The 138,115-nt window shown below is 39.2% G+C and overlaps 1 protein-coding gene across 2 annotated transcripts; it reads right to left on the reverse strand.

Annotated features, from left to right (window-relative positions):
• Positions 1 to 27,807: 27,807 nt before the first annotated feature.
• LOC115269966 (troponin C, isoallergen Bla g 6.0101) lies at positions 27,808 to 81,914 on the reverse strand. 2 transcript variants are annotated; one of them, XM_029878812.2, is made up of 4 exons: positions 81,727 to 81,914; positions 63,733 to 63,760; positions 28,709 to 29,104; positions 27,808 to 28,540 (listed from the first exon to the last, which is right to left on the reverse strand). In XM_029878812.2, exons 1-4 carry the CDS (start codon positions 81,736 to 81,738, stop codon positions 28,506 to 28,508), a joined length of 471 nt encoding a protein of 156 aa, XP_029734672.1. In that variant the 5' UTR covers positions 81,739 to 81,914; the 3' UTR covers positions 27,808 to 28,505. The 2 variants fall into 2 exon arrangements, with proteins under 2 accessions (XP_029734672.1, XP_029734673.1); XM_029878813.2 differs by lacking the exon at positions 81,727 to 81,914 and adding an exon at positions 81,023 to 81,311.
• Positions 81,915 to 138,115: the final 56,201 nt, after the last annotated feature.

Below are 138,115 nucleotides of genomic sequence, written 5' to 3' on the forward strand. Positions count from 1 at the left end.
TGGTTTCCATTTTTAGAGTCCAGACATCTTCCGTATACCCAATAGATCAGTGGTCACCAAACTGCGGCCCGCGGGCCGCATACGGCCCTCGACCAGGTTTTGTGCGGCCCGCGAACTGATTTTGAATGTATGAGAAAGCTGCCCACTCAAAGATTCCATAATGAAAATTTAAAATTTCACTATATGTTAATACTTTATTGAGAATTAATTTTGTCAATATCATGGAGAATTTTTCAAAAGAAGTGAGATTTTGAATGTTTTCCAAACTGTAAAAGGCTACTTTTTCAAATTTTGTTTCGAAAATAATCGGAACTGTTGTTAAGAATGTTGTGTTTCGCTTAAATAATGAGTTTAGGCTTAGTTTCACAGGATCTCTGTCATGGATTTTGGACTCATTATTGGTAATTTGTTTAATTACACACAAATTAATTATTAATTATTTTTCCATTTTGTTTCTATCGGCGAAAAAAAATATTGTATATACTTTATATTCACCACTTCTGCCAGGAAACTATGTATTCCAAATATTTTTTACAAAATGTTTGCCCAAACTTTCGGAATTTCGCTAAAAACTTCAGGGATTGGGCAAGATACTCTTTATTCTCCTAGCAATACTTTTGGGAATCCCCTTTAAAATATCTATTCTAAATCGGCTACAAATACTTGTTTATATTGCTTAGAAAATCATGTCTGCAGGTTTTTCTTCATTGACTTCTTAAGAAATGATTCTGGAATTTCTCCAATCCACGAGAAGTCCCAAAAATCTCACAGTTCCAAGATTTTTTTTAATAGTTCTCAGGAAATCCTTAAGCTGCAGTAAGAAACTCTATTCGGAAATTTGTCAAAACTAATTCCAGTGGTATTACAAGAAATTTGTCTGTGTTCGTGTCTAGGTCTTCCACAATTCTGCACTTAAAATCTGCGCTATAAGTACGCTGTAAGTTTATCCACATTATTCTTAAAAAGGTCCATATTGTTCTTCAGCGTCACTTTCGCTTTGTAACTTTAACTTTTGTAACTTTAAGTAGCTTGTTTGAAATGATTAGCAATATTATTAATATCAAGAACTGCAAAACCTAATTATTACCGCTTTGAAAACCCTGTTTTAATACCCTACGATTTTCAGGATTTTTTCAAGTAAAATAAAATCTTCTGATAACTCCAGGTTGTTTAGTTCTTGGCTCCATTGAAAAAAAAATCTTTTTATTTATGAATTTCAACAAAATTAATTCTTTACACTTTAAAAAAAATCAAACAAATGTATTTTGTGTTGAATCTTCGAAAATGTTGAAAATAAACTCTTGAATGACTAGCGGCCCGCAGTCTTTTTTCAAAATTCGATTTTGGCCCGCAAAGACAGTTAGGCTGAGGATCACTGCAATAGATGCATATTGCCTGGTTTTAGGCCTAAAACATCATTAAACAGCCACCATCTTGAGTTTGAAGCCGTTATCTTGGATTTTAAACCGTTACATTATATATTCTGGTCGCAATATTTGGACTCCGGACTAAATATCTTCTACACACACTGGAACCCCTATTTATGCACATGGATGAGACTGCATAAATTAAAAATGTGCATAAATTAAAATAGGCATAAAAAAGGGAAATTTATGCATAAATCAAGTTTGGGCTTTAACGAGGGAATCTAGTACGCGAGAACAGGTCTTGCTCTTGGGTATTTGAGGTGGGGTTTCCAGAAAGTTCTCAGAGAACCTGAAAATGGGGGTTCAAAGGGGCTCCAGGGGCGTTTTAAGGGGCTGTTTCAAGGGACTTAGGGAGCCTATTAAGGGCTATCTGTCAAGATTTGTAGGCGTTGTAATGGGAATACGGGGAATTCAAGGTCATTTTAATAGTATTAAGGGGTTTTCAAGGACGTTTCAAGGGGCTTTAAGGGTTATTCAAGGGATATCAGGAGCCATTAAAGGGGTAGCAAGGGTTTGAGGGGTGTTTCAAGGTATTTCAGAGAAATTAAAGAGTTTCAGGGTGTTTCAGAAACATTTAAGGGCGTTCCTAGAAATTTTAGGGCGTTTGATCGCATTTCAAGTGGTTTTCTGGTGCGTTTCAGGGGGTTTATGGACCCTATTAAAGGCGTCCAAAGGGTTTCAGAGGCATTTCAAATTGCTTATGATGATTTCAAGGGCATTTCAATGGGATTACGTGGGTTTCATGGGCGTTTCAGCATCGTATCAGGGGGTCTCAACAACACCTTTGAATGAAAGGATATTTCAGGGGCGTTTCAAAAAATGTGTGATGGAGTTTCTTAAAACCTTTTGAATCTTCCTGAAATGCTTCTAAAATCCCCTTAACCCTCTAATACCCAATCCCGCCTTTAGACGGGGTATAGTTTGAGCATTTTTGTAATTTATGTTTCGTGGAAAATCATTTAAAGGAAAATATAAAAGTGTGGGGATGTTCAAAAATAAAAATTAGAAAAATCAATAACTTAAATTCACGAAATCGAGAATTAAAAAGAATCATCTTCCAAAACATATTTAAATCGATTTTAGATGACGAAAAATGATATTAAGATCAAAATCAAAAATTTGGGTATTAGAGGGTTAAACCCCCTCGGACCCCATGTAACGCAACTGAAACGGTACGAAGCCCCCGAAAACTCCTCCGTAACGCTTCCGTTACGTCTCTGAATCCCGCCGGAAATGCTCTGAAACTTCCTGGAACAACTGAGATTTTCCGAAAACCCCGAGAACTTTTCTGTAACGCTTCCGTAACACCTCTGAATCTTGCCGGAAATGCTCTGAACTTTCTGAAATGACTCAAAAATCCCCCTTAAACCCTCTCGAACCCCATGTCACGCACCAGAAACCCCCGAAAATTCGTTCGAAAATCCTCCTGAGATCTCCTGGTTCCCCGCTGAAACCCCTTGGGACCCCCTGAAACGCCCTTGTAACCCTCCTTTGCTCTCCCCTATAAATACCGTCTGGCCGCTGTTGCAATAGTTTCCGGCATTATTGAATATTGGTTCTGAGTGGCTTTCCCCTTTTTTTATGCAGGGCATAAAAAAAGGGCATAAATTAAAGGTGCATAAAAATAACATGCATGAAAGAGGATTTAGTGTATAAAATATATCCATATTTCAGGCTCTAAACTAAATCTCCATTAAATAACGACCACCTTCAATTTTGAGATGCCATCTTGGATATTCTAGTCACCATTCTTGAACTCCGGTCGTTTCTCCCATACAAAAACTTTTAGGAAATAAAACTCCATTAAACAGACACCATCTTGGATTTTAGACCACCATTTTGGATATTATGCTCGCCATTTTTGGACTCCAGACACCTTTTCCACACCAAATATGTCCCATATTGCATGGTTTTAGAGCCTTAAACTCAATTAAACATTAGACTGCTTTAATCCGAAAAATCGGTCAATGGGAAGTGTCTTAAAAGTGAGTGATCTTTTTGTACACAGACACATACACCATCTCAATTCGTCGAACTGAGATGATTGGTATATGTGACTTGACCTTCCGAGCCTTCGATGGAACATACTTTTTTTTATGTGAACATATAGCCTTTCAATTCACTTTGGTAAATGAGAAAGGCCAAAATCAGACATGGTGTAGACTGGAAAACTTAATCTGTAAGAGTTTTTTTTTTTTATCTTATTCTATGCTTGGGGTCCAGAAGGGTTATCTATATCCACCCGTATACACCCTTGAATTTTTTATAAATCTTCTTATATTATTTTTTGACCTCATTGTAAATATGGCATCCAATATACCGTCAGAGAGGGTGTCATTGGGCCAAAATTGCAAAGTTCATCCCTTTGCAGGTCGTTACAGAAATATTTTAGCTCTAAATCAATGTTGAACTCTGTAGGCACGTTCATTTTTATATTGTTTAGGATTGTTTAAAGCCGCGCTTCCCAAACTTTGTTTTCGCGGCGCACCAGCTTAAACGAGTAGAAAAAGTGAGCCTGCGACACGTTAAGGCGCCGCGAAAATCGAGTTTGGGAAGCGCTGGTTTCAAGTATTATAATTAGATATAAATAATAAGAGTAAGGTGGGACAAAAATTCGACCCTAGTTGACAATTCAATTTTTCTCGAAAAACAGAAAGAGATGAAAATAAAGATTAAAATAAGCCATGAGCTAAAATTTAGCTGAACAAAAATACGCCAAATATCTTTTTAAGTTTGAGTTACAACACTTTTTGTATGTGTGCGTCTTATTCGAACTCGAAATCTGGTATTCGAAGTTCGAATCTGGTTTTGAAAATGCTTTGACATCCATGTGCACAACAGAACATGTGCTCGATGAACAAATTGAGATTTGAATTATGAAAAGAAATCCACGTACTCCAGTGAGACTCGAACTCACGACTCCCAATCCGCTAGACGGGCGCTTCTATTCCTTCAAGCTACGGAGTCACTCGACTATCTCCGTCGCCAGTAGGCCTAGAACTGAACTCGATTCTACAGTCGCACGTGGTTATCTTCTTTTCACAATCCAAACCTCCTTCGGATGGGATTAGATGAACATCTTACACATACATACACTGTGTTCATCGAGCACATGTACTGTTGTGCCCATGGATGGCAAAGCATTTTCAACACATATTTTATATTTATATATATATATTTAATGGTTGTTGATATTTTTCGGTGATTGCTACACACTAACGCCTCGATTTATTACGTTTCGACTTACTCTTCTACAGCCATCATCAGATTTGTCTAAATCGATACACTCGTCACAAGTGTGGATCTATTACCGATTTAGACAAATCTGATGATGGCTGAAGAAGAGTAAGCCGAAACGTATTAAATCGAGGCGATAGTGTGTAGCAATCACCGAAAAATATTAACAACCAATAAATATATTATTGGACGGTGACTAAAACCCTACAGAATAGAATCTAATTTTTGTCAAAATTCGCTAATCGTAGCACGCTATAGTCATGTGACTTAAAACTCAAAAAAGAATTCTTGTCGCACTTCACTATATGCGTAATGAAACATTATAAGGTTGAAATTCATCAACATAAAAATAAAAAAAAAAATCTCAGATTTTTTTTCTTGCATCAATTTTTCCTACAGTTGAATAACAATTTTATCAACACCAATGCAAGCGCCACGAAAACAGCGTTGCCACCAGCGCGCGCGATCGTTCCACTACATTTATAAGAGAACATTTTTCTCTACACACTGCACAGTGGGAAAAATCGACCCAAAAAACGGATCTTTTAACGCCGCTGGTTTCGGTACGTGAAGTTGACCATTTCTGACGTAAAAAAGTACGAGAAATCGATTGGCGCTAAATTCATTCACCGCACGGCACGGGAAGTGGTCCATTTTGCCCCATTTGCCCTTTTTTTCATACAAAAAGAGAATCTAAATGTACTTTCAAACAACCAACACGACTGAAGATAGTTGAAAATAGCTGCAGGTGTAATCAGAGGTTAATAGTAATCATAAGAATGCATGAAAGATCCTTGTAAATGCTCATTTTGCCCCATATGCCCCAACAACTGCTGGAAATTCACACGTTTACCTAATTTTGAATGGCTTTTTAATGTTACTGATTTTAAGTTGATTTGTTAGACATTAACCCGTATCGGCCTGAGTCAGCGCATATGAACTAAAATTCTCACCGCTCAGCGAATACACAACGGATTTGAATAATTTTTTGACAGTACACTCGTACATATGTCTAGTTTGTAAAAGTGGACAGAGAACGTCGGAATGGTCCCTATGGCCGGAGTTATTCCGGTGGGTCACTGGGTCAGACTCGTATAAAAAGGGCTGTTTTTCGGTACACAGAGTGTTTTCCATTATGATTCGCTACTAAACTTACTCTATTTTCACTAAAACTTATACCTTTGCAACCAAACATTGTCTCCACACAGTTTTTGACCGTTTAGGAACTACCGGATGTGGCCACCGGACATAATCTACGGAGGAACCTGCCACATACTGTATACTGGGGTACACAACCATACCCCATTTTTTGCTGCTCTATGTATTGACTTCAGCGGTATAGTGTCTGAGAAGAATTTGTTCTGTATACTGAACTCTTTATTTTGGGATTTTCATTTTTGTGATTAATCCACCTAAAAGTGCGACAGAAATTCACTTTTTTCAAAAATGAAGATAGAGTGTTGGAGTCTTCTGCAAAGTTGTAGAAAGATGTATTGTAGGAAAGTTTGCCGAACAAACTATTACCATATTTGCATAATTATAAGAGCTATGTGTCGTTTTTTGTGAACTACCCCTCAAAATAGTTTTTTCGTTATATCTTTTTCTGGGGATTTTTGGTAATTTTCGTGTGTTCTACAAAGTTGTTCTTTGTCATGAAATACACCTCATTCTGCTTTTTTATCATTGGAATAACGCTCCATGTGGAACAGAGCCTGCATCTCAACTTGAACGTAAATAGATTTTCTTAATAAGTCCTTGGAGAAATCCCCGGTGGAATCATGGAACGAATATTATAGAAATACCTGGAATGATAATAGGTCTCCTCCAGAATGTATTGAAGGAATACCCCTTGCAATAACAATCACTAGCGTAGGCAGCCTTTCTTTTTTTTTTCACTAATTCTTTTTGATAAATACTAAGAAAAGCGGGATGAAGGAGAGGGCAAGTCCCTTGTCTTGTATATTTACAACTGAGATTCCTACAAAAGTGCTGCTGTGAATCCTCCAGAAATTTCTTTAAAATTTCTTGCTGTGATTCTTTCAGAGATTTCCAGTAGTATTTCAAGCGAAATTCCTAAAGAGAGAAATCTGAAAAAATCATTGGAAATATCTATAGAAATCCTTGGAGAAATCACAGAATGGATTTGTATATGATAACGTGGACATACTTCTTGAGCAATCTCAGCAAGAATTTCAGCATTTCAGCAGGAATTCCTTGAGACGTTATCCAAAGATTTCTTCATTTTCCCAAGTGTTCCTCTTGATATTTTCGGCAGATTTCTCCAAGAGTTCCTTCAGGAATTTCTCTAGGAAATCTTCTAGGATACCTATCGTGATTTCTGCATTGATCCATTGTGTGTTGTTCTCAAAGTTCTGTGCCAAATTTATCCTGAATCGGATTAAATAATTTCTTCACAAGCTCACCCAGGGTTTTTTTTGCCGAATTCCTCTAGTGATTTTTCTCTGAATCTCTCTTCGTATTCTGGAAATCCTCTTCAAATTTCTTTGAGAATTCCTGTTGAAAGTGGTCCTGAAATGGTACTGTGGTTTTTTTAGGCTTTCGTGGTGGCAATCCTACAAGAAGTGCTGCTGGAATTCTTCAACCAATTCCGGCTAGAAATACTTCCGGAGGATTCCCAAAAGCAAAAACTGCAGAAATATCATCTAGAAGTGCTTGAGAAATCTTAAGAAAAAATACTTGGAGAAATCCTGGTAGAAGTTCATGAATGAATCCGTGCAGGAATTTCTAAGGTTATTCCGAGAGGAATTATTGGAGGAATCCTTGGAAAAATCCCTAAAAGGCTGACCGGAGCAATTTGTGGAAGAATCCTAGAAGAAATCCATGGAGAAATTCCAGAAATTTCCATCAAACATTTCTAGGGGAATTCCAAGAGGATTTCTCAAATAATTTGGGAAGCTTGCTGTGGGGTGTCTGTGAAAACTCTTCCTGGGATTCCTCAAGGAAATCTCTGGCAATTCTTCCAGAAACTTCTGTTATGAATCCTTCAGAGAATTTGTGAAAGATAACTCTAGGAATTTCTTATTGTATTCCAGTCATTACTGCTGAGATTCCTTCAGGAACTCCTACTGATTTTTTTCGAATTCTTGATAAATTTCATGCATTTTCAGCATCTCCAATTGTTACTGTCGAGAATCTTCCAGGAATTCTTGGATAATTTCCTGTAGGTGGGAAACTCAGAAAAAATCCTGGGGGATTCCAGTCTGAAATTTATAGAAGAATCCCAGCAGCAGTCCAGTAGCAATCCCAGCAGTAGTTCCCAAAATAATCTAAAGAGGATTCCTAGTAGGAGTACTTAGTTTCTAAAGAAAATTATACTGCTATCGCTGGAGGAATCCCAGCAAGAAATTTTAGTGAAAATGCCAGAAGGGTTTATGAAAGTATCCTTGCAAAAATTGCAGGAGCAATCTGAAGAATAAATTATAAAGTAATCATTGGAACTACTGGCGGAATTTATGAAGGGATTTCGAGAGCAATTTCTGAAAGTATCTATAGGGAAATCACTGAAAGAACTATTGAAGGATTTTTTAGAAAAATCCGTGGAGGAATTCATGCAAAAATACTTGGAGAAATCACTTGACAAATCACAGGAAGAATTCCTGGAAGAACTTCAAGTGAACTCCCAGGAAGAGTCCTGGATGGAATGAGCAATCCCAGTAGCAATTCCTAGAGGAACCAAACAGGCATTCCGGAGACAATCCAAGAGAAATTTATGAAAACATTATCTTGGAATTCTTCAACAAATGCCTGATGGCATTATTTTAAATATTCTTGTTGGGATTGTTTCAAAGGTGTCTGCAATAGTTCCTTTACATATCCTTACAAGGATTCCTCCAGAGATTTATCTAAGGTGTCTTATAGAAAATCCTCTTGCTATGTCTCCAGAGATTTCTTCAAGAATTCCTTAAGGACTATGTCTTGGAATAGCAACAGATATTACTACTAGGAATTCTTAAAAAATTACTGCTGGGATTTCTCAAGTATTTCCAGCTGAAAGAACTCCAGGATGATCTGTAGCGAGAGATACCTGCGTAATCCCAGCAAAAGCTCCTGATGGTTTCTACCAGAAATTTATAAATAAATCCCAGCAATATTCCTGAAGTAATACCAGTAAGAATTTCTAAAAGAATGTCAAGGTGATTTCCAATTGGAATTATTGGGAACATTCTAAGAACATTTTTGTAGTAATCCTCGTAGAAATCCTTGAAGGAATCACAGCAGTAAATTTCGAAGGAATCTCAGCTTTAAATACCGTTTCCGTAGCGTAAATACTAGCGTTGGCATGCTTCTCACTTTCCTAAATAAGCACAAGACAGAGACAGATGGAAGAGGGGATTAGCCCTCTCCTTCATCCCGCTTTTCTTAGTATTTATCAAAAAGAATTAGTGAAAAAAAAGAAAAGGCTGCCTACGCTAGTGGTTGTTATTGCAAGGGAAATTCCTTCAATACGTTCTGGAGGAGACCTATTATCATTCCAGGTATTTCTATAATATTCGTTCCATGATTCCACCAGGGATTTCTCCAAGGACTTATTAAGAAAATCTATTTACGTTCAAGTTGAGATGCAGGCTCAGTTCCACATGGAGCGTTATTCCAATGATAAAAAAGCAGAGGAGGTGTATTTCATGACAAAGAACAACTTTGTAGAACACACGAAAATTACCAAAAATCCCCAGAAAAAGATATAACGAAAAAACTATTTTGAGGGGTCGTTCACAAAAAACGACACATAGCTCTTATAATTAAGCAAATATGGTAATAGTTTGTTCGGCAAACTTTCCTACAATACATCTTTCTACAACTTATCTTCATTTTTGAAAAAAGTGAATTTCTGTCGCACTTTTAGGTGGATTAATCACAAAAGTGATAATCCCAAAATAAAGAGTTCAGTATACAGAACAAATTCTTCTCAGACACTATACCGCTGAAGTCAATACATACAGCAGCAAAAAATGGGATATGGTTGTGTACCCCAGTATACAGTATGTGGCAGGTTCCTCCGTAGATTATGTCCGGTGGCCACATCCGGTAGTTCCTAAACGGTCAAAAACTGTGTGGAGACAATGTTTGGTTGCAAAGGTATAAGTTTTAGTGAAAATAGAGTGAGTTTAGTAGCGAATCATAATGGAAAACACTCTGTGTACCGAAAAACAGCCCTTTTTATACGAATCTGACCCAGTGACCCACCGGAATAACTCCGGCCATAGGGACCATTCCGACGTTCTCTGTCCACTTTTACAAACTAGACATATGTACGAGTGTACTGTCAAAAAATTATTCAAATCCGTTGTGCATTCGCTGAACGGTGAGAATTTTAGTTCATATGCGCTGACTCAGGCCGATACGGGTTAACAAAAAGTGATACATACACTCCCGTTCAAAAGTTTGGGGTCACCCCCTCAAAAACATGTCATTTTTTTAGGCCCATATCTCCGCTTATTTGCGTCCGATTTGAAAACCCTAGGTTTCATTCAAAAGATAATAAGTCAAAGAAACTTTGAACATGATTTAAAAGAAACTTTTTCAAAAAAAATTGTATATAAACTTAACCCAAAGTTGCCAAATTTTCTAAAAATGAATATAAATTTACGGCAGTGTCGCTGGAAGTTGGGTCGACCAAATTTTAAGATGAGAGCGGTAATATGACCCATTTTCTATTAGCTTTCAACTGCTTTTTACAGAACTTAGCTAAACAATCTAGAAAAAAAAGTTATTAAGTAAATTAATCCTTGATGTCATCGACCAAAAGTTTGGGGTCACCCCTCAATATGATGTATCGGCCAAAAGTTTGGGGTCAATTTCGTAAAACATGGAAAAGTGATTTGGTGATATCTTCGTCATCTATAGTTTAATTTTAATTATTTTTGGCTCATTTCAAAGATAATTAACTAAATTTACGTTTGATGTCTTCAACTTAACGTATTTAACGATTTTTGTATATAAAAATGTTATGTAAAGTTAGCACATTTTACCACGCTTCAAAAAATGAGGCTACTTTACGTTAAGTTTTAGTATGTAAATTTCAACAAATATGTGTGGTTCAATGTCTATGCAGTAAGTATCATTCATTTTGTTTCAAAAAAGCCAAGAAAAATTAAAATTGAATGAAAGATGACAAAGATATCAACATATCACTTTTCCATGTTTTACGAAAGTGACCCCAAACTTTTGGTCGATGACATCAAGGATTAATTTACTTAATAACTTTTTTTCTAGATAATTTCAATGTTCCATAGCAGTATCTGTTTCTTATAAATACATTTAAAATATCATTTTTATATGATAATAGGGCAACATGGGGCAAATTGGACAACTCCTGATGGTGAATCTGGTAATAATAGATCTATTGCTTTTTTGTTTATGCTAAAAAATCGACTTTTAATCAGTAACATTAAAAATCCATTTAAAGTTATGTAAAATTCACAATTTCCAGCAGTTGTTGGGGCATATGGGGCAAAATAAACATTTGAAAGGATGTTCAATTTATTTTTATGATTGCTATTAACCTCTAATTACACCTGCAGTTATTTTCAACAATCTTCAGTCGTGTTGGTTGTTTGAAAGTACATTTAGATTCTCTTTTTGTATGAAAAAAAGGCAAAATGGGGCAAAATGGACCACTTCCCGTGCCGTGCGGTGAATGAATTTAGCACCGATCGATTTCTCGTATTTTTTTTACGTCAGAAATGGTCAACTTCACGTACCGAAACCAGCGGCGTTAAAAGATCCGTTTTTTGGGTCAATTTTTCCCACTGTGCACTGTTTTACCAGGAATCGCTGTAAAATATTTTCTATTCCCGAGTGACAAACCCATTCCGTATTCCATCGTGTACGCCGTAGGACCGCTAAAACTGCCCGTGGACTGCTGCGGAGAGCGCCGGAAAAATGACAGTCGCATCTGCCCGGTTGGCAATCTGCCGACGACCGACCTGCCAGCATGCCATCTATGCCTGGTAGCCAATCATGATGCTTTGGTGCTCGATATCTTCCTTGGAAGTATAGAGGCGAAAACTGGGAGAACGACAGTCATAGATTGACGTACGGTCGCCAAAATGAAAAGACATATGAGTTGGGTTTTGATGGTAGCATAAAATGCAGACAGCTAGAAGAGGAATATGGTTGTCGTTTATTAAATAATGTCAATACAATCAAATTGTAAAAGAAACAAAAATTAAAAAAAACAACACTTTTTATATTTGAAAATAAATGAAAAATAAAATGCACGACTCCATATATAAACCAAGAATAAATGCCAATTTACCAGATTAATGGAAATCTAAAAAATTACAAAAATAAATGTTATAAGATAAAGTAGAACAAATGCCAAAAAAATTAAAAACAAACCAAAACTTAAAAATTTAACAATAGTAACAGTAAATAGTTAAACTGCTCATTTTTTCCAACCATACGATGAGTTTTTCTTAATGTTTTCTTTTAATTACTTTTCTTGTCATTTTTACCTATTCCAGTGCACAATTTTATTTCTTCCCCAACTAGTGAGATATGCAAGCTGGAATCACTGTTGGTAGTTTTGGGACCGAATGGGACACACTCTCGAAATTGGTGCGGAAAATTGGCGCTCATGGTATCACTCAGTCTGAATTTGACCGATGCGACAGGTTGCTTTCCGAAAGCCTCGTCGTCGTCGTCGTGCACATACGTTTGACCAATAGTCTCCACGTTGTCGTCGTCGTCGTCGTCGTCGTAGCAAAGCCGGCCGACAACCAACGGCGGACGCGGTAAGGAATGTAAATTTTTAACGATGTTATCATTCGTCATGGTCGGGCGGTGTCAATAAAATTCCATCGCCGACGACTCTTGGCACGACTTTTGGAAGTGGTGAATTTAGGCGGACTGTTTCGTCTTTTATTAATATCATCCGTGTTTCGAATATTTTTCCGGTGCTGGATCTCTTAGAGGTGGAGGTCGAGCTCAACTAGATGGCCCGATAGTGTGGTTGGGGGAAATAAACATTTGATTTTTGTCGCTCTCGCAAATCTTGACAAAACGTGCTTAAATTTAGCGTTGGAAGCAATTTGATTACCGATAAATTTTGCTCGATTTCAGGGCATGTCAAACTCAACCTAGCGACAGTTCAAATATTTAGATGCGACGAAAATTTATGCTTAGTATACAATAAAAACCCTAATTAATCCACCTAGCGGTGATGGTGCCTTTCTCGTGCTTTAAAATATCCTTTCAACAAAACTCGAGCGACATGTTGATGACATTGACATAAATACAAATACATTTTATATTAGCATAACATCCAATATTCAGAAAATATAAGACAACGATCCAAAACTCAAACCAAAAAAATGTGTCATGAAGCCGCAAAATTTTGAAACGTCATTTTAGATTTTCCGGTCATCATTTTATGACTCTGGATATCTACCCCAACTAAACTAATCGCCATCTTGAACATTGGGACACCATCTTGGATGTTCTGGTATTCATTTTTGGACTCTGCACCTAAAATTACATAAAATAGTCGCAGTATTGAATTTTGGCATGTCGTTTATGACTCCGAACATATTTCCCATACCAAATACACTTATTTTACATAGTTTTAGAGCTCAAAATTCCTTAAAACAGCCACCATCTTCTGTTGACGCGATCAAATCCTTATTTTTCCATTCATTTTGACCCATCCTGCTATAAATTTATACCTTAGGAATCTGAAATGGTACGATTTGATGAAATCGCTTTAGTTTTGTCTATATTTTGATCTCATATATGAGAACTTAGACCTATTCGTCACTGTTGTTCATACCTAATGTTTATCAGGCCATTAAACAAAGCCACGATTTAATTTTTCACATGAACGTTGGTTCTGCTACACAACAGCTAGTCTCTAATGTAATCTAAGGCTATTTTCTTGCTAAACGTTCATTAGATTATCTGCGATTTTATGTGTCGTATGTATGGGTTTGGTTCATTTTTATATTTGGTAATTTCAGGTGGGATAGCCGGATCTGATTCCATGAGTCATGGACCATGACACTACCGGTTGTCCCAATTATGGTCTGAGAATATTTTATTGCTATTTATTCACCTTTACCTAATCACCGCGATTTGATATATCGCATTAATGGGTTTGCTTCACTTTTACTTCTAACCACTTTCGAAGCCACAGCTGAACCCGCAACACTACCGCGAATCTAATGTGGTCTGACCCTATTTTTCCATCAGGTTGTCGATAAGTCGTGATCAGTCTTGTTAGAGATCAAAGTCATTTGAACTTTTTCGTCGATATTCGACCTCCTTTGTCTCCGACATTCGCAACACAAGCAATCAAACTACACTGAAAAATATTTAAACCCAAAGAATAAGTTCTAAAAACTCAAATTTGGCTAAACAGCTTATAGTTTTTACTCAGCATTGGGTTGTTTTCTCCCTCACCCCACACGAATGTTGTCAAAAACGAAGAGAGAAGCACCGACATATCCGTGCGGCTCCGTGGAAGAAGCCAAATTTGGGTTATCTTGACTAAACCCAAATTTGCGTCAAATATGGCCTCCGCTGGGTGAAAATTACTTACCACTGGGTGAAAATTTTTGCAGCGATCAAATGAGATTTACCTAGTGACCACTATCGCTGTTTGACGCAAATTTGAGTAATTCCACGGAGGTGCGGGATTGCGTCAAAAGAACTTAAATTTGGGTTGATTTGTAGTTCCGTGTACTGTTCGAATCAAAAATGTCAAACGAATGCACTTCACCACGATAGCGACTTCGGGAGACGGTTCGGCTTTTGTTATTCCTGTCTTCTTCTATAATAAGAGCTATGTTGCCCATCTGCACAGTTAGAAAAAATCACCGACATCGGTAATGTTTTACCAAAATCTCAACCGTTAAGTTTGTTTTACAGGAAAAATTCGGTGAAGGTAGCAACTTCTACCGAAGTTCGTTAGAGTTTGACAGATAAACGATAACATTTTACCGAAATTTGATATTTTTACAGAATTTTGTTAAAAATACATTACCGAACGCTCAGCGGATGAGATTTCCGAAAAAATTACCGAACGCGATTAGCTGTGTGTGTGTCGTATTCAATGCAACATGCAATGATAAACTAATACATATTAACATTCATAATCGGAATTGGCTGAAAATCTATGCGTATAGCTAGACACATGTCATCGTGTCAGATGACATTGATTTGACCCTTTCTTATGTTTATTGATCTTCGTTCTACTGCTCGTGTTGTGTACGCACGAATGTAACAAAGCCGACGGACACCCGACTGCGGCAACGAAATGAAAGTAGTAAAAAGTGTCGAATGTTTACAAGATTGGGCGTGATTTGATGAACGCATCCATGGGTTTGGTAAAATTTTACATTTTACTTCCCGGATCTGATTCCGGGTAACTACCGGCTGAACCAAATATGGTGTAACATTATTGTCTTGTTAACTGCTCATCGGTTAACCAAAAACGCTGCAAATTGAAGTTGTCACATGCAGGGTTTGACAATTTCGACGGGACTCTCGGAACCAATTCCGGAACACTACCAGTTGTCTTTAGTGTGACGTAAGGTTATTTTCTAGCTAACTGTTCATCAGGTTATCGCAAAAGCCACGATTTGATGTGTCACATGCCTGAATTTGGTTTACTTTTACATTTGGCCTCTTCCGGCCACTCAAAACCGATTCCGAAACACTTGCTGGCCGTTTATTAGATTATCTAAAAAGCCGCTATTTGATGTGACGCATGCACGGGTTTGTTTCTCTTTCAGATTTAACCACTTCGGCGGAAACTCCGGAACGGGTTCCGGAACACTACTGGTTCAGATATGATCTGAGACTATTTTCCTGCTTACCGCTCATCAGGTTATCGAAAATGCCGTGGTTTGATGTGTCGCTTGTATGGGTTTGGTTCACTTGTATATTTGGCCACTTCCAGCGGGACGCCTAGAACCGGTTCCGGAACACTACCGGTTCAGATATGGTCTGAGATGATTTTCCTGCTCATTATCCATCAGGTCATCGAAAATGCCGTGGTTTGATGTGCCGCATGCATGGGTTTGGTTCAATTGTATTTTTGACCACTTCCAGTGGAACGCCTAGAACCGGTTCCGGAACACTACCGGTTCAAATATGGTCTGAGATGATTTTCCTGCTCATTGTCCATCAGGTCATCTAAAATGACGTGGTTTGATGTGTCGCATGCATGGGTTTGGTTTACTTGTATATTTGGCCACTTCCGGCAGGACGCCCAGAACCGATTCGGGAACACTACCGGTTCAGATATGGTTTGAGACTATTTTCCTGCTTACCGCTCATCAGGTTATCGAAGATGCCGTGGTTTGATGTGTCTCATGCATGGATTTGGTTCACTTTGATGTTTGCCACTTCCGGCGGGACACCTGGAACCGGTTCCGGAACACTACCGGTTCAGATATGGTCTTAGACTATTTTTCTGCTTACCGCTCATCAGGTTATCTAAAATGCCGTGGTTTGATGTGTCGCATGCATGGGTTTGATGCATTTTCATATCTGGTCCCTTCCTGGGGTACCGTTCCGGAACACCTAAATGGCCATATCTCCGGAACGGCTGAACCGATCCGAACCATTTTCAATAGGAAACAATGGGACCAGATTCCGCGTCGAATGAACCATCGGTCATTGAAATCGGATGAGGTTTACTGCCAAAAAGTGATGTGAGTTTTTTTGTACACACACATACAGACACACACACACACGCACACACATACACACACACATACACACACACAGACATCACCTCAATTCGTCGAGCTGAAGCGATTGGTATATGCGATTTGACCCTCCGGGCCTTCTATCAAAAAGTCATTTTTGGAGTGAACATATAGCCTTTCCAGTACACTTAGTGTACGAGAAAGGCAAAAAGCTTACAAAACAACTTGATTAGGTAAATTACACATCATACACATATTCTCAAACATACATTAGCCACACTAATATATTGGGATAATACACCGGATCTTAATTGAGAGTGAACTAAGGAATGATTCTAAGAAAATCTCTCTATGAACATTTTTGCGATTTTTTTTTCAGTAATTAAAGCAGAAGTTTTTTTTCTCAATTTTATTTCGTGAATTACCGTTAAAATACTAGTTCTGAACACTATATTGCAAAGAAAAAGAATTATTGTGGGAATACCTCTTATGAATCTTGCTACAATTCCTTCTTGGATTGCTGCATAAAATCCTGCACAATGTACCCTTTTCAATACATAGAATTCTCACCAATCAATATATAGAATTTTCACCACAATAATATCCAGAGTCACCACTAGAAATTCCTAAAGCAGTTCTATAAAGATTTATCGATTTTTTTTCTGGAGTTTTTGAGCATTCGTCCAAAGATTTTTCCATCTTATCCCTTTAGAATGTGTTCCTGTTCTTTAAATATTTTTCAAGAATTCCACCAGGGGAAGTTCCTCTTGATTTTTTCTTGGGATTCCCTCAGGAGTTTTTGATGAAATTTTTCAGAAGATTCATCCGTAAACTAGTTCCCGGTTGTCGTCCAGGCGATGAGATAAGAAATTCAACGCTTTTCTTGGACTGAAAGCCGAAATCCCACGAGAAATAAGTCAACTTCCCAGTCGAACCTCTACAAGTAATTTTTCAGAAATTGACCAAATAATAACCCAGGCATACGGCATACCATCAGAATGTTTTCCAGGGCTTTTTCTTTGAAATTTCTCCAGGAACTTTCCAAGAAGTGGCCCAAACATTCTTTTAGGTGCAGGTAATTGCCCGAAGTCTCCTTAAAACGCAAAACCAGCAAGATTTTCTTTACAGATTCTTGCAAGAATTAATGCAAGATTCGAACAGGAATTCTTCTAGAGATTTTTACAGGATTTTCTTCGGAAAATCCTTCAGAGATTTTAGCACGAATTTCAACCGGGATTCATTCAATAATTCAGATTTCCATGAATTCTCTAGGACATTCTGGTAAGAACTCTTCCAAATTTTTTGACAGATATTCCTCATTAATTTTCTTCAGGAATACCATTGGGTATAACTCTTGGAATTACTCCAGAAAATTATCAAGACATTGTTTGAACATTTTCTTCAGGGGTTTATCTTTTCTCCAGGGATTGCTTCATCAATAACTTGCTTGCTTCATAAATAACTTGTAATATCGATGGAATATCTGCAGAGAGTTCTCTACTTCTTCAGAGATCCCTATGAACAAATCAACTCCTTCAGCAATTTCTTCATTGACTTATTCAAGAATTAATCTTGGATTTTTTTCAAAACTTTCTGCAGTTGATTGATTGATTTGTCTTTATTAGAGAGACTTTCACTTTCTGCAGTGTTTTTTATTCCGAAATTTCCTAAAGACATTATTTCAGAAATAGCATCTTAGGTGTTTATTTACTAATCCTATCAGAAACTGTACCAGAAGTTTTTCTAAGAATGCCTACAGGATTTCATCTCGGGATTCCTTCGGAAAATTTTCTATGGAATTCTTCAAGAATTCCTCTGTTACCTTCTTTTGCATTTTCTGCAAGGATTGCTGCAAAATAATAAAAAAAAACAGAGTTTCCATCAAAATTTTTGCATCATTTGCATCAATTCCTAAAGCAACGGCGTAGCCAGCCGTTCTTGTTCACTCTCCTAAACAAACACGCGAAATAGTGGGATGGAGAGAGGGACCGTTCACCCCTGGTTTCATCCCGCTTTTTCGCGTGTTTATTTAGGGGAGTGAGCAAGAAAAAAGAAAAAGCTGGCTACGCCGTTGTCCAGGGTTATATGTGTTCAACTACGTAAAAATAATTCCTTATTTTGATTTTGTAAAAGTATGTAGCCCTTTGTTTTCTCAATTCTCGTTCAGGAGTTTTCCTTGGTATAACTTTTAGAGTTCCTCCAGAAGTTTATCATGAAATTCTTCAAGGAATTTCTCCAGTGATATCTCAATATGTTTTTTCAGGTGTTCCTACAGTGATTGCTACCACAATTCATCCAGAGATTACTTCAGAAATGCTTTCTTTTTTTTTGTTCTCAGGAATCTCTCCAGAAAATATTCAAGATTTTTTTCTGGGTCTCCAGAGGTGTCTCTAGTATTTTTGAGTAAAAATCCTGTGAAAATATCTGGAACAATTCCTAACCAAATCTCCAAAGTAATTATAAAAAATAATTTTCAAGATCAATAACAAAGTAGTGGTTGTACAATATTGTTCCCAATCACTTATGAATTATTATAGCATCCTAAATAAGAAAAGAATTTATTGAGTAACTGAATTTCCTTTAAAAATCACCTCTTGTTTAGTATGCAAATAATTGATAAAAAAGCAGTTACATTTATGGAATGAATTTCCTTTACAAGAATAAAGAATCACATATTCTTGTTTTCGACGTTTTGGCAATTGACTTTTTGTATCATGGGACAAGTCCCGAGGGCATTCCTAAGCAATTCCGAGAGGAAAACCTCGAGGGATCACTAGAGAAACCCCTGTTGGAATCCCTACAAGGATCCCTTTGAAAATTCATGTTAAACTCTCAGGGGGAATTTTTAAAGGAAAAGTACCTGGAAATCTCCTGCAGGATTCATACAGGGGATAGACAAAATGATCGGGACAGGCAAAAATTACAAATTTCAAAAAATGGTAGAAGAGCTGTAACTTTTTGAAAAGTGCATCAAAAAATTTACTTCTACTGGAAGTTGATCAACTAGTTGTCTATCAATGGTCAAAATTTGGGAAAGATTCTAGAAAAAGTCATAATTATCCGATAGCCAACTTTGAACTGTTATATCTCCAGATTCAATGAACCGAACGCAATGAAATTTTGAGCGTTTATGACTCATATGATGAGCTTCGAAAAAAGTGTGACTGAACATGAAATTATTTATAAGAAAAAAAAAAAGCAACAGCGATTTCATATATTTTATGGTTTGTTAGTAAATTGGTCTAATTTTAATATGCTTCCCATTACTTTTCCAACGTATTGTCGGTTTTTTGTTACTTCCTCTCAAAACATATTCTTATGGAAGCCAATGAGAGGGAATACAAATAAACTATAATTACCATCTCGAATTTTGTAGCGATGTTTAAAATTTCAATAAAAATAATCTAAACGTTATAATTTTCTTCCGTGCTAACAATTTTAGGTTATGACAAAAGTTTTTGAAAGCTAATTATAGAAGTCATGAACACTCAAAATTGCATTGCATTTGATTCATTGAATCCGGAGATATAACAATTCAAAGTTGGCTATCGAAAAATAATGACTTTTTCTAGAATCTTTATAACTTCAATTATAATAGCCCAATCTTTCCCGATTTTTGACCATTGATACACAACTAGTTTATCACTTTCCAGAAAAAAAATTAGATTTTTTGATGCTCTTTTCAAAAGTTACAGCTCTTTTACCATTTTTTGAAAAGTGAAAATTCTGCCTGTCCCGATCATTTTGTCTATCCCCTGTAGATGCAAACACTGACTTCTTCGGTTAATCTCAGGACAAAAAAATCCCAGAACAAATGTCGAAAAGAAGTCATGGAGGAATCCCGGCAGGACGCCAAGAACAAACCGCAAGAGAAATCTCTTCAGTAATCACAGGAGGAAGCTCTGCAGAAATATCCGAGAGAATCACTGGAGAAACTCCCAAAAACCAATCCTTGAGGGATAATTTTTAGATGGAGACTTCGATGATAAAATAATCTGGGTACCCCAAAAGAATTCAATTCCTGAAGGAATCTCATGATAACTCCATGAAGAAAACTCAGGACAAATTCCTGAAGTAATCCAGAGAGAAATTCTTGTAGCTGAGATCTACTCTCAGAGAAACATAAAAAAAATCCTATTTCCTACACTAAATTACTTTTCACTGCTTAAACTAAGACTTCACTATGTCACGATAGATATTAAAAGAGAGCGATAGACTGCTCATGCTCCGCGGTGCAGTTTGTGTACAACTAAGCCTTGTTAACGTGCAACTCATTTAGTGAATTCTGCAAAAACAGAAAAAAAAACAGTTTTCTCGGCCAAATTTTGTTTTGATAAGAAGATTAGCGTATTTTTATATCCCTATATATAGAACAACATGATTGTTTTGGGTTAGTTTGAGCTTAATATGAGTGAGAAAACTGCATTTCTTAATTTTTGAATATGCATCAATTTGATTTGCTCCAGAAATGCGACACGACTCTTAAAAATCTGACTACACTTTGCAATTGGTTGCCTCAGGAACTCGCAGCTCACATTCCTTTCCTTATCAGGAATGTAACAAGAAAAGCCAAGTGTCGAGTTTTCTTATTTGTGGAAGTGAAACTTTTTCCATGGATTACTTCAAACAAAGAAATATTCCTGGACTACTTTCGGAAACTTCTCAAGGGATTTCTTCACGGATTCTTTTAATATATCTTTCAATGATTTATTCAGAAATTTTCACCAGAGATTGCTGTAGGCTTTTTACAGGTATTCCTCCAGATATTTTAAGAGACGAACCAGCCAAGGGCTGAAAGTCTCTCAAATAAAGATAAATCAATCAAATCAACCAGATATTTTACCACGAATATTCTTAAAAATCTTGCGTGAATCTTGCAACTCCTGCATAAATTGCTTTACACACTTTTTTAGGGATTCATTCAGAAATTTGTCCAGGAGTTTCTTCAGAAATTTCTCAAGATTTATCGAGAAATTTCTCAAGGTATTTAGACAATTCTTCAGAGATTCCTTAACCTTTCAGGACGCGTGTCATCAAGCAACTAAAACTGCACCGCGTTCGCGTTGTATACGACGAGCGAGGTTTTTCAGAAAATCTTCCAGAAATTGCAGCAGACTTTTTTCGAAAATTGCTACAAGGATTCCTTCAGAAATTACACAGCATTTCTTGCAGAAGAGTTCCTCCGGAAATTTCTCCAATAACTACTTCAGAAATTCCCGCAGAAATTTCTTCACGCATTCTTTAAAAAATCTTCCAAGGTATTGTTTTTAAAATTCTTGGGTCTACTTTAGGAACACCACTTGGAATTAAACCAGACCTTTCGCAAGGGACTATTGCTTTATAATTCTCCACGAACTTCCACAGAAACTTCTCCTGGAGTTCTTTCAGAAAATGTTTAAGTATTCCTTTAGAAATTCCTTAAAATATAACTACTGCAAACCTCCCAACAATTTTTCAGAAATTCTTCCATGAATTCCTTTAGAAAGTCTTACATAGTTTTTTTTATTAATAAATGTCTCTACAGTTGCTTTCAGGAAGAATTCTTTAATTTTCTCATCAATAAGTCCAAGTTTTCTAAATTTGTTTTTTTTTTATTAATTCAATAGCAAATTTTCCATTGATTTCTTACGAATCTCCTTCATGGATTCTTCCAGAAAATCTTTCTGTTATGTTTACAGAAACATAAGGACTCTCTCAAAAAATATTTAAAAATGCATTCGGAAACTTTCTCTATGGATTTTTACATAAATTTCTCGAGGGATACTTTTACAATTTTACAAATTATTCCACGAACTCCTTTAGAAATTTTCACATATTTTCCCAGAAATTCCTCTATGTCAGACCTCGTGGCACAGAGGCCACAGTTTCGGTTCAAAAGCAGATACCCATTTTGAGTTCGATTACCTGCCCAGCACGTGTAAATTTATCGTCAGTTCGCGCTTTATTTTTAAAATATATTCAAAATCTGCACTCCAGGTTGTTCGTCGATTTTGCCGTTGGGAACTATTGGGCAGATTCAAATATGACATCCATCATTTTTCAGAAATGAAAAGAAGAAAAAGAAAATGCTGAACTTTCAAACACAAATCGATGGATTTTAAACGAACTACAGTTTTTCGAGACTTTTTGTACGCATGGGACATTTTAAAAAGGTATTTCAAGGTCTAGTGTCATGCGCAGAAAAAAAGCATTATTTTTTCTGATTTTTTTTTCAGAATTTCTCCAGAAAATCCTCTAGGCATTTTCTGCCATTTTTTGATGATTTCTTCATGATTTTGCTAAGAAATTTTCCAAAGACTTCCTGAAAATTATTCCCTTTCCAAGAAGTTTTTTTTTTCAAATGCGGAAATTCTCAAAATTAGCTCTTCAGTACACCCGATTTTTTTTTTACGCGAGTCGTTTTTTTTTTGCTACAACTCAGTCAATTTTGATCCAATCAACTTGATTTTTCGTACACGGATACAGCCTTCATGTGTACATAGTTTCAAGAGAATCGATTCAAAATTGACTGAGTTACAGCAAAAACCAGACCTGTGCAAAAATGAATCGGGTGTACTGATTTTTTTTTATTATAATTACAGAGTTCTTCCTGACTTGTTCCAACAGTTTCTCTACGAATTCTTCCGAAGAATTTTATAGGAACTCATCCAAGGATGTCTCTAAGAATACTTTCAAGGAATTCTTCTGCGCCCTTTCTGATTATTCTGAAAAGGGTTCGTAAAACAATGTTTTTTTTTAAAAATTGCTTCAGAAATTCTTTCATAGTCCCTCCAGGAATTATTCCAAGGTTTCCTCCAGATTTTTTTTCCAAGGATTTTTTTTTTTGAATTTAATCCAACGGTTCCACTTGGAGTGCTTCCAATGATTTTGCAAAATATGATGTTTATCAATTTCTTCCAAAGAATATTCCAAGAACTTTAAAACGAATCTTCCATAATTTATTTTGCGACCTTTCCAAGAAATTCCTCCAATAGTTCTTTAGCTTTTTGGAGCCGGTGGAATCAATATGACCCGGCAATGAAACCGAGCCTCGAACACGTGCCAACGAGATTGCGGCAGCGATAGCAAAACCATCCGACTCGAAAGGGTTAGAAGGTTTGAGCTATTTATTTCATTATTTTCTCCTAAAATCTTCTAGATATTCTCAAATTTTGTTTTTTTTTAGTTATGATTATCTGGAGGAATCATAGACACGTTACATGATTTCTCCAAAAAATCATCCAAAGAATTCTGCAGAAATTGCCCAATAATTCTTTTTAAAATTATCAAAGGATCTATTAGGGAATAACTTACATTTCTACAGGAAGGATTCGAAGCATTTCTCAAAAAATTATTGCGAGAAATCACCCAACAATTCCCCAGGATTTCTCTTATGCATTTCTCCACGAGTTTTATCAACAATTACTCCAAAAAACTCTTTTATAGATTCTTCGGAAATTTTTCCAAAGATTCCTTCAAAAGTCTTTTTCAAAGATCCATGCAGAAATTCTTTCATAAATTTCTTATGGATTTTTATATGTATTCCTTTAGGAACTATTCCAAGGATTCCTGTATAGGCCTCTCAACAATTTATTCCAAAGATTCCTCCACAAATTCTTCTTAAAAATTCTAATGGAAACCTTCCAAAGATGTCTGTATAAATATTCTGGGAAATCCTCAACAGATTTTTCGAAGGATAGCTCCCGGATTTCTGATTCCTCAATAAGTAATTCCGAAGATTTCTTTTGTTTTAAGGATTCCTTAGGAATTCTCACAAGGATTTTCCAGAAACTTTTCTAAGGATTTTTAATAGTTTTCCATAAAAATCTCCAGAAATTCTGTGTGAAGAATTAGCATGAGTTAAAATTCACGAACAAAAATAAATAAAACAAATCCTCCTGGATTTCTTTTAAGGATTTCATAAGAAGTCTTCCAAAGAATTGTTCAGAAATTCTTCCAAGATTTCTTTATATTCCTTCCTAGAAATTCTCCAGGATGTTTTCCAAAGATTCATCCGGATTTTTTTACAAAGATTTCCCCAAAAAAATATTCCAAGTCCAAGGATTTCCGCAAGAATTTTTTCATGAATTCGTTCCGGAATTCGTCCAAGGATTCCTTTAAAAATTACTCCAAACATTCCTCCAGGAATTCATCTAACAATTTCTCCATTTCTTTCAAGTATTCCTGCAAGAGTTATTCCAAGGATTTTTTCCAAGGATTTATTCAGCAGAACTTTCAAGGATTCATCAAAGAATTTTTTCCAAGAATTCTTCCAAGTTCTAGGTACTTTTTAGATTTTTCAGAATTCCGTCAGAGGTTTTCCTACGAATTTCACCAGGTACTCCCACATAAATCCTCTAGGCAATGTTCCTTTGATTTTTTTCTTTTAGAATTTACCCGTGGATTCTTCCTCTCCTGAAATTCATTCAAAAAATCATTAAGAAATTCCTACAAAAATCTTATATATCTATATATAAAAATGTAGTTGCATACGTGGGACCGCGCATAACTTGCGAACCGAGGGTCCGATTTGGGTCATCTTAGTTTTGTTCTGTTAGTTTTCACCCAAGGAAGGTTTATGAGCCATAAAACATGGACAAATTGAGAGTTTTTGAAAATCCATTCTTCATACATTTTGAACGGGGACTTGGACTTGGCTAAACACTTGAAATGTCAAAAAACGCAGTTGGCAAGACAAAGTTTTGCCGTGGTCAGCTAGTATATATATATATCTCCATATATATATATATATATATATATATATATATATATATATATATATATATATATATATATATATATATATATATATATATATATATATATATATATATATATATATATATATATATATATATATATATATATATATATATATATATATATATATATATATCTATTTTTCCGAAGGTTGTCTGTAGGATATTTTTTTATCCATACCCATATTAAATCCACGAGTTCTTCCATCAATTTCTCAAAAAATCTGTATGTGCTTCAGAAATTCTTCCGAGTCTTACAAAAATCCTTCAGGGATTCCTCCAAGGATTTTTTTTTCAGTAATTCATCGAAGGAGTGCTTCGTTAGTCTTCCAAGAAATCCTCCAGGAAGTCTTCCTATCATTCATGTATACACTCTTAATAGGATTCCCTTATAAGTCTTTCAAAAAATCCTCCAGAAATGCTTCCAACAGTTCCTTCAGGAGTTCGTCCAGAGATTCCTTCAGGAATTCTACCAAGGATTCCTACAGAAATGCTTGCAAGTATTCCTCAAGGATTTCTTCAAGAAAACTTTCAAGGATTCCATCATAAGGAAGGAATTTTATCGACTGAGGAGCTGCCAGTGCATTTTTATGTGTCTTCCAAGAAATCCCGCAGAAACTCTTCCAAAGATTCCTTCAAGATTTTTTTAAGGTTCCTCCTGATTTTTTTTTAAAAGATTCCTTCGGAAATTCCAATTCTTTCTTTGCCTGCCATTGCATGAATTTGTATATTGTGAGGCAAGCACAATGATCTACTATGCCCAGGGAGTCGAGAAAATGTTCTCGACTGGAACGGGAATCGAACCCGCCGTCTCCGGATTGGTGATCCATAGCCTAGGTTAACAAAAAACCCGATTCTTTATAAGTCATCCAAGAAATCCTCTAGGAATTCTTCCCTTTAGCATTTTTATCCAATGATTCCTACAGAAATTCTTTCGAATATTCCTTTAGGACTTTTTCCAAGGATTTCTACGGGATCTTTTCCAATGAATTTTTATAATTGCTCTAAGAAATACACTAAGATTGCTTTCAAGGGTTCATCAAAAAATGCTTCTAAATATTTCTTAGAATTCTTTAGAAAATATTCCTTCAGAAACTTTTTCCAAAGATTCCATCAGCAATGCTTCCAAAGATTCCTCCAGAAACTCTTCAAAGGATTTCTCCAGGAGTTCTTCCATGTGTTTTGTTAGGGTTCACCTAAGATCTAGGACTCTCTGTGGGATTTTTTTTTCCAAAAACATCATTGAGGAATTTTAAGAATTCCATCAGAGGTTTTCCAACGAGTTTCAACAGGTATTTTTCCTAGAATTTCTTGGCCAGTTATGCTCCCAGGTGCCTCCTCCTACAATTTGTGTGATCTCTTTCTTTTTCTTTTATCCTATATTAAAAAAAACTAGGTACGTGTTTTTTTTCCTTTACTAAAAATATATCATATCATATCATATCATAAGATCATCATATTTCTTCTTGAGTACAATCCCAAATTAATTTCCATGGAGAAGTACCAATACTGACAGTATTTAACGGCAGACAATTAATCGTTCCATAATAAATACAAAATTTCCCATAAATAATTTCAAAAGTCCCAGTGAAGAAACAGGGGTGTAAGCAGTAATAAATAACAAAAGTTCCATAAACAAATAGAAAATGCATAAATAAATCATCAAGCAATTGCTCGGTAAATTGCAATCATAGTTACGCAAGCTTTTCAGTCGATTCAGTCATATAAGTGCGATTCAGCATTTCACTGTCTCATACTTTTCTGCATTTGCTTTTCATGGGTAATTTCGTCATTTTTTATTGCATTTTTTGAATTTTTTATTGCTTTTTCGATATTTTTTTATTGTGAATTTTCTAATTTATTATGGAAAAATCGGATTTATTTCTGGAAAATTCGAAGTTTTTTGGTGGGAAAATTGGCTTTTTTTATTGCAACAGTTGAATTATTCATTGCATTTTTGACGTTTTTAATTGCTCAAAAATCAATTATTTATGGAAACTTTTGATTTATTTATGCACTTTTCTATTTGTTTATGGAACTTTTGTTATTTATTACTGCTTACACCCCTGTTTCTTCACTGGGACTTTTGGAATTATTTATGACGAATGATCACTTTCTTATGAGTCGTTTATATTTTAGCCGTATTTAACTGGCACATAGTAACAGACGCAACAATTAGAACAAATTTTATTAAAAAACATCATCACGAAAACGTAATCGTGCTGTGTTCGGCCGGGCCACCACTAGGTGGCGGTAGTGAGCAAACGTCAAACAGAAAAACAATGCCAGCGTCGCAAATGTTCCAATGACCACCTACTGAATACTTGAATCATTCGTTAAAAAAGTGATCGATGGGAATCGATCAGAGTGTGACGTCTGTTTTTCTGTGATAAAGGAGTGACTCCGATTTTACAAAGCCAGCACTGCCGATAAATAGTACGCTGTGCTCTGGGCAATATTTGGATCGTTACTAATGTTGTTCGCAGATGTTTTATTAATTTGAACACTTTTAGTGGAAAAAAAAAATATAAAATTCAAACGAAAAACTCGATTGAAACAATTGAAAACATGATTGATGACCTGAAAAGCTTGCCTTCGTGTACCGTGCATAGCTCTGAACGAAGTTGAAATTTGTTGAACGAATATGACAAGACAAATTATTCTACCTTCCAAACATAATCAGCCGTTCGCTTGCAGGGAAGTTTTCACTGTCGACACAAAACAAACACCTTGTTAGATTTTATCCGATACAAATTGATTTTATTTTGTACAACAATACAAGTTCTGTTTTCGAAAAAAGTTGAAAACTATCTCATCCTGTTGGAGCCGGATGCAATCGAGGAACTGTACGGTTTATTCAAGAAAATAACTGCTCCTGGGATGGTTGGTGGCAGATGGTTCCACAAGTTGCAATCGCTTCGATAGGTAGTAAAGAGCGAAAGGCGTGAAGATAGTTTGCAATTAATAGCCCGAGTTTCAGTATTAAACTTTATGATTCAATAAACACCGCTGTTGGCCACGCGTTTAATTTCAAACTATCCTCTCCACCCCCGGAGGTCACCTAGGGACTCTCTTGTACAGTGTGCATCGAATGGATTTTCTTTTCTTTTGTTTTATGTTTTTCTCTGATCTTCTCCCTCGGTGGTAGCAAATAAAAGCTTTGCTCTCGCCCATTCCTACGGTTTCACTGTCTAAAAACACGTACATTCAATATCTCTGGTTCTAGCTACTGACTGACTGTGCTACTGCGCGATTTTATAACGTTACCAAGTTGGATTCTCAAATAGAGAGAGCAAGGTGGAAAATTTAAGCTAACATTATCGAGATAGAGTAGAAGGTAATTAAATATTAAAACGAACATTAAGCTAGCAAAAGTTGGATGGTACACTGAGTTGGACGGGGGGAAACCGACCGCCGACGAGCAGGATTTAGTCGTCTCCGCCAGTCATGACTTCCATGAATTCTGCAAAAGAGGTTGGATATTAGATCTTCTGTGAATTTGTTTGGGGTTATTTCTTGCCTTAGCAACGTTCCATGTTCTACCTGGTTTTAATAATTGAAATCATCAGAGTGATGATTGAAACCATGATAAAACCCAAACCATTACCAAGGACTATCAAAAGCAACTTACCATCGAAGTCAACGGTTCCGGAACCGTCGGAATCGATTTCCTCGATCATCATGTCCAAATCGTCGTTGGTCAGGTTGTCGTCCAGCTCCTTTAGGATTTCGCGCAACACCTGGGTGGTGATGTAGCCGTTGCCTTCCTTGTCGTACAGACGGAAGGCTTCCTTCAGCTCCTGCTGCATGGCTTCGGCATCCTCCTCAACCAGGAACCGGGCGGCCAGGGTAACGAATTCCTCGAACTCCAGCTCACCGGAACCGTCAGCGTCGACCTCGTCGATAATTTCCTTGAGCAGCTTGTCGTCCAGCTGGTGACCCAGCATGCTCAGGATGGTACCGACCATCTGGGTGCCGATGCATCCCTTCTTCTCCTGATCGAACGCGTTGAAGGCGTTTCTCAACACTGTGGAATGCAGAAGAAAACGAGAACGACCATTAGTCTGAATTGTGACAATGCTCAGTGTCTTAATGGAGCTTAATATCGATACAATTGGCTGTCGCGGGGCGTGAAGCGAGAAGTCGCTTTTGTATGCTTCAATGCCCAGACAGAGGGTACTTTGAGCGGGATTTTCCCGCATTAAGGCAATTCAATTTGTCTGTGGGCTGCTGACGACGAAGGGTGCAAGAGAAACAAGACAAGGTAGAGAGCTTTGGAAAATTCCAAATGGCGAGCACGTTCCGTACTTGATGAGATATTAATAGAGGTGCCAATTTAATTAGAGCTGCGCTGATGCTCGAGCAGTGCAGAAGCGAACTCACTGCTGCTCGGGGTGCATAATTTGAAGATGAATTGTATCATTGGGTGGTGGAGCCATGCCACTGAAGTAGTCGATAAGCGATGGTGCTTTACATATTTATACTGTTGCAGGTTTCGGTTGCGGTTTCATTCGTGGTAGCAAACTTTCAAGAATTAAATAAGCTCACCATAAGTCACAGATTGAGTTACCGTTTCTTATCAAACATCAATGACTCAAACACTCTGTTGCGCTAATGATAATTCAAACTTTTTGCGACAAATCGATCTGCACCCAAACGAAAGGGAAAATCCCTGAAAAAAAACATTGAAGAATTCTAGGAAAGATCTCTGAAAAGTCCCAGAAGATATTTCTCAAGGAAATGGGTTTTTAAATTTAAGAAAATGTATTGATTTTTTTGATTTTTAAAAGTACCTCTTTCAGAGCCACTGATATTTTTTCAGATTTTTAGAACATTATTTTGGTATTATAACTCAATTTCACATAGGTTTTTTGGAACCATCTTTTAACAGCTTGGCAACTGCTTGACAGCTTCGCCCAGTACATGCCTTCGTTTGACGTGCAGATTCAGAATATGGAATTATCTCAACACCCCTGAAGAAGCCAATTGCCGGAGCAAATTCTGGAACAGTCATTGCGGAACTTTCTTAAGACAATTTTTTAAGGGATTTCATAAGGATTTCTATTGAAATCACTACACCAAAACCTCCATCTAGGTAACGACTTGAGAGTGCCTAAATAGAATTGTCACCTAAATAGATTCAGTTCTTCTAATGGTTTCGGCTTGCAGTCACAGAAATAAGCGTTGATTATTTTAATAATCTCTTTTTCTTCGACGGTGAAACATCCGAAAAAGGTTCAAAGCGTAACAAAATTCCAGACGTCGCACAGTGGCGGGGCTCCATACAAATGTCGGACAAAACCTAAAACTTTCTCCAAATGCGCTGAAATTCACATGTCTAGATAATTTGGGTGTGCTGAATCTATTTCTGGCATCAAAACTTACATAACTTGCATTATTTTTGTATGAAAGTAGGTTTAAAGTATTAAAATAACCTTATTTTTAATAAAAATAACACAGCGCAACATTTTTTTTGTCTCAAGAGCAAACTTATGTGTCTCCGAAGGATTTTGGGCTGCTGAATCCGAATCCGGGCTCAGATTTGCTCCAACACATCACAATTTTGAGCTATACCTCAATTTATAGGGCAAAATATGCGATTTTGGGCTCTTTTGACTGCAAGTTATTAAGCATGGAAATATTTTTTTTAATCAATCAAAAGGTTAATTGTTCAATTAACATCTAAATTAACGACTCATGCAAAATATTTCGTTTTACCTAATCAAATTCGATAGATTTATGCATTTTATGTGAGTATGAAAACTAGCATGCAACTTTTGGAGGGTGACTTGTATGGGAAATATCGTACCTAACATAAATCGCTTAAAACTATCAAATTCGATTTGGTAAAACGAAATATTTTGCATGAGTCGTTAATTTAGATGTTAATTGACCTATTAACCTTTTGATTGATTAAAAAAAATGTGTCCATGCTTAATAACTTGCAGTCAAAAAAGCCCAAAATCGCATATTTTTCCCTATAACAAATCTGAGCCCGGATTCGGATTCAGCGGTCCAAAATCCTTCGGAGACACATAAGTTTGCTCTTGAGACAGACCAAAAGTTAATTTTTGTTACGCTGTGTAATAGAAGCTCATAATAAATAAGTTGGCATCATGTTTATTTGTTTTAGAGTATAGTTTTAGTGCTCTATGTTGCAAAAAAAAGATTGGATAATATGTTAATCTACATAGTTTTTTGATGAAGCATGTAGAATTGTATAAAAATGCGAGTTAACAAGGCGAAATTGCTTCACACTTTTTATTAAGTGAGGGTTACATTCTATTCATCATGTCCGCTTATCACACAGCGATAATAACAATGATGACGATACCTCATACCACATCTATGTAGAACAAAAGTCGACAATACAAGCTCACAGCACAGACAAACAGTCATCTCATGCTACTCACTTCCCATTGATCCTCTTTAACAGTTAGTTCAAATAATCTCTAGTGCGTAAATCGTACGCTCATGGATCTAGCATCATTTTTGCTCCTGTTTGACGTTTGGTCACTACCGTCACCTAGTTAAGAGATTGCAAAACATTGGCATTGATTGGCGGTTTGATTGGCATTGAGCGATTATGTTCTCGTGACCACTATTTAAATGGTTCCAATTTGTTCGAAGTGATACGTCTGTTTGTCTGTGCATTGGTCTCTGGTCACCATTTCAGTGGGTTTTTTGAGTTAATCATTATTGAAATTAATGTCGCCGAATTTCCGAGAACGTATTTTAGCAAATGAAACCTTGGATGATTAGTTCATAAAATAATAAATATGCATATGTAGGGTACATTCGTTTTTGAATTTACAAGAAATCCTTTATTTCATTATACTTATTAAAAGGCAAACTACATATAGCTACTTAGTCTAATATAATCGATGAAAATACAGTCTATCACAAAACCATTCAATAACCGCTCTGTTGTATTTTCTCAAAAAATGCACTTGTTGAATACAGTACCAACGTAATGCTGTCTCAAAAGATCGAATGCGCGACAATAAACAGGTTAAAACCCCTCCCCAGTACATTCTGCATAAGTGATAACGCAACATATCAATATGCTACGATGACTTTTATATTCTGGACGGAAATTTTAAAAGATATTTTATAAGTTTACGTTCGAAAACAAAATTCATACATTTTGGACTGTTCCGCAACCATGCGTCTCCATTACAACTTTTTTTCAAAAAAGTAAATTTTTCGTTCTTAGCGCAGTTTTGCGCAGACAGTGACATATATCCCCAAAAACTAGACAAGATTTGGGGTTAGATGCAACACACCTGATCGTTCCGAACTGTTTCATTAAAAAGTACTAGATCTATGTAGCCTGAATTTATAATCAAAAAAATCAGTAAAAGTTACATTTTTGGAATGGTCTATAAAAACAACAAATGTAAGCTAAGATTCAGATTGGATGTTGTAATGCCAAGGTTGAATGTATCCCAAAACAATAATAAAATTCATGGATTTCAATATCAGCTATATGTTACACATTGCGACATTGAAATTATGGTTTGAAATTATTATGATAAAAACATATTATTCAGTACATAATTTTTCAACTTTGAAAAATTCCCCTGGACTCAATTTTGATTCAATTGACTTGAAAATTTGGATTTTTCTTAGTTAAAGTATTTATAACAAAAGAAAAATATCAAAGCAATGAAATTTTGAGATGGAATTTTGAGGTTTTGTCCGGCCTTCGGCCACTGTGCGTCGAACAGTGTGTAAAAGCCCCATTAATTAACTTTCCTTTAACCTAGCAGGGGTACAAAAATTGTTAATGAGGTCATTTCACCTAAATCCCGACATACATCCGTGTAAATACGGCACTTCACAAGTTGTTTAACTTCGAGCCCTGAAGAAGATCCAAACCCGAGGATCGAAACGTCGACGATGAATTAAAATAAACAACGCTTATTTCTGTGACTGCAAGCCGAAACCATTAGAAGTTCCACCAAAATCAGTCATCCTATCAACTAGATTCAGTTCATTACCTAAATGGATTTGAAGATTGCAAAAAAGTTGAAGAAAAGCGAGTGACTTGGAGTTTCAGAGTGATTTCACGGGTGTTTCAGGCGCGCGTTGGGGGGGGGGGGGGGTGGTTGTGAGGTGGTCAGAGGCGTTGCACCGGGGTCAGGGGTGTTTTAGGGGAATTAGAGACCATTTCAGATAGCTTCGGCTGATTTTTGGAGAGTTTCAGAAACTCGTGAAACGCTTACGTTACGCCTGAGTAACGACGCAGGCGTTTTAGGGGTTTCTGAGAGTCTAAGGTGCGTTACATGGAGTCCGAAGGTGTTTTGGGAGTATTTACATGAAATAAACAATAAATAAATAAATAAATAAGGCATTTCAGAGAGCTTAAGAAGATTTTTGGCGAATTTCAAAGGCGTTCCTCAGGCGTTACGTAGGCGTTATCTGAGGTTTCTGAGGGTCTCAGGTGCGTTACACGGGGTCCGAGAGGGGTTTAGGGGGATTTCGAAGCCATTTCAGTAAGTTTAAGAGGATTTTTGGCGAGTTTCAGAGGTGTTACTCAGACGTTACGTAGGCGTTTTCGGGGGTTTGAGTCTCAGGTGCGTTACATGGGGTCCGAGGGGGTTTTAGGGGGATTTCGAGGGCATTTCAGAAAGCTTAAGAAATTTTTTGGCTAGTTGCAGAGGCCTTGCGCAGGCGTTTTCGAGGCTTTCGGAGGGTCTCAGGAGTGTTACCGGGAATTTTGAGGGGGGTTAAGAGGCCTACAGTTTCTGAAATACATTTTGGATCACAGCTCTTTAATAAGCTTCAAGGAGATTTCAGCAGCGCTTTAAAGCGTTTCAGGTGGTTTCAGAAAAGATTCAAGACGTTCCAACCTGTTTACGATTGTAGATCCGTTGACCTATACTCAAGCGAGCTCTTAGAGATTCTTTAGCAAACATTGAACTTACCACTTGTCAGCACAAAGTTGCATAAGGCTGCGCAAGCATGACTTTTATTCAATCATTTAAGCATACAAGTTAAGTATGTAGATGCGATGACTTATGCTCAAGGAGTTCTTAAGAAACCTCAAACAGTCCACTCCATTCCCGCTCATTGCTCCTTCTCCCTGAGCACGCCCTAAACTTCCATTAACTCCACTTGCAATTCCCTTAAACCAAGCTTATCCTTAATCTAAAACACTTCAAATGCTCTGAACACAATCAGATTCCATTTAGGTAACGTTACCTAAATGGAGGGACCTAAATAGTTTTTACCTAAATGGATTCAACCTAAATGGAGGTTTGAGTGTAAAAGAATGTCTTTAAAAAATTAGTGAAATAATTTATGCAGGAATCTCTGCTGAAATTTCTAAAAAAAATAAATAAATACAATAGGAATGTCTGGAAATTTTTCTTCATAAATTTTGAAATGTAATTCAGCTTTCAAAATGAGATTCTGAAGAAATATTTAGTCAAGTTCCTATGAATGTTTCTGAAATACTTATCAGAATACTCAGAAAAACTCTTCGGGAAACCCGATGGAATGCCAAGAATAATCCTTCGAGAATTTTTAAGAGGTGTTCGAGGATAAATCGTTAAATTAAATATATCTTTGATTAAATGTAAAAAAAAACAAAGAATCTTAGAAAAACCTTTGAGAATTTTTAAGAGGTGTTCGAGGATAAATCGTTAAATTAAATATATCTTTGGGTAAATGTCAAAAAAAACAAAGAATCTTAGAAATCCTTTCAAGAATTACTTGGAAGAATGCGTGGAGAAACTACTAGAGAGATTTCTGATAGAATCTTGTAATTTTTTTCTGAAGAAATCCGTGAAAGACTTTCAGAAGGAATAATAGGGTAAAATTTATGTTTTTTTCTCTTTAAGCAGGAATTTTAGGAAGAATTCTGGTAGATTTTATATAAAAAAAACCTGGAATAATTTCTGAAAGAATCGCAATTTTAATAAAAACTTCTCGAAGTCGGTGAAAGAATTTATTAAGAAAACAATGATGGATTTCATGAATAGATAACAATAGGATTTTCTTATGAAATCTTATGAAACATTTCTAAAGGAAACTGTGAAGGTGGTTCGAACTCTTCAAAGTTTCCAAATTCCTGGCTTTGTAAAAAAATTTGTAAATTTTGAAGAAATGTTTTGAAGAATATCTAGAAGAATTCCTGAAAGAATCCGTGGAAATAATCCTGAACCAACGGCTGGAGAAATTGCTGCAAAAATCATAAGAAAATTTCAAGAAACAATTCCTGGAGTAACTGGAGAAACTATGGTAGGAATCCATTGAAGATTTTCTAAAGGAATCTTTTGAGATTTTTTTGTAAGAATTTCGAGGGAACTTTCTGAAGAAATATTTGTACAGATTTCTAATAGAATCCTTGGTGGTAATTTTTGACGAATCCCTAAAGGATTTTCCAAAAGAATTCCGGGAAAAACTTTTGACGAAAGCTTAGCAGAAACTTCAAAAGGAATTTATTATGATTTTCTAAAGTAATTTCTGTTGAAATTTTTGTAGGAATCCTTGAAAGATTTTTAAAATAAATTGAAGAAGGAATACATGGTTGATTTTGTAAAGGAGTTCTTGAAGAATTTGTTTTAAGAATATATATTTTGAAAATTTTCGTAAACATTCCAGCATTTTCTAAATTTTCGTTTCGAAAAATTTCAGATAATTCTTTAAATTGCTCCAGAATAGATTATTCCCGAAATGCCGAGCAAAATTTCTCTTAGTTATGCTTCGTGAAACACTACAAATATATTTAATTATCCAAAAGTTATCCAAAAGATTGTCTATTTTTTTCTCATAAATTGCTACTATTGCTTTTCCCATTCCATGGAATATCCAGTATTTTTTATGGGAAATGCCACGATGAATTTCACTCATGTCCTTGAATATTTCCCAAAAATGCGTCACGAAATCTGCCTTATAAAACACACATTTTTGTGGTGATTTATGTTACAGTTCTACTAAAAAAAACTGCTAGAGAGCTGACCCTTAGTACATACAATTTAAGCCTCCAGCGGTCGAGCTGTTGTATTTTGTACAACAAGTTGAAATTATCGCGCTTTTTGTGCTCAGCATTAGCGTGGTGCTGGTAGTGGTGGCCAACCACGCGAGTTACAGAAGATTGACCATAAGTTCTAGTAAATTTTGAAAAAATTCTTCAAATTTTTCTTTGTACCGACTTTTTGAACCCTCTAAGCAGAATACCCTCTTCGAATGAGTGTAATCAGTTTCGTACCTTTTTATTCCGCCCTATTTTGCTTGGCCTTCGACTACCACTTGTAATCTTCCTCAGTGTCAGTTATCAACTCAGTGACACCAATTGGTTATGTCACATTTTCCCGAAAACCATTCGTGCGAATTCCAAATGCCCGAATGACAAATGCCCGATAGTCATTCGCACCAATGTAACATTATCTTGAATGTAGCAGATGTCCAAACACTATAATTCTCTTGGAAACACTTTTCTGAAATCACTTGAGGAGAAACATCAAGAAATGTTATTTCAATTTTGAATACAAATGTTATATCCATAAATCTGACGAACGAAGCATCGAACCACGCTGCATTTCTTTATCCTGGCTTTGGTCACTTGCAAAACGCACTTGAAAGAAATTGGTATGTAGCTTGTTATAACATTGCTGAATCGAAGATCGCATAATTGTTTAATGAAAAATATTGCCCATGATTCTAAGACTCTGTAATTGGTCCAGAACATTATTTTATGTATTACTGTTTACATAGTGCCTCAGTTGACAAAAAAAAACAAAAATAGGTTGTGTGGAAAGAGCATTGACTACACAGAAAAAAATATGTAATTAAAATTCAGAGAGAAATTATGCACATAAAGGGAATGCTAGAGTTAGTGCACTTTTACATGAGATATGATGTAAAATTACATTACCTTCGTGTAAATTTCCGCCAACTATCGCGTAAACCATCATGGGTACCAACTGATTACGCGACTATTAGCGGAAATTTAAACGAACGTAACGTAATTTTACATGATATCTCATGTAAATATGCACTAACTCTAGCATTCCCTTTATGTGCATGATTTTTCGCAGAATTTTACATGAATATTTTTTTCTGTGTAATTAATACACACAGAAAACAATATTCATGTAAAATTCAGCAAGAAATAATGCACATAAAGGGAATGCTAGAGTTAGTGCATATTTACATGAGATATCATGTAAAATTACGTTACAATCGTGTAAATTTCCGCCAACCATCGCCTTAACCATGCATTCCCTCTATGTGCATGATTTCTAGCTAAATTTTAATTACATATTTTTTTCTGTGCATTAAAAAACAAAACCACCAGACCAACCACATATTATTCTTGAAATAAAATGAGGTGTTATTCTCAGTAATCAATGCATTTTCACGGTTGACCTCCTCCGGTCTACAACGGCCTATAAAAACGCATCCTTCTCAATTAAAAGCACGTAACAATTCATGGGAAAAAACCCTAATGAAAGAAACAAATCATCAGCCCGGAAGCAAATGTCAACGTTTTCCGCTTACAGTTTTCCACTCGTGCACTACATAAGAGCCTCATTTTCCTCACTCAACAATACACTGACTGTTGAGTGCTGCCGGACGGCCTCTGTGATACTGATACAATCGATTTTCCACACTTCCATTTCCATTCATGAGAGATATTCCCGGTTGCCCTTGGAGGACAATTCTTCCAGCTCAACAACTGCTGAACTAAGCTGATGATGGTGAAGGAGGTGATGGAGTGAAGTGCTCTACCGTGAATGTGAGAGCATATAAACAATATCAATAAAGGTTCGATGCCAAGAGGCTTTCAATTTTGAAAGCGATTCAAGGTGAAAATTAGGGACCATGCCAAAAATGAAGAAGCGCCTTCCACCTTACTTTCCCCCCATAATGATCCACGTTTCGCTTCCCGCTGCAGGCTAAAAGTAGACAAAATTATGCCATCACGCTGTCCGAAATGTGAACTTTATCTTGTTCCGTTTCCGCCATTTGTACGGCCTCGACCCAGGAAAATTGCGCGTTCCCAATGTGCCCATTGCCAAAGCGAAGGATGGGGGGATTCATGTTTCCTCCTATTTCAATCTTGATTTCCGTGTCGTCGCCATTAAACCTCCACTAGTGGAGGTATCGTAGCGCGCAAGTGGCAGGTCATTGTTTTGCAACAAAGGAAAAAAAAAACTCGGTCCTGCTGGTCCGTCGTTCTTTCCGATGGCGGGAAATTTGATCAACATTTATGAATACAATATGTTATTTAAAAACACTGTTGCATGCAAACGAGGAGCGAGCCATTCCTCCCCCTAGCTCGGTTCGTCCTGTTGATGTAGTCCAGAAGCACCGACCACCACCGACCGAGGTTGGCTGAGTTTGAGTTTACCGGCGGTAGAATCCGGTCCGGTTCGTGTCGGAATCATTTTTCATGGGCCCCTAAACGGAACCCGGAGATGACTTGCAGGATGAGTATGAGGTATATAGCTAGAGCCACTGTGCTATTCAAGAGGAAAAACGTCTCCAAGGACATGGATGGCAGTTGCTTTTCCGTTGTTTTGTCGGCGCTTAGATTTCTTTGTTCTGTGATGTTATGGTCCCGGTCGTTATTTGGAGTGTTGTTGCTGCTCTGGGTTGTTACGAGAGTCGCTTTATCATCTGTTTAGAGAAGTTTGAGCGCTGCTTCTTGAGCGAAAGGAAAAGAACGCTAATGCGTTTTTCTGGTTCAGTGCAGATAAGGCAGGACACGGATGCTTTCAGCACTTTAAGTCCTCTTTGGCAGCGTGATAGTGGCCATCTGCTCTTGGCACTTTAGATTGACCAGGTACTTGAAAAGTGTACTTCTGCTGGCCTTAGCACAACTGAGAGCTTTCACTGCCAATGATCATTATTAATCATGATTAAGGAAATCAAGGAAATATCCTTCCTGGACCTACCGTAAATCGAACCCGTCAAGCTCAGCATGGTCTTGCTGAATAACCATGCACTTATCGCATCTGCTACATGGGCCCTTCTTGTACTGGTTTAGAGGAAACGGCGGAACACTTTTTTTCGTGTACCTTCGATTTCGCACAATGCGTGACCGCATGCTTACCACATGCGGAGAGGACACAACTCCGGACAATCTTGTCCAGAGGATGTGTAGGGATGAGTTTGGCTGGAACGCCGTTTGAACAGCTATTATCCACATCATCTGGGAGCTACAGAGGAGGTGGCGCGTGGACTCGGAGAATGGCTAGTTTTTATGCGGTACAAGAGGTTGTCCAGGAGTCCGGAGTCAGCTTCGTAGGTCATACCGGTGCCCTGCGGTTGAAATCGACCCTTACAGCGATGAAGTGGCCGCGTAGAGGAAGTCCTAGAAGCGTTGCTGTCGTGGCATCGATCTCCTGGGTTGGATAAAACCCCGTGGATGGAAAAGGGTGCCTTGTAATGGCCGGGGCAGGTTGAGACCTTACTGTCAGCAAGCTTCTGGTGCAGCTTATAGGGCTGGAAGGGAAGTGATACCCTTGCCTTCTGCAGGTCAGATCTTGGTGCACGTAGGTATCAGTTCTTGATGTCTGCAAAACAGTTGGGCGCGGGCGTGGAATTAACCCTGCCCACCTTCCGAGGGCAAAGGGAGTGGTGAGGATCAATCGGGAAACTGGCTAAGAGCCAGCGTGCTACCGTGATGAACTTTCCAAAGCTAGTAATCGATGTTCCTTGCTGCAAGCTACGCAGCTATCAGTAGGTCTGCTCCAGGGGCACGTTCTCCGCAGGCTACGCAGCTATCCTTGAGGGAGCGATGTGCACTAGCCCCTCTCTAAAGCAATGCCTCCTTGGTGGTTCCGGAGAGACGAAGGTTTGGCGACCATAGGAATGTTGTTTAGTGGGTCAAGGAGAGAGTAGTTCTGGCTTTTACTTTTATAGCAGAAGACGGTCTTAACCCCACATAACCCGGACCCTATTCCGGTAACTGTTGAGCAGATTATCTTCCTATGGTTTAGGAGGAAAAAGCGGACCCTTCTTCTTCTTCTCGATGAAAATAAATAAAAAAATCAGAAAATTTTAAATTTAAAATAATCTTGAAGAAGAGTCCCATCAAGGAAACATACTTGGAAAAATCACTGAATCCGGTTATACTTTACCAAAATCTCAATCGACATTTATTTATACCGTAGAAATTTGGTAAAGTTAGAGTTTTACAGACAAACGATAACGTTCTACAACATTTCGACAAAAAAATATTACGATGAAATTTTCCAAATGTGACTAGCGATTAGTACACATAATTTGGTTCGTAGACATTTGACAAACCCCCATCCCCCTTACCGTGGACAAGCGTAGATATTCATGGTGTCATGGTAAAATCAGAGTTGGTTATCCATGGCTTAGCAATTTAGATTTTTCGAGCAAATAGCTAATTTATTGTGACAACTCTGTCTCCATCTAAAAAAATTATCACCTCTCAAAAAGAGCATTAGCCCACCATACATAACTCAGGGAATTCCAATCAGATTTTAAATAGAATCTGTATAGGAATTTCAGGGAAAAATAATCTTTGGAATACTGAAGTAGTAGTCTCTGGTGATATTTCTAGAAATTTCAGAAGAAATCCTTGGAGGACGAGGTAAAATCCTGAAAAATTTAAAGGCAATTTTAAGAAGAAATTCTAAGGAGACGTATTTCTGAAGAGGGAGACGAACCAGCCAAGGGCTGAAAGTCTCTATAATATAGCTAAATCAATCAATCAATTTCTGAAGATATCAACGGAGCAATATCTGGAGAAACAAATAAATAAACATTTCTACACATTCCCAAAAATCACTTGAAAACTTTTAAAAGGATTCCAGATTTCCAGATTTCTTTATGAATTCTTGAAAAAAAAATGTGTAAATGAATTCCAGAAGCAATCCGTGGAGAATTCCTTGGAAAACTTCCTGAAAGCCTATTTCTGAAGAGTTTCTGAAGAAATTATTGAGACATTTTTGAAGTAATCTAATGAAATATTTCTGAAAAAAAATCATGGTTTTCTAAAAAAAATATCAAAACATTTTGTGAGCAGTTTCTAGAAAAAAAAATCAACAGAGGGATTTCCAACAATATATCTGAAGACTTTTTCCGAATGAATCCTAGGATGATTTTAAGACAGAATCCTGAAACGAATACCAGTGGAAATTTCTGGGGGAATGCTTGGAGGAATTGCCTAAGGAATCCGAAGAAGGGAGGTTTTCTACAAAAAAAACAGAGGAATTTTGAAAGGATTCTCTGGGAAAAATTCTAGAGGAACTTGAGGAAAGAATCCAAGGACGAAATTTTGTAATATTCCCTGGTGGTATTTTTGGAGAAATTAAAAAAAAAGAACTTCCGATCCAATTACTGATTTCCTTAAAAAATAATTGAAATTTTTTGAAGGAATCCCCAGTGGAATTTCAGAAGGACTACCTGGTAAAATTTCAAAAGCAGAACATGGAGAAAATTGTCGAATGAACCATTGGAAGAGTTTTTAAAGCTGCGAGAATTCCCGAAGTAATCCTTCAATAAATTTCCAAAGAAATTCCTGTTGGAATAAAATAATAACTTTTCGAAAATTTTTCAGAAAAAAAAAACACATTTCTGAAATTTTTGAAAAAAGTGTCAAGACTGTAAAGAATTTCCTGTAGCAATGAAAAGTTTTTTTTTTAAATAATTTGTAATAAATTTGGAAGAAATTCTAGTGAAATTTCTGAAGATATCCCATGAAGAATATCAAGAAGATTATTTGAAGGAATTGCTAGAGAAATTTCTGAAAGATAATTTGCAAGATATTCTTAAAAAACCCTAATTAATCCACCTAGCGGTGATGGTGCCTTTCTCGTGCTTTAAAATATCCTTTCAACAAAACTCGAGCGACATGTTGATGACATTGACATAAATACAAATACATTTTATATTAGCATAACATCCAATATTCAGAAAATATAAGACAACGATCCAAAACTCAAACCAAAAAAATGTGTCATGAAGCCGCAAAATTTTGAAACGTCATTTTAGATTTTCCGGTCATCATTTTATGACTCTGGATATCTACCCCAACTAAACTAATCGCCATCTTGAACATTGGGACACCATCTTGGATGTTCTGGTATTCATTTTTGGACTCTGCACCTAAAATTACATAAAATAGTCGCAGTATTGAATTTTGGCATGTCGTTTATGACTCCGAACATATTTCCCATACCAAATACACTTATTTTACATAGTTTTAGAGCTCAAAATTCCTTAAAACAGCCACCATCTTCTGTTGACGCGATCAAATCCTTATTTTTCCATTCATTTTGACCCATCCTGCTATAAATTTATACCTTAGGAATCTGAAATGGTACGATTTGATGAAATCGCTTTAGTTTTGTCTATATTTTGATCTCATATATGAGAACTTAGACCTATTCGTCACTGTTGTTCATACCTAATGTTTATCAGGCCATTAAACAAAGCCACGATTTAATTTTTCACATGAACGTTGGTTCTGCTACACAACAGCTAGTCTCTAATGTAATCTAAGGCTATTTTCTTGCTAAACGTTCATTAGATTATCTGCGATTTTATGTGTCGTATGTATGGGTTTGGTTCATTTTTATATTTGGTAATTTCAGGTGGGATAGCCGGATCTGATTCCATGAGTCATGGACCATGACACTACCGGTTGTCCCAATTATGGTCTGAGAATATTTTATTGCTATTTATTCACCTTTACCTAATCACCGCGATTTGATATATCGCATTAATGGGTTTGCTTCACTTTTACTTCTAACCACTTTCGAAGCCACAGCTGAACCCGCAACACTACCGCGAATCTAATGTGGTCTGACCCTATTTTTCCATCAGGTTGTCGATAAGTCGTGATCAGTCTTGTTAGAGATCAAAGTCATTTGAACTTTTTCGTCGATATTCGACCTCCTTTGTCTCCGACATTCGCAACACAAGCAATCAAACTACACTGAAAAATATTTAAACCCAAAGAATAAGTTCTAAAAACTCAAATTTGGCTAAACAGCTTATAGTTTTTACTCAGCATTGGGTTGTTTTCTCCCTCACCCCACACGAATGTTGTCAAAAACGAAGAGAGAAGCACCGACATATCCGTGCGGCTCCGTGGAAGAAGCCAAATTTGGGTTATCTTGACTAAACCCAAATTTGCGTCAAATATGGCCTCCGCTGGGTGAAAATTACTTACCACTGGGTGAAAATTTTTGCAGCGATCAAATGAGATTTACCTAGTGACCACTATCGCTGTTTGACGCAAATTTGAGTAATTCCACGGAGGTGCGGGATTGCGTCAAAAGAACTTAAATTTGGGTTGATTTGTAGTTCCGTGTACTGTTCGAATCAAAAATGTCAAACGAATGCACTTCACCACGATAGCGACTTCGGGAGACGGTTCGGCTTTTGTTATTCCTGTCTTCTTCTATAATAAGAGCTATGTTGCCCATCTGCACAGTTAGAAAAAATCACCGACATCGGTAATGTTTTACCAAAATCTCAACCGTTAAGTTTGTTTTACAGGAAAAATTCGGTGAAGGTAGCAACTTCTACCGAAGTTCGTTAGAGTTTGACAGATAAACGATAACATTTTACCGAAATTTGATATTTTTACAGAATTTTGTTAAAAATACATTACCGAACGCTCAGCGGATGAGATTTCCGAAAAAATTACCGAACGCGATTAGCTGTGTGTGTGTCGTATTCAATGCAACATGCAATGATAAACTAATACATATTAACATTCATAATCGGAATTGGCTGAAAATCTATGCGTATAGCTAGACACATGTCATCGTGTCAGATGACATTGATTTGACCCTTTCTTATGTTTATTGATCTTCGTTCTACTGCTCGTGTTGTGTACGCACGAATGTAACAAAGCCGACGGACACCCGACTGCGGCAACGAAATGAAAGTAGTAAAAAGTGTCGAATGTTTACAAGATTGGGCGTGATTTGATGAACGCATCCATGGGTTTGGTAAAATTTTACATTTTACTTCCCGGATCTGATTCCGGGTAACTACCGGCTGAACCAAATATGGTGTAACATTATTGTCTTGTTAACTGCTCATCGGTTAACCAAAAACGCTGCAAATTGAAGTTGTCACATGCAGGGTTTGACAATTTCGACGGGACTCTCGGAACCAATTCCGGAACACTACCAGTTGTCTTTAGTGTGACGTAAGGTTATTTTCTAGCTAACTGTTCATCAGGTTATCGCAAAAGCCACGATTTGATGTGTCACATGCCTGAATTTGGTTTACTTTTACATTTGGCCTCTTCCGGCCACTCAAAACCGATTCCGAAACACTTGCTGGCCGTTTATTAGATTATCTAAAAAGCCGCTATTTGATGTGACGCATGCACGGGTTTGTTTCTCTTTCAGATTTAACCACTTCGGCGGAAACTCCGGAACGGGTTCCGGAACACTACTGGTTCAGATATGATCTGAGACTATTTTCCTGCTTACCGCTCATCAGGTTATCGAAAATGCCGTGGTTTGATGTGTCGCTTGTATGGGTTTGGTTCACTTGTATATTTGGCCACTTCCAGCGGGACGCCTAGAACCGGTTCCGGAACACTACCGGTTCAGATATGGTCTGAGATGATTTTCCTGCTCATTATCCATCAGGTCATCGAAAATGCCGTGGTTTGATGTGCCGCATGCATGGGTTTGGTTCAATTGTATTTTTGACCACTTCCAGTGGAACGCCTAGAACCGGTTCCGGAACACTACCGGTTCAAATATGGTCTGAGATGATTTTCCTGCTCATTGTCCATCAGGTCATCTAAAATGACGTGGTTTGATGTGTCGCATGCATGGGTTTGGTTTACTTGTATATTTGGCCACTTCCGGCAGGACGCCCAGAACCGATTCGGGAACACTACCGGTTCAGATATGGTTTGAGACTATTTTCCTGCTTACCGCTCATCAGGTTATCGAAGATGCCGTGGTTTGATGTGTCTCATGCATGGATTTGGTTCACTTTGATGTTTGCCACTTCCGGCGGGACACCTGGAACCGGTTCCGGAACACTACCGGTTCAGATATGGTCTTAGACTATTTTTCTGCTTACCGCTCATCAGGTTATCTAAAATGCCGTGGTTTGATGTGTCGCATGCATGGGTTTGATGCATTTTCATATCTGGTCCCTTCCTGGGGTACCGTTCCGGAACACCTAAATGGCCATATCTCCGGAACGGCTGAACCGATCCGAACCATTTTCAATAGGAAACAATGGGACCAGATTCCGCGTCGAATGAACCATCGGTCATTGAAATCGGATGAGGTTTACTGCCAAAAAGTGATGTGAGTTTTTTTGTACACACACATACAGACACACACACACACGCACACACATACACACACACATACACACACACAGACATCACCTCAATTCGTCGAGCTGAAGCGATTGGTATATGCGATTTGACCCTCCGGGCCTTCTATCAAAAAGTCATTTTTGGAGTGAACATATAGCCTTTCCAGTACACTTAGTGTACGAGAAAGGCAAAAAACGCCATGTATTGTTTCTGAAGAAAATCCCTAAGTATTTAAAAACCCTTGGAGCAAATTTTTGAAAAAAAATTCTAGAGGAATTTCGGAAAAATTCTTGGATGTAGCCCTGTATGAATTTGGTGAAAGCCTCTGGAGGAATTCTAAAGTTATCAATGCAAAAGAAATATTTCTGTGAAAATCCCTAGTGGAGTTTCTGATCAAACTCCTGGAGAAATTGCTAAAACTATAAATAAAGAAAGTTCCCGAATTTTAAATCTTCAAATCTTGGAACGAAATATATGAAAACCGGTAAATTGCGGAAATAAAACTATAAAAAAGGTTTGTCTGCATACACTTAAACATCAATCTAGGGAATCCAACATTAAAATATATGTTTAGTCAAAAAAGATGTTGCAAGATTGTTGTCCCATGGTTATAGACTTATTTTGAAAAACTGCTCTTTCAAAAACATACGAAAATGAGTAATTTTATTTTTCCTTGTACTAAGTCAGTTTGTAGAACTTTAGTATGGAAATTCAAGGCTAAAATATCTACAGTGGAGAAGGTTGCAAAGGCTTTTAATAGAGTTTCCGGGCTTCGGGGGTGGGGAGATGGTTGTTGTTTCAAAGGCAATGCAATGCATTTCAGGGCGATTCAGGAGCCCTTAGAGGATTTTGGGGGCTTCACATGTTCTCAGACGAGCTTTACAGGTATTTCAGGAGGGGTTCGAAGGCGCTTCATTGCCCTTTTAGGGGGCTTTACATGGGGGTTTCAGAGCCTTTTCGGAACGATTCTAAAGTATTCAGAGTTAAGTTTTCGATTTTTGCCGCTAGGTGGTGCTGTAAGCGTTCAATAATCAAACCCTTTGGTTTTATTGTAGGTGACTATATGGCAAACACGCCTGGTAAAAAAGGTAAAAGGTAAAATGAGGCAAAACATTATGTAAAGAAATAATATCAATAATGAAATCTCAAGGATTTTTGTCTAGGATATAATCAAAGGGTTCAATAACTAAACGCTTACAGCGCCACCAAGTGGCAAAAATCGAAAACTTAAGATTTCTGCATACATTTGGCCAAGTTTTCCCATACAAACTTCAAGCTTGATGAGTGCCCCAAATTTGCTCAAATTTTAAACATATCTTCTATGGCTCCAAAACAACTGTACGACTTGACATTTTTGAAATATTTGTTTTTCATATAAGTGTGGGCCCACCTAACACGGGTAGTACTAATTGTGTCTACATGTGTATTTTACAGGTTTCAGAGCGGTTTGGGTGACTTCATAGACTCTTAGTTGATCACACAGGCTTCTGGGGAAATTTCAGAGGGTTTCATATGAGTTTGAGGGGCTTTCATGGACTCTCAATTAAATTTCACAGGAGTTTCAGAGGCGTTTCAAGGCATTGAAACATTTTTCAGGATATTTCAAAAGGTTTAGGGAACTACACAGCCTCTAAGCGTTCTAAGGAGGTTTGGGGGTTTCAAAGCGTTTCAGGAAGCTTCAGAAGGGTTCAGGGGGTTTCGCAGGCTCTCAGATGAACTTCACGAGGTTTTAGGGGGATTTCAAAGTCACCTGAAAGTATGTAAGTATATCGTTGGCATTTCGGGTGGTTTCAGAAAAGCTTCTCGACGTTTTAGGCTGTTTACGATTGTTGCTCTGATGACCTATGCTCAAGGAAGTTCTTTTAGATTCTCAAACATACATTGCATTCGCCACTGCAAAGTACATACATAGTTACATGAGTCTGTACATGCATGAATTTCAATCAAACATTCAAATTATGCATGTCTTTTTCTTCTTGGCGATATGTCCTCACTGGTACAAAGCCTGCTCCTTAGCTTCAGCACTTTTGAAGATTGTTTTTTTAGAAAAGCTTCAGAACTTCACAGAGTTTGTCAAAAAAATCCATGATAACCAAAATATGTACTGGAATCTCCATTTAGGTAGAATCCATTTAAGTAAAATCTACAAATATACATGCTCCATTCAGGATAGATTTCCTAAATAGGATTTGATTGTGTTCAGAATAGTTGGAGAACTTTAGATCAGGGATAAGGTTGGTTTGTGAGAAACCAACAAAGTCTGGAGCTAAGGGAATTTTTTGGCATGCTCAAGGAAGAGAGATGAGAGGGAGAGGGATTTGGACTATTTAAAGCTCTCTAAAAACTTTCTTAAGCTTTTAATTCATCGGATCTCCATGCACAGCTGTAAAGGCGTGGTATTGAGCATGACCATGCTGAGGTGATGGATCGACTCCTGGCCGGTTCGGGATCTTTTCATTAAGGAAATTTCCTTGACTTTCTTGGGCATAGAGTGCCATAAAAATAGTTTTGATTGAGCAAACTGCTTTTATATTTTGAAATGTTGATATCAATGACGGATTATTATCCAAGCAATTTCCAACCACGAATGTCCACACCAATTGCGTGCAACACAAAATTACAACTTATAATGCCGATGATTCTTCCACCATTTGAAACATTGTATCGAAACAACCCCCTCATTACGTTTCAATAGAGCCACAACAATCAGCCTAAACCCGTCCAAAAAATTGCAATCGACAATAATACAACTGATTGAGAAAACAGTCAGTCAGCCAACCGCCGCGCCAAAGCACGGTCTTACTGCCTCATTCCTAAATGTCTTCACGCCGATCAATCCTCAATTCCTCATAGAGCTCACAGAGAGCTGCCAACTCGACCATAGCCCGTCCGTCGCTAATATTGTTAGGTATTCAAGCCAACAACCGATCACCCCCAACCGGCGCGGCGCGGCAGCGGCGCACGACAACGACGACTCCGACGCCAAACGCATCGAAGTGCAATATTTTACCATCTTTCACCCGTCCAAACAATTTCGCTACTAATGCCAACGGGAGACGAAAACCAAACAGCTTTACCTAGCGCTAGCAGCATCTACAGAGATACAGAGGGAGAGAGTGGCAACTGGCAAGTGTCGCGTCGTCGTCGTTGGCCCCCATAGCTCAAAGACCGCTTCGATGCTGCTGAGCTGCTGGCTGTCTCGGTGTGGTGGGTTTAAATTTATATCGGCAACGTTTTCCACGTCCCGTGTCCAACTGCGAACACGTGCTACGCTTCAGCAAACTATAGCAACTTCGTAGCGCCGGGGCGCACCATGCTGCTGTCCCATTGATCAAACGCTACTTTGCTACGCCTGTCGACGATCCGCGACGGACAGTTTATGTACCTAGAGAGGTTGCGTCTTCACACGTTTTTCCCTTCCCGGGTTTCCTCTCTAACATTGCTCTTGAATAACCACCACAGGTTCCGTTGATGTAACTGAGTGGTGATGGTGCATCAATTCGTTCGATTACAGAGGCAAAGTAGATACGTACCTACGCTCTCTCCCTCATCTTGAGAAAATTGGATTATATTTTTAGCCCTCGGAGACGACGACAACGACCAAGATGAAGACGACGCGCGTCTTTGTCGTCATATTCGTTGAGGAGGTGTTTTCCCACCAACAACATCTGCGCGCGGGATGGGTAAGGTCGGTACCAGATTCCGTTGAAAATGCGATCCAATAACAACACCTACTCGTTTTTATGGGTTGGTAGGGAGCGCCCATTCTGTTACTGGCGATCGGACGGTTGGGAGTTTATAGTCGTTTTCTGGCTACGGTGTGTGATCCACCAGCCGTCGTATAGAATGAGAATCGGAGCTGGGTGTCGAGAGATGTTGCACGCTGCTGGCGGACGCCCAGCTGATTACGAGCACGAGGTTGGAACGTTGCGATCGATGCTGAATGAAAATGAGCTATACGATGTAGGACGATCACCGCAATACGTTGTAGGGGTTTGTTTCTCGGCTAAGTTGGTAGTTCGCAACACGCCTTGAGATGTGGTGCGACACGACACGACGCTATAGCTATAGATCGAACCGGTTCATTTGTTTTCTCGGAGAAACTGTGGTATTGATATTTGTAGGCGGTGTGGGTGTGAGAGAGAAGCTTTAACCGGTTGAAAGTCAATGATGAATGACAGGAGAAATTCCTGTATCAATCTCATGTAGTAATTCCGGTAGGAATCTCTGCAATTATGTCTAGAGGAATCTCTGTAGAAATTTCAGGAAAAAATTCTGGAGTAATTTGTGAAGACATCGATGCAGAAGAAGGAATCTCAAGCAATCCCTGCAGGAATTGCTTGAGGGAATTCTGGTGGTACCTCTGGAAGAATTTTCGATGAAATCAATATATATAAAATCATGAAGGAACCTGGGTAAAAATTTCTAGTGGAATCCTCTGAAGAAACTCTATCTCTGGAGGATCAAACTAACCACAATGCGACCACAATAGATCAAATTAATGGTCGCAGTGGTACTATGTCCCCAACAGGAAAAAAAAATCTCTGGAGGAATTTCTTCAAGGAGTTTTTGAAGAAATCAATAAAGCTAAGGAATAAGTAAAAAAAATCAATGTAGAACTCCTGGAGAAATCACTGAATTGATTGGATAAAGCTTCTAAGAAATGCCTGAGTTGAGGAGTTCATGGAGGAATTTTGGAACGATCTGTTAATATATTCCTGGAGGAATCTCAGTTACAATGTCTTGATCTATTTTTGGAAGAATTTAAGAAAAAATCTCTGGAATAATCCCTGGAAGTATCTCTGTTGAAATACCTATATGAAATCACTGTAGAAATTTCCGGAGAAATCTGTGGCGAGGAAGGAGTCTGACGCAATCCCTGGAAGAACTTCAATACATCTTTCGAAGAATTTCCTGGTGAGAGTTACTTCAGGGAATCTCTGGTGCAATTCCTGTAGAAGTCGTTTACTAAACTCCTAGGGGTGATCTCTGCAGGAAATTCCTGGAAAATATTCTGAAGGAATACCTGAACTTTCCGGAAGAATCTTTGGAAGACTGCCTTGGAGGAATACCTGGAGGTATTTCTGGAACAATCTTTGGAAGAATTCCTGAAAAAATTCCTAGGGAAATTCCAAAAGAATTCGTGCAGAACGTCCTGGGGGTATTTCTGAAATAATCTTTGGAGAAATTCCTGGAGGATTTTTAACAATTATGTCTAGAGGAATATTTGGGAGAATTTCTGTAGAAATTCCATCAGGAAACTCTAAAGCAATGGAGGAATCTCTTAAGCAATTTCTGGAGGAATCGCAGCAGAGAAGTTTCAGAAGAATCTCTGAAATATTTCCTGGAGAAATTATTGGAGGTTATTCCGGAGAAAACTAAAGAGATATTTCTGACAGAGTTTCAGGAAGAATTTCCGCAAGAATCATTGGAAAATTTCCTAGGGAACTTCCTGAAGGTGTTTCTAAAACTTTCTTTGCAGAAGACCTGAATGTATGTCTGGAACAATCTCTGAAAAAAATGCTGGAGGATTTTTTACATAAATTTGAATAAATCCTTCGGGGTTTCTGTAGAAACTCAAAAAAAAACCTTTAAAGCAATAATGGTGGAATCTCTTTAGCAATTTCTGAAGGAACGGCCGCAGAGTTTCTGAAGGAATACCTATTGATTTTCGGAAGAATCTCAGGAAGATTTTCTAGTGATATTCCTGGAGCTAACTCTGGAAAAATTTTTGGACGAATTCCTGAAAAAGTCTCTGAAAGAATTCTTGGAGGGTTTCTGGAAGAATCGCTGGAAGATTTCCTGGAGAAACTTCTGAAGGCATTTTTTGAACATTCTATGGAGGAATTCCTGAATGATTTTTTTAACAATCTCTGGAAAAGATGCGCGATAAATTTTCACCACAATGTCTTTGTAGAAAATTCTGTAGAAGCTCCAGCAGGAAAATCCAAAAAAGGAGGAATCTCTGCAGGAATTCCTAAAAGAATCTCTGCAGAGAATTTCCGAAATAATCTCTGCAAGGTTTCCTAGAGAACTTCCTGGAGGTACTTCTGGAACAATCACAGGATTTTCTACAATAATATCTAAAAGAATCTTTGGCGGGAATTCTCTAGAAACTCCAGCAAAAAACTATGTCTAGAAGAATTTGAACTTATGTAGAAACTCCAGCAGGAAACTCTAAAGCAATGAAGGAATCTCTTAAGCAATTTCTGGAGGAATCTCAGCAGGAAATTCAAGAAAGAGTTTCCGAAGAATTTTCGGAAGAATTACTGAAAAATTCCCTCGAGATATTCTTGGAGGTATTTTAGGAGCAATCTTTGGATGAATTCCTGAAAGAGTTTCTGAAGGAATTGTGTGAGGATTCCCGGAAGTACCTCTGGAAGATTTCCTGGAGGTATTTCAGAAGCAATCTTTGGAAAAATTCCTGATTGTATTTCTAGATCAATCTCTGGAGAAATTGCCAAAGATTTTTTTTACAATTATGCCTAGTGGAACCTTTGATGTAAATTTTGTAGCAATTCCATCAGAAAATTCAGCAATGGAGGAATCTTTAAAGCAGTTTCTGAAAGAATGTCTGCAGGAAATTCGAGAGAGTTTCTAAACGAAATTTTGGAGAATTTCCTACAGAATCTCTGGAAGATATCCTGGAGAAATTTTTGACGGTATTTAAGAAAAAGTCTTCGAGGGGAATTCCTGAAAGAGTTTCCGAAGGAATTCCGGGAGAATTTGCGGAAAAATCACTAGAAAATTTCCTGGGGAACTTCCTGACTGTATTTTTCGAACAGTTTTTTGAAGAAATTCCTCAAAATATATATGGAACAATCTCTGGAAAAATTGATGGATGATTTTTCTAATATTGTCAAGAAATATCCTTGGAAGAATTTCTGTAGAAAATCCTGTATAAAACTCTAAAGCAATGGAGGAATCTCTCCAATTCACGAAAAAGTTTCTGAAAGAATATCTGGAGAAATTCCAGAAGAACTAATGGAAGATTTTCTGGAGCACTTCCTGGGGGTGTTTCTGGAACAATCTTTGGAGAAATTTCTGAATGTATTTTTGAAATAATCTCTGGAGAAATTGTTGGAGAATTTTTTACAATTATGTTTTGAAAATCTGTGGGGGGATTTCTGTAGAAACTTCAGTAGGAAACTTTAAAGCAATAGAGAAATCTCTTCAAGAATTTCTGATGGTATCTCTGAGAGAATTCTTCCAGGAATCTATGAAGCAGTATTTGCAGGAATTCCTAGAAGAACCTCTGGATGATGTTTTTTTTTAATTTATTTTTATTCGTGAATTTTAACTTAAGGTGAAACTGGATCCATTTCCTCATTTTTCGGTTTTTGATTTTTAATAAAATAACGAAGCAATATTTTCAAAATCGGTTTTCGTGCACATGTAGAGTATGGATCAATGTATCTCCTGAATTTTTTTCTGGTGGAAAAAGCTTTTCGTTTTTGCAGAAACCATTTTTAAACAAAATTGCACAAAAAATGGTTTCTGCAAAAACGAAAAGCTTTTTCCACCAGGGAAAAATTCAGGAGATACCTTGATCCATACTCTACATGTGCACGAAAACCGGTTTTGAAAATATTGCTTCGTTATTTTATTAAAAATCAGAAACCAAAAAAATGAGGAAATGCTTCCAGTTTCGCCTTAAGCTAATTCTTCACACCTCTGGATGATGTCCTGAAACTACTCCTGCAGGTGTTTTTTTGGAAAAATGTGTAGTAAAATTACTGTAGGAATCGCTGAACGAATCTAGAGACATTCCTGAATAAATTTTTGGGGGTATTTTTCTCTAAAGGGATGGTATTCGTTATAGATTCACTGCAGAAGTCAAACGACGTATTTCCACAGGATTTTCTCGATAAGTCCTTGCCCTTTCTCTAGAAAAATTTCTGGGGAAGAATTCCTGGGAAAATTCCTGAGCACATCTGTGTAGAAATTCTTTTTATATGTAAAACGACTTTTTGAGCAATCCGTAGAGTAATCTCTATGAGAATCTCTGGAGCAATTATTGGAGGGATTCTGGAGAGAATCTTTAAAGGCATTCCTGAGGGAATCTCTAAAAGAAATAACTTCTGAAAAAAAACGCTGGAGAAATATCTGGAAGTGTTTCTAAAGGAATTTCTTGAGAAAACATTGGAGAAATTTCTTTCGCCAATATTTAATAAATTTTTGGAGCTTTTTGGAAGATTTTCGGGGACGAATTCCTGCAAGACATTCTCGAGGACCCATCAAACATTTTGCACAAGAGTGCACACACCATTTTTTTTTAGCAAACTTCAGCTTAAGAAACTGTAATTGAGTTAGTTCTGTTTCTTGGGGAATGCCTTGGAAAATTCTTGGAGTAATCCATTGATTATCTTCCAGGAGAATCTTGGTAGGAATTTCCGGCGAAATCTCCGTTGAAATCCAAAAAACCATAAACAACTTCAAGTGTTATTTAGTCATTCTCGAGAAAAACCCTGACACAATTCCTAGTGTATTTTTTAAGAGAATGCTGGAGGAAATGTCTGATGCTATTTCTTAAAGAATTCCATAGATGAATCTATGAAAGAATTTCTAGGGTGAACCTCTGAAGGTATTCTGCATATGCTGCATTTACATGCAAATGCACTGAAGTGATTCTTGTAATTCCTGGAGTAGTTCCTCTAATAATAGGTGGGAAGATTTTCAAAGGAATCTATGAGAAATATAGTGTTTTTGGAAAACATTTTTGTAAATATCTCAGAAAAAAAAACAAAATAAAACGAATGTCGTGATCTTCTACCAATGACCAATATTTTAATGTGTGATCACGTACCGGTTTCGAAAAAAAATGAGTTTTGAAATTCTACTTGAAAATGCAGCTCCACGATTTTTAAAAATATGGAATTTTACTTAAATTAAAACATCTTGCGCTTCAGTCAACCATTCTTTTTGAATAAATAGAAAGCTGAATATAATATGTTTCGATCATCTCTATCCAGTTTTTGCGTCATGGAAATCGAGATATTGGTGAGTATATGAGATGATTCCCTTAAATTTTAGAAAAAAAAATCAAAAATTTTAAAATATATTTTTTTTTATTTGAATTTGGATTTGGTGTTGGTGGGTTACAGTAAAAAGGCTCACTCGGAGCATTGGGTACGGAGAACGAGATGTATGCTTAAAAAGAGAACATATATCGATTACAAATCGTCAGCCTTGTATAGAAAGTCGGAAAAAAATCCGATCCACAGTAATTGTTTTCCTCCACGTTCTCGAATGGAGATGAAGTAAGGGATGAAGTGAAAGGGGGTGATATCTAACATGAATCATGTTCATTCCTAACTATATTTTCTGTGACAAAAAAATACTGAAACTGCTCATCAATTAACTGATTACATCAATTACAGGATCATTACAGAAAAAAACCACTGTCACACGACCGGATCCGACAAATAGCAAGTAAATCTAATCCAGTTGAGAATTATAATTGAAATAATTTATCTCAGCTATCGTTGCGTCCAAAAACAAGCCGATTATCGCTTCATAACTTGTTTCAACCCATCGATCAACCAGAAAACAATTGAAGCAATTCAGCAAAAATATTCTCTCTCGTCGTGGTGCCAATATAACGAGCATCAACCAAAACCCAATAATGGATCACCCGAAAAAAAAAAATGGGCTCAACTTTGCCGAGCAAATCTGGTTCAAATGCGCCGGAGTCCAATTACGCAACATTGTGTCCAAGTTTGGGAACAACGAGACGCCATCGACAACTTCGCCATCATCACTGCGCGCCACCCCCCCATTCCACCATCGCATCGGTGGAGACATTTTGCCCACGGAAAAGAAAGAAGTCAATTTTAATTGACACCGCGTCTTAGGTCCCGCTTGTTCGCTGCGACTTAGCAGGTCTTGTTCAAAATCTCCCCCCGAGCCAATTCATCATCAACCAGCCAACCAAACAGTTGGGTCCCATTTGGTTGGTCCTTCGGCTGGGGGCCGGTGGTGTTGATTTGGGACTCCGTCGTCGTATCCCGTTGGCATTGGTTGGACCACCGCGACGACACGTCTCGGCGTGCAGATTTTGCACCAAATTTCGATGCTAAATAATGCACGGACGCGGACCGGGAGGAGGGCTTTCACTTTCTATGGGCGCGCGAATTTCGATAGGGGCTCGCTGTCGTCGCCGTGGTCGTTGAGTGGCTTGCGATGTAGCGCCCGTGGGCATGCTCTGCGCTGGTTGCTGGTTGGTTGCTGTGAAGTGTCTAATCAGCGAAAGAAATGAACACTTTTGACGGTTTAGAAATGCGTTAATAAGGCAACGCGCAGCAACGCAACGGCTTGGGTCGAAAGGTTGTCTATCGAGGTGATACATATTACCATCGCTTAGATGAGGAGATCAGTAGGTACTGAATGTGTAGTTGAAATTTATCTCCGCACAGTGAAATGGTGTTGTTAGAAAACATGGGCGAACATGGAGTTTTCACCATAAAATAAAATTATAAAATAATAGAAGAACCTACTGGGGTTGGCCAAAATGTTTGGGATAGGCAACTTTTTTTCTCTCACAAAAAAGTTCAACAAGCTGTAACTTTTCATAGAGTGCATCAAAAAATTCTCAAATTTTGACTGTTTATCAACCAATTATATGTGCATCATTGGTAAAAAAATTGAGCTCGATTGATAAAATTTTTGTGAATTAAGAATCGTTCTCGAAAAACACTATTTAAAAAAACTGATTTTTGAACTCTTATATGTATTTCGGTAACCAAATGAACTGAATCGAATGAAACTTTAACGTTTATCAACAATATATTGATGCTTTGAAAATCTTTATAAAACAGGCACTTTTTGAACGTTTAAAAAATGATATTATGGATTTACATTTTTGGCTCTTTTTGGAGAAAATGCTATTTTTCTACATTAATGTCATTTTGTTTTAGTTTTAATATCCAAAGATTTTCTACGTTTGTTCTCAAGATATCTTTATTAAGATATAGTAGAGCCCATTTGGATTGAAGGAAGACACAGCTAGTATTTTTTTGCGTGATGTTGTAAATTTGACTTATTTTCCTTTTTTTGCGTATTTCGTCTACCACTGGTAATCTTCCTCAGTGTCAGTTATCCAGTGGTATAAAACTGATTACACTCATTCGAAGAGGGTTAGTGGGTTCAAACAGACGGTACAAGTTAAAAAAATGGTATTTTACGAGAACGGTTCTAGCTTCGCCTTAACGTGTACCAATGATGCACATACAATATGTTGACAAACATTCAAAGTTAGAGAATTTTTGATGTCGTTACAAATGTTTATTTCACGTTTTATCTCACCACTCTTTGGCTGATCGAGGGGGGATAATAATTATAAAGCAGGAATGCTATAGAATTTCAAAAAGAAAAAAAAACAAAAAAAAATACCACCATTTAAAATTCTTGTACATCTTATTTTTTTTGGAAATAAAAAGTAACATTGTTGTTTCGAATTCTTTTAATCCGTTCTATTTTTGGGCCTGTCACCCAAAGAAAGGTTATAGGCGTACCTCTATGAACGAAAACGTAAATTCCGCAAAAGCCACCGATTGATAGAACGATAAATGAAAAATCAGGTGCTTGAAACTGTACAATTTTCTATAGAACTTTCGGCGTTTGACGTTTGAAATTTTAGAAAATCCGTTATGATACCATCTAGATTCTAGAATTCTCCTCAATATATTCTGCCAATTAGGCCAGAACAAATATCATATTCTTCTTTTGTCACAGTGCTCGTTGAATCGTCAAGGAAGGGGGATAAAATGGATTTGTTGAAAAAATATCCAAAAATTAGGCAACATCGTTAAACTCATCGGGTTTGTTAAGAAATTTTCTGAGCGACTCTATTTTCACCTAAACATTTATAAATTTCTTGAATTATTTATTTGTTCCCCCTCTCAAAATGTTGAATTCTGGCTATAACTTTCCAAGGATGGCAAGGTGAAATAAGAGAAGTGATCCCATTTAGAATGCTGTAAGAATTCGTTTATATGAGTATTGCTAAAAATGTTTCTAATGATTTGCCAAAACAGTTTGAGAAATATGTCATTCCTTCAAAAAAAACTGAATTCTTACTTGGATTTTTTTAACAATATGTGCACATCTAAAAAAATACGAAGATCAAGAAGAGGCTTCAATTGAGCTCCTCAGCATTTTTCCAGCTACTCATTCATTTCATTCATTTATTTAGTATTACATCAAATTCAAGATAAAACTGAATCTACAATATTTCTCCATAATACACGGTTCGTTGCTGCCGCTCTCCATCCTCGGTCGCACCCGATGCTCGCCAAGTCACGCTCCACCTGGTCCGCCCATCGTGCTCTCTGCGCTCCACGCCTTCTTGTGCCAACCGGATCAGTTGCAAACACCAGCTTTGCAGGGTTGTTGTCCGGCATTCTTGCAACATGCCCTGCCCACCGTATCCTTCCAGCTTTGGCCACCTTCTGGATGCTGGGTTCGCCGTAAAGTGCAGCGAGCTCGTGGTTCATTCTTCTCCGCCACACACCGTTCTCCTGCACGCCGCCGAAGATCGTCCTTAGCACGCGTCGCTCGAAAACTCCAAGTGCTTGCAGGTCCTCCTCGAGCATAGTCCATGTCTCGTGCCCGTAGAGGATTACCGGTCTTATTAGCGTTTTGTACATGGCGTATTTGGTGCGTGGGTGAATCTTTTTCGACCGCAGTTTTTTTCTGGAGCCCGTAGTAGGCCCGACTTCCGCTGATGATGCGCCTCCGAATTTCACGGCTCACGTTGTTGTCAGCCGTCAGTAAGGATCCGAGGTAGACGAATTCCTCCACCACCTCGAAAGTATCCCCGTCTATCGTAACATTACTACCCAGACGGATCCGGTCGTTTTCGGTTCCGCCTACCAGCATGTACTTTGTTTTTGAGGCATTCACCACCAGTCCGACCTTTGCTGCTTCGCGTTTCAGGCGGGTGTACAGCCCTGCCACCGTTCCAAATGTTCTGGCAAAAATGTCCATGTCGTCCGCAAAGCACACAAATTGACCGGATTTTGTGAAAATCGTTCTCCGGCTGTTGAGCCCGGCTAGTCGCATCACACCTTCCAGAGCGATGTTGAAGAGTAGGCATGAGAGTCCATCACCTTGTCGCAGTCCCCGGCGAGATTCGAATGAACTGGATAGTTCACCCGAAACCCTTACGCAGTTTTGCACACCGTCCATCGTTGCTTTAATCAGTCTAGTCAGCTTCCCAGGAAAGCCGTTTTCGTCCATGATTCTCCATAGCTCTGCGCGGTCGATACTGTAATATGCCGCTTTGAAGTCGATGAACAGGTATGCGTTGGGACCTGGTATTCACGGCATTTCTGGAGGATTTGCCGTGCGGTGAAGATCTGATCCGTTGTCGACCGGCCGTCGATGAAGCCGGCTTGATTACTTCCCACGAACTCATTTGTTTTAGGTGACAAACGACGGAAGATGATCTGGGATAACACTTTGTGGGCAGCATTCAAAATAGTGATCGCCCTGAAGTTCTCACATTCCAAATGGTCGCCTTTCTTGTGAATGGGGCAGATTACCCCTTCCTTCCACTCCTGCGGTAGCTGTTCGGTTTCCCAGATCCTGACTATCAGCCGACGCAGACAGGTGGCAAACTTTTCTGGGCCCATCTTGATGAGTTCAGCTGCGATACCATCCTTACCAGCTGCTTTGTTGGTTTTGAGCTGGTGAATGGTGTCCTTAACTTCCCTCAGCGTGAGAGTTGGCTCATTTCCGTCCTCCGCTGCACTGGCGTCGTCGTTTCCTCCGTTGCCGTGGGCTCCAGCTACTACACAGTGTTTTTATCTTTCCATATTACAATGCGTAGTTTTTTGTTAATACAACAGCATCCGATTATGCTATGCATATCGGATTATCATATCATATTTTAATTGAGTAGTTCATATGTCAAATTTGAATAGTACTTTAAATTTTGACGTCTCGGTTTAATTCAATTGAAAGAAAAAAAAAAAACAACAGAAACTCTGAACCGACATTTACACGTTCCACAGAACCATACTGGATGAAAAATCTGTGAAATTCGGTAAAAATTGAACAGTTTGTAATTTTGTAAAATTGATTTAATAAATAATCTTTTGGAGTCTCAGAAGAAGGTCCCAAACGGACCGAAACGTCGGACAAGATAAAATATCAATACTTTTATTTGTGTCAAGACTAAGCCATTCTCCTAGAGTGAAAATTCAACAGTCGAAAATAGTAAACGAAAAAAAAAAAACAAAGGCCAGATTTAAGGCCAGGTTTAGATTCTACTATGATCTTCGTATAGTAAACGATCAATCATTATGAATTAATATAAAAGTATGGACCTGTCCATAAACTACGTAGACTCTTAAAGGGACAAGGTGGATTTTTGGCCAAAGTCTATGGTCCATACAAATTTTCAAAGTTGTCTATTGACCAAAGGGGAGGGACTATCTGAGATGACCAAAAATGGGTCTACGTAGTTTATGGAAAGTGCCAAATTTAACTGACGGCTACTTATCCATTATCCTTCCTAGTTTCATTTTCTATTGTGGCAAAATGACAAAGAATCTTGTCTTCTAGACCCGTTTTCAAAATTTTCTATCGAAATAACTGGTAATGATTCAAGTTTTGATATTTAAGAAAAAGAAATCTTTTTTTCCCGCGTAATCGACATGTCTATTTGTTTACGAAATACGTTAATTTTTTCGTCATATTGGCCATTCGTTCGTTTCTTCGGGGAAGTGGCTTGATTTAAAACACAATTGAGATACAAAGATTTTGACTTATATTTTGAACAGTTTTCTAAACATAGCTTTTGATCTGTGTAGAATTAGCTTTAGTTAAAATACACAGAAATAAAAACAAAAAAAAAAAAAACTTTTGATCTGCAACAATTGCCACCGGCCCGGGGCTCGTCGCACAGAGGCTACACGTTCGCTGTATAAGCGCCATGGGTTCGAACTCAGCCCCGGCACTTGGAATTTTTCGTCAGTTGTTCTTCCTCTCAAGAGCGACTGACACCCGACCCTCTTCTGAGCATATAGCTCTAACGGACCCGGAAATTTGGATATCGGCGAACGGCAACCCAAAATGGACGATCCCTAATCGGACTGGAAGAGTAATTTCAGCCACACATTATTTCATCATCGTTCTCGTCATCCTACCAAGGACAGGGTAGAAAAGTGAAAGCAGCACAAAACTAAAATAGTAGAATAAGATTGTAATAGAATTTATTTAGGCGCTGTACAAAGTTTAAGTGCAGCTGCCAATTGGAGTCGCTCACATCATGCCCTAGTGGACAAAAGAGATGCAAAGTTGGTTAAGTGCTTGAGAATAATAAAAAAAACTGAGTACCTTCAGCAGATTTTTCTAGTTGTTTTTATCAAAAAAAAAAATGCAAAAGTTTCTTCTTCGATTTTTTAAAGAATTTCTTCAGGGATTAATCTTGAAGAACCATAAGGAATTCCTCCAATAGTCTTACACTTTACGCCCAGATCTTGCTCCAGGGATTTTTTCAGGAAAGCTTATTCAAATATTTCTTTTGGGGTTTTTTGCAATGTTTTCTATGATAATTTTCAAGGAATTCTGTCAGTATTTTTTCCTAGACTTTTTATATTTTATGTTTTTAATTTCCACCTGGGGAATTTTGGTTTTTTAGGGATTTATATGTAAGTTTCTTCTTTGATAATCTCCTGAAGATGTTACTAAAAATCCTTCAGATCTTCTTTCTGAAATGCTACCAGATTTTCTTCTGGAAATTCCCATTGGTTTTCTATTATGATTTTTTCAAGAATTCCTCGTGGAATTCCTCCAGTTGACCCTTTGAGAGACCTTCCTATAGATCATTCTGAAATAACATCAGCAGCAACATATTGGGAAGAGCCAGAAGGCACTTTTGAAGGAATTCCAGAAAGATCTTCAGGAGAGGTCCCGAACCGTTAAGTAATTTACCGAAACTCTGTGAAAAATTACCAAATTTCGGTAAAATGTTATCGTTTATCCATCAAACTCTAACGAAGTTTACTATAATTAACGTTGAATGGTATTTTTTGGCGAAAATGTAATACTACTCAAAGTGAATGGGAACTTCTAGCGTATTTTGGTAAAAGTTACGAACTTCACTAATTTCTGGTAGAAACATTCATTTAATAATTAATTAGATCCGTAATTGCATAAAGGCGTATTTTTTCAAGATATCCCGCCTTGTTCACAGTATCCACTTTGATATACCGAGGCAAACAGGGCAAATACAAAAAAAAAATCAAACAATTTTGAGGAGTTTTTTAATCTGTATTAACGAGAGCCCTAGGCTTCTAGGTTCATCTCGAGGCCCACGCTTTACTTCCCTTCCGAAGGAAGAATTCACATTTGTGAGTTTGTCGGGAGTGGGATTCGATCCCAGGTCCTCGGCGTGATAGTCAAGTGTTCTAACCATCTCACCAGGTCCGCTCCGCTTAATTTTAAGGAATTTTCTAAACTACATTTTTATGAAAATACATGCGTTTCTGATTGTTTTAACAATTTTAAGGATTTTACGAGCCTGAAAACTCGGAAATCATCTGAACCAGATAGTTTATAAACATTTCTTGATAATCTGTTGAAAAGATAACTACAGTTAAACAAAATTGAATTTCTACCAAATATAATAAAAAAAAAGACACGAATGCCGCATAGCGGTAAAGTCTCAAAAAAATAAAAAATAAAAATACTAACCTTCTATTTTTGCAATCATTATTATTATGTTTTACCGAAATCAGACATTTATTTCTGTAGTGATTTGTACTCCAAAAATCAATGGATTTGGTAAGAAAAAACTCGAAGCCTTTTGCCAAAAATATAAAAAAAATAATAATGGGATGTCTTTGTCAACTTTTGACCGAATTTGCCGTGTGTCTCCTAATCAATAACTGTTTGAGTTGAAGCATTCCTGTGTCATTTGAAAAGAGCATCGAAACAATCAGCCTGAATTATTCTTGTGGTTTTTTCTCCACCCATTTTCAGGCAATCGATTTTCGTTGCGGCGGACGGCATGTTTTGTTTCGATGGGAAACACAATCATTTCGCGTCGCGTAAATAATTGCCGACCGCAGAATTGGGGTTGTTCGGTCAAACGAGTAAATTCTGCCCGGGTTGCACAAACACGTTCAGTTGCACGTTTTTGTGTTTTCGGAATGCGTTTCATTCAACTTGCTCTACATCGTGCGTAAGTAATGTGCTTGGTTGATTGTTTTCTTGTGCGCGAATCAATAACACTGCATGGTTTTATATGAAACTCAAATTGGCAGCATTTTCGAACGTCAGTGTTGATTATCCTATAGGAAAACATTTTCCAGGATTGAATAATAACGTTTTTGAAAAGTTTTCTCTTTAAAATTAAATCAAAAGTAAATGACAGCCCCGAAAGGCGCCCAAAACTTGTTCAATGTCGCTGCAAAAAAGCATCAATCGCGAAAACAATGTTCGAATTGACAAGAGTTGCATGAACCAGTTTGAGTCGGCACAGATGACTCGAAGGTGATACACATATCTTAAATCAATCACCCTTTTAAACCACGGTGACCCAATCAATATGGTGTCAAATATTCGACATGTCGTCATTTGAGTTCAATATTCTCTAACCGACTGCATCTTTCGCAAAATATTCAGGTTACCGAACCAAACCAACCCATGCAATTTTAGCTCTTGGTTTCTGTGGGCGTTTTGGGAGACACGAATCACACATCACTTCCAATCGAACCCACAATTTAGTGCCTTATTTGATGTCCCGCAGCGCCCTCGCGGCACAAGGGTTAAAATTAAGGTCACCATCACTGGCTGCTGCTGGTGCGATGCGGACAACAACGGTCGTGTTACGTGTCCAACAGATAAATGCCTTAGAGGCAAGTGCTGTGACGAGTTGAATAGCAGGTACTTTACGGCTATTCGGGTACTAAATAGAGACATTTCTGATTTATGATGAAGGGTGCGTTCCGTGGGTGACGATCGAAACGCATGCGAGGTTCGGTGTAAATGGGTTATTTTATGGTCCAATTTCCGATTCTTTTCATTTCGTACTCCGGCCGTAATCAACTGATGATTACAATGCGTGCTGGGCGGCTGGCTACTGACTGATACTGTTCAGATGTTTCAATTACCTTGGAGGGCATATCAATTTCATGCTTTGTTCGATTCTTGATTCGAACTGCATATCCAAGTTAAATATTGTATTGCTGGAGGATATGCATAAAGTCGCATTAAAAGGTTATTAACGACGTATTTCAAAATTGATAATAATTGGCTTTGGAGTTGCACGAGCAGTTTCTCCGTCTCATCAATTTACAGAATTACACAACCCATTTCAACCATCCCAATAACGGTTAAGTACTTACGTTCCAGCTGCTGCTTGTCAAGATCCTCCTGCAAATGAACAAAAAATAAGAACGATAATGTGATTAGGTCAGAGAAGCATACATTTTCACAAAACTTGCTCGGAATATCAATGATTTGCATGTCTTAAATATATTACTCCATTTCGGCCACACAAGCTCGAAGCCAGATTCCCACCTTCACCACCCGAGTAAAAGTCACGTCCCACTCATAAAATGAACATTTCACTCGAATCATCTCATCGCAGCATCGGTCCCGCAGAAAACGGAGTAATAACATACAGTCCAATCACTCATCGATTCCAATCAAAATCACATTCGGCAACGTGCTCCCTTCAGGGAAACTCTCGACAATGCCAACGTCGCCGCCCCGCCCAATGAGGGCTTAGCCTCATCTGTATGCGGATCAACGTCACTGGGTGGAGGATTTTTTCTGCTGCTGCTGCTAGGAATCTCACTTTGCTGGTTGATTCCAACCACCGATGCTGCAGGTTTTCCCTTTGCAGCTCAGTCAGTCCTCTGAAAAATTCATGTCGCAACCTCTGAACAAGGATCAAGTGTGCAACAATTGTTGTGCATCGATTTTTGTTGCTTGGTCGGTTGGATTGATGCTCAATGGTGGGGGGTAAATGAGAGAAACTGAAGGAATGAGTACAGAGTCATCCCATCGTGGGTGGATCATGGGTACCACGTACCTAAATGGGAGCTGCTCTCAATGTGTTTTCAGATATTCCAGGAACATTCTAAATGTCATTCATGTAAAACAATACTACACTATGACCAATAAAAAATGCAATAGTTTTCAAAGTCATAGTTCCCTTTCTTCCTTATTCGGTGGAATTGCATAATGGTAGAGACACTTATCTGACAATGGTATAGGATCAAGGACTGATTTAATTCACATATGTACCTTCGGAAATACAACGAAATATAAATTTACAAACAATAAATCAACAATGTCGAGTCAAGTACAAGACACTGAAGACGACCTTACAGTTGAGGTCGAAATACGTATCTGTCAAAGGATGCAAATTCTTAGTGGAATTCAAAGGAACAGTACTTAACGCGATTTTCTTTTTATTTACAGATATTCCCCTAACAAGCCCAGGAGATTCAACATAAACAATGTCAGTTTATACCAAGTGCGGTTTTTGCAATGCAGCACTTTTCTAAAATTTTAGTTCCTGAACGTTTGGAACTATTTTGAAAACATTATCTAACCGTGGGCATATTCAAAATTACATGTTTTTGGGTTTTCATATGTTTGGAAGTTTTCATTTTTATTCATTTTGTTCCAAATTTGGGATCGGAAGTTAAAAAGATTCTCGAAAAAGAGCGATATAATTTACTTTATTTTTTTTTTAATTTATTGGTCTATTTTTATATAGATCCATTTTTTTTTTCAATTCATTGCCTATTATTGTGTCACTTCCTTTCAAAACATAGTTATATTCAAGTTCGTAGGAGAGAATAAAAACGAACTATAATTGCCATCTCGAATTTTGACACGATGGTCAAATTTTGGCTAATTTGGTGTTATATTAGAAAAATAATCTAATCGGTGGCAGCATCCATTTATTACGTAACGCTAAAATTAGCATTTCGGACACCCTCCTCCCTCCGTAACACTTTTTGTATGAAAATAATAAAATTTGGTTTGGATCGCAACGCTTGGCTATACTCCCCCTCTCTCCCTAGAGCGTGTTCCCAGGTGTTTTTTTTAATGATATTTACTTTGTCCAAAAACCTGCTCAGATGTGACATGTGAGCTGCTTGCATTGTTAAATACTAATAATAAAATTGAATTCATTGAAATAGTTCATTAGAAACCATCAAAGTCGCAGAAACTGGTTTGTCGCATTTTTCATGGACTGTAGTTGAAATAACAATTTTTAGTTTTTTTTTTCATGAAGAGTCCTGATTTGCATCACTGATAAAACCAGGAAGACTCTCTCAGAGCTCAGAAGCAGCACTACTCTAGCAGTGTAAAAATCATCCCAAATGAGCTGAATACTACTTGTAGCAAATACGCAGAAAAGTCCGTAGAGTTTACTACATTGTTAATACATATTAATAAACAAGTTTTCAAAACATGTTGTGTTAGTGTACGAGAAAGGCATAAACATATAGTAAGATACATCTCTTGATTTGATTTTTATCAAAAGGACATTAGGCAACTATCTTCGAGCAAGATATATGTGATAGGATGTAGTTATAATTGGAAAGACTGCAGCTATCTATTTCTTCTTCCGAATCATAAAAAAAAACAAGAACAAGATTCCTTCAAGTTCTCATTTAATATTAATGTTTATTTGTGTCGAAAATTTTGGTAGATTACTCGAAGAATTTTTCACGGAGTCCTAAGAAGATTGAAGAAATTTCCACTGGAATTTAGAAGATTTTTTGTTATTCCAAACTCAAGAACTGCACTTAGCAAACTATGGCCTATTAAAAATGATCTCCAGAACTGCCCAAACATGTTTATAGGAGCTCTCGCAAGAATTTAAGATGAACAGTTCTGGTCGAATATGTTTGGAAAAATATGGCCGAGTTTTTGAGCGATTTTCGTCTTGAATAATGTGTGTTACTTATGGCAAACTCCTGATGAAATCCACAAATTCCTTGTAAAAATTGCAGAAGAAGTATGTGGAGAAAACCTAACAGATCGCAATTTTGTTTCTATGAAATCGACTAAAAATTGTACCCCGATTTATGACAGATATTATCTGGAAATTTCACAAGAAACTCAATAAGAAATTAAGTTATAAATTCTAACAGGAACTCATCAGGGGTTACAGCTGAAATTTCTTCAGCAATTTACATAAGAATTCCTACTTAAAGTCGCATTTTGGATGATTAATTGCTCCTTTAAGTTTCACCAGAAGCACTGATATCAGAATTCTTTGTCTAAACTTTTTTCGAAGGTCGCCAGAAACACATCTTGCAGTCGGGTTAGAAATGCGTTAAAATAAAAAAAAATAAAACACGGGGATTGACCAGCAGCTTCGTCAGAGATCTTACCAAGGATTTTTATAGAAATTCTCTTTGGAGTTTTCGCAGAAACGACCCCAGCGATAGCATACGGGAAGGAGACAGCACTCATAATAGCGGTCTTGGACTGTACCACCTACGAATTTGGGCGACTCACTTAAGGCGAAACTGAATCGCATTTAGGGGGAGAATCAAGGTACCATCTGATTTTTTCTGGTGGAAAATGTTTTTCGTTTTCACAAAAATCATTTTTGAACAAAATCTCTCAAAAAATGTTTTTTTGAAAAAAAGAACGAAAAAAATGTTTCACTAGAAAAGAAAATAATCATGAGATACCATAATGCTTCTTCTAAATGCGTATGAAAACCAATTTTGAAAATATTGCTTCATTATTTAATAAAAAAAAGTGCTCAGAAACACTACTCTAGGCCTGTGCAATTAAATTTATAAATCTATCCAGATGTTCCTTCACAAGGAATTGTCTAGAAATTCTTTCAAGGATTCTTCATTTATTAAATTAACTTCTTTAGAGATTATAGAGGATTTAATCTGCCTGTGGTCCCCTGAAATGTGTTCTAGGATTTCTCACATTACTTTTCATGTGATTTTTTTTTCGTATTTTCCCACGGCATTTTTCAAAGTATTCCTCTAACACCTGCCAGTGATTCTTATGTATTTTTCTAAGATTCAAATAATTCTTTTCGGGATACTTCCTTCAGTATCTTCCAGAATTCCTGAATTCCAATCGATCTGGAGTTTTTCACGGAAATCATGAAGAATTTCTTCCCAGAACTCATTCCAGACCAGAAGTTTTGCCGGTATGGCACTCAGAGTCCCTCACGGGTTTACATAAAACAGTATGCCCCACCTGCGTTCTACATAAAAAAGTAACTTTTTTTACGGGATTCCATTGAATTACTTTTCACGATAACTTCCGGTATACCTCTTGAGATGTACGCGGGATTTTTTCCAGATGCTTCCCTCTTATAGAAATAGTTATTCCTACGATTTCTACTAGAGTCAATCTAAGATTTTTTGTGCTTTTTTGCGGATTTTATGCAGCAGCTCCTTCTGAGATATCTTCCGTAAGCTTCCCCTATATTGCTCCAAAAGTTCCTCATGGGATTTCATCCAAAGTTCCACATGCACTTTCCGTGCGCTTTCTTCTATAGTTTCTCCCGGGATTTCTCGTCATTTCATCTGAGTTTTTTTTATCAAAGTTTTTCCCGAGACATGTCTTGAAAGATTACTTCCGGAGTGGCTCTCGTGATGCCTTTCTGAGTTTTCAGGATTTTTCCCTTATTTCTGGGTTTCTTATTGAGCATTTGGTTCACCACTGGACTGCGCACTCAGTCTTTATAAGTGCGTAAACGTTTAAAAAAGTGCGCGATTTCATCAAATCCAGGTGATGTCTTCGGCGCACTATTGCTTTAATTTATGCAGAGTAAGTGCTCTGAACACACTGAGTTGATTTGTTGCAAACGCGCACTTTTGTTTACGTTTTCGGACTCTTGAAAACTCGTGCAGTAGTCCAGTGGTGAACTAAATGCGCCATACTTATTCCATGCATTTTGGAGTTTTGAGGGAGCTTTTGCTAATATTTCTCAAAAGGATCTTTCCAAATTTTTTAGAGACAGGCTTCTTTTCGTCGATTTTTTAGAGATTTTCCCGAGTATACTTCTAGAGCTCTTACCAGAATCCCTACCAGAAATTGTTCCAAGATTGTTGTTTTGTGTATCTTAACCTAGAGTTAATTCTACACTTATAAGATAGTTGGTGTGTTGCAGATTCTCAAATATTTGCTTCAACAGATCTTGCAAGAGTCTTTCCAGCAGTTTTTTCTCGAAATTCCTCTTGGGATGACCTACAAAATTTCTTGTAAGAAATTCATGCAAATATATCGGAAGGAATCCAATTTGAATCTCGCAACAATTTCCGGGAGGTCTAGTGAAGAAATTTAAAGAGAAACTTCTAATGAAATTTTGAGAAAATATGTGACAGGAAAAACAATCTCAGGGTTATCTTTAAATTAAATTTTAAGCAAAAATCCTGGGAAAACCCTCTAAAAACCTTTAGGAGAAATCAAGGGAGAAACTACAGGCATAATTTTGCGAGATATTTCAAGGGAAATCCCAGAAAACTCTTTGTGAGAAAACCTTGAACTTCTGCAGAAATATCGGAAGAAACTTTTAGAAATCGTTCCGGAAAACCAGAAAAAAGAATATCTGGAGACCCTCTGGATATATTTTGGAAAGATCTCCGAAAGAAATCCATAGAGAAACTTTGAAGGCATATCGTGACAACTGCCGGAAAAAAATCCTGGGAGATGCTCCTATTGAGGCCCCATACAAAAACTCCTGCAGAAATCCCAGAAATAACTCTAAGAAATCTCCAGGGAATACCGAAAAAAATTCGGAAGGATAAATCCGGAAAAAACCACTGGGAGGAACTCCTGAAAAATTTCAGAAGAAAACTCCAGTAAATCTCGTGAAAAAAAAAATATAAATTCAAGGATTTTCTGAAAGAAATCAATTATTCTGCAACATATAAGAAACCGCGACATTTGCGGCCGACTGGATGCATGGCGTATTAGTAAAGGTGCCCAAAACAGCGACCTGACTGAATGCGAATTAGTGGGGTATCATGTTGATGGGCATCGTTCTCAAAGTCCTCTGTAAAGTGATCCTTAACTGGACATTGGACAAGGAGAAGATTTACGCAACTCTCTGGCGGCAGCAAGAAAGATTCCGTGCCTTACGATCCTGTGTAGATCATATTATCACGCTCTCTATCATCTTGGAACAAATCAGTGAATTCCAATAATCTCTCTGCCTGGTGTTCATTGATTACGGAAAAACTTCCACCGTCTCAAACGAGAAAACATGTGGGAAGTCCTCAGGCGCAAGGGTGTTTCTGAGAAAATCATCGGCCTCATTGAAACACAGTACAAGACCTTTTCCTGCAGAACACTGCACCACAGACAAACAGACGTAACTCTTAGAGGGAATTCATCAAAAACTTTTGCCCGGTGTCATTTTCATGAGTACACTGCCACCTGTTGGTAGAACCGCGCGCGACACTGTCGGCCATGATGAATTTAGATTTGACGTTCTGCTGACACACACACTATTACACAAATTGCCTGTAATTTTCATTTGCATCATTCAGCAACGTGTACACTGGCAAACGTCAAAGCGATCGAACAGTAGCGCATCTGGTGGAACGATCGCGCAAATCAAATGAAATTTGAATTGATCGTTAAATGCGTGTGCCAAGCCGTTTTGAAGAGTGTTACGTCTGTTTGTCTGTGACTGCACAACGGTGTCTTGTCCGATCCCATCCGGGTCATTGCTGTAGGAGACAAAAATATATCATATCACTGCTACTGTTTCCTCATAGTAATCGACGAGATCCTGGTAGGAGCGATTGATCGTGAACCAAATCGGGGGTTACTGTGGCAGTCTATTACCATGGAGTACCTAAATAACTTCGAATTGGCTGATGCCGTTGCCCTCCTAGCTCAACGGCTCTCTGATATGCAGAGTAAGCTCGACGATCTTGATGATCGCTCCTCAGCGGCAGGTCTTACCATCAACGTCAACAAGACCAAATCGTTGGATGTAAACACGGTCAACCCTTCCAGCTTAACGGGAGCTGGGCAATCAGTGGAGATTGTTGAAAGCTGCCAATATATTGGTAGCCAAATGGCGGCCGATGGCGGCACCAAGATCGACATGGATGCATGATCAAGAAGACGAGGGCTGCCTTTGCAAGTTCAAGAAATGTATGAAAAAAAAACAATCAGATTAGTCAACGCACCAAAAATCCGAATTTTCAACTCGAACGTGAAATCTGTGCTGCTGTATGCCTGTGAAACTTGATGTGTATCAGCGGAGAACACTCAACGGCTGCAGGTCTTCATTAAAAGATGCATGCGGTATGTAATTCGTGCATGGTGGCCTCACAATTGGATCTCCAACGTGGAGCTCCATCGACGATGCCATCAAAAGCCGAGAGCAACAGAAATTCGGAAGCGAAAGTGGAGGTGGGTCAGTCACTCTACGCAGGGGTGCAAACGAAATCTGCTAGCAAGCAAAAGATTGGAACCCAGTGAGACATTACAGAAATGGTAAACCCAGAGGCTCATGGCGGGGCAGCCTCAACAACGAAATCAAGCAAGTCGACTGAAATTGGACCTGGCCACAGATCAAGGCGATGGCAGGAAATCGCCTAGGATGGAGACTTTCAATTGGGCCCTCTGCACCACCGTGGGTGCCTAGGATTGAAAATAAGTAAGTGTATAAAATACTGTTTCACATGGAAGGATTCCTGTAAGCATCCAGACACGTGTCCTCACGGGTGACTTCCAACGGTAGCATAACATCGCCAACCGACAGGGAACCATTCCTTATCCCAACCGGAAACGATTCAACCAAAGAAGGATTAGCAATGTGACCGCTCGGGGATTGTGTTACTCCGTCGTTCGACGTTGTTTCAGCTTATAGCTGGAAATGTTGTCCAAGGGGATCAATACATGCCACCATTTAAGGATACACAAGATGACGATAGAAAGTGAGCGCTTAAGCTCGAGTTGGAAACTGGACCCCCTTACTGACGACCGAAGTGAATCCAGTTTATAATCCTTTGACAAGTGAATCAACCGATCAAATAACCGTTGCTGGCGGGCTCACCTCTATGGAAAGTGATATGGACCCGATCGCCATCCTCGGAGCTCTGGTTCTTGTGACAAAAAGTTGTCCATGGCTGTTGCTGCTGCAGGTGGACGGACGAGACAACAAGATTTAATCTCCTTCATCACGCCAATCTGCATGTCAATCGAGAGTATTGTGCGCCGTTTTTAGCTACTGAATGATGATGCTCGTGTTTGCAGCCACCAGTTGGTGTGCGACGGTGGTGCTGGGGGACCCAAAAACCAGAGCAAAGACGATTAATCTACCTGTCGCCGTGGCGTACAGACGCCGGCCACCGACCATCGTCGTAGTCATCACCCACGTACAGTGTTAGAATGAATTCCTACCATCCATACCGGACCGTGTTACTCGGCTACACTTGAGAACGGATAAAAAATGATCACGAAATGTGCTCGTTTCGGTACCGTAATGTGGAGGTAAATTGGTCTATGTGGTAATTGAAACGGATGATTTTCTAAATTAACAGTAAATTCAGTGCATTAGACTCTGTTAAAACCATATTTTAAAAAGTTTTACTTTGAATTTTTAACTTACTTATTTTTTTTAATTAAAAATATTTTCCAGATTTTTCTACATTTTCTGAAATCTAACTATTGACTATTCAATCAACCACCAACATACGGCACCATTTCACCGTTACGCTAGCCACTAGAGAGGGAACACCACCCATTAATCCTTGCTCAGATGCCGCCGCGCCACCTTAGCATCTCATTGTCCGTCATGTTTCCTCACCTCCTCTGCCCACTTCGTCAAACAAAATTCCGCCAATCGTCAAAGAAATATTTCACAATAATTGAGCGCGTTTATATAGCCGTTTGCTACCCCCGGGCCACGGTGGTGACGCGTCCCCTGGTAACTGACCGTTCGGCAGTGCGACCGCCGTGTGCTAGGTAGTACCAGACCGCTAGCAAAGAACAATATTTTCTCATCTTGAGCGATGACGCCCGCTTTTCATTGTGACATTGAGACAATTTTGATGAAACCCATACGCGAAATGGGTTACTTTTTTCTTGGGTTTTCTTTGCAAGCAGTTATAAGCGGCTAGAATTGCCAATCGTCTGGTACTGGTACGGGTTGCGGGACGATGAGATGGCAATTTGGACTGGCCGGAACCGCGTGGTGTTGTATGAGGTCATACCTACGCATTCTCTGGACTCGAGACTCGCGCTTACCGGGAAAGCAATTGTGAGAAATGTGCGGAGGTGTTTGTCCGCACCGGATAATGGCTGACGTAATGGGGTTATGGTCCATAAACTGTGAAAATGGGATTAATCTTTGTGAGCTGATATACGTAGAACGATTGATTTACTCACTCTCATTCTTTCATAGCCGTTCCATTTCAAACAATACCTTGTTTCTGAACTCATTGTTTATTAATTAGAGTTATCTAGGGTTGTCTAGGCGCATAGTGTATGAAGCGTCGGTAATGGAAGGGGGAGGGGCTAAACCCTCAAAAGTCCTCCCTTGTGCACGGGCTTGTCCCCCGAGTATTTTTTTCTGAAATTACTGTGCTTAAATTGATACCTTAGAAAATTTCAAAAGGAACCACAGAGGGTCACAGAAGAAATTACAAGAAGGACTCTAGATAAATTTTTAAGATAATCTCAGAAGTATCTTTTGGGATTTTTCTTGGAGATTTTACTGGAATTTCTTCAGAAGTTCTTTAAGTGATATTTTTCAGGAATTCCTTCTGATATGTCTGCTGATATTCAATTCCCTTCTGGAATTTTTCAAGACTTTCTGCAAATTGCTACTACTTTCTGGGATTTTCAATTTTTTACAAAAATTTCTTCAGGAGGTTTACCTTAGATAATTCAATGAATTCCTTCTAGGGTTACCAGGAGTAGTTTCAGTTGGGATTTCTCCCGATAATCCTTAAGATGTTTTTCAGTTGTGCATTCTGGTATTTCGCAATAAGTGCCTTTTGGAATTTCAAAAGTGATAGAGAAATGTGAGGGGAAATCCCAAAAAGATGTTCTTAATCTATAGCTCCTGTTATTTGGCTAATAGATTTTTAACTATTTCTGTAAGTTCTTTCTCGGGCTCTAGGATTTTTTCAAAAAATTCTGGCCAAACATCTATAGGTCCTAAGTGCAGCTGAGAGGCTCCCTTTAAGTCTCCTCTCTAGCGATTATAACGGACTTGTATATGTAAATTTTGATTTACTTCTAGCGTCAGAAGGTAGATGGAGCAATCCTTTTCCGATCTACACTTAACAAATTGTAGAAATGTCAATTGTGACACCGCAATAACTTAAAGAGAATCGGAGCAAAGAGAGCCTCTCTTTTGCAGATTGGACCTCTAGACATGTTTGTCGTCAATTGTTTGGAATTCCTTCTTGGGTCCCTCAAGTAGTTTATTTTGGGATTTCTCGTGATAATCCTTAAGAAATTCCTTTAGTTGGTATTTCTCAAGAAGTACCTTCTGAAAATTTTAAATGAGCCCCAGGGGTTAGGACACGATAAGCTGAAAGAATCCAATAAGATAATTCAGGGAAACTTCTTAAATGAACTCATTGAGAAAAAAATAGAAGGATTACTACTCAACTGAAACTCAAAAAAACTCATGAAAATCTTGTAACAGAATAGTAGGAGAAATTTTGGGAGGAATCTCAGAAAAAAAAACTAAGGAAAATTCCTAAAAGGAGCCCCAGGAGGAATATTATAAAACAATTCAGAAAAAAAAACTCTAGAATAATTGTTAAAAAATTCTCTAAAAAGTATTTTTGCAGGAATTCCATAACTAATATCTGAAGGAATCGCAGAGAGTAAGCCTGAAAACCTCAGAAAAAAAACACTAAGAAATACTGTTCGAAAGATTTTCTTGAGTATCCAAGAAAAAAAAAACATTTGATAAAATCCACAAAAAAGCATTCTATGAGCTTTTTTCCCGATTTTTTTTTGGATTTGCTGCAAAAGAAGCATTATTGCACGAATGGTTTCAGCAAGAACTCTTTTAAAGATTCCTCCGAGAATGATTTAGGAATGCTGTTTTTTCCATTATGGCACAAAATTTCAGTTTATTAGACGCAGTGGCTCAATTTCGCCAACATAAAAGGAAATAGAAAAAAATCTTTCTTATGCACATCTTTATAATTTTCTCTACGATTACCTTCAGGGCCACTGTCGATTTTTTTAGGGATCCTTTCAGAGTTTGTCAAAGTTTTCAAGAATTTCTATGAAAAGAAGATTCTTGTAGGATTGTCTAGAATGATTTCAGCAAAAATTCCTGCAAGAAATCCTCCAGGTATCCCTTAAGAATCCTCTTCTGTCCATGTTTTTCTTTGAAAATTTCACCAGAGATTTTTTCCAGAGATTCTTCCAGGAAACCTGCCGGAAATTTTCCTTCGATCTTTTTCTGGAGTTTCTCAATAAATTTCCCAAATGATTTATAGTGCAATCCCACGGGTTTCTGTAAAAAAAATCCTGAGATATCTTTGAAAGTTTTTACAAGGATTGCTACAGAAGTTCGTGCATGTATTCCTTTATAAATTGCTTCGAAAAATGTTGAAGGAGTTCTTTCACGAATATTATAAAATATTCTTTCAGAGTTTTTCTTTGGAATTTCCTTTCTAGACTCTTTCAAAAGATGCAATTCCAGGAGAAGTTTTTTTTCAGTTATTCGAAGATTCAGAATTTTCTCCAGGATCTCTTTTTAAAAAATAATTGTTGGAATTTCTCCAGAAGGTATTTTTTTCTAATATTGATTCATATCTTCAGGGTTTCTCAAAAATTTTATTTAGAAATTTCCCTAGAAATCCTCAAGTGATTGTTCTGGATGTTCCTGTACACATGTCTTCCTCCAGATTCCAGGTTTTCTCCCAGGGATTGCTTTGGATTTATTCAGACCTTTCTTCAGAGATTTTCAGATTTTTTTCCAGTGATGCTTCTAGAAAAAATCTACCAGCAATTCTTGCAGAAATTACTTCAGAATATATTTCTGAAGATGAGAAATTCTTCTAAAAACCCTCTGCAGATAGGAATCTCCAATTCCATCAGATACTTTTCCAAAAATGCATTAAAAAAGTTCTTTTTTTTTAAGATATTCGTCATTTCCCAAAGCATGCCTCCATGTTTTTTTCTTTTCAGGGTTTCCTTCAAAATATCTCCAGATAGAACTATAAAGATTTTTGTGTATTTCAGAACTTTTATAAAAAATCTTCTAAGAATTCCCCCGGAGATATCTTTAGGAGTACTTCCAAGGATTCCTTCGGAAATTCCTCAAAGGCATTCCTCAGAAATGTATTGATCGATTTCTTCGAGAATTATACCAATACTTTTTTCTGCAGTTTCTACAGGGATTACTGCAGACATTTTCTCTGAAATTCTTTAACGGATTTCTCCAGTAATCTCTCCAAAAATGTTTCAAGCAATGTCTCTTCCCGAGCAAAAAAGAATAACAACAGAATAAGGAGCTGTGTTATTAGGGTAAAATAACTGAATAATAGAATCGATTATTTTAAAGTTATTAACATAACATATTATGTTATAAACTTGTCTAATATAAGCGGCAAAAGAACAAATATCATAACAAAAAATGTTCTTGGAAAACCATTTTAATAACTTGTTTTGTTAGTATCATAACAATGAATTTGGAAAATATTTAAATAACAAATTTTGATATTAATTTGTTATTGATAATAATCGGAAAGCAAAATATGTTGATATCAAAAACGTAACTAAGTATATTATGATACTTTTTATATAAAATTGTTCACCTTGTCCCACAAACCCACAAATAACATGAGTAACAATACTTAAAATGATCGAAAAATGCTATATTCAGATTTTAATTCTTTCTAAGAGAATGTAAAATAAAAATCTTCCAAAAATTTCTCCGAAAGTTCTTCTACGAAATCATTTACAGATTTTCAAAGACTCCAGAATTATGAGCAGAATCCCCCCAAAGATTTCTTCAGAATTAATCGTGATCATTTGTCCCGAATTTCATCTTGAGATTTCATTGAGTTTTTTTCCGAAGACTTCTCCTAAAATTTTTCAAAAAAAAATTGCCGAGAATTGTAATAATTGCTCAGAAGAATTACTTTTGGAATTTCTAAGAAGATTGCGCCAGGAGTTATTTTGAAGACTTCTTCAGGGTATCGAAGCGTTCCTCCAGAACTTTCAAGTGTTTCCCCGAATATTATGTCAGGACTTTTCAGAGGATTCGTTCGGAAATTTCCTTCATAACTGAATAAAAAATGGAACAAAACAAAAGAACAGATTATTATTATTGAATTGTCGCTTTGATTTCAATACTTGTTATTGTTGTGCTATTGTTGATAAGTTGACAACAATACAAGTACAACAATAACAAAACTTGTACTTCAACAAAACATGTTATTGCAATGTAGTTGAGTGAATATATATCAATAGCTTGATTATAACTAAATGAGATTGTCCAACAAAATTTGTTGTGGAAAAGATGTACCTTGATAATTAAATAACAACGAAACAGGATATAAAACCAGGTTATGTGATTTCGCAGTTATTAATTTGATATTCTCCTCTGATCGGGTTTGAAACTATTTTTGAAGTTCTCTTGTTTTTTCTTCTAGGAAATAAGAAGGTATTTTAAATAAGTTTCGTCGAGTGTTCTCCCAGGCATTTATTGAAGAATTCTTTTGTAAACATTTTCAGAAATCGCTTCAGGATTTTTCGTCCTGGAATCCTTTTAATTTTTTTTCAAGAATTTCTTAAAGGAAGTCCTCTAGACTAGGCTGTCCTAAAAAAAAATCTATGTCCCAAAAAAATCGTTTAGAGGTTCTGCCAGGGCTGGTAAAAGGTCCAATTTTTGAGCATTTTTCATCAAAATTTACTAAAAAAAAATACATGAACTATTTTTTATTTTCAACCATGAAAGTTTTATCCGATAGTACTATTCATATGCGCCATTTCTTTAAGAAGGCGTCTCCAAGTTAGCCTAGTGGTTAAGACTATGGATCCCCAATCCAGAGACGGCGGGTTCGATTCCCGATCCGGTCGGAAAAGTTTTCTTGACTCCCTTGGCATAATGTATCATTGTACTTCCCTCACTACAAACAAATTCATGCAATGGCAGGCAAAAAAATGCCCTTCAATTAATAACTGTGGAAGTGCACAAAGAACACTAAGTTGAAGCGATGTGGCTAAACGGGCTCGTTTGGAAGTTAACCATCAATGTTAACTTCTTTTCCCGATCAGCCCAGATAGCTGTGTAGTGTCGGTAGCGATTGTCTCAATTGGCTAAGAATAACACTACGGATCACCTGTTCCGGGGGTAAAAGTCCACTAAACAGGGAACCCCAATCCAAGGTGTCAGGCGACCCGTGCTGATGGATGAATGGTTGAGGGGGTTTAAAATATGCTCGATCTTTAACGGAGCCCGTAACGTAGGTAGATCGCCTTTGTGTGTTGCGTTACGGTTCAAGATCTACCCAACCGAGCCCTAGTGACATCCGATTTGTCAAGTTGGGGTAATGTGTTTTGGTAATAAGGATTCATGGTACAAAGTCCTTGTTACTGGTGACAGTTTCTAAAATTGCATTTATTCTGCCTTGCTGATAGTTAAAGAATCGGACTTTGCCCACCCGAGACTACACTTGATGTTAGGAAAACAAACATGCTTTACGTATCTAATTGCGTACTAACCTATCAAGGACTGTTAAGTTCTGGTAATTCAAGGACTCACGTGTATTCTTATTGCAGAACACATTCTCTAATTTGACAGAGTTTTGCAACTAGCCTAAAGTCCCGGGTTTTTCTTTGTTGTCCTGGGACTAAACTAGAAGCAAGACATGGATGAGGTTAGAGTTCCGATGCATGGATAAATATCAGTACCACCGTTTTGCTTTTCTCAGAATTCAAATCGATTGTGTTTCATTAGGGGCGCTCTTTCACTGATTTGAATCTCTATGATAACGGGACCTTTTCATCGCAATCGATTTCTTGCACCTCTGGGTTAACAAAACAGGAACTGTACAAAAATCGATGCTTCATTGCCTCTCAATGACAATGGAGTAGTACGACATGCACTAAATACTAAGGATACGGGTAATGTCACAAAAGATCAAAATACTGGTCGCAGTGGCTCACCCGAACAGAAAAAAAAAAGTTGAAGCGAGGCAGGTCAAGTCCTAGTGGGGACGTCGAGCCATAAGGAAGAAGAAGATTTCTTTAAGAAAAAGATTTAATGTATTAGAAAAAAAAAAGTTTTTTGAGAATTTTAATGGAAAAGGGTCATTTTTCAACAATTGCTCTGGCGGAACCTCTAAACGATTTTTTAGAAAATCGAAATGTTCTACAATATGCGTATATTTCATTTAAGAGTTGAGCACCTTGACTTTTCGATCATCGAATTTTTTGGACAGCCTACTCCAGACAATCCACCAGGAATTTCTTTAAAAATGTCTTCAGGGATTCTTTCAAGATTTCTGCCAGTTATTTATTGTTCAATTTCTGAAAGAACTTTTGAAAAAACTCCCTTGAAAAATATCCTAATCATGAAGAAATTTTTAAAGGAATTCTTGAAGTCTCCCTTGGAAGAATTTCCGAAATAATCTCTGTGGGAATTCAAAGAAATTTTCTTAGGAATTTATGGAAAACTCCATTGAAGTGCTTTTGAAGTAATCCATTTCTGAAATTTTTGATGAAATCTCCAAAATTCCATAGAGTCACTTGAGATATGTTTGAAAGTATTTCTGAAGAAATGCAGAAAATCTAAAAAAAAAAATCCTAGGGATATTCGTGAAGGAACCCTGGAGTAATTTCTGAAGATTTTTTTTTAGAAAAATGCCTGGAGAAACCTTGAAAGAAACTCCTAGGGAAATCGTTGATCGTTCCTAGAAGTAATTATTATAAAAAAAAACAATTCTAGAAAAATCTAAGGCTTTTTCGCTCAATGAAAAGTTGACGTTTTCACAACGAAATGGCAAAAAGTTCTTGAAAGCATTTATGAAGCTGTCCTTACATGAACAGGAGGAAATCCTGAAGAAATCTCCATAAGGACTCTTGTAGGAATCTCTGGAGAAATTTCCGTTTGAATCACAATAGGTAATAACAAAATAATTTCTGGATGAATCACTGAAGAACTTGCTTCGGGAATGATCAATTAATTCCCTAGAGCAACTATCGAACAATCCTCTACTGGACTGCTTGAAGAAATAACTGTATAAATTTCTGAAGAAACCTGCGAAATACTTGCTGGAGAATTCAAAGGAAAAAATAATAGAATATCCTTTGAAAATATTTCAGAAGAAATCCCTGTTGAACATTCTGGAATGTTTGAATAAATTTCGGGAAGATTTTTTAAACAAATCTTAAGAAAAAAAATCTTAAGTGTTCATTGGAGGAGTTTCAGAAAGAACCTTTTGAAAACTCCCAAACAAACTCTTGAAGAAATTTCTTCAAATTCTTGAGAGTAAATCAGAAGGAAGCCATGAAGAAATTTCTTAAGAAATCCCTGGAATAACTTCTAAAATAGTCTGTGCAAGCATCAAACGCATCATTCTCATTCAATTTTGACTGTTTGTCAACCTATTACTTGTTCATCATTGGTACAAATTTGGACTCGATTGGTTAATCTTTCGCGAAGCTTTATCCGTTCTCGTAAAACACTAAGACTACCAATTTTTGTACTGTCATATCTCGGAAGCCAGTGAATGGAATTGAATGAAATTTTTAACGTTTATCATCAAAATATTGATATACACATATATCAATATATATACACATTAATACTCTCAAAAACTGATGTCAAAATTTTGTTTACATTTTTTGACTTAGCACAGTCATCCCCTCAGGAGTTCATGTTGTTTATGTTTTGTTTGGACCTGAGAGTCTCAGGTTTGGACAACTAGCTCAGCACAATCTCAATTTGACAATATTTGACATTAGTGATTACAGAAATACGTAACCTTGTACGATTGAGGTTGAAACCGAACACATTGCGAACGTAAATATCTCCATTACATTGTAATTATTCTAACATTTATGACTGCCGTTGACGTTGAAAAGTTAAATATAGATTGAAAACGAGTGTGTACGGTGAGACCCGATTCTCGTTTCGCAAACATTTCTCTCTCACCACCGTTATTAATCACGTTTCAAAAGTTTTCCCCAACGTGTGCATTTCGGAAAATTCTTCGATGTTCCCACTGGAAAAAGTCACTTCATAGCTGACCTCACCACACCCGCGTCTCAAACTAAATTGAAGCACTTAAACTTATGAAAACAAATAAATGAAACGAAACAAAACGACAAAACTACACAAAACAAATGAAACCAACCGGAGCTCGACCGGTGACCCCACTAGTATCGATCAGTAGAAGCCAACCGATAAGGAACACTGCGAACACTTTCTTCACTACTTCCATACGGTTGGACGCCACGTTCCGGACCGAGCTCCGAACTCCGCCGATGTTGCAATCGTTACTCGTCTTTGCTTCCAATTTGTGCGATTCGTTTATTTTGTTTCCAAAAAATGCCAAAATTGCGAGCAAATTTGTTTCACAAGTTTTCGAGAAACAAAGGTAAAACACAAAAGACACAGAAGTATACGTAACTAAGTTAGTCGAGAGAGCAAGCAGTTTGTTACAACAAATGCACACTAACCATTGCTGCTTTTTTGTTTTCTACTGAATTAAGAGTGAGGGGTGGTCCGAACGGACGGAACTTTTATCAGCACTTTTTGGTTCGGTTTTCGCGTTTGCACCTGAGCACACTGCACTGGCAGGCTCGACTCTGTTGGCGAGATGGATCTAGAACTAGGTTTGACTGAATGGCCGTCTGCTCAGCAGAATTATATCGAAAGGGTTCTTCCCCCAAGTCGACGCGGACCACACAATCTCGAATCCTCGGTTTGAACTGGCACTGAGGTAAAAAGTACTATAAAATTTCCCCGAATTTATTCGCACTAGTACACCAACACACCGAACGCCGAAGGGATGCAATTTTGCTGCACTTTCAGAGGTTTTCCACGGTTGTTTGAGTGCACGACGCTGCAGCTCTCCGCTTGGCACTACATATTATAGTTGTTTCAAATATGAACGATGGTCTTGGCGTATCCACGGGTTTCCCAATCCGGCGGGACCATTCAGCCGCCCCATGGGGGATTTGGCACGGACGGAGGCTTAACTTGTTCGCTTCAGACGCCGCAGTAGCAGGTGTGCCGAGGTGCAAAATAGAAAATCACAACGTGCCAAAAAATTCCGTCATCATTCTGCCCTCCCCGAAGAGCAAAACGAGAAATCTCGGCACATGAGACTGAATTTGCACATCCGACATCGAGCAGAAGGGGTTGACACGATCATACTTACAATGGAAGTCATTATGGATAGAGCGGTAAATTTGCACTTTGCAGAGGTAAGTCGAACAACGAACGCGAGCACGCGCTGACGGAAGTCGCGATGTTCCGGAAAAGTAGTAGCACAGAACCTTGACGGCTTAGACGTGGACCGTGGTCAACACTTGTACGGAATGGAGCGCTTGACTGCCGATCGTGTATAGTTATATATAAGCTTTCTTTCAGTTTTCACCGATTTTCCAAGCCCGCGACCAATACCACGCTTCTTCTCTCCACCCCCACGCAAGAATACCGTCCACTAGGGTTTCCCAGAACGTTTACATTCTCACCGTTTCCATACCGATTTCCCCACCCACATCATCCTCTGAACCGAGCAAACGTCAGGTCGAGCAAAATAATCATTTTGTAATTTATACAATTTAATGAAAATTTATTTTAAACTCCCTCCCCAGTGCTAATACCTGCACGCATTCGGCTTCGCCCCGGAATCCCGCTCTGTGAGTATCCCATCCGAACGTACGTTCTTACACGCAGACCCACCAGCCAGCGTGTACTCCGACAACCACACTCACACACACACAAAACCACCCACCTACCTATAGTACATATAGCCCCTACAAGTTGATGATAATTTTCCCCGCAAGAATGAGCCTGACGTGTGCTGCTCTGGGTTGATAGAGCAAGATCTCGCATGCAGCAGCAGACGACGTCTCTGACATGGAGGAGCTGCCGACCGACACCGGCCGCACCAGCAGGTCTCTCAATGGATATAGCTAAACAAAAGGAAAGAAATTTTCCTCCCTGGGTGCGCGCTGACGGTGCTTCAATTGATGGTTGAAATCGGGAAAATTGGATCTACAGATAAGGTAAGTATACAACGGAGCTGCATATCGAACTTTCCTCGAGCCGTGGGCTTCTTGGCATCAGTCTTCTAGCTGTTTCGTAACCATCGAAGAATGGGTTCACTTCCCGATCTAGCAGGAGAAAACTTTTCGTCAAACGTGAAATTCTTTATATTTCAGACTAGCCAAACTAACTTGAAGTTCAAAACATAAGGTCTACACTCCACTCAGGCTGAGACAAATTTTATGTTGACTTGTCTGTTTAAACTCCTCCCTCCATTCAATTATTTTTAGCTGGATTTTGCATGACAGATAATAGTTATTTATGCAACGAGTTGCAAAATGATGATTTTTACAGTACGAGTGGTACATTTATCCATCGAGGCTTGCCGAGTTGGATAAATACGATGAGTGCTGTAGAAATCGAGCTTTGCAATGAGTTGCATACAACATTTTTTGCAATGACCAAAAAACATTCATTAGTATGATTAATGCAATCAGCATCATCGTGCTTCGCGGTGATTGAATGGGAACGACCACGTGCTCCGTCATGCTAGATACGAAATTTGGATCAAGCAAGCCGTGCTGTAACCATCACAGTTTGTCAAGCTCCTACCGTGAAAACGGTGGAAACTCAAGTTGTCAATCAAACAATTGCATTATGATCTTGATTATGATTCATAATGCAACCCAAATGAGTTGCATTATGAACCATAATGCAACTGTTTGGTATAGACTAGAGTTTAAAATTTTCATTTTCAATGAGTGAAATTCAACGTGAATTCTGAAGACTCTCAACTGAGGGATCAAAATAAAATTCATTTTGGTGAATGATTTTTTTCACTTATTCATTAATTTTTCTGTCACTGACAATTTTCACTGAGAAATAAAACTGGACCGTAACTCCCGATTATACTTCCAATAACCTCAAAACTTGTGTATAGTAGTTAATTAGAATATTAATTATGTTCTCTATTGTTCCATTAAGTCGAATTGTGCGTCTGTTAACAGAAATTGGACATTTTACGACGTGCGAAAAAATATTCGTGACAGAGAATTGAATGAAAAAAGAGAGGCATTCAGCTGACAATGAATGTGGCCAAAAACGAATGAAAAAATGAGAATGTCAATCTTCACTTTCAATCTTCGAATTTTTGACTCTCTGGGTATAGTTCAAAAATGTAGGCCGTTGTACTATCCAAACGTCCAAAAATTAAAACACATTTTATAGAGCTGAATTGCAGAAAAATATTTATGCAATTCAGTATCATAATTTATATTTTATCTAACTCATTTTAGTATCATAATGGTCATTTTTTCCGAACTGGTTCATTATGCAACTGAAATGAGTTGCATGATAAAAAATAGTTGAATAATGATCATAATGCAACTCATTTGAGTTGCATTATGAACATTATGCAAATGAGTTGCATTATGAAAAAATCATTGCATAAAATTTTGTATGGAACTCGTTGCAAAACTCAATTTTTTCAGCACTCTTCGTATTTATCCAACTCGGCAAGCCTCGTTGGATAAATGTACGACTCGTGCTGAAAAAATGAACTTTTTGCAACTCGTTACATAAATAACTATTATCAAAATATCGGGTCTTCTAAAAATCGTTTAGAAAACCAGCCAAAGAGTAAGTGGTGGGACAGAAAGTGAAATTTGTAACAGCCGATGCGGATTCAAGTGGTCAAAAATCGAAAATTATCTTCATGCAATTCAGTACCGTCGTGCGGGGCTACTTTTGACATGCGGGGCTACTTTGGACACTTTTGAATATGGATTTTTTGAATTCAAAATATGGTTCAAATCTGTTTGATGTCTTTGGGACTATTATGAAGCAATAGTTTTCCCTTCATTTGGTTGAAATTATTTTTCAAACAGACCGTTTATTGCTTGTCAGGACGCGAAAAAACATCGATTCAACCAATAAAATTTACATATCGAATCAGAACATTTGATCTGTAAGCATTGTTTCTACAGTTCATAAATTTCCAATGGTTGATCAATTTGAGCATGAGCATGAGCATAGATGACCGTACTATTCGTAGTTGCTACTCCGTGATTGACCAGAACAATCGAAGTTGCACAAGGAACCAACAGACGGAGCTTGGGAGTAGCTTACCGTCCTCAATGTGCATCTTCGAGAATTCCAAACTTTATTAGGTCAATAACGGCGCCGGCCACGTCCTTACGGTCATCGAGGAAGGAAAGGAATGTGTTTCCAATGGTTGATCAATTTATTCAAAATGTATCAACGTAGCATATACAATCGAATATTTGTATTGTTATACATTATAAATGACCGTTTCACCTAAATAAAGCATTGATGGCCCCTTTTTTCAGGCTATCTATATAGCAATATCACGCTGCTCATAATATCAAAAGTAGCACAGAACTATCTTAAAACGCATATATTTATTGAAATCATGTCTGATATAGTATACTACAGCATTGGTACAAAGTAGTTTTCTTAATAACCCTGAAATTTGAAATGCAGTTTTTGTTATACATACCAATGTCCAAACCCAAGTAACACAGAAAACATCTTTGAGAATAAACTTAAAAATAGACGTTGTAGTATAGTACTACATATAATCGTATTTGTACACATATTATGTTGAAATCATGTTTTAACTGTGTTTGGCAATAACAAGTTACTGAAAAATGTTATCATCCTCACTACAAGTTAAAATAACGTAGATTTAACGTTGGTTGCACAAGATATTTGTGTCATCGTCTTCCTTCAATTGAAGATGATATGTATAACATCAGCAGCACATAGTTATAATATTTGAGCTCAAACATGTTATTAAAACGTTGTTTTTACGTATTAAATACGTTAATGTAGAACATTATCAGTTTGCTATCTCTTCTCACTGAGTTGATCATTATTTAATAAACATCTCTTTCACTTAAAAATACAAAGCAATCCAAATACGATAGCAACTTTAATTTTATGCTTTGCGGTTTGATCCCGCTACAAGTATGCTAAACGGGGTAACAAATGGGTATGTTAATTGTCTCTAAAAAACTTGGCGCAGACCACCAAGCATTCCACTGTCACCATGGCTCAAAAGATGGGCGCCACCGTTCAACTTTATATAAACGGCAGGTCTCCCGTCACCTAAAAATCACTGGGGTACTTACGTGGCGGCTAAATCTCACTTACCAACACAGTTTTTACACTTTGATCCCGTGAGCAATTAATTAGTATTCGTTCTAGCAAACGCACTCCACCTTTGTTATTGTTATACCTATGTTCAAAATAGGTCATCCAAAACCAAAAATGACATCGTCGTATTCTATTGGGAAGTAGATGTTCAAAATACGTTGCTATGATATTTTTTCAATGTATTTCATTCGATTCAAATGATATTCGATAAACATGTTATTGAGATGTATAACAGTCGTAATTTGAACGTATTTCTAAAATGTTGAGTTCTTCCATATATCAGGCCAGACTAATTACAGTGCCTGCTAAAAAGTTTTACACTACCATTTTTATATACAGCCGCTTGTCCATCTACTGATGTTTCTGCCAATAATTATCCATCCGGAGCAGTTTAAATATGTAATGAAAAAAATATAATTTCCTTTTTGATAACGAAGACAAATTCTGCAGTCTGAAAGATCATCATTAATACATCATAATTGAAAATAACATCCCAAAACATTCTGACGGTACTTTGTCATCAAGCCACCATGTTGCATGTCTGAAAATTTGTTTGAAAATCTTTTACAAACCACAGAGATGTCAAAAAGCTTCCCTTCTTATGTCCAATCCGATGGAAAGCGAATGAATTTATGAGGAGGAAAAGTGCTTATTTCACCATAAGTTTTGAACAGCACATGAATTTAAGTCATAGTGCCCAAACATCGAGATGGTAAATTACAAACGAAATGTAAGGCCTGAAAATTATTTTGAGCCATCACTAAATACTGCATTTATAAAAGATGCCATATTTATTTGCTGTGCGGGGTTGACAAATAATAATTTCGTACCTGCAATAAGTAAGTTGTTATGATGTTGCTGAGAACATATTCGATACATAATTTTATGTTATAATAATGTATTGAAAAACATCTTCAGTAACATCAAAGATGTTTTATAAGCCGCCATTGTTTGCGCTTTTTCGGTTATATAAGTGTATGAAAATACGTTTTCCATATTTGAAACAAAACATGGACGTTTGTATGAAACATGTATTATATACAGTATTATAACAAATTGTGTTACTTGGGAAGTAGCCCCCATCCGATTACAGGGTAGGTAATCAAAATTTGAACCAAATTGCGGCTTTCTGAAGCAGTGCAAATTTTAAGTGATTTTTCTCCCACATGGAAATAATTTACTACGGCAAAATCGTATGTACATGAAAGCCACGGGTATAAGCTTTCTGTTAAATGGTAAAAAGTTTGTATTTGCACCGAATTTCATTGAAATATTTGATTTTTCATCAACTATGATTTTAATCTTAATTTGAACCATCGTAATCATAATTTAAACCAATTTTAATCTTAATTTGAACTACTGGCGGCAGCAGCTCGAGCAACTCACAAAACAGCCAATTCCATGCTAAACAATTAAAAATCACATGAATCTGCTAATTCTCATACCTATTTTTCATTGGGCAGTGGAATCTCAACTCAGAATGTTCGAAATTCTTTAGGAATTTGGAAACAAAATCTGGAATTTTTCATCCCCCAAGAGTAAACAAATCAACCACTAGCGCAATCTACAGGCCAACACTAGAACCCCACTTCCGTTTACTAGTTCAAATTTAGATTACAAATGGTTCAACTTAAGATAACATTCTCCAAGTAAGAATCACTTAAATTTGCTAATTTTATGACAAATAATGCGGAATATTATTCGGTTGGCCGATTCTACGATAAATAAGCTTTCATTTGACGTGTTCACATATTGCGTGTGATACAATGCATGAGCTGTACGAGTGCACCGAAAATGTGCTTTCTGTTGGGAGAAATGAGTGAAATCACAGTGATTTTTCAATTGCCTGTTTTCCATGACAAAAACGCTATTTTCAATGCTTTTAAAGTCCATGTTATCATGTTATAATACGAAAAGCTGTTTAACATCTTTTTCGGAATAATATTTGCCTGAAAAGTACGTCGTTTTAATGAATTTTGAAATGGTTCAAATTAAGATTACAATTTGACTAGTTCAAAGTTTGATTTCTTACCCTATATGAGATGTGTCCGATTGGTGTATGAACAACTTTTTTGTTTATTGATGGATTTAGTTCAAATTTTGCATACACCCTACATATACACTCACTACTTTGGGAGTTATAATGTCATAAAGTTGAAAAACCACGAAAAAGTGTATAAAGAAGCCCCGCATGACGGTATCATAATATTTATCTTATTCTACTCATTTTAGTATCATAATGACCTGCTTTTTCGTACCGGTTCATTATGCAACTGAAATAAGTTGCATATGAAAAATAGTTGCATAATGTTCATAATGGAATATCAAACTGTAGATTGGCTAATGTTTGTATAAGGCTGCTGAGTCAATATAATCAATGTTCCAACGAATAGTGTAAGAAATTCTTGAAGGCCTTTCGGAACGAACTTCTGAAGGAATCCCGGAAGAAATCCCGGTTGAAATCCCTCAATGAATCCCAGAAAGAGCACCTGGTGTTATCTCAGAAAAAAAGGTTTTGTGGGAAAACCGATGTAGGTCCTTCTGGAGGAATGCTAATAAGTCGCCCTGGAGACATCCCGCGGAAATCCCAGAAAGAGGTAATCCTGAAAAACTGCCTAGAAAATTCAGGAATAAATTCCTAACAGAACCCCTGATCCAATCCCAGGTTAAGCTCCTGGATGAATCAAAGAAGAAAGCACTGGAATGAATCTTAGAAAAAAATGCTGGAGAAATCTCAGGCGACGCTCCGGGAGAAACCGGTGAAATAACTGAAAGTTCGAGCTCGTATGAGGTTGATCATCAATATTAGCTTCTTTTCTCGATCAGCCTTGATAGCTGTGTAGTGTCGGTAGCGGATGTCTCAATTGGCTAAGAATAACACTACGGACCGCCTGTTCCGGTGGTAAGAATCCACTAACAGGTGACCCCTAATTCGTGTTGTGATGCGGCTATATGCTTACCGTGCCTAGGAATGAATGGCTAACGGAGGCTGTGGAGTACCACGGCGCCCTCCACAGTATTTTGCCCTTACTCAGTAAGGCTTACTGCGCTAACCGGAGCAATAACGCAGTGGGTTATTTGTCTCCTGGATTCCGAGGCTTAATAAAAGTGGGTAAATGCATATTTTCATGAACGGCATGAAGTTTGTACAAGTAAACCTTCATCACGCAAAAGGTGCTTCTGCTGTGTTGAGTCGAAGGTTTAAAAAAGAAGGACTGGAAGTGGCGCTTATTCAAGAGCCATGGTCCAATAAACGAAAGATTCTTGGGGCTCCGACACAAAATAGTAAACTATTTTATGATGAGCAACAAGATTCTCCCAGAACTGCTGTCTTAGTACCGTCGTTGGGGGTGAGAATGGGTCAAAAAAGGATACTCAAAGATTGTTTGTTAAATAACAAATGCAATTGAAGTCGGAATAACTTTTTATTTAGTATGTATACTCTTCTATGTGGTTTTGATAGTTTAGCAAGAAAGTATTACATTATATGAATTGCTTGCAAAACTACAAATTATTGAAAATTGACCCAATCTCATCCCTTAGAGGGGGTGAGAATGGGTCAAAGTATTCGAAATCGCCTATCTAATGATATAAGTTAATTTTTTTTGATCATATCTAGTAACCCTACCTAAAAACAATATTACCATGACTAAAAAAAACTTTTGTAATTTTAAAAGATGATTATTCCACCTGAAAGGGCTAATATAACCGAAAAAAAATGTTGAAATTTGATAAAATAACGTTTGTATGTTGTATCGCCATTTCAGCCAATCATCCTCATTTAAAGTTTCAACCTCGATGAGCGGAGGGGGGATTGCAATGAGGGAGGGACGCATTGGAAGATTGCATAAGAAATGTTTATCCAAACCGAAATTCGACGTTCATTCACTTTCCGACATTGTACTATTTTACCGGTTTATAGCCCCTGTATTTCCTGTATCCCACTACCGTCTGGCAGTTTCACAATATTTCCTTAAAATTTTAAAAATGGGTAGAGAAGACATTTTGTGAGCTTACGATATTGCAGTACACTGAACGTTAGATGATGATTAGAGGAGCTGTCCAAACGCATGGGTTTATTGATATAAATGATTTTAGGCACTAAACGTATGAACACACTCGCTTGACACTTCTTCGATATATTTTCGGAAAAAAGTATGCTTTTATGAAGATATGGTAAACATGGCACCACTTTAACGTCAAATGGGGACTGGATAACAAGTTGAATTTTTAGTTAAGGTTATGTGCACTCGATAACGTGCTTGACCCAATCTCACCCCCATTCTTAATATTTAGACATAGGGTCGCAAATATTGAATTTTTATATAAAAAGTGCATTGACAGTCCACTTTTTTCGTTGCATCAACCAGGTAATACGAATGGCTGACAAAACGTCGAATGCCAAAACGTCGAATGCCAGAACGTCGAATGCCAAAACGTCGAAAGGACAAAACGTCGAAGGGACAAAACGTCGAAAGGACAAAACGTCGAAAAGTGTATATGTGTTCAAAGTTCAGCGTCGATTTTTTTTTTTGAAATTTTGTGTGATTTTAAATCGATCCTGTTGGTAGCCTGAGAGGGGTGGTGATACGGTAGATCCACCAAGATGGCAGAATGACGATCTGATTAACGGGGACACACGAACATTGTCTCGTTATCTGGGGTCACTGCCCGAACGCTGAAGGTCAGTGACTCATTTTACACTATATAATGCTTCAGTTGAAACCACTAGCTGAGTAAAGATTATTGCGAGGATATTTAGCATTGTTGTACTAGTACTATATTCTGTGAAAACCGGATGAATTGCGGAGAAGGACAGCTAGTCAAAACCCCGCTATTTCAAGTAGAACTCCGGTTCTGAATGAGGAAGCCATTCCCTCCCACCCCTTACGTTGGGATGGAAAGTACCGGCAAGTCGTGCCGTAAATCAAACCAGACGCCCTTGAAGGAACAATGCACCCGATGATCGCCATCGCCATCCTAAAGGTGCCAGAGATCCGGCAGACGATAGCTAGAGGCTACCATCGAAGCTACCCTGAAGGAAGCTGTGACGTAATGCTGAAAATTGTGGAAGGAAATTCGTGACAGTGTGCCACTCACAGTGTTGCATTTGAACGCGATCAATTTGCGTTGAAGTTCAAAAACGGCACGCTGCGATCAAACATATTTGAACATTGTTCAGTTCAAAATTTGATCAAGAACTGCACCCGCCAAAACATGGCACCCTGGTACCTGGTAAACTTAAATGGTCATGTGTCTGCCATTTTTTCACAAATTTTAGCAATCTTGGGTTGATTCGATTGAGAGGGAGAACCAGTTCGGTCACCGTGGATTACTGGAAAATCCGGATTTCGGTGCAGAATCTAAATGCCCGATGCCAAAATGTCCCATTTCATTGTGGCGTAAAGTCCTAGGGCAGCACCTTGGTCAGGACGCACGGAAGATTTGATGACACATCCAAGCTCAGTTCCTTTTTGGCTCGCGTTTAGTTCAAGTGCAACACTGGATGCCAGTAGAAGGGGCCTCAAAGAAGTAAGAGAAGAAAAGCCGGAAAATTCGGGAATAAATAATTTTACACTTAACGTGACGTGATGTGAGTTTTTTTATATACGACAATGCGAATATTCCCTACCCACGAATAACTGGTCAAGGAACATGCCGACCCTGAGGTGTTGTTTCAGGGAGCCTCAGGAAGGCTTCCCTCTGAACTAGTTTGCAAATACAAGTGAAAGAATGAGTATCCTTTAAAAGAATAAAGAACTCACTATTTTCTTAGATTACTCGTTTTTGACGTTTTCGACGTTTTGTCCTTTCGACGTTTTGCCCCTTTCGACGTTTTGGCATTCGACCTTTTGGCATTCGACGTTTTGGCATTCGACGTTTTGTCTTTCGACGTTTTGTCCCTAAGCCAGGTAATACCTACAGCTAACTACTCATAATAAAATTTATGGTTAGGTGCTTGTGTGAAACATTGCGAAGGAGAAATTTTTTCAGAGTGATTTACTAGTAGTTTCATCATATAAGTTTAGTCACAATTTGAACAAAAAACGATTATTGCTAAACATCTTATTCTGCACAATGACGTGTAAAAACATCTCCTCTTTAAAATAACATAAAGTTTTCAATATAAATTCGCGATAGTAAATGAGCTATTTCGAATTTTATGTTTCTTCGTTTTGACCCAATCTCACCCCCCAGACCCATTGTTACCCCCATTGACGGTACGTAAAACGTAAAAATGGTATCCTATTACAGAGTTTATCAGAAGCGACATTGTTGCGGTCATGGTAGAGGTACCAACCACTAGGGGTAAAACTGAGATCGCTGTGGCTTCAGCTTACTTTCCTGGTGATGTTCCTGAGGTACCTCCTCCTGAGATCGCATCATTTGTTCAATTCTGTAAAGAAAACAACAAATTGCTTATCATTGGCTGTGACGCCAATGCGCATCACGCGGTTTGGGGTAGTACGGATATTAACAGTCGAGGTGAGTCACTATTAGAGTAGGGTCTTGTACCATTTGGGCAGGTGTGCCTATTTTGGGCACTTGAATTTATAACTAAGTCTATTTCAAACCGATTGATTTGAAATTTTGTATAGAGTTAGACACGTACAGTATCTAACTCTGTACAAAAATTCAAATCAATCGGTTTGAAATTGACTTAGTTATAGCGGCAAGTGCCCAAAATTGGTACACCTGCCCAAATGGTACAAGACCCTATCTGTCTTCGAACAATATAGACATTTGCAATAATGGTGATAAACCTACTTTCTCAAATGCAATCAGACAAGAGGTCTTGGATCTAACACTGTGCAATGCTGCAATCTTTGACAAGATCACAAACTGGCACGTGTCAGATGAGATTTCTTTTTCTTATCATAACAACATAATCTTCAATTGGAGTGGTGGGGATTATTCTAGAACCGCATTTAGAAATCCCAGGAAGACAAACTGGGATCAATATGAAGAATTGTTAAATACGCATTGATTAACAATGCACACTGGGCCAGGAACAGAGATTAGCAAGACAAAACCTCTAGCACATTGGGGTTACGTCTTATCAAAATGGTGTCTTCGGCAAAGTTGTTGGGTTTTATCTGCGCCTCAAATTGCGCTTGGAATTTAGTTCGTAGAACCACCGCATAGGTGGCGCTGCAGTGCTAACTTTTTTATTTTACATCCTAGAGCTTTGGCGTCTTCGGCAAAGTTGTAGAACAGGCAAAAATATGAAAAGTTGTCGAAGACACCAAAACTGTAGCTCTTAAAATAACAAAGTTACATTGAATTTTATAAACGAACGACCTAAATTTTCGGTTTTATGTCATTCTCTTGTTTTCAGCCTACATGTTGCCATGGCAACAGAAAACAACAATCGCAGTAGTCGAACAAGATCGTACATTTGAAATTGTATTTAACTCTTGCAACAATCATGCGTTTTTAGGAATAATCTATACATTTGAAATACTAGTAGAAATTCCAGTTTAATGTATATGGTTATATCGCTAGCTGTCGATTTGCACTTTCCTGGTTTTGCCCGAATCAAACGCATTTTTCGTAGGTGAATTCACTTCTAGTATCTTTTATACTTTTGTTTCAGCAAAACTGAAGAATTTATCAGATAAAAGTTAACAAATTATCCATTCACGGCCTTTGTGGGTTGTCAATATAGCGCACAAAAGGTATATTATTTTAATTCACTAATATATTTATTATATTAAGTATGATTGAAGTAAGCAGCATTAGCAAGCGGAATATTGCGGGATTTTGTTGAACATAAAACTGTCGATGAAGTAGGTGGAATCTTATAAGAAAATTAAAATCAATTGCCCCGAAGGTGAAATGTTTTAAAAGATACTCATGAAATATCTCAGCAAACGCATTACGCTGGATATACTAATTAGGGTGTAAGTGTCATAAGTAATCTCACGCATCCAAATTCATCCTATTTGAAAACAAGCGATTACGGCACCGTTTGATTCCGTTCTTTTTTGTTTTTTTTTGTGTGCTCACTTCTAATAAAAATACAAAAATAAGAAACAAAACAAACAACGCTTCAAACCCGTGATCTTCGTAAGATGAAAATGGGAGTCATATGCTTAAAAAAGGTACGAATACTCTATTAGTGAAATAAAAAAAATCTACCTTTAGCCATTCTGCTATTTTGAAATCACACAAAAATTGTAAAATTAAAAATTCGGAAACTTTTCTCTGACAAATCTTTTAGATTTTCTGTTGCAGTTGATATTGTTCCAGATTTGACGTGAAAACGGATAAAACAAAGGTAAAGTTGGGACTCATATAAGACGCTGTCAACCACTTTACGCCAACCACAATATCTCAACTACCTTATATTTTTATATTTTTAATATTTTTTTTTAATTCGTTTGGGCTCAAATTAGGCTCCTCTTTAGACTTAACAAATACTGAAAATAAACTTATTTGGCGGACGTAAAGTGAGTGGCAGCGTCTTGTAGCAGTCCCGAATGTTCAAAATGATTCAAGGAGTGAATTTACTCACCTGTATGTGTTTCATTCAGGCAAAATCAGGAAGGTGCAGATTACGCTATATCACTCATATACACTAAAACAGGAATTTCTTCTACTAATACCTAGACAAATATATGCACACTGAAGTTTTTTTTTACGCGGATATTTTACGCGGTCCGTCCTAAAAAAAACCGCGTTATTTCAAGACCCGTCGTAAAAAAACCGAGTTATTTCAAAAACCGTCGTAAAAAAAATCGCGTAAAATAGTCAGCACCACATCTAACGTGACTTGACTTTTTTACGACGTTTTTTTGAAATAACGCGGTTTTTTTATGACGGGTCTTGAAATAACGCGTTTTTTACGACGTTTTTTTTTAAATAACGCGGTTTTTTTTTACGCGGGACCATTACCGTCGTAAAAAAAACTTCAGTGTATTATTCCTCAAAACGCATGATTGTTGCAAGAGTGAAATACAATATCAAATGTACGATCTTGTTCGACTACTGCGATTATTGTTTTCTGTTGACATGGCAACATGTAGGCTGAAAAACAAGAGAATGACATAAAACCAGAAAATTTAAGTTGTTCGTTTATAAAATTCAATGTAACTTTGTTATTTTAAGAGCTACAGTTTTGGTGTCTTCGACAACTTTTCATATTTTTGCCTGTTCTACAACTTTGCCGAAGACGCCAAAGCTCTAGGATGTAAAATAAAAAAGTTAGCACCGCAGCGCCACCTATGCGGCGGTTTTGCGAACTAAATTCGAAGCGCAATTTAAGGCGCAGATAAAACCCAACAACTTTGCCGAAGACACCAACTTGATAGGACGTAACCCCAATGTGCTAGAGGTTTTGTCTTGCTAATCTCTGTTCCTGGCCCAGTGTGAATGGGAGAAACTATTGATTCAACCCACAAGTTGGAATCATTTTCTCAAAGGGTAAATGAAAGTATCATCAATTCCTTTAACAGCAGTTGTCCCAACATACAATAAACTGGATCGCCTTAGAAAATTTTCTGATAAAATGTTCAATAGAGCGAAACAAACGAGAGATTGGACTCAGTACAGGAAAGCCCTGACTGAGTACAACAATTAAATACGAAAATTAAAAAGAAAATCTTGGGTGCTGACATGTGAAAACATAAACAGTACTCCTATAGTTGCAAGGGTGTCCGGCCATTTGGCCGAATGGGTCATTTGGCTGAATGCCATTTGACCGAATCATGATCAATAGAAATCAGAAGCAGCCTTAGACATTCCAATTGTCAATAAAATAGTCAGAAATATTTCCTCTTTTAATCATAGGCTATTCTTTCTAGTGTTGTCATTCAGGGATTAGTGGGCGTTAAACCTACCAAAAATATCAAAGATTTTTCCTTCTTTGAATCATTGGCTGTTCTTTCGAGTTATACTGAGGCGGGGAACAGTAACATGGTCACTTAAGCTCATCATTCATTTTCGGCCAAACGCCATTCGACCAAACGGCATTCGGCCAAACGGCATTCGGCCAAACGGCATTCGGCCAAATGGCGTTCGGCCAAATGACCCGGAACCAGTTGCAAGACTACAAAAAACGCTTGCAAAACAACACGCAAATGAATTGGGAAAATTCATCGTGTGTGATTCTTCTATCATAGATCTCACCTCCCTGTGCGCCCACCTTTGCGAGCGAGAGAGTCCGCCTTCTCATTGCCATAAATTAAGCAATGTGAGGGGACCCATACAAAGGTAATCTTGTATGATCTTTCGACCAGTGCACCCATCTGCTCCCTTATTTTTTATAAGAAAGTAAGATGGATGTTTTACAGGTTTCACATGATATGTAGAAAAGATAGATTCTCATGAATTTTGACTGAGTGTTCAGATTGAGCATTTCTTCGAAGTTCTCAATGACAAGTGTGTTGCTCACTCCACACTTGATAAGTAACCTTAGTGAGAGTTCCCAGAAGCGGTTCTGGAGAGGCTTGACCCCTGCCAGAACCTCTAGGCTCGCATTATGCGTTGAGTGCATACAGCCGAGGGCAAACAGAAGGGGCCATACTCTAGAACAGAGAGAATAATCGTTTTGTTCAGTTTTATTAGGTCTTCGGGTGAGCAACCCATGTCCCGGTTGTGCGTAGAAAATTGATCCTTTGTTGACATTTTTGCACCAAATACTTAGTTTGGGCACCCCAAGTGCTTTTTAAATCAAACCAAACCCCAGGGTGTTTCGAAGTCAAAGACTGGTCGATTTCTGTTCCCAAAAGATTAAGTTTCAGTTGGGCTGGGTTTCGCTTTCTAGAAAATACAACCAATTGAGTTTTTTGCTCGATCGTCAAATCTATTGCCCAAATGGATAGATTATTTAGGGAATTTTGCAATGGTCTTTGCATGTAGGCCTTTTAGAGAAACCACAGCATCATCTGCAAGTTTTCTTAACGTGCATTGTCCTTCCAAGCAACTATCAATGTCTTTTACGTAAAAATTATAAAGCAAGGGACGTAAACATAGGCCTTTGGGTAGGCCCATGTAGCTGATGCTATAAGTTGTCAGTTGTCCAAGATTGAAGCTCATATGATTTTCTGACAACAAATTATACAAGAAATTATTTAAGATTCCTGGAAGTCCACTATTGTGCAATTTTTCTAACAATATTTCTATGGAAACTGATTCAAAGGCGCCCTTAATGTCCAGGAAAACTGAAGCCAATTGCCCCTTTTTCGCAAAGACCAGTAGAATATCTGATGAAAGCAACGCTAGGCAATCGTTTGTTCCTTTTCTCTTGCGAAGCCCAAATTGCGTATTTAAAAGCAAGCTGTTCGATTCAGCCCAATGGTCGAGTCTTGATAGGATCATTTTTTCTAACAATTTCCTTAAACATGATAACATTGCAATAGGGCGGTATGAATTGTGGTCAGACGCTGCACAGTGGGAAAAAACCGACCCAAAAAGGCACCTAATTATTGCGGCTGGTTGCGATCTTTGAAGCCCATCTTTTCCGAATAGAAAAATGCCAAGGAATCGATTGGTGATAGTTTCATTCACCGGAATTGAGTGTAAGTGTCCATTTTGCCCCATTTTCCCCTAAAAAACACTGTTTTTCTGAATTAAATAATGGTTTCAACTGATTGCGGCTAACCAACCAATTTTTTATTGATGTTGAATTGACAGGTGCATTCTATGGAGCATACCTCGATCTGTATCTTTGACTGGAAGTGTCCATTTTGCCTCATTTTCCCCTAAAAATACTGTTTTTCTGGATTAAAAATTAGTTTCAACTGATTGCGGCTAACCAACCATTTTTTTCTTGATGTAGAATTTACAGGTGCAATCTATGGGATACACCTTGATTTGTGTCATTGAATGACAGTGCCCATTTTGCCTCATTTTCCCCTAAGAGACTATTTTTCTGAATAAAAAAAATGGTTTCAACTGATTGCGGCCAACCAACCAATTTTTACCTGATGTAGAATGAATCGGCACATACTTTGCGGTGCACCTTGATATATGTCATTGACTGGAAGTGCCCATTTTGCCTCATTTTCCCCTAAAAATACTGTTTTTTTTTTCTGAATTAAAAATTAGTATCAACTGATTGCTGCATACCTACCATATTTTTGTTGATGTAGAATTGACAGGAACATTTCATGAGGCACATCTCGATCCGTGTCATTGACTGGGAGTGCTCATTTTGACCCATTTTCCCCTATAAATACAGTTTTCCTGGATTAAAAATAGTTTTAACTGATTGCGGCTAACCAACCAATTTTTACCTGATGTAGAATCAACCGGCGCATGCTTTGGGGCACACTTTGATCTGTGTCGTTGACTGGAAGTACCCATTTTGTCTTATTTTCCCCTAAAAATACTATTTTTCTATATTATACAATTGTATCAACTGATTGCGGCTAATCAATCAATTTTTACTTGATGTAGAATTAACCGGCACATACTTTAACGTGCACTTCGTTCTGTGTCTTTGGGTGGTAGTGCCCATTTTGCTCCATTTTCCCCTAAACTATGGATTTTCTGGATTTAAAAATAGTTTCAATTGATTGCAGCCAATCAATATTTTTTTCCTGATGTAGAATCGACCTATGCATACTATGGGATACACCTCACGATACACCTGCTTGGTTAACCGTAATTAGTTGGAACTAATAAGGGGAAAATGGGGTGAAACGGGCAATTTCAGACTAACGCATAGCGCGAGGTGTATTCCATAATATGCATAGGTCGATTCTATTTCAGGAAAAAATATTGGTTAGTTGTAATCAATTGAAACTATTTTTAAATCCAGAAAACCCGTAGTTTAGGGGAAAATGAAGCAAAATACGCACCACTACCCAAAGACACAGAACGAGGTGTGCCCCAAAATATGCGCCGGTTAATTCTACATCAAGCAAAAATCGATTGGTTAGCCGAAATCAGTTGAAACATGTCTTTAATTCAGAAAAATAGTATTTTTAGGGGAAAATGGGGCAAAATGGGTACTTCCAGTCAAAGACACAGATCGAGGTGCGTCCCAAAGTATGCGCCGGTTAATTCTAAATCAGATTGAAAATGGCTGGTTAGCCGCAATCAGTTAAAACTATTTTTCAATCCAGAAAAACAGTTTTTTAGGGGAAAATGGTGCAAAATGAGCACTTCCTGTCAATGACACGAATCGAGATGTGCCTCATGAAATGTTCCTGCCAATTCTACATCAAGAAAAATATGGTAGGTATGCAGCAATCAGTTGATACTAATTTTTAATAGGAAAAAACAGTATTTTTAGGGGAAAATGAGGCAAAATGGGCACTTCCAGTCAATGACATATGTCGAGGTGCACCGCAAAGTATGTGCCGATTCATTCTACATCAGGTAAAAATTGGTTGGTTGGCCGCAATCAGTTGAAACCATTTTTTTCATTCAGAAAAATAGTATCTTAGGGGAAAATGAGGCAAAATGGGCACTTTCATTCAATGAAACAAATCAAGGTGTGTCCCATAGAATGCACCTGTAACTTCTACATCAAGAAAAAAATGGTTGGTTAGCCGCAATCAGTTGAAACTATTTTTTAATCCAGAAAAACAGTATTTTTAGGGGAAAATGAGGCAAAATGGACACTTCCAGTCAAAGATACAGATCGAGGTATGCTCCATAGAATGCACCTGTCAATTCTACATCAATAAAAAATTGGTTGGTTAGCCGCAATCAGTTGAAACCATTATTTAATTCAGAAAAACAGTGTTTTTTAGGGGAAAATGGGGCAAAATGGGCACTTACACTCAATTCCGGTGAATGAAACTATCACCAATCGATTCCTTGGCATTTTTCCATTCGGAAAAGATGGGCTTCAAAGATCGCAACCAGCCGCAATAATTAGGTGCCTTTTTGGGTCGGTTTTTTCCCACTGTGCGCTGGTTTACCAGGCTTTTGAATAGCTATTACTTTGACCTGTCTCCATTCATGTGGAACGATGTTGTCCTCCATGAATGAGTTGAACAGGTCTAGTAATAGTCTTTTTGCGATATCTGGGAGATTCTTAAGAAGATTGAACTTGAGAAGATATTATATCGCGACCTGGAGCGGAATTGTACGGAGAAAGAAGAGACATAGAAAATTCCAGCATGGAGAATGGTCTGTCCAGAGAACCATCTCATATGAGTGTTTCCCAAGAGGGCGGTTTTGCTTGGACTGAGTCTGGGTAGACCTTTTTCGCGAAGATGAATATCCAACGGTTGGAGTATTCGCCATTCTTATTAGAAGATGAGCGGTTGCGCATGCTGCAAGCCACTCTCCAAAGCGTTGTCATCGAAGTTTCTCTTAAGAGGCCCTCAACGAAGTGTCGGCAACAGCTACGCTTTTTCGCTGCTAAAAGCGAAAGTTTTTAACCTTTTCTCAAGTTTCGCGTACTCTTGATAAAGCTCTGAGGTACCATGCTAACGAAAGGCTTTGAACACATTAGATCATCTTCCCAGCCTAGTGTGGCTGGCTTTCTTTTGAAGGTTGCACTTGGAACACGTCGTATTTGTGATTCTAACGCACTCTTGTAAATCAGTTCAGACAGGAATCGATACTCATCCAAAGGTGGGAGGAGGTTGAATGATTTAACTTCAAAGGATACCGCTGCTGCATATTTTTGCCAATCGATATTCCTGGTGAGGTCAAAAGGAACTTGAATTGACTGTTCTGACCTCTCACAATTATTATTCATGGTGGTTATAATGGGCAAGTGATCACTACCATAAGGATCTTCGATCACCTTCCACGAGCAATCGAATGATAGTGAACTTGATCCCAGTGATAGGTCGAGACGACTTTCTTTGCCGTCAGCTGCTATACGTCTCACTTCACCTGTATTTAAAACGTTCAAATTGATATCGTCGCACAAATCATAGAAAATGGCCGCTCTCTTTTATCTTCATACGGTTCGCCCCACCCAGTACCATGTGAGATCATATCACCCAAAATTAAAACTGGATGTGATAGTGCAGAAACTGCATTCTAAAGATGACGGCGGCTAAATGAAACTCAGTAGTTCACTCTTTGGCGAGCGTTCGTTCGAGACAGTCGCAACTTTTCGTTCGTCCGGTTTGTCTCCAGTTCGGTGGCTGTTTTCGTGCTAGTGTTTCCGAGTGATTAAGTTTATTAAGTAATTATCCCTAGTGGGACGCGTGCGGTTAGCTAGGCCACAATTTTTGCCGCAAAAGTTCGTTTAGTTTGAGTAAAGTTCACGTTTTCATTATATCACGTGGCGCATTGACCGATTATCGAGCACAGCAGTGCAGCACCCCCGCATACCACGCCGCTCGCGCGGCCGTTATCGGCTTCTTCCAGTGAGTACCCAAGCTCATCGTCGTCGACAGCAGCAGCCCACCGAGAGAAGAGCAGAGAGCGTTCAACCGCCGCACACCGCTCGCCTCCTCCCAGTGCGGGCGATCCCATCGCTTGGACCTGTCGTCGTCGAGCCTGTGGCAAAACAGAGCACAAAGCTAAGTATTCAAAGTTACCCCTCGTTGTTCCCCCCTCTCCACTGACTCTTTGATTAGATTTAATTTGGTATATAAGCAGTTTTTTTTTTCTCTTTTTTTTCCTCACTTTCCCTGTACAGTTAATTTTGTCCCTTGTTTTGCCTTTTTCGTACACCAAGGTGTACCGAAAGGCTATATGTTCACTCCAAAAACGAAAATTTGATAGAGCCCCCGGAGGGGTCAAGTGTTATATACCAATCGACTCAGCTCGACGAGTTGAGATGATGTCTGTGTGTATGTATGTGTGTGTGTGTGTGTGTGTGTGTATGTATGTGTGTGTGTGTGTGTGTATGTGTACAAAAAGGTCACCTCATTTTTAGATAGTAAATATGAAACGATTTCATCGACCGATGGTTCATTCGACGCGGTATATTGCCCCATTGTTTCCTATTGAAAATGGTTCAGATCGGTCCAGCCGTTCCGGAGTTATGGCCATTTAGGTGTTCCGGAACGGTACCCCAGGAAGGGGCCAAATATGAAAATGCAACAAACCCATGCATGCGACCCATCAAACCACTGCATTTTCGATTATCTGATGAACGGGAAGTAGGAAAATGGTTTCAGACTATATCTGAACCGGTAGTGTTCCAGAACCGGTTCCAGGTGTCCCACCGGAAGTGGCCAACTAAAGAAGTGAACCAAACCCATGCATGCGACACATCAAACAACGGCTTTTTCGATAACCTGATGAACGGTAAGCAGGAAAATGGTTTCAGACCATATCTGAACCGGTTGTGTTCCGGAACCGGTTCCAGGTGTCCCGCCGGAAGTGGCCAATTAAAAAAGTGAACCAAACCCATGCATGCGACACATCAAATAGCGGCTTTTTCGATAACCAGATGAACGGTAAGCAGGAAAATAGTTTCAGTACATATCTGAACCGGTTGTGTTCCAGAACCGGTTCAGGTGTCCCGCTGGAAGTTGCCAATTAAAAGAAAACAAACCCAGGCATGCGACACATCGAATTGCGGCTTTTGCGATAACCTGATGAACGGTAAGCAGGAAAGTAGTTTCAGACTTTATTTGAACCGGTTGTGTTCCGGAACCGGTTTCAGGTGTCCCGCTGGAAGTGGCCAATTAAAAAAGTAAACCGAACCCAGACATGCGACACACCAAATAGCGGCTTTATCGGTAATCAGATTAACGGTAAGCAGGAAAATAGTTTCAGACCATATCTGAATCGCTAATATAGTAAACTGACGAAGTTGAAGGGGTGAATCCTGCTGAATGCGTCTGATGATGACCGAAGAATAGTAGGTCGAAACGCTTAACGCTAAACAAGCTGTTTATCACCGATAATCACCAATCAATCCTCTAAATAACATGTCTGAACCGGTTGTGTTCCGGAACCGTTTCCAGATGTCTCGCCGGAAGTGGCCAGTTCAAAAAAGTGAACCAAACCCATGCATGCGAAATATCAAATCATCAAAAATGTTCGATAACCAGATAAACGAGCAGCAGGAAAACAGTCTTTGACCCAAGCTCTGACCACACCTAAGATTACCGGCAGTGTTTCAGAATCAGGATTAGTGGCATCGCTGAAATTACAACAAAACAAAATCGATGCAAGTGATACATGGTCGGGGTTCTGCTAAACCAAACCAAAGACCATTTTTTGAAAAATTGAGTTTTCTTAACCATTGGATGAAGAAATTGGTGATCCTCCTTCCATATAAAATTCCAGTACTTCTGACCGCTCTTCATGGAGTAAATTCAAAATTTCTGTTTTGCAGAACATACAAAAAATAAAATTGCATCCAACCAGAGTGAACTGTAAACCATTCCAAAGAATCAGCGAAATATTTCAGTTTATGTCCAGTTGATGAACTTTTTAAGTTCTTCTCATCACCGCCAGATATCTTACTTCTAACCGACTCATAGCAACAATCTGTGAGGGAATTGAACATGTTATTAGAAATACGGGTGTTGGAGGATCCAATTAAGTTTCGAAGGCGCTGATCGCTATTTTTCCAAATCACATTCAGCCAAACCGAACCAAATCCACTGCATTGTAAAATCAATTTATTTTCAACAACACAAAAATCACCTGGTTTTTAATACCTGCGTTATGTCGACACACCCAATACTGATCATTTCAAACAGGAGCCGTCATTGAACAACAAGGCTAATTAGAATAAATAATAAAGCTTGAAATTAATCAAACTTTTGGTTCACTTTGGCTGATCGAAAAATGGCGTTTTCACGAAAATCATCCTTGAGAAGAATGTTTAGAACTTGATTCAGACCTAACGACTGACCTTCAGCTAGGTAAAAATGACCTAGAGGTAACGCGCTTGGCTCAAATGATCCGAATTCGAATATTTTTCATATTTTTGATTGTTTTTATCTTAGTTCACTTTGGCAGAACATTTTCATGGTTTTCTTCGACCAGCATAAAATTGAAGTACAAAAATTGCTCCACTTCCACATCTCAGGACCTCAGGGCATGCAAGGACATCATTTGACATAATCACTCTCGCTTTGGGCCTATACAAGCACCGCCTATGAAAAAAAACATGGGTGGGAGGGCTGAGCTGGGAGGACTTCCACCGTACTTATTTCAAACTATTTTGAGACCTCCGTGCTACCATATTATACGTGTCCTCTCTGATTCATGTAAAGGGTTGTAAAAGATATCGATTTCGAATTGATGGACGATGAAAAATCGAGATTTTTGTTAATATCTGGCTGGTTTTCGCTGAACCAAAGAAACACAGTCAGCCACACTGAACTATAAACCATATTCCAATGTTTTTGTTCAGCCAGAGTGAACTGAGTGCGAAGTACTGAGAAATTAAATGCAATATCAATCAATAAAATCAATATCAATGATTTCAAATAATTTTCATGTGGTTAATAAAGGCTTGTAAGTTACATGTGTGCGGAAAAGTTTCAAATAATCTTAGCTGTTGTTTATTTAGGAGTGGTTGAACTTTAAACTTAATTATCTCGAATAAAGTTTTTGGTGTTTAGTTCGGTATAGCAGAACCCCGGCCACATATGCGTGAAAGAACAAAATCTTGATAAAAATTTAAGCGATCATGTCAAATCCCACCATTTTCCTGAGGCGTAATTATACAGTAGGATGAATCAACGTTGTATGGGAAAATTTTAATTTTATAGCACTTAAATTACTGCGCACAATTTTGATGCAACTGGTTGAGCCATCGCGCTCTGTAACACGGTTGAAATTTGAATGGGTTTTATTATGGGATATTTTACTTGCATGCATTTTTTTTGTCAAATTTTACATCAATCTTATACTGCCGTTCCACGCCCAGTTGTCCCATGTTATATGGGAATCCCATATAACATGGGATAATCATGCTTAGAACGGCAGCATAACCAATGATAATAAAATAAAGGCTTAACTGTGCAGAAAAAAAAAATGCTGAAATGTCTTGATAATGTTCGGCATCCAGTTCTAGTAAAGGTGGTCAAGCAGTCAACTGAGAGGTTTAATATTGTTCAGCTCTGCTCATACGTTTAAAATAATACATAACATAGGAATATGAGCCATCAATAAGTTTCCAAATTCGATTATGGCTTTGATAAGGTTCTTGCTTTTCTGAACAAGGCTGACACAAATTTCGATTTTCTCTTAAGCTAAGAGGGGTCCCTCCTTGGAAATTTTGGATCGGAATCCAACATTTTGAGGAAGGGCACAAATGAATAAACCAATAATTTTTTAAATTTTAGGGAAATTTCTTACTAAACCCGATAAGTTAAGCGGTTTTGCCTCATTGTTTGAGTATTTTTTTTTCATTCAATACATTTATTATTTATCAACTCCATCCCCTCATTGATGAACGAGCACTGTGACAAAAGAAGAAAATGATATTTGTTCCGTTCTAGAGTATTTTCAGGATTCAGGAACACTTCGGCTTATGGCGACGGAAATATCTTAGAGTACATATTCGACGAGAAAGGCGCTATCACCACTAGGTGGATTAATCTGGGTTTTTTTCCTCACTTTCCCTGTACAGTTAATTTTGTCCCTTGTTTTGCCTTTTTCGTACACCAAGGTGTACCGAAAGGCTATATGTTCACTCCAAAAACGAAAATTTGATAGAGCCCCCGGAGGGGTCAAGTGTTATATACCAATCGACTCAGCTCGACGAGTTGAGATGATGTCTGTGTGTATGTATGTGTGTGTGTATGTATGTGTGTGCGTGTGTGTGTATGTGTACAAAAAGGTCACCTCATTTTCAGATAGTAAATATGAACCGATTTCAACGACCGATGGTTCATTCGACGGGGTACATTGCCCCATTGTTTCCTATTTAAAATGGTTCAGATCGGTCCAGCCGTTCCGGAGTTATGGCCATTTAGGTGTTCCGGACCGGTACCCCAGGAAGGGGCCAGATATGAAAATGCAACAAACCCATGCATGCGACTCATCAAACCACGGCATTTTCGATTATCTGATGAACGGGATGAAGGAAAATAGTCTCTGACTATATCTGAACCGGTAGTGTTCCGGAACCGGTTCCGGATGTCCTGCCGGAATTGGCCAATTTAAAAAGTGAACCAAACCCAGGCATGCGACGCATCAAACAGCACTCTTTTTCGATAACCAGATGAACGGTAAGCAGGAAAATAGTTTCAGACCATGTTTGAACCAGTAGTATTCCGGAACCGGTTCCGGAAGTCCTGCCGGAAGTGGCCAATTAAAAAAGTGAACCAAACCCAGGCATGCGACACATCAAAGAGCGGCTTTTTCGATAACCAGATGAACGGTAAGCAGGAAAATAGTTTCAGACTATATCTGAACCGGTTGTGTTCCGGAACCGGTTCCAGCTGTCCCGCTGGAAGTGGTCAATTAAAAAAGTGAACCAAGCCGATGCATGTGACACATGGAAGAGCGGGGTTTTTCGTTAACCAGATGAACGGTAAGCAAGAAAACAGTTTCATACCGTATCTAAACCGGTTGTGTTACGAAACCGGTTCCAGGTGTCCCGTCGGAAGTGACCAATTAAAAAACAAAACCAAATCCATGCATGCGAAACATCAAATCATCAAAAATGTTCGTTAACCAGTTACACGGGCAGCAAGAAAATAGTCTCTGACCACACTTAAGATTATCGGCACTGTTGCAGAATCAGGGTTGGATCCATTGCTGAAATTATGCAGATGAACAAAATCGATGCAAGCGATTAATATGTGTAAAAGAACAAAATCTTCAAAAAGCGATCTTGTCAAATTACATCATTTTAGATTCCTGAGTCGTCATTTTACAGTAGGATGGATCAACGTTGTATGGAAAAAAATAAATTTTATAGCACCATTCCCTTCTGCGTCTAAAATTACTGCGAACAATTTTGATGCAACTGGTTGAGTCCTAGCGCTCTGTAACACGGTAGAAATTTGAATGGGCTTTAATAGGGGAAATTTCGATTGCTTGCACTTTTTTTTGTCAAATTTTACATGAATCTTATAACTAATGATAATAAAATATAGGCTAAACGGCGCAGAAAAAAAAATTGCCGGAATGTCTTGATAATGATCGGCATCCAGTGCTAGTGAAGGTGGTCAAGCAGTCAACTGAGAGATTTGATATTTTTCAGCTCGGCCTATACGTTTAACATAGCGTCAGAATATGAGCCATCAATAAGTTTCCAAATTCAATAATGGCTTTGATAAAATTCTTGCTTTTCTGAATAAGGCTGACACAAATTTTTATTTTCTCTTAAGTCCAGAGGGGTCCCCCTTGGAAATTTTGGTCGGAATTCAACATCTTGAAGAAGTGCACAAATAAATAAACCAATAGATTTATTAATTTTCAAGTGAAATTAGAGTCTTCCAGAAGTTTTTTTTTTATCAAAACCGATGAGTTAAGGCGAAACTGGAAGCCTTTCCTCATTTTTTTGGTTTTTGATGTACTATTAAATAACGAATCAATATTTTCAAAATCGGTTTTCGTGCACATGTAGAGTGTGGATCAGGGTATCTTCTGATTTTTTTACGCGGTATAAAATGTTTTTCGTTTTTGCAGAAACCATGTTTGAATAAAATTTCACAAAAAATGGTTTCTGCAAAAACGAAAATCATTTTATGCCGCGTAACAAAATCAGAATATACGCTGATCCATACTCAACATGTGCACGAAAACCGATTTTGAAAATATTGCTTCGTTATTTTATAAAAAATCAAAAACCAAAAAAAAAAAATAGGAAATGCTTACAGTTTCGCCTTAAGCGGTTTTGCTTAATTTTTTTAAGAATTTTTTCATCAAATACATTTATTATTTATCAACTCCACCCCTCATTGACGAGTCAACGAGCACTGTGACAAAAGAAGAAAATTAGATTTATTCCGTTCTAGAGTATTCTCAGGATTCAGGAACACTTCGGCTTATGGCCTGAAAAAATGTTGAGTACATATTCGACGAGAAAGGCACTATCACCACTAGGTGGATTAACCTGGTTTTTTTTTATTATTTCGTCCCCGTGATAAGTGTTAGTTTAAGATTTTTGAGTGCCCCGTGGTGGTAGTTAGCTGCCACAATGGGCGATGATGATGATGGCGGGGGTACATCGTACCGCATCAACGAAGCTTTGTTATTGGCATCGGATTGCTCGAGCCAACAAGGCGATTTAAATGCTAACCCCTTTGCCCCCCTTCACCATGGTGCTTCTCCAATGGACACCAACAGTAAATCTGTTTCGACGTCCCCCCGCCTCAAGGCCTACCCTCCCGACTTTGGCGGGCCATATGTTGTTTTCTTCCGACCCAAAGGCAAACGTTTGAACACCGTTCAAATCAGCAAGGATCTGACTAAGCGGTATTCTTCCGTTGTCTCCATTGACATGGTCGGTACAGCTAAGCTTCGGGTGACAGTAGGCGACCGAAAACACGCTAATGAGATTGTGGCCTGCGAGTTGTTTACTCTTGAGTATTTTGTCTACCTTCCGAGCGCGTCGATTGAGATTTCGGGGAAGGTCGCCGACGCATCTTTGACCTGCGAAACGATCATGCAAGGCTGTGGTCGTTTCCATAACCCTTCTCTACCTCCTGTCCAGATACTGGATTGCCGGCAACTGCATTCGGTATCCCAGGAGGGCGAGAAGAAGGTTTACACACCATCTGAAGAATTTTCTGTGACCTTCTCCGGATCTGCATTACCAGATCTGCTGGTGATTGGCAAACTTCGGCTACCTGTGAGGCTGTATGTACCGAAGGTAATGAATTGCATCAATTGCAAGCAGCTGGGCCACACCGCCCAGTACTGCAGCAATAAACCTCGCTGTGCAACATGCGGGGAGAGACATGTGGACGGTGCGTGTAAAACGCCGCCCAAGTGTGTTTATTGTGGTAGCGACCGTCCACACGATCTCAATGTTTGCCCGAAGTACATACAGCGAAAACAACATCAAAAACGATCGTTGCAGCAGCGTTCAAGGCGAAGCTACGCCGAAATGCTGAGAAAAGCTGCTCCGGTCGTTAAATCACGCAACATCTACTCGTATTTGTCTCTCGATGATCAGGGCTCTGACTCTGAGGTCGGGGACGGGGTTCCCTTTGTTTTTAAGGGTGAAACGAGGAAACGGGTGAGGCTCCAGAGACCCACCAAAAAACCTCGGAATCTGCCTAGCAGTGACCCCCAACCCACCGTGACAAATTCTAAGAGTGTTAAAAAAGGTAAGAAACGTTCACCTCCTGGATTCAAAATCCAAGATGAACGAGACTTTCCTTCGCTCCCGGGAACATCAAAAATCCCAGATGTCCCAATTTTTTCGACTTCTCAGCCAGAGGGACAGCATTTGGAGGACCAGGAACAACCTCTTGGTGCTCCGATGTTTACGCTTTCTGGCATCGTAGACATCGTCCTTAACTTCTTTAATGCTTCTGACTCAGTGAAGAGCATTGTCAAAGCACTTCTTCCTTGTGTGTCTCCTCTTTTGAAGCAGTTGGCTTCTAAAATGCCCCTCCTTGCGACATTCGTATCTTTCGATGGCTAATTTAACCACCGAGGTCGAAGATATGATTTCTGTGCTACACTGGAACTGTCGTAGTATCGTACCAAAATTAGACGCTTTCAAATTTTTAATTAACAATTTACAATGCGATGTTTTTGCGCTATCCGAAACATGGCTGACACCCGATGTAACCTTACCTTTTTCCGATTTCAACATTATCCGTCTTGATCGGTCCGACTCGTACGGAGGGCTGCTTTTAGGGATCAAAAAGCAGCACTCATTTTACAGAGTCGATTTTCAACCGATGACAGGCATCGAAGCCGTCACATGTGAGGTGACAATCCGAGGTAAAACCCTCAGTGTTGCCTCCATATATCTTCCACCGAGAACTGCGATATCTCGCAGGGATCTCGCCCACATCTGCTCGGTTATGCCTGAGCCACGGCTGCTCATGGGAGATTTCAACTCTCATGGTACAGGCTGGGGGGAACTGTACGATGACAGCCGTTCAACTTTGATATATGACCTCTGCGACGACTTCAACATGACAATTTTGAACACCGGAGAAGTTACGCGAGTGGCACCTCCAGCTAAAGATGGCAGTCCTAGAGACAGCCGATTAGACCTCTCAATCTGTTCGAGCTCACTATCGCTGGAGTGTACATGGAAGGTTATCCAGGATCCTCATGGTAGTGATCACCTTCCGATCATTGTTTCTATTTCCAATGGTTTACTTAAACCTCCATCTATCGACATTTCCTACGACCTCACGAAATACATTGACTGGGGAAAGTACGCGGAAGCAATTATCGACGGTGAGCAATCGGTAGAAATTCTTCCACCGCGGGAAGAGTATCAGTTTCTATCAGAACTGATCATCAGTAGCGCGCTGCAGGCACAACGCCGGCCAGTTCCAGGTCCTTCGGCTCGCAGGAAACCCCCCAATCCGTGGTGGGATAGCGAGTGTACAGAAATCTATCGCGAGAAATCCGCTGCGTTCAAAGAGTTTCGGAAACGCGGTTCGGTTGAAAATTTTAAGCGGTACGTTTCCCTTGAAAGCAAGTTCAAGAACTTGATCAAGGCGAAGAAAAGCGGTTACTGGCGTCGGTTCGTCGAGGGTTTATCGCGCGAGACATCAATGAGAACTCTTTGGAACGTCGGGAGAAGAATGCGTAACGCGTCGTCGGTAAACGAGGACCGAGAAAGCTCTCCTCGGTGGATTCTCAAGTTCGCAAAAAAAGTTTGTCCAGATTCCGTACCCATGGAGCGAATAATTCGGGATGTTTCCGAGGATAGGGACGACATGGATAGGCCGTTTTAGATGGTTGAATTCTCACTTGCTCTTCTTTCATGTAACAATTTCGCTCCAGGAATGGATCGAATTAAGTTCAACTTGCTTAAAAACCTCCCCGACATCGCTAAGAGGCGCTTGTTGAACTTGTTCAATCAGTTCCTGGATAACAACATCATTCCGGATGATTGGAGGCAAGTGAGAGTGATAGCTATTCAAAAACCCGGGAAACCCGCGCGATGTTGTCTTGCCTACGGAAGTTGTTAGAGAAGATGATTCTCTTTCGACTGGACAAATGGGTTGAATCGAATGGCATGTTGTCTGATACACAATTTGGTTTCCGCAGAGGCAAAGGAACGAACGACTGTCTTGCGTTGCTTACTTCAGAAATTCAGCTTGCCTTTGCTCAAAAGCAGCAAATGGGCTCAGTGTTTTTGGATATTAAGGGAGCTTTTGATTCAGTTTGTGTCGATGTTCTCTCCGACAAACTACACGGAAGTGGCCTTTCACCAATTTTGAACAACTTTTTGTATAATTTGCTGTTTGAGAAGCAGATGAGTTTTACTCATGGCGACTTGACAGTTTCACGAATTAGCTACATGGGTCTCCCCCAGGGTTCATGTCTAAGCCCCCTTCTTTACAATTTTTATGTTAGAGACATAGATGATTGTCTCATGGAAAATTGCACGTTAAGACAGCTTGCGGATGACTGTGTTGTTTCTATAACGGGATCAATAGCAGTCGATCTGCAAGGACCACTACAGGATACTTTGGACAATTTGTCTACTTGGGCTCTCAAGCTGGGTATCGAATTCTCTCCGGAGAAAACTGAAATGGTTGTCTTTTCTAAAAAACACAAACCGGCAAAGTTTCCGCTCCATCTGATGGGTAAGACAATCACTCATAACATGTCTTCTCAATATCTCGGCGTCTGGTTCGACTCCAAATGCACCTGGGGGAAGCACATTGTGTATCTGATACAGAAATGCCAAAAGCGAATCAACTTTATGCGAACTATTACCGGAACATGGTGGGGAGCACATCCAGAAGATCTGATCAGGCTGTACCAAACAACCATTCTGTCGGTTTTAGAATACGGTAGCTTCTGTTTTCAATCCGCGGCGAAAACACACTTGCTGAAGCTTCAACGGGTTCAGTACCGTCGTCTTCGGATCGCGTTAGGTTGCATGAACTCAACTCACACTATGAGTTTAGAGGTACTCGCTGGTGTACAGCCTCTGACAGACCGCTTTGCGGAGTTATCGTTCCGATTCCTCATCCGATGCGAGGTTGTGAATCCATTGGTCATAGAAAATTTCGAAAAGCTGCTCGAACAGAACCCTCAAACTCGTTTTATGAGTGTGTACTACTGGTACATGACGCTGGAGGTAAGCCTATCTCCGGTTAACACCAATCGTGACAACTTCTCAGACTTCGACAGCTCTTCTGTGGATTTTGATCTCTCTATGAAGGATGAGATCACCGGTATACCGGAATCTTTTCGTTCCATAGGTATTCCACAAATTTTTGCAAGTAAGTTCGGGCATGTTAGCGGGGACAGACAGTTCTTCACAGACGGTTCGAAAACCGATGATTCGAGTGGTTTCGGTGTCTACAACGAATTTCATAGCGCCACCTACATGCTTCAAAAGCCATGTTCGGTATACATTGCTGAGCTAGCGGCTATATACTACACCTTAGAGTACATTCGCACTCTTCCACCTGAGCACTACTTCATTTTTACCGACAGTCTAAGCTCTCTGGAGGCTGTTCGGTCAATGAAACCGATGAAGCACTCAGCGTACTTCCTGAATGGAATACGCCAAGTCTTGAGTGCTTTGTCCAAACGCTCATACATCATCACCATAGCTTGGGTCCCTTCACATTGCTCAATTCCGGGCAATGAGAAAGCGGACTCTCCAGCTAAGGTGGGCGCTAGCGAAGGCGATATTAGCGAGCGTCAAATCGCTTTCGACGGATTTTTTGCATTGGCCCGTCAGGAGACCTTGATCAGCTGGCAACACAAATGGAGAGATGGAGAGATGGGTAGATGGTTGCACTCCATCATTCCACAGGTGTCGAAGAAGCCATGGTTCAAAGGGTTGGATTTAGGCCGCGATTTCATTCGTGTAATGTGTCGGCTGATGTCCAACCACTATTTGTTGAATGCACATACCTTCCGTATTGGGCTCTCAGAAAGCAATCTCTGTTTCTGTAGCGTAGCTTACCAGGATATCGAACATGTCGTGTGGGGATGCAATGAGTATCGTGAGGTCAGATCTGAGCTGCATGAAATTCTCCGGGTCCGAGGAAAACAACAGAAACCCGTTAGAGAAGTGTTGGCAGGACTTGATTTGGAATACATGAACCTGATTTACCAGTTTTTGAAACGTGTTGATGTCAGAGTTTGATGTAGTACGTTCCTTGTTTTCGTTGTCCGCCTTTTGGTTTTGTTGTTCGCCCCTGTCTGTCGTCACCCCCTTCCGTTTGTCCTCTTCTTGTCGTTTTCTACCGATAAAGTCCTTTCTTTTTGGTTCCGTTACAGATATGGACAATTTGTCCCATCAATGTTTTAGTATAAGTTAGCAAATAATTTAGTTTTAAACCCATAAATCCCTCCTTCCCAATTTTATTATTTTTTTTTTTCTCAATCCTTAACCTCGAAACAGCCGCGAGTACTTCGGCTTCCCAAACTAACATAGCTTAAGGCAGTAATAAAATGTAAAATGTAAAATCATTGTAAAAAAACAAAAGATTTCGGCTCAGTTATGCTCATGTGGCGCCCGAGCCTTCCAAATAAACGAATAAGAAAAAAAAAATGAAACTCTTGGAGGAATGTTAACGGAAGCTACGCAAAGATCTTTACCCTTTACGTTTATTTGGCAAGCGACAATTTCTACGCCAGGATGAGTTGGGATTGGAATTCTATAGAATGAGTAACCATTTTTGTTCCCCAAGAGTACTTCGCCATAATGGTCATCTCGATCCTGGCGTATAATGTTGAATTAAGGAAGATGAGTTCATCTTCAGAAGAAAACCATGTTTCACAAAGTGCAAATATATCACTATCAGAGTTGTGAATCAAAAATTCAAACAGGTCTAAATTAGGTTTTAAACTATGACAGTTTCACTGTAGCACAGTGATCATATCTTGCACCTCACTTGATGAATTATCCATCGAAAGATATGATCGAAGCAAGGAGGGGCCATGATTGTGTCAAATTCCGGAGATATTCTTCTGCTGTTGGGATAAAAATATCAAGAGTACCGCGAAGTGTTTCGGGAAGTCCGAGGGCACCATATAAGCGATCATCAAAATTGTCTTTTCATGCATAATTTTACTGATCGAATACCGTTTGCATTGTATATTTCCACCGCATCGGTCGTCGAGAGCAGGCCAAGGGCTTCGAGTTTTCCCGGCTTCTCCTTTCTTATCTTACCTTAACCTATCCGCAGCAAACTCTATTTCTGTATGTATACCTACCTATCCACAGCAAACTCTATTTCTGTATGTATAGCTACCTATCCACATCATGATCCCATTAGGCAACGAACGACGACAACGACACATCTTGAGACGGTGGTATCTCTCAAGAATATCGCAGTATGTGGCCGATGCCGTAGTCAGCGTGCTGTGGCGTCGTATATGTAAGCATCTCCCACTCTTTCCCACCTTCACGTATTTATTTCCTCAAGATCACCATTTCCCCCTATCCCGCTTGATCCATTACGAGGCGCCTTTCGCAGGAAACAACTCGGTTACAGACAGATTTTCCTGCTGATTTCCAACGGCTAAATTTGCAAGCATGTTTAACATCAAGTTGAAACTCGCGAGCAAACCGAATAATGAGACGACGACTACGCCGATGTACCTACTCGGGCGGGTGGATGATCTGCCAAAACGGTGGAATAAATCTCCCAATCACAACAAACATCGGGTGTAGGCGATCCGCGTACATATGCGCCTACCCCACTTACTCTAAATACGCTCCAATTACGATACGTTCATCTTGCCACCACACACTATGAAGGTACTACAGAAATCGCGATTGAACGTGTGCCGATGGAAATGTATAATTGCTTACAAGTTCACTCAAAATATTTCGGATCGAATGGGAAAGATGGATTGCATGACCATCGTTGCCGTCATCATCTTGTACACGGCTTTTCAGTTAGTCGTTCTTTCTTGGTATTTTTTCTCTGCTCTTTGCTGTTTTGTTGTGTTTTAGTAGAAAATGGAACAATTTTTGAAACATGCATCAATACTTCAGACCTCTGTGAATGGGTGTCCGGCCATTTGGCCGACTGCCGTTTGGCTAAATGTCGTTGATCCGGAACCCTGAAAATGAGAAACAGGCGGTAGGTAATGGAATGGGGGTCTTGCCAAGATACGATTCTGTTTGAATCTTTGCATTCTGATGCCTTTGAAATACAGGTTTGAGAGAGAATGGGAAAGTTGTGGAGATTTCAATCATTGCTACACAACTCAATCATTTCATTATCACAACTAATGTTGACATTCATGAGTTATTACGGCGCCTAATTTGATATCACATTAAAATGTGCAATTTGCTTGTAATTTAGTAGATATTTAAAAATGGTAGAATAACTACTGAATGCCTAATTTGCTATCAAAACTAATTTTGTAGTTGGTGAGATATTGTTGATCTCTTGCGAGTTTGAAACATCGCGGTTTTGTCACTTCCCGAGAAAGGTCTGATAGCAAAATGAAAACTAATTTTGATGTTGTGCTATTGCAAATTTTGATGTCGTTTTGGTCATTTTAACGGTTGAAACATCAAAAATAAGAGCAGAAAAATGTTCCCGTGATAGCAAATTGATAACTGTTTTTGTTATCAGCGCAAAAAAATGAAAAATCGTTAAACGTAGAGTTTTTCGACTGATATCAAATCATAAATACAACAATATAATTGCACTAACGATGCATCCCTACAATTACTTTACAAATTTTACTAAATGATTCAAAACGGTTCTAACACTAAATATTTACATTAATTCGAAATGACAGAAAACCGAAAACAAAATTTGAAGCCTAATTAAGTAAAGATAAACTGCTATCAACATGTGATAAAGCATTGTCCAGTTAGAATCCGGACGCAAAGGATAATTTATTGTGACGCCTTAAATGATCATAATCATATTTTTTTCACTGCAGTCTGAGCATAAACAAGTCCTCTATTGACGGTGAAAATTTCATCGATTTTCTTGCTACGAGTGAAAAGTTATTTCAGATTGAAGACATGCGAAGGAAAAAAATCTTGCACAAACACGCTGAAAATTTAGGGTGGTCAGGTACGACAGTCGCGAAAAATGTTAATATCTCCAAAACCATTATGTGTGATGTGCTCAGATGTTGTTAACCATGCCATGAGGAAGTGTCCAAGGAAGATTAAAGTTTATGTTCATGGATAAATCTGCTTGGAATTCCAAGATTTGGCAGGAAGTTCGAGCTCTGGACATCGTTTTCTCACATCACGATTTTGACACCAAATGTGTACAAAGATGATAACCTCAAAAATCACGTGCTGCTTTTCAAAAATGCCCACAAGGGATCTGAAGAGGTTTGAGCTACTTTGGAGAGCTATCACAACAGCTTGAGATGTGCAGTGGTGTCATCACTGTTGGATAGTGTTTATTAACGAAAAAAACACTCAAATTTCGCTTCTTTGGAATTCACTGATAAGCCCGTAATTTCGCAAGAAGAGAAATATTTGGTAAAGTTTCTTTGGATTCCTAATCAGCCTGGTAGAGGGTCTCAGGACACTACAGAGATGACCCGATTGTTAAACATATACGCCGAAGGGGTTGATGTTAAAATTTACTACCATTGTGCAGATTTTTAAGGAAGTTATCACGGAAAAAATGAGAAAATGTATTAAAAATCAAATTAATTAATTTTAATGATATTTTTCCATGAAGCTACAGTAAATTATCTTTGTTTTGAGGGCTTAACCTTTTATGTTTGTTATTCCACCTCTGAGATATAAGTGATTATCTGCGTCCGGATTCTAACTGGACAATGCCTTATCAATTTGTTACTGAATACAAATCATGTTTTCGATTTGCTGTAATGACCTATGTACTAATAATGACGAAATTTGGTTATTCTAATGGACATGCTAGACATTTATTTGCAATTACTTTCCATTCGAAAAACTTGATATAAATGATTAAATTTACCCTTCAAAAGAATAACTAATTGTGTTATTGTTCTATTCTCAATAACTAAAAATTTTTATATTTTTAAAGATTTTAAACGAAATTCTTTCAATGATAGCTCTAGGAATTCCACTAGGGATACCCATACGGATTTATTCAGAGATAGCAATAGGAATTTCTACTCAAGTTCATAACTTAAAAACTACTTAGTTTTTTTTTTCTAAAATTACTTACGGAATTACTTCAGGAACTCATATATAGGTTCGTCCTCCAAATCCTCGAATATTTTTTTACAGAGATTTCTCCAAAAATTCCAACTGGGAGAGGGAAGTGTGCCATGACGTAAAACAGATGTAAAAAATTTTCGCACCGTTTTTTTTTTCAAAAAAAAAAACTTTTGAAAGTATGGTGTTGAATTATAACTGTGAACTACAAACTAAGCTATGGAAGTCCCCAAAAAACTAGAACAACATAAAACTCCCAACAATGTTCAAAGGATGACACGAGTACGGTGAAAAATGTTCTGAAATGTTTTTCAGACATTTTTCATTTTTTGATTTGTAGGCGAACACAATGATTGCTCTATAATCGATCTTCTTCCAAAACTAAGATCAAACCCTCTGTCAGAACGATTTGAGGATGCATACTATACATGTTATCTATATAAATAAAAATGAAATGGTGTTTGTATGTCACGAATAGGCTCCGAAACGGGCCAACGGGTCTACACCATTCTTTCAAGGTTTAATTTGCGCAGGGCTCCGACGTGTTCGTCCGAAAATTAATTGAGAAAATCGGCCGGGAACGCATCGAAAATGAGAAAGTATGTAATTCCATTTTTCGGGGCATTTTTCTACAGAGCTGCATGTCAAAAACCACAGTAGGCAGGCAGAACGACGTTTGCCGGGACAGCTAGTACATAATATAGTAGTTTCTATACGAAATCGTAATTGCTTCAATTATTCTGAATCTGTAGAGCATCAATTCAGAAATATAGTGCGAGCTTTTGCCCCACTGTCGAGCCTTTAACAATAATCCTTCCTACAAGAAGCACTGGAAGATTTTTGTTTATTCGAGTGCACTCTCGAACTACTATGGAATGACGATACTCTGATATTAAGAGGTTATGTAATTATTCTTCTTTCAGTCAATACAAATTCTTATTCCAAAAGGTCCAAAAATTACACCAAAACCCGAGCAGAGGAGAATATCAAAATGATAACAACGGAATCATAAAATCTGTTTTAATATCTTGGTTGGTTATTATTAACTTATTGAGGCATTACCTTTCCATAACATGTTTTGTTGCACAAACTTATTTTGTTATGATCGTGCTATTAATATATTTTCTTCAAATAACATTTCAATAACATGTTTTTTTTTGTAGAACAAGTTCAGTTATTTTTGAATTATTGGGACTATTTGATCATCAATAACACATCAATAACTAGTTTTGCAATCAAAACTACACCATTCGAGATTGACGTTGTTCACAGCATTTCGCAAGAACCTGTTGAGAAAATCATGTTTTCTCGTCAGTTCCCCTTCCTCTTCTTTCTGACATTCATTCTAACTGTGTCAGTATGGAGCATCCATTTAGTACGTCACGCTAAAATGGGGGATTTTCGTCCCCTCTCCCCACTTCGTACGGGGTTGTCCTGTACTTAACACATTGCTTGTCACATTTTCACAAACCCCCCTTCCCCCTTAGACCTTATAAGGTGGTCATTTTTTTGGGACTTTCCAACACTCCGTATCATGTTGGAGCAAATCAATGAATTCCAAGAGTCTCTCTCAACGGAGAATGTCTTTCAATATCTTGGTAGCCAAATGTCAGCCGATGTCGGCACCAAGATGGACATAGGTGCACGGATCAAGAAGGCGAGAGCTACCTTTGCGAGTTCAAGAAATATATGGTAAAACAACTAGATTAGTCGACGCACTAAAATCCGAATTATCAACTCAAATGTGAAATCTGTGCTACTGTACGCCAGTGAAACTTGGTGTGTATCAATGGAGAACACTCAACGGCTGCAGGTCTTTATCAATAGAAGGCTGCGGTATATGATTCGTGCACGGTGGCCTCATAATTGGATCTCTAACGTGGAGCTCCATCGTCGATGTCATGAAAAGCCGATACCAACAGAAAGTTGGAAACGAAAGTGGAGGTGGGTCAGCCTCACTCTACACAGGGGTGGGAACAAAATCTGCAAACAAGCGTTAGATTGAAATCCAGCAGGACATCGTAGCAGAGGCAGAACCAGAGGCTCATGGCGGCGCAGCCTCATCAAGGAAATAAAGGAAAACGACAGAAATTTGACCTGGTCACAGGTCAAGGCGATGGCGGGCAATCACCCAGGATGGAGATCTTTCAATTCGGCCCTCTGCACCACCATGGCTGCTCAGGACTGAAAGTAGTAAGTAGCACTACAATTCCCAGGGGGTCATATTTTATCGTTGAATACCTATATGATGCTACATTTTATTGCGAAAATGACAACTGTATCGACTGTAGTTGTCGAGTTTAGACGCATCTAATTGTTTTAATAGTATATGATAATGTCCAAGATAATGTCATGTTTTGTCCGTCAATCATCAGTCAGTTGATTTTGCATCGTAACTCGTGAAGAAGAGTCGGTCATTTCAAGTATCAATTACACAGCGCAACATTTTTTTGTCTCAAGAGCAAACTTATGTGTCTCTGAAGGATTTTGGGCCGCTGAATCCGAATTCTGGCTCAGATTTGCTCCAACACGTCACAATTTTAAGCTATACCTCAATTTATAGGGCAAAATATGCGATTTTGGGCTTTTTTGACTGCAAGCCATTAAGCAAGGAAATATTTTTTTTTAAGTAATCAAATGGTGAATTGGTCAAGTAACATCTAAATTAACGACTCATGCAAAATATTTCGTATTACTTAATGAAATTTGATAAATTGAAGGATTTTATGTTAGTATGAAAACTTGCATGCAACTTTTGGAGGATGACTTGTATGGGAAATCGCTTAAAACTATCAAATTCGCTTTGGTAAAACGAAATATTTTGCATTAGTCGTTAATTTAGATGTTACTTGACCAATTCACCTTTTGATTGCTTAAAAAAAAATATTTCCTTGCTTAATGGCTTGCAGTGAAAAAAGCCCAAAATCGCATATTTTGCCCTATAAATTGAGGTATAGCTCAAAATTGTGACGTGTTAGAGCAAATCTGAGCCCGGATTCGGATTCAGCGGCCCAAAATCCTCCGGAGACACATAAGTTTGCTTTTGAGACAGACAAAAAGTTAATTTTTGTTACGCTGTGTTATCAGTTCTTCACTAACGTTGAGTAAAAAAGAATATTGATTGCACACTAAACATTTTTAGCAGCTCAGGTCAACCTCTAACAAATGCGTTTTTGTGACATTTCATTCATCTTATCAAATATATCTGCGAATAATATACGGCACAGCCAATACTAAAGTCTCACCCACAACAACTCAAAAATAAAAACGAGCGATGATCTCTGACAGGGGCAAAACGATCCATTCAAATCCAATTAACCTGCCATGCCCGAGAGGAATCATTCACATTTTCCCGACGGATCGCACTCACACATCCCTCACCTAGAGACGTCCCCCCTGCCGCTTTTCCGACTTGCGGTTTGAAACAGTATACACTTGATTTCCTTCATCCCGGGCTATAGGAAACAGCTGTCGATGTGTCTCGCCACCATCGCACCTCGGCCAACCCCAGGGCCTCCTGGCTTACTAGCTGTTTTCTTTCTCCCTCGCTGTAGTGGGGTCAAACAATCCTCCTCAGCACACAATATGTAGGCGCATTCCTGAGATGAATGTTTAATAATACGCCGGCCGTATAGTCGATTCTCAATCTTAATGGGCATCGTTTTGGGGATACCTCCGTCAGTTTTCCTCGCCACAGTGACCGATCCCGCGGTATTTCTTACTTGACGGTCAATGCCTGACGGCGGCGGTGGAGGCCTCTTTAAATAAACACATTGATGCGCATTTTTATTCTGTTGTTTGCGGTCCATTGTGTTCGTTTCGTAGACTAATTTGAAGATGGATTTAGGTTTTGCGGATGGGATATCACTTTTTTATATGAGATGAGTATGACGCATTTTGTAAACGAAAGGATGTAGACGATGGTTTATTGACTGCGGCCTAGCGGCCTTGATGATGAAATCCACGAAATATTCGACGATAGGTATCGAGTTGCCAAGAGCATTACGTTCAGATGCAATGAGAAAGTATATGAACTGCTTCTATTTAGGTACGATGAACTTGTAATTACTTGAGATGGTTTGCAGTAAGACAACCAAATGATAAAATCGACTGACCAATGCACTTTGAAGCATTTCCGCGAAAAAATCTAGTCTCCAGTGCAGTGTTCGTAAATTCCACCTTCCCTAAGAAAGATTCGCGCCACAAGCAACCACGCACGTTGTCCCACGCTCCAAAATAAACACATCCAAATTAGCCCACCCGATTGTCATTCTGCTGACGACGAACGACATCGCCGACGGTGGCCACGCGAGTTGCTGATTGGCCAGGACGTACGCCACTGGCAGGCAACCGGGCGAGACACATTTCCACTGTCCACGATGTCGTGTGTCTGTCAACAGCACCGATAGATACGTTATTATAGCTTTGTCCTCGGCAGCAGCAGCAGCACCTATGCTCAAGAAAAGCAGCAAAACAAAAAAAACTCACGTTTTTGACCACGTATTTTTAAAACAAATTCATCGACGCTCGACGCTGTGCGGTACCCCCCAAGTAACCAGTAAGCATTTAAAATAGCATTCCTTCAGCATTATAGTAGCCTTTACGACAAGGCGTTTAATGCTAATTAGCCGTATATGCGCTTATAGTGCTACTTCACAGCAGGTTTTGGCAAAATAACGGGCTGTCTTAGTGCTATCCCTTCAGGAACGTCGTGATGAAATGTCAAAGAAGCGTAACGCCTCCTCGAGCAAAAAAAAAACAAAAATAAATTGACGTCTGCTTCTCGTTCTCTCAGCTTGCTTCCCCGCTTCATCGTCCTTCCATATTCCAGCCGGTGCTAGGTGGAACTTTTTTTTGCTGATTTTTGTAGTGATGTAGGTTTGAACTTACGATCCGGAGATTGATTAATCATATCTGCTTCGGATTCTGTTGCTCCTGATCCACGATGCTAAAGCTGTCCCGGTGGCGTGCGTTGATTTAATCGCCAATATAAAGAATGATTCGATAACAGCTTCAGATTCAACATCCAAAACATGTTTTCATTGAGATATTTCATTGTGGTAGAGCAGTACGATCCCTTTTTTTAAATATCTGTGGAATAAGATTGTTTCTTCGCTCTTTCAAACAATCCTATGATCCACAAAAGCATCCACCTATTCGACACATATTTTCCGACGAAAAGATAAATAATTGGTGATTTTTTGATGGACAAGTTCCCAATCCAATCCAGCTGCAGTAATGTTTTCTTTGGTGCTTTTGGATGAGTAGGAGAAAATGAAGAAATAAATAAGATGCACAAATTTGTATACAGAAGCATAGGCTCTGTAAGATAGAGGCAAAAGGTGTTGCCAAATGCGTAACAATCTCCCAACCTTTTTGCTCCTAGCATTAAAAGAGCAGTTGAAAAGCATTCTGTATGCTCCCAAGTGAAACCACTTCAAGCAGTTGAAATGCTAATTAACAGCCGAAAGTTTTTGAGCAGCAACGCTTATGCTAACTCAAGGCAGCTATGCATTCGAACTGCTTATGTAGGGCAGCAAGCAGTTTAAATGCGTAATACGGGCTGATATACGGCTTATTCAAATGCTTAGTGGTTACCTGGGCCATTTATGTTATTATAAAGTATAGCTTATTTCAGGTTCCGCCGTTTCGGCACGAAAATAGCATTGCAATGGAAGAATGTTATAGGCATTCTACCTTTAACGATCTCTGCATCTACCACCCACTTGATCTACACCCACTTGTGGATTCTTGAACTGATTCGGTGTAACAGGTAGGTGTGCTAATAAGATCGGGGAAATTTCGACTCTTGACATAAACAATGTGAAGGGAAACATTTTCTAATGAAGGATACCCTAACATGGGCTTTGATGACCATAAGATAATACTAAATCACAGATAAACAGACGTACCGCTATGGTCGTTCTCTGTTGTTCACCCTTTCAAGGGTGGATCTAAAAAATAGGTGGTTGATAACTAATATCACACCAGAGTGAAGGTTATCAAGTATTAAGTATCAGTAGGTCAGCTCCAGAGGCCCATTCTCCTTAGTTTGGGAATTCGTGCCACGTGCCTATTCACAGTGAATCAAAATTCAACCATCGCGCAACAATAACGACAATGTCGCAACCTGATTTTGTTGCGACATTCTACCTAATGCGACATAGGTTTGTCCCTTCTTGAACAGAATAGGACAAAGATCGTGCACCACGAGAATAGATATCTTTAAGCCTTGCATTGTGATTGTCGAGCGGTAACTTCGAGTCGGTAAACACTGCATCTCTGCTGAAGTTGTATTATCAAAAAGTTTTGATTTTGGGTTAGTCATAATTGATTATTCACGAGTTGAAAAGTACGCAACAAATTCAGCTTCCGTTTTGTCTGCAACATAAAAATTCGAGATCATGTCATTATCTTTTACCAGTTGGGATAAAGAGTAATCGCCGCGTCTTCTTTGTTGCTTGTTTTGTGCCTCTTTTGTCTGACAATTCTCTTCACTGAGAGGGAACAAAATAAAGGATGGGTGGGGGAAAAGGCCAGGTAGGAGAATAGGATCGTCATCCTTGAAGAAAGCACTAACGTATTTGTGCACCACGATCAATCAGGGCATCGCGTCACTTGGGCGGTGGCTTCTATATTCGTCTGCTTTCCACTATAACTCAGTCAATTTTGAACCAATTGACTTGAAATGTTGTACACGAGTGGATACTATACCCTAGACTATACCTATCTCACCACATTCCAACAGTTGTGTCAATTGGTTCAAATTTGACAGAGTTATAGTGGAAAACAGACGAATATAGAAGCCACCGCCCAAGTGGCGTGATTCCCCACATCAATCTCAGATTCAAAAAGGCGCAAAGCACGAATGCTATTACGGTTTCACCTTACCGTTTAAAGAACAATAGTTGTTTTACTCGGATTTACCGAAAGGCCATATTGGCGGCATCAACCCTCAACTACCTGACGAACGCTTTGTATCAGGTCAAAAACGGTGCTGATGCACATACCAACCAACAATGTTAGGTAGTCGTCGGCAAAACCATAAGTAGGAAGTAGGAGTTGCCTCACTCACCAGCGTATCTGCTGCGAGATTTCACAAAAGTGGTGACAAGACTCTCCCTTGAGGGCATCCACAAACACGCACTTTTCTAATCGCAATGTCAAGAAGACGCAACGTCACCCAAGTAACAGAACTAGCTGAATAACAGTTTCTTAAGCTAAAGTTTGCTTAAGGGTTGTTTGTTCCACTCTTGTACATCAAAAGTGTTTGTTGGGGAGGAGATGTCGGTTTATAAAAAAATGGTTAATTCAATTTGAAATCATTGGAGATATACAATGACTCCGTGGTATTGGAAGGCACGTTTCCAAAGGCACCCTTTGTTAAAACTACAAGTAGCCACACTTCTTTTAGCAGCTGAAACGCTTAGTTCCAAATCAGCTCAAGCTAAAAATATATTTCTTTTAGACTTAAAATTTAGAATTCGAATTCGGTTTAGAATTCAGTAACATTAATATGTCTACTTCGAATTTAGATTTAGAATTCGGTAACATTAATATGTGTCTACTTACAATTTGGTGTAGGCTTGTACAACTTAGGTTAGGCTCAGTGTGTGTAGAGTTTTGGCATAGAAAAAGTATTTACTGAAATTATAAAGTGGTTAACAATCATATACGTATTTTTCGCAAGTTCAATCCACTCACGTGTTGTTCACAACTAAGGCATTGTCCAGTTAGAATCCGGACGCAGATAATCACTTATATCTCAGAGGTGGAATAACAAACATAAAAGGTTAAGCCCTCAAAACAAAGATAATTTACTGTAGCTTCATGGAAAAATATCATTAAAATTAATTAATTTGATTTTTAATACATTTTCTCATTTTTTCCGTGATAACTTCCTTAAAAATCTGCACAATGGTAGTAAATTTTAACATCAACCCCTTCGGCGTATATGTTTAACAATCGGGTCATCTCTGTAGTGTCCTGAGACCCTCTACCAGGCTGATTAGGAATCCAAAGAAACTTTACCAAATATTTCTCTTCTTGCGAAATTACGGGCTTATCAGTGAATTCCAAAGAAGCGAAATTTGAGTGTTTTTTTCGTTAATAAACACTATCCAACAGTGATGACACCACTGCACATCTCAAGCTGTTGTGATAGCTCTCCAAAGTAGCTCAAACCTCTTCAGATCCCTTGTGGGCATTTTTGAAAAGCAGCACGTGATTTTTGAGGTTATCATCTTTGTACACATTTGGTGTCAAAATCGTGATGTGAGAAAACGATGTCCAGAGCTCGAACTTCCTGCCAAATCTTGGAATTCCAAGCAGATTTATCCATGAACATAAACTTTAATCTTCCTTGGACACTTCCTCATGGCATGGTTAACAACATCTGAGCACATCACACATAATGGTTTTGGAGATATTAACATTTTTCGCGACTGTCGTACCTGACCACCCTAAATTTTCAGCGTGTTTGTGCAAGATTTTTTTCCTTCGCATGTCTTCAATCTGAAATAACTTTTCACTCGTAGCAAGAAAATCGATGAAATTTTCACCGTCAATAGAGGACTTGTTTATGCTCAGACTGCAGTGAAAAAAATATGATTATGATCATTTAAGGCGTCACAATAAATTATCCTTTGCGTCCGGATTCTAACTGGACAATGCTTTATTACCAGAAATTACCACAAAATAACTTTTGGTTCTTCGCATGAAAAGTATTTCAGGTTCAGGCGAAAACGCACACAAATAAACAAATGCAGTCTCCCACCAACATGACACAGAGAATGAACATGACAAAGAGAAAGCAAGACAATGAGAGCGACGCCTCGTAGTGTAATCAACTGTAGCAGAAGTTCTGTTTTGATCTTCAGTCCGAGCGCGGTGAATATGAATATGATTTTTTAAATTTGGAAATGACTTTTTGTGATTTTAGGCTATTTAAGGCACGCAAATGTTAATATGTTGCCCTAATTCTAGTAATTATGCTTGCTTTTAGTGAATAGTATGCACCAGCAGCACTTTTTGCTTTTAAATCGTGCTTAAACCAGAAAATATCAATTGAAGATGAATATGCTGACTTTGAATATCAGTCCATGGTAAAAATTCAGCAGACAGCGAGGTAATGAATTTTTCATCGCTTGAACTTCAGAGAGTGGCGCAGGGGTTGTCGAGGCGATAATCAAAACAAAAACAAATCTGAGACGCAAGAGCCTCTGGGCGTCGGTTGGGATGACTGTAATTTGATAAATTAAGACACTGACCTTTAGAAAGGAAAATTATTTATATACTCCCACTAGCAACTGTTCTTTTAAATAAAAAGGAAAATTGTAACGCACATAACAGACCACGTACACATACACACAAGGGAACTGGATTGGGAGGATTAAGCGGGCGTTGGATTAACGGATGGAATTGTTTAGAGGAGTGGCTAAGAGATGGGAAAAAGAAGGCGGAAGGAGGGTGAGGTAAGATCTGAAGATGGGTATGCCACGAGTTAGAAAACTCGAAGTAGGTCTTTCCTACTTAGAACTTCAAGCAGACCAGAAGTGCCCAATTAGAGACAAAGTGATTAGCAAGTGACGATTTCTAGTTGAAAGTTTAGTTCACTAGTTCAAACCAAGATACCGAAAAGTTCTGTGGAAAAGTTTTGAGAGACCACACTATCCCGAGTCAGCTAAATTGATCCCGAAACAGAAGATCAGTGGCATACCAGACCCGTAATACCTCTCCTCCGCGATATTTCGTATAGGACCCTTTAAGTTCCGGTTAGGAGTCCGAGCGGTAGCCAATCCCGCTATCTAACCCTGCAGTGCACCTGGAGATCACGATATTTACGTCCGGTGATCACGCACGAGCGAGTAGTTGACCCGAGGAACTACGATATTCCCTCCCTAGTCCGTGGAACCACGTGGAAAGCGTCCCACAGAGAATCCAACCCCATCAGCATTGTGAGCCCAGCAGCGAAGTCAAGCCTCCAGAGGTGGCCCACCAGATCCGTCGCAACCCTCCCTCCAGTGCCGGCCGGCCATAGCTACACACCTACACTACACTAACCGTAAGTCGAAATATATTATACTGCCCATATTCGCATAGTCGATGTAACCACCACTGGCAATGCCACCGTACAAAAGCTAATATTTAATGCGTGTGCATATTTGTGACCAGTGTTATTCAATTGATCACAAGATCTAACACTTAGTTAGATGTCAACGTGGTAAAAATCTTGAAATTCATATTTATTCATTGTTAAAATTCTAAAAGCATGTTGAAAAGTACAGTGGCGCTTACATCGACTATGCGAATATGGGCAGTATAGTTGAAATCAAGTGAAAAGTGTTTGGACTTTTGATCAGCGTGAAGAGCCGACCCTGTAAAGAAGAGTTTGGGAACCCCTGGTGGGCAGGGCTGTTAGGTCTCGCCCCCAGCGAGCGTCTCGGGATAATCCCCTTTGAGCGATAACATCCTATAATGCTATCGCACTCGCAGGTATCGCTACATCCCGTCGGTTGGTGTGAGTGGATCCCGCAGGGCTGAAGTATGAAACCTTCAGCGTTGCCAGTTAGCTTAGGAACACCCTTGATATCTAAGAAAACACCTTAACAAGATTGCTTTTGAGTGAATGCTTTCTCGATATCGTAAATAACCTTGTGTAAAAGAGTCACGGTGGACTTTCCAGATTGGTTAGCAGGTTGGTTCACATGAAGAGGCATGTTAGCCAAATGAACATCACAGATGTCAACGATCAACACAACGCGTTTCAAGAATTCCAGAAGAATAGAGATCAAACTGATGAAACTTATTTTCTGTTGAGGTTTCCAACAGAAACATCAATTGTGATTGCACAAACATCTCTAGTAGTTAGTTCAAAGATGAGTGTAGTGTAGCAAACCCAAACGCAAAGGTTGCATTATACCGAATTCAACATGGGTCATTCCACACCAAGTGTACACACCGCGTGCTATCGACCATCACGGGTTTTGACCCAATTTTGTTGGAATGTTTGTTTAAATGGAGGAAGAAAAAATCCAAATTTTGGTGCCGATCGGATCACCCCTCGGTCCGTGGCAGCACTCCTCGTCTACACCAATACAAGAAAAATCCAAGTTCCTCCTTTCTTTTCTTAATTAATAATTTTGAAACTATAACATAAACCCATTTTTGACCTTCGGCTTTTTTGAATCCAGGAAAAATATTATTTTTTCGATGCAGTGTTTGGCAATGTTATATTTCAATTTGAAAATTTGAAATCGATTTTTCGTCGAATGAGTATATTTTAATTTAAAAAATTTTGATTCCATCGTGTTTATCAGACATTTTCCAGTCGAAAAACATTAACTCCCCGAGGTCTTTTCGGCCGTTCCAGAGATACAGTGTTTTAAAGTTTGGAAAACGTTTTTCTCTAAGGCTGATACAAATTTAATTTTGACTTTTTGTCTCCCCCCCCCCCTTCAAAAATTTTGGCTGGATTTTGCATTTTGAGGGGGCAGATAAAAAAATATTTATCAAAATATCGGGATTTTGTAAAAATTCTTTAACAAATCCGATGAGTTTTTAATATTTTTCAGATTAAATGCTTTATTATTTTTATCCCCCCCCCCTCGACCCGTCAAAGAGTGGTGGGACAAAAAGTGAAATAAATATTTGTAACCGCCTAATATATCAAAAATTTAGTTGAACTTGCAAGTTTCGCCAAGAAAACATTATTCATTGCAATTTAAAGGTGATTTGGGCTGATTTAGACCAAGGGAAGCAGCAAATTGTGTGAAAAAATTGGCAGTGTTGCCAGTTTTTCAACTATGTGTAATGGATAAGAATAGATAGTTAAAGTTTAAAATGTATCTATCAATATACTCATTTTAAATGTTATGCTCTCTATTAAAACATTATTTTTACGGAAAAGTTGCCAAATAGGTATAGCAATATTTCTTGTAAAAAAAACTGAATTTCATACTTTTCATACTGTTGTATCACATCCAATCATTAAAAACCCAGATTAATCCACCTAGCGGTGATAGTGCCTTTCTCGTCGAATATGTACTCATGAACTTTTCGTCGACGTTAGCCAAAATGTTCCTGAATCCTGAAAACACTTCATATAGACAAGCAACAATTTTAACAAAGCCATCATCAATTTTCGAAACTTATTGATGATACATATTCCGATGTTATGTTCAACAGCAAAACAGAGCTGAAAAATATCAGACCCCTCAGTTGACTGCTTGACCACCTTAACCCTAGTCGTGTATTGGAGTCATTTTTACCCCATTCCATCCACTACGGCAGCCGGGTGAGCGTCAGCTAATGCATGAAGAAGGTTAACTTTATTCACAATCACAGATCACTATGTGATCTTCGCCAATGTTTATTTCAGCACACTTTAGGCTATATTTTATTATCATTGGTAACATGATTCATGTAAAATTTGACCTTCCTACGAAAAAATGCAGAAAATGTAAATTTTCCATTCAAATTTTAATCGCAATGAGAAGAGTGAGAACTCAACCAGCTGCACCCAAATTGTGAGCTATAATTTTAGAAGCATAAGGAGATTGAAGATTGAAAAACTGTATAAGGTGTTGATGTGATTAAATCATATTTTTTCCATAAAACGTTGCGTTGCTCCATCCTACTATACATTTTCACCACAGGAATCTGAAATGGTGTGATTTGAAGAGATCACTTTGGTCACGATTTTGTTCTCTTGCATATATGAAGACTTTGACCATTTCTTCACTTATAATCTTACCCAACGTTTACATGCTATCAAACAAGCCACAATTTGATTTATCGCTTTGACATTTATTTTGTTCACCTTTATAATTCCGCTATTTGATGTGCAGCTTGCATGGGTTTCGTTGAATTTTACGTTTGACTTCCGGGGGGACACCTGGAACCGATTCCGGTTGTCTCAAGTATGGTCTGAGATTATGTTTTTGTAAACTGTTCATCGGGTTACCTGAAAAGCTGAAAATTAATGTGATCTCAGGCTATTTTCTAGCTAACCGTTCGACAATTTTTTGAAAAAGCCGTGATTTTATGCATCGCATGCATGATTTTGGTTCACTTCTATTAAATCACTTCCGATGGAACACCCGCAACCGATTCCGAAATATTATTACAAGTTCTAGATGTGACCTGAGACTATTTTATTGATGTTGACCGTTCATCAGTTTATCAAAAACGCCGCTATGGTTTAGTTCCCTTCTATATGTTACCACTTCCGACGCGTTACTCGTCTTGTCACCAGTTCTGGAACACTACCGGTTCTCCCAAATATAGTCTGAGATTATTTGTTGATTAACCGTTTATCGTCGCATGTATTGGTTCTCTTTTACATTTGACCATTTCTGGCGGGACACCCGTAATCGGTTCCGTAACACACTGATATGGCATGCGTCTTGTAAATGTTCATCATGTTGCCTAAAAAGCCGTGATTTGAGCTATCGCATGCATGGGTTTGGTGTCACTTCCGGCCCGGAACCGGTTGCGGAATACTACCGATAGTCTCTTAAATAGTAGGAGCCTATTTGCTTGCTGTTTATTAGTTCATCAAAAAAGCCATGGGTTTGGTTCAATTTTATACTTAGCCACTTTCGGAGGGAAACCCGGAACTAGTTTCGGCACTACTGACAGTCCATAATGGTGGTCTTAGCCTACTTCCTCAATAACCGGGCATCAAGTTGTCGAAAAAGCCGTGATTTGATGTGCCGCATACAAAAGTTTTGTCAACTTTTATATACGGCCACTTCCGGCGGAACACCCGGAACCGGTTCCGAAACACTACCGGTTCAGATATGGCCTGAGACTGTTTTCTTGCTAACTGCTTATCAGGTTATCCAAAATGCAGCAGTTTGATGTGTCGCATGCATGGATTTGGTTCACTTTTATATTTGGCCACTTCCGGCGGGACACCCGGAACCGGTTCCGGAACACTACCGGTTCAGATATGGTCTGAGACTGTTTTCTTGCTAACTGTTAATCAGGTTATCCAAAATGCCGCAGTTTGATGTGTCGCATGTATGTGTTTGTTACATTTTTATGTATGGCCCTTTTCAAGGGTACTGGTCCGGAACACGTAAATGGCCATAACTCCGGAACGGCTGGACCGATCCGAACAATTCAATAGGAAACAATGGGAACAGATTCTGCGTCGAATGAACCGTCGGTCATTAAAATCGGTTGAGGTTTACTGCCAAAAAGTGATGTGAGTTTTTTTTTTGTACATATCAGGGGCGTTTAATTTCGTTTCAATGAGACACTTTCATGCAACATTTGAATGAGTCACTTTATCTGTTTGACACACTATTCGAGTCTTTCTTTTCGATTCGGAAAACGTTCTCATTCATCGTAGCACTCGGTAGTCTCTCTTCGGGGTGGCGTTGCTTGTGCTTCACTCGGCAGAGCAGTAGTGTCTCACTCTTGCGCGTTAGTCTCTCAATGGTTACAGGCGCCGGTTCATTGGATTTAAGCGGTCGAACTTGTGTTCCTTTTTCATGAAACATAATGATCATTCTGTTGGCGCGCACCACTATTTGGAAAATTGTTTTAAATAGTGTTTTTAGCACATTGAAATTTTTCAATGACCCACAATTGAAACGAAAATCCAAAGTGTTTCACTTCAATTTTCAAACACACTTGATGCAGTAGCAATAATGAACGAGCGTGTTGCAGTGTGAGTTATGAAGCATCGCAGCAGTCCCGTCGCATGGGAAACGATTTGCTACAGCTTTCGTGCGTCATGTTTTCCATTCGAAATTGCACGTCCCTGGTACACACACACACACACACACACACACACACACACACACACACACACACACACACACACACACACACACACACACACACACACACACACACACACACACACACACACACACACACACACACACACACACACACACACAGAGAAAATCATCCTGAACAGGCTGATAAAGTGTACGGAAAGCGAGAGCGGACTGTCTAATAGGCAGTTCGGGTTTCGGAAAGGGAAGTCGACTGTGGATGCAATCTGGACAGTCATTGCGAATGCGGAGAAAGCCTCAAAGCAGAAAAGAAGAGGTAATCGTTACTGCGCCGTGGTAGCTATAGACGTGAAGAACGCATTCAATAGCGCCAGCTGGGAAGCCATCGCCACTGCACTACACAACATGAGGGTCCCTGACTATCTGTGCAAGGTTCTGAAAAGCTACTTCCAGAATCGAGTCTTGGTCTACGAGACAAACCAGGGTCAGAGATCGGTTAGAGTCACGGCGGGTGTGCCACAGGGCTCCATACTCGGCCCAACGTTGTGGAATATTATGTATGACGGAGTGTTAAGACTTGAACTACCCGGAGGAGTCGAGATCGTCGGTTTCGCGGATGACGTCGTCCTTTCGATAACCGGTGAGACCCTGGAAGAAGTAGAGATGCTGACGGCGGAGACGATCGGTTCCATCGAGGCCTGGATGAGTGAAGTAAAGCTTCGGTTGGCTCACCATAAGACAGAGGTAGTGCTAGTCAGCAATTGTAAAGCAGTTCAACGGGCCGAAATTAACGTCGGCGGACAGGTTATCCCGTCAAAGCGTGCGTTAAAACACCTGGGCGTGATGGTGGACGACCGATTGAATTTCAACTGCCACGTCGACTATGCCTGTGAGAAGGCAGCGAAAGTTGTTAATGCTGTATCCAGGATTATGCCGAACATCGGTGGACCGAGCAGCAGCAGCAGACGTCTTCTGGCGGGAGTATCCTCTTCGATACTTAGATACGGAGTTCCGGCCTGGGCTACAGCGCTGAAACTGAAGCGGAATCGAACAAAACTTTCGAGCACGTTCCGGCTCATGGCTATTCGTGTGGCGAGCGCGTACAGGACGATATCGTCGGAAGCAGTCTGCATTATCGCCGGGATGGTTCCCATACACATCACCCTGGCAGAGGATGTAGAGTGTTACCGGAGAAGAGGCACTGCAAACGTGAGGAAGACAATCAGAGCGGACTCGTTGGCTAAGTGGCAGCAAGAGTGGAATGACGCGGAGAAGGGTAGATGGACCTACCGGCTTATCCCAGATGTGTCGGTATGGATGTCCAGAAAACACGGAGATGTGAACTTCTACCTAACACAGTTCTTGTCAGGTCATGGATGCTTCAGACAGTATTTGTATCGATTCGGCCATGCAGAGTCCCCATTCTGTCCGACAAGCCCAAACAACGAGGAGACACCGGAGCACGTGATATTCGACTGTCCGCGATTTGAAGAAGTACGTGGTGGCATGCTAGCGAGCGCTGCTGGAAATCTGAGTCCCGACAACGTAGTAGAGAGAATGTGTCAGGACGAAACCGTATGGAATGCGGTGAACAGAGCGGTCACGCGGATCATGTCAGCTCTCCAGCGGAGATGGCGCGAAGATCAAAGAGTATTGGGTCGCGATCGGAGTAGGCTTGATCCACCGCCGGGGACTTGACCGAGTCGTTCGTTGCGTAGTACCGGTTATAGGTCGTCGGGGCGCCGGTGAACCGGAAGTCTACCACCAACCGGAATCGCCGGGCCGACTTCGGCACCTTACTGGTCGGGTTGAAAACATCGGTGTCGAGAGAACTTCCACCGTCGGGGTCTTTCTCTGTCGGAGTAGGCTAGGTCCGTCCACCGCCGGGGACTAGACAGAGTAGACCGCGAAAAAGCACCGGTGCTTGGTCGTCAGGGCGCCTGTGAACCGGAAGCCAGTCTCCAACCGGAATCTCAGAACCGACCTTGGCACCAGCCTGGGAAGTATCGGTAACGGAAGAAGTTTCAGTGTCGGGGAACTCTTCGTCGGATAGGGTAGATCCACCGTCGGGGACTATCCGAGTCGTGCGCGAAAAGCCGGAGTGCTAAATGGCACACGGACGGCATTAGAATAACAAATTTGGTGTATGTTTGTACCAACTGTGTCGCTGAATGGCGATAGGTTAGGTACGAACACTTAAAAGATTAGAATAACAAATTTAGAAGCGACAAAATGTGCATTAGCACAGAAGAAGAAGAGCGCATGAGCGCATTGCCCCCCCTGAAGCAGTCGCATCAGTGGTACCAGGGGGATCGAGACGACAAGGTGTAGCAGAGTTTTTCCAATCGGTTTTCTCTGCTCGGGAGGTTGGGAGGAAAAAAAAAAAAAAAAAAAACACACACACACACACACACACACACACACACACACACACACACACACACACACACACACACACACACACACACACACACACACACACACACACACACACACACACACATCAGGAGGAGGAAGAAAGGTGAAGCGGTCATCGTAAAAACCAGCGAAGACACGTACGCCGACGTCTTGCGGGCCATGAGAACGGATCCGCAACTCAAGGAGTTTGGTGATGACGTCCAGAAGATCAGACGAACCCAGGCAGGAGACATGATCTTCGAGTTGAAAAGAGACTCGAAAAACAGAAGCTCAGCGTATAAAGAGCTTACAGAGAGAGTAATGGGCGAAAAGGTGCACGTGAAAGCCATGTGTCCCGAAGCGACGCTCCAATGCAAGGATTTGGACGAGATCACCACCGAGGATGAAGTGAGACTCGCCATGAGGGATCAATGTAACTTGGAAGGCGTGGAAATGACGGTACGCTTGAGAAGAGGACCGTTTGGAACGCAGGTAGCGTCGATAAAGCTTCCAGTAGACGCAGCCAACAAAGCGATGACCATCGGCAAAATCAAAGTCGGTTGTTCAGTTTGCCCACTGAGGTTCTCCCAGCGACCGGAAGGGTGCTACAGGTGTCTGGAATACGGCCACCTGGCGCGGAACTGCAAAGGAATCGACAGGAGTAAGCTGTGCAGGTGGTGCGGTCAGGAAGGTCACAAGGCGCAAGACTGCAACAACGAGCAAAGATGTCTGTTTTGTGTCGACAAAAGTCGCAACAGACACGCGACGGGAGGCCCTAGATGTCCGGCCTTTAAGCAGGCGAGAGGTACTAAACCGCAGTGGAGGTAACTCAACTAAACCTCAACCATTGCGACACAGCACAACAGTTGCTGTGGCAATCCGTATCGGAGTCGAAGTGCGATGTGGCTATCCTTTCTGAGCCGTATCGTATACCAGCTGGAGACGGTAACTGGATCGCAGATAAGGCGAAGACAGCTGCTATATGGACGATGGGGAAGTATCCCATCCAGGAAGTAGTGTACCAGGCAAACGAAGGCTTCGTGATCGCCAAAATTAACGGAGTTTTTGTTTGTAGCTGCTACGCACCTCCTCGGTGGACTACAGAACGGTTCAACCAGATGCTAGACGAGATAACCGACAAGCTAGCCGACCGGAGACCGGTCGTAATCGCCGGTGACTTTAATGCCTGGGCGATTGAGTGGGGCAGCCGCCTCACCAACCCAAGAGGGCGTGTTCTGCTAGAAGCGCTAGCAAAGCTTGACGTGGACTTGGCCAACGTAGGAAGCACCAGCACTTACCGAAGGGATGGTCGAGAATCAATAATCGACATCACCTTCTGTAGTCCCGTGCTGGCGCGAAACATGAACTGGAGAGTTTGCGACGGATACACTCACAGCGACCACCAGGAGGTCCGGTATAGTATTGGATCACGGCCAGGGAGTACACTAACTGGCAGTCAACCTCGCGATCGAATGTGGAAGACGAAGCAGTTCAACAAGGAGCTGTTCGTCGAAGCTCTCAGAAGAGAACATCCGGGGTCTAATCTAAGGCCGGAGGAGCTAACGGCAGCGCTGGTGCGTGCGTGCGACACAACCATGCCTAGAAAGTTCGAGCCGAACCATAGACGTCGTCCGGCATACTGGTGGAATGAAGCGCTTCGGGACCTCCGGAAAGCCTGCCTCAAAGCCAGGAGACGAATGCAAAGAGCTAGAACCGACGGTGAGAGAGAAGAACGTAGAGTAGTGCTCTGAGCCGCAAAAGCTGCTCTGAAGGAGGAGATCAAGCGGAGCAAGAAAACAAGCTTTAAGGAGTTGTGCCGGGATGCTGATGCAAACCCATGGGGAGATGCATACAGAGTGGCGATGGCCAAAATCAGAGGCCCAGCGGTACCCGCTGAGACATGCCCAGAGAAGCTGCAAGTTATCGTCGAAGGGTTGTTCCCTCAACACGAGCCTACGATATGGCCACCGACTCCATACGGCCATACAGGCGAGGAGAGAGTGAGTATCACCAACGACGAGCTGATAGCAGCGGCCAAGAAAATGAAAGCGAAGAAAGCGCCCGGCCCGGATGGTATCCCCAACATAGCGTTGAGAATAGCTGTCGAGGCCAACCCAGATATGTTCCGGACATCTCTGCAGATCTGCCTAGATGAGGGTTGTTTCCCGTCTCAGTGGAAAAGGCAAAAACTGGTACTGCTACCGAAACCAGGCAAGCCCCCCGGTGAACCAGGTTCATTCCGGCCGATATGCTTGCTGGATACGCTCGGCAAGCTGCTAGAAAGAGTCATCCTCAATAGGCTGACAACTTCCACGGAAGGAGAGCATGGTCTGTCGGGGATGCAATTCGGATTCCGAAGAGGGAAGTCAACGATAGATGCTATCCAGGCGGTTGTTGCTACAGCCGACAAAGCAAGGACGAAAAAACGACGGGGTAACCGCTTCTGTGCCGTCGTCACGATCGATGTGAAGAATGCATTTAACAGCGCAAGCTGGGAAGCCATCGCTACAGCGCTGCACGAGATGAAGGTTCCGGACTACCTCTGCAGGATTCTCAGTAGCTACTTCGAAAACCGGACTCTGTGCTACCATACTAGTGCAGGGCAAAAGAACGTCACGATAAGTGCAGGCGTCCCACAGGGGTCTATCCTAGGTCCGACGTTGTGGAACGCAATGTACAACGGGGTGCTGACACTGCAGCTACCGACAGGCGTCAAAATCGTCGGATTCGCGGACGATATCACGTTGGTGGTAGTTGGCGAGTCCCTAGAAGCAGTAGAGATACTTGTTACGGAGGCGGTAGATGCTGTTGAGAACTGGATGCAGAGGAAGAAACTATCCATAGCCCACCAGAAAACGGAGCTGGTGCTGATCAGCAACTGCAAGGTGGTGCAGAAGGCTGCAATCATAGTCGGGGAACATGCCATAGACTCCAAGCGGGAATTGAAGCATCTCGGCGTTATGATCGACGACCGGTTAAATTTCAATAGCCACGTCGATTATGCCTGCGGAAAAGCAGCAAAGGCGATCACAGCATTGTCGAGGATCATGCCGAACAACTCGGCAATCAGCAGTAGCAAGAGGCGGTTACTAGCTAGCGTGTCCACATCGATCCTAAGGTACGCTGGTCCGGCTTGGGCGACCGCAACAAAAACTAGGAGGAATCGCGTTCAGCTCTGCAGCACGCACAGACTGATGGCCATGAGAGTGGCGAGCGCCTACCGCACGATATCATCGGATGCGGTGTGCGTGATCGCCGGAATGGTCCCTATCATCTTCGTTCTGGAAGAGGACAAAGAGTGCTACGAGGCCAGGGGCGCTAGAGGAGCTCGGAAGGCAGCGCGAGTCGTCACGATGGCGAAGTGGCAACACGAGTGGAATACCACAGCGAAGGGAAGGTGGACCCACCGGCTTATTCCAAATCTGACGAAATGGGTGAACAGAGCTCACGGAGAAGTCAATTTCCATTTGACGCAGTTCTTGTCAGGTCATGGCTGCTTCAAGAAATACCTGCACCGGTTCGGACACGCAGGGTCGCCGTTCTGCCCTGAGTGCGGAGATGTCGAGGAATCGCCGGAACACGTTGTCTTCGAGTGTCCACGTTTCACTGTGGAACGCAGCGAGATGACAGCAATCTGCGGTGCTGGTATAAGGGCCGACAACATTGTGACTAGAATGTGCCGTGACGAAGCCTGCTGGAACGCGGTGAATGCTGCGGTGATAAAGATAATGTCGTTTCTCCAGCGGAAATGGCGAGAGCAGCAAATGAATGATCGTAGAGACAATCCGGGGCAAGCGTAGTAGTTCCGTCCGCGTGTGGTAGACCCGCCGTCGGGGACTACCGGTGTCGTGAGCGATTAAGGTGTGGAGCTTACTGGCTCTCGGTCGGTATTCGGGAGAACTTCCTACGTCGGGGAACTCTCTGTCGGAGTAGGATAGATCCACTGCCGGGGAGTATCCGAGTAGTGCGCTTGAAGTCATTGTGCTCAATGGCACACGGGCGGTGACGGGAGAACGTCTTTCGTCGGGGACTTCTCTGTCGGAGTAATACAGATCCACCGCCGGGGACTGTCAGAGTAGAGCGATCGGGAAGAAGCACCGGAGCATGGTCGTCAGGGCGCCTGTGAACCGGAA

This window comes from Aedes albopictus, chromosome 2 (genome assembly GCF_035046485.1).
Source record: "Aedes albopictus strain Foshan chromosome 2, AalbF5, whole genome shotgun sequence".
NCBI classification, from domain to species: Eukaryota; Metazoa; Arthropoda; class Insecta; order Diptera; family Culicidae; genus Aedes; species Aedes albopictus.

Bases quoted from the DNA above. Each gene is read 5' to 3' on its own strand.
- LOC115269966 (XM_029878812.2), bottom strand. The intron at 29,105-63,732 runs GTAAGTACTTAA...TGCATTCCACAG, and splicing joins TGACAAGCAGCAGCTGGAAC to TGTTGAGAAACGCCTTCAAC. The intron at 28,541-28,708 runs GTAAGTTGCTTT...CCTCTTTTGCAG, and splicing joins CGGAACCGTTGACTTCGATG to AATTCATGGAAGTCATGACT.